At 45.0% G+C, this 121,367-nt stretch overlaps 3 protein-coding genes across 5 annotated transcripts; 1 reads left to right on the forward strand and 2 right to left on the reverse strand.

Annotated features, from left to right (window-relative positions):
• Window positions 1-597: 597 nt before the first annotated feature.
• On the reverse strand, window positions 598-1,854 carry nkx2.9 (NK2 transcription factor related, locus 9 (Drosophila)). The gene is made up of 2 exons (XM_056426782.1): window positions 1,692-1,854; window positions 598-1,163 (listed from the first exon to the last, which is right to left on the reverse strand). Exons 1-2 carry the CDS (start codon window positions 1,852-1,854, stop codon window positions 598-600), a joined length of 729 nt encoding a protein of 242 aa, XP_056282757.1.
• A 13,359-nt stretch (window positions 1,855-15,213) lies between these two features.
• Window positions 15,214-23,236, forward strand: pax9 (paired box 9). The gene is made up of 3 exons (XM_056426710.1): window positions 15,214-15,356; window positions 15,944-16,552; window positions 22,214-23,236. The coding sequence occupies exons 1-3, from the start codon at window positions 15,353-15,355 to the stop codon at window positions 22,393-22,395; spliced, it is 795 nt and encodes a 264-aa protein (XP_056282685.1). The 5' UTR covers window positions 15,214-15,352; the 3' UTR covers window positions 22,396-23,236.
• A 3,638-nt stretch (window positions 23,237-26,874) lies between these two features.
• slc25a21 (solute carrier family 25 member 21) lies at window positions 26,875-119,622 on the reverse strand. Of its 3 annotated transcripts, none has more exons than XM_056426840.1 (11): window positions 119,413-119,501; window positions 119,187-119,279; window positions 61,201-61,249; window positions 46,504-46,587; window positions 36,356-36,422; window positions 36,179-36,238; window positions 31,551-31,658; window positions 31,305-31,469; window positions 29,668-29,849; window positions 28,500-28,552; window positions 26,875-27,891 (listed from the first exon to the last, which is right to left on the reverse strand). In XM_056426840.1, the coding sequence occupies exons 2-11, from the start codon at window positions 119,254-119,256 to the stop codon at window positions 27,830-27,832; spliced, it is 900 nt and encodes a 299-aa protein (XP_056282815.1). In that variant the 5' UTR covers window positions 119,257-119,279; window positions 119,413-119,501; the 3' UTR covers window positions 26,875-27,829. The 3 variants fall into 3 exon arrangements, with proteins under 3 accessions (XP_056282815.1, XP_056282816.1, XP_056282814.1); XM_056426841.1 differs by having other exon boundaries at window positions 119,409-119,496; XM_056426839.1 differs by lacking the exon at window positions 119,187-119,279 and having other exon boundaries at window positions 119,413-119,622.
• Window positions 119,623-121,367: the final 1,745 nt, after the last annotated feature.

Raw genomic sequence — 121,367 nt, forward strand, 5'->3', positions numbered from 1 at the left:
CATTCTACACGAATGAAATATGTTTTTTCGGAGCTTTATTACGATTTGCAAACTTTAGAGCTTTAATTAAATATCTAAGGAGGAAAAAAGTAAAAAAGAATTTTGTTTGTTTGAAAATAATCACAAGTCAGATGTATCATTCAAAATATGAGAAACTTTTTTATTAATAATTTCGTTCACAAAAAAGAAACAGTTAAGACAGTTTAAAAAACCCTTTGAAGAAAGTCTCCTCAAAGATAACAAATAATAACAAATAATTATACTTTTTCCCTTCAAACATTGAGGCTAATAGTGGCTTCTCTTCCTAAAGTCTATAATGTATAAGTCATGTATACAAATATTATGTTGCAACAGCATTATCACTGGATAATTAAAAATAATGATCTACCGGCTACACACCAGCAGGCCCGAACAATAAAAAGAGTAAATTATCAAAATATAATGTGCAAAAATATCCGTTCGTTCTATATAGTAAAAAACTAAAGAAAATGTTTTAAGTTGCTCGAAAATGTTTGCAAAACATTCAGAAAACATTTGATGCAATTCTAAATGAGTTTGTGCATTTTTGAAGATGAGGTCTTTTTTTCTTCCTCTTCTTCACTTGAACGCGTTGAAGTGGACCGAATCGCTCCAAAAGTCTCTCCACGCGAATCTGGAGGTCGCCGCGGTGGGAAAGTGATGGTGGTACCTCGGAGGGTGCTGAAGAGACGGGTAGGCCAAGGGGAACGGGATGCTTTGAGATGGATGTAAACATCCGGCTTTCTCCGTGTCGAGTACGCAGGCGTGGAACGGCTTCCCGTCCCGGACCAGGATCGGAACCACGACGCGGCGCAGCAGCGGCGGATGATGCGGCGTGTCCATGGAGTCGTGCGGCGGCGGCGCGCCGTCCGCGCGGCCTCTCTTCATCTTGTAGCGGTGGTTCTGGAACCAGATCTTCACCTGGGTCGGGGTGAGGCCGAGGAGCCGGGCCAGCTGCTCCCTCTCCGGGCCCGACAGGTAGCGCTGCTGGCGGAAGCGCCGCTCCAGCTCCAGGGTCTGCGCCTTGGCGAACAGCACGCGGCGCTTCTTGGTCTTCTTGTTGCTCTTGTCGGGCTCAGAGTCCGCGGACGAGTCGTCGGCTTTGGTGGAGTGAGGGGAGGCCTCGAGGCTGCCTTCGTCAGACGCTGAGAGGGTTACATAATGCGGGTTAGTCCAGATATGAATATTACGATAATACACATTTAGCCTCCCTTCAGGTACTCAGTCTATCCATCCATCCATCCTTTAACTATCCATCCATTATGTATCCATATATTATATATCTGCTCCTAATAAAGATTTCAAAATAAAAAATAGACTGCCTCGTCAGACGCAGGGTTACATAATGCTGGTTAGTCCGAATTCATATAGAAATATTAAGATAATATGCATTTTAGCCTTCCTTCAGTACTCATTCTATCCACATCCATCATCATTTATATATATATATATATATATATATATATGTTATCTATCTGCTCCTAATAATTCCAAAATAAAGCTTTTAAAATAAAAATAAACACAATATACAATCAGTGGGGCACATCATGTTCTCCCATTCATATATTATGCGATATGGATAAAGATTCCTTGCGATTTCCAAAATAAACTGCAATAATTTAAAAAAATAGAAAAGACACATGTTTCTAGATTAGGGATATAGATGCACTCACATATGCAAGGACTCCGGTCGCAGTCCATCCAGGAGCTGTAGGGCGAGCTGGAGGAGCCGCAGGAGGAGTAACGCGGGGAGGACCGCGGCGCCGCCTCCGCGTCCCGCTCCGGCAAATCCAGGATGCTCCTCACGGAGAAGCTGAACTTGGTCGGGGTGGCCATCGCGATGTCCGTGGAGGGAGGGGGGTTGTTTAGCGTTTAAACAAAAAAAGAGAAAAGTATAGGCTCGATGTATCCAAAGAGGAGAGAAGCGGATGCTCTCCACTTTACGCGCAAGTGTCCAAACAACCCAACTCGGAAACCAAACGTGTGTGTGCGCGCGCTGGGGCTGCGAGTGTTTACGCAAACAAGCACTCCATAAGCTGCAAACACCACTTATAAAGCCTCCGCCCACCGACGAGCACCCGAATGGCCGCGGTGCCAATGACGCTCTGGGTAGTATAAAGAAGAAGCAGAAGAAGAAGAAAAAGAAGAAGAAAAAGAAGAAGAAGAAGAAGAAGCTTCAACAATGAGCGAAGGAAACACTCGTCATCATTACAGATTCGTCCCGTATCGTCCGACTGGGGGACAGATAATGGTGATTGTTGGGAGCTGAATCACGTCTTGGGTGGCAACTGACAACAGAGGCCCGTCCCCATCATCAACCCCCCTCCCCTCCCTCCCCCTCCTCCCCTTGTTCTCGCCGTGTCCGGCATTTGCATACAAAGTGATGCAATTAGCGTGATGCCCGCGAGTTGGTTTAACTAATACGTCCATTAGAGGCCTATTAATGGATGTTTGGAGGTTTATGGCGGCGGCGGACATTTCCTCTGACATGTTTAGGGGAAGCTCAACGCCACATTCTTCTGCTTTTGAGTTTTGTGGATGATTTATGGTTATATGAGGGGGGGGGTTAACATTTAATAAATAGACATGTGTATTAATGTATTTGTATAATGTGAAGGCTGTTGTACAAACACTCTAGATAAAAAGTTTATATAGAATATTATAGTAAACCACATAATGTCATATAGGCACATTGGCAGTATACAAATACATTAAAGTAGATTTTTACCAAAAAAATTATAATAATAAAATTACAGTGGCAAAACATGGCGGATTTAGCTTTTGACAAATTGGAGCAGAGACAATATTTTATTAATTGCTAATTAGGATGAATTATTGGTAATTTATCACGCTTCACGCGCAGATCTCTCAGGCGAAACACATTTGTTTTGGTTTACATCTCTTTATATTGACATGAACAGCTTTCCAGATTGGCTTATTCTCATAATAAGGGGGGGGGGGCTTCATCCTTTCCACCCAATCTGACGCCTACAGGCTGATATCTTGTCATATAAAACGCATTAAATGCAAAGCGTGAATCCAGCCTTATGTGGGGGGCTTCTCCCCCCCCCCCCTCCCCCCAGTATTTGATATTGATATCGGCCCTCATCCACTTCAGCGAGGTGCAAGAGGCCGAGGAGGAGAGTGTCGGCGGTGGACATGCCTCCCGGGTCGTCCTGGGTGGTCGGACGCGAGGGAACACAAATACATGCCAACCAGAGGAGGGGGAACAAAAGGAGGCAAATGTAGCCCCGCGTCCGAGACCCGTTGGAAGCATTTGTTCCAGTCAAGATTTTTGCATTTGTTCAGTCCCGCAATAATGCTTGATTGACGCCCTGGACACAATGTCCTTTAACTTTGCGGGATAAACCCGAGCTTGTTCTGTGTTGTCATGGTTTTGAATAGAGCTGAATGGGATCCGGGGGACGCTATCTGACTGCCGCCGAGTCTGGATAGTCCAAAGCAATATCACACGTGTGATTCGGGATCCTGCTCGTCCAGAGACCTTGTATTATCAGCCCAGGATCAACATTTATCGAGTTGTTTTTTTAACGCGCGTTTTTACGCACACGTCTCCAAAACAAACACTATTACGCATCCTTTAAGAGGAAATGTGATCTCACTGGAAGAGGCCCGACTCCCCTCTTCTGCAACACTTATCGTATGTGTTTATACGCCAGCAGCCTACAACACCAGCGGGTTGACAAACACCATCAGCAGGATTACAGTGGCGCGGGTTTGCTGCGTGGAGTGGATGGTTTACAGAGGGCACTCGATTTGGAGAGCAGAAAACACGCAAAGGCAAAAAGACAAGTCATGTCCAAAGAGCGGGAATTTCTCTGTCCACAATGAGCCGGCAGCCACTTAATCTATTTAACACCCAGCAGGCTTCAGCCGGAGAGGGTCCTCTGCAGCTCCAAGAGCTCTCCACTGCCAAATATTGACTCTGTTGTTGGGCTCTCATCCCCTTCTCAGCCAGATGCAGATTTTTCTCTCTCTCGTGGTTCTGGATTAGGCAGCTGAACTGATAGTTCTATAACATCCAATGTTTGTCAGCTTGTAATTCAACACGTGTATATATATATATATATATACACGTTTAGTTATTTAATCTCCTTTTCATGGCACTGTGTTGTTATATTTGAGCTTCACGGTGCAGAGTTTAACTTCTTTTCACATTAATCTGCTGAAAGGGCGGAAAGTTTAAATGAGATTGTAAGACCTGCATGAACGAGTGTACGACCTCTTGACATTACAACTAATTTGAGGGGCTCAATGGCCGCAGAGGAGGAGGCTCCAAACCTTCAGTACACAGACACAGAATACACAGTGTGTGTCTACAAGTTACACTTTCAAAATAGATTTTAAAATATTTGCATTTCAACTTTTTCAATGAGGGAGAGAATCTGATCCGCTTTATAAACATTCAGGATCTTTAACAATCGGGCAGTTTTTGAGCTGAAGGAAGACTTTATAATATTTATAATAATATTATAATTTTGGTTTGGTGCAGAAGAATAAAAAGATAATCCACAGGAAGGAAAGGAACAAGAAAACTTCTGTATAAAGTTAAACATTTAACAAAAGTATAAAAAACAGAACATATCTATCCATTATCTTCCATTAATACGGCATCTATATTTTTCAATTTATACTTGCATTATATAGCAAGTACATAACTTATATATTCCTTTACAAAACCCTCTTATCTATATTTTAAATCGTCTTTTATTTATTTATTATATTCTGTTATGCTTATATTGATAAGAGCCACTGTAACGTGCAGATTTCCCTCCTGATGATCAATAAACTTCTTTGATTCCGACTGACGAAAAATATATATTTTAAGACTATTTAACAGCACAACATCAACGCACAGAGACTTTTTAAAATTCCAATTATTCTTACTGAACTACATTACCCACAATGCACCATGAGACAGTTTGTTATGCTACTTAAAAAATAGCCTCGAGATGAGCCACAGAGACTCAGATGTATTAAATATGATCATTATTAAACTTCTATCTTCAGTGCGATGTGACGATGACTTGCCTCAAGTGACATCACACGAGGCAACACTGGAGCGACAACCTTTCACACACATGCAGCGTTATACATCCCATAAGCACCTGTGAGCTAGAGGGCAACTGGCAACATGGTTAGCAGGCCCGTCTCTCAACCAGCGGGTTGTCGGTTCAATCCCCGCCCTAGTTGATGTGTCCTTGAGCAAGACACTTAACCCTGAATGGCTCCCTCTAGCTGTACGATGTGTTACTGTAACATGTAACGTGTCTTTGAGGATACTTAAAAAGCTCTATATATAAATGAAATGGATGATTATGAAGCAGACGAGAGCGCGTGGAGCTCTCCTTCAAAATAAAGTGATATAAAAGTGAGAAGATCGTCTTCTCATTCCACCATTTATCGTGAAGCAGGTATGAATAAATCTAGCAATGCTTAATAAATCCGATGTCGCTGATCATCCAAGTGAGAGTCGGTATATCTTCCAGCTGAAGCCTGATGGATGTTTTATCTGTTGACCGTCACATGGAACCCACAGTGTGTCAGTGCGACGCTCCTGCACCTGCCGCTCCGAGTCCTGTAAGTACCATGAGCATTAGGGCGAGGGTCTCCGGGGGGGGGGCCTCATGCACTGGGGGTCTCGTGAGGCGGCTCCATCCCGGGGCAGCTGTGTCCAACATGAGGTTTGTTTACTGGGAGCTTTGAGGCCACAACACCAACGAGGAGTTACACGACAGGAGAGTGGACTTTAAGAGCAAAAGACACTTGAGAAGACAAGTTTATCGCTCTTTTTAAGGACTTTTTGAAGTTTAAATATAGTTTGATATTTTAAAGGGGAACTTTTCAATGGTATTTCAGACTGGTTTAATACATTCCGACTTGTCTTTGTGTTGAAATAAAGAGAGAAATAATCCCGGAGGATAATTGACGGCCACAATGTTTCCTCTAAGAAAATAATTGTTTTAAGTTTTATCACGATGACCCAAAATTAAAGTTATTGCAGCGTTCCGCCGTTGCTCCAATTTGACACTTTTTGCATTTGAGGAAATATTAAGACTTCATTTTGTTAATAAATAAACTAACGCAAAAGTCTCTAAATTGAAGACTCACTTTGTTTATGGAGAAACAACATGTACACTTATTAATACATGTTAACAATATGTACCTGAAAGATCTTCCCACTCAAGACCCCAACAAATAAAGTTATCGACTGTTCGAATGAACAATACTGCATCTTTGGTCTCACTTCCATTTAATGTAAATATGCTTATTCTTGTTTTTAAAAAAAAGTATAGCAGCATTAGCAAAAAAGGCCCCAATAATAATAATATTTCTTATTCCATCTGCAGACATTTGATGAAATGAGAGTTCATGGATGATAAACTAAAAGGAGCGGTTTCACTTCACTCATCATTTCCTCCAGACTTTATGACTTTAGGTTTGGAGATAATATAAATAAAATAAAAGGTTGTGATCATTATAACTCTCTCTCTCACTAATAAACATGGCTATCCTATCCTGCAACATGAAATAAGGGAAACAACCTGTCTGTGTTTCACTTCCTGAGCTCGAACGGCTTCTTTAGCCTCGGACTGGATGTGTGTGGTGCTCGGCTGCCCTCTAGTGGACACACATGGGATTTGCCAGACCTTTAGTGTAACGAGGGAATCAGAGAGGGAAGTCCTCTGAAAGGATGAAACTGGGTCCTTTACAGCTTCAGCCAAAGGGACACGAGGCGGCTGATGCCTCCACTCGTGTTAGAAATATATATTGAATCTGATAAATCTGTGGAACCTTTCATTTTAGTACCACAATGACAAAATAATATATTCCATTGCAATGCAAAGTCCTGTATACAAAATCCTACTGAGTAAAAATACATTAGCAGCAAAAACATTAAAGTGTTAAAAGTAATCACTGTGCACAATTTGTATATTTATTATAAAAGGCAGATTTAATTGTGACTGATTCTTCATTTTAAGGCAGACTCTTGATCTGAAAAGTAACTATTAACTGTGGCAATGAGATTTAATATAGTGGCATATTTGCCTCTTAAATGTAATGAAGTATATAAAGTATCATACAATAGAAATACTCAAGTAAAGTACCTCTGAATTGTACTGAATTGAGTACTTTGGTGAATGTATTTAGTCGCTTTCCATCATTACAAGGCAAAAACACATTTACAAGAAAAATGCAGGAAAATAAATGAAGATATATACACGTTTGTGTAAACAGACATATAATTATGCCATTTTATAATTTTATATACTATAAATATTGTACTCCCCCCCCCCCCCCACACACACACACACACAAACACTACATTTATCTGACAGCTGGAGTTATGAGTGACTTTACAGGTAAAGTTATTATTAACAAAACAATAAATCTATTGTCTGTATATCAATAATTTAATAATATAGATATAATAATATCTATATATATATACTATCTGGTGAATAACTAGAGACATATCATTCTGGCGTGTTCGGAAGTTTTTTTATCTTTTGCTTTTTCGGGTTTTCGGGTTTATTTATTTATTGTTCGGCTTTCAGGGAGATTTTTTATATCTATTTTTTTAATATAGAATTTACTTTAAATGTATATGATAAAGAAATATCCAACAGTATATAAAGTAGCGTTAAGATGCTGCTTACTTTAAATTATAAGTAATATTATTCTAATACAATCACAGGATCTTAAATGGGCCATAAAAGTATTTCTTACTTTAATACTTAGATGTAAATTAATAGTTTTGTACTTTTACTTGAATATAAAGCTTTCAATATTCTGAAAGTATTTTTTTTACAGAGCTTTATTGTTTCTTTTCCTTCAGTAAGATATACGAGTACTTATTGAATCGCTGCTGTAGAAGTTCTTAATATTCAAAAGTTGTTCTCACGTCTGAACGTGTGATTCCCAAACGGCCACCAGATGGCGCCACCGCCTCTTGGAAGAAACGTGCCGTCCGGCCGCGGCGACTCTGCAGCATATTTGACCCTCCGACCGGCGGAGGACTCGCGGAGGAGCCTTGAAGACGCTCCAAGGTGCAGGAAACACATCACAGTCCATGTCTGCTTCATCCGCTGCCAGGAGACGCGTCACGCGGCACGAGCAGTTTGCTCCGCGCGCGCCGTGTGTTCCTCCTTGATATTATCATTCTTGCAGAAAGAATCAACTCCCCTCATGTACCTGATCCGGCTGGCAGCGCACACACTGCTTCATATTTCTCTAACATGTCATTAACTTTCTTTTTCTTTTCTTTTTTTCTACAATAAAAACGCAAAACAGCCGCATGTTCACATTGGGAGTGTCACCGCGCTGCATGCCGGGAGGTTCGCGGAGGGCCTCGGCAACGCTTTCAACCCCGTGAACTGTTCTCTTCTTCGTTGAGCAGAAAGAGTGACGTCACGCACACCTGAACGGGGAAATAACTGGATTGAAAAGTTATTTTCTTCTTCCATCTCATTTATCATCAATATAATTTGTCAATTTTGATTCGTTTATTTTTCTCCACTGTCGATAATTAAATAACACAAACTACATCAGAGGGCACACTTCTCTCTAGCATGACATATCTGACCCTGTTTGTTTTGGGGGATATTGAGCTCGCAGCCCGCTCGGTAATCTTATAACATTGTGTAAAAAAATCTGACGCTCGTGTGCCCCAAAATTGACTAATGAACGTTTATATATATATTATATATAGTAGTTGAGTCATAGCATGGATTTGGATTTATATTACACTTCACAGCATATATATATGCGACTCAACTACTCGAGTTTGGCGCATAGCGCGGCGGTGCGGCCTGCATCAACACCCCATTTGCACGTTTCGGCACAAAAGGACAAAAACGCCGCGTAAAAGCGTACCGAAAGGGTTCAAGTCCCCACCCCTCCCCCCTCCCACCTTGTCCTTAGTTCGGGACAAAGGGCGCTCCAAATTAGGGCCGAATGAAATATCTAATCCTAATAGATGCCATGTGCCAGACGAACAGATGTCAAAGTGATGTATGCTTAAAAGTGTCGTAAATATTGTTTCTTTTTCTTTTTTTTCTTTTTTTGGGGGTCCCTCATGCGCCTTGGAACCCGGACCCCGGCCTCTGAAACACGACTACATAGTCGTTAACCCGCGTTCGTCCTCATTAAGGCCGCACTAAAGTTACCGCGAGGAGCGCTAACCTGCACGAGGACTTTAATGGTGTCACCGCCGGTCGGGCTGCAGAGAGGTTACAGGAGTCATCAGCGCGGGCTGTTCATTTAAATGTTTTAAGAAAAAGTAGCGCAAAGGTATAGCGGCGCATTAAAGCGTCACGTAGTCTTATAGTATTTGTATCAAGCGACACCACTTCTCCTCTGCGCCTTATATTAACCCGGATTAGTGGCGCGTTTTAGGTGACACGCGCGGCTGGGCCTTGAAAGCAGCACACGCACACACACACGCACAGAGACACACACGCACACGCACACAGACACGCACACACAGACACGCGCACGCACACTAACTCTGCGCACGCGTGTATCGTATTGCTGTTTGGGGACAGTGAGTATGAGATGACAGACCTCCCACTCCTCTGTGAAAGCAGAAATCCCTCCGCGTCCCCATAATAACCTGTTAGTGGTGACTTGGATTTCCCGCAGGAACATTTACACAGAAGGGTTTTTTAAGGTTTTCTTTTTCTTCCCACCAATAATCGTGGAACGGCTCTGCACGCGCGGTGTACACAAAACACACACACTCAAAACACACCGTATTTATTTATTTTAAACCACAAACACGAATCAGTTGACGGATTACAGTCAACGCATCTTAATCCATTTCCGGCTACTTCTTTTTTTCCTGGAATATAGTTGAAGAAAGTGTTTTTTGAGAGTTTTGGGTTTCCGGCACACTTGAGGCAAAGTCATGCTGATGTCGTCATAGATTAAATGTGATTATGAATATAGTCCTTACTCCAGCTATGATACTAATACTAATATAATTTAAGAAATAGCATTTATATAGCACTTATATTAATGTGATTGTTATAATAATAAAATACAGATTCTCAAAATGACCCCAAACTCAAATGACTGATATTGTTTATATATATATATATATATAGACTTAGAGGCTCTTTTCTGTATCGGAAATATTATTTTATTATTATTTAAAATTAGAGCAGAGACACATTTTAAATCCTAAATGCCAGAATTTAGGATTGAGATTTACACTACCCTTCAAAAGTTTGGGATCACTTAGAAATGACATTATTTTTCAAAGAAAAGCACTGTTTTTTCAATAAAGATAACATTAAATTAATCAGAAATACACTCACTACATTGTTAATGTGGTAAATGACTATTCTAGGTGGAAACGTCTGGTTTCTAATGAAATATCTCCATAGGTGTATAGAGGCCCATTTACAGCAACTATCATTCCAGTGTTCTAATGGTACATTGTGTTTGCTAATCGCCTTAGAAGACTAATATCTGATTAGAAAACCCGTGCAATTATGTTAGCACAGCTGAAAACAGTTATGCTGGTGATATAAGCTATACAACTGGCCTTCCTTTGAGCTTGAAGTTTGTAGAACAAAATTAATACTTCAAATATTAATCATTATTTCTAACCTTGTCAATGTCTTGACTATATTTAATATTCATTTGATAAATAAAAGTGTGATTTTTCATGGAAGACACGAAATTGTCTGGGTGATCCCAAACTTTTGAACGGTAGTGTATGTGGGATTTTTTGTAATTTAAACTATATTTTAACCTCGGATATGTATCACGTGTGTCTCATGTGTGCTTTGCATAATGGAGTTGAACATTTAAGTTTACTGAAGAAGTTTGTTCTTACTTCTTAATGTTTTATGTTAATTTAACCATGCAGACGTGAGAGATGAAGATACAATTTGGTTTATTGAGAGATTGAATCACCACAAAGAGATAATTAATATTTAGTATACTTATCATAATTTATTACAGGAATATTTCTGACCTGGGTCTAATAGATCGAAGCTTATATTAAACTGTTTGGTGAAACAGGTGGTTGATGGCTGAATCCCATCATCATCATCATCATCATCATCATCATCATCATCAAGAGAACTAAATGCATGTGACAGGTTCTGAGATGAAGATTATTACGTCGATTATGAGACTCGTGTTTTTTGAGATAATGATTTTATGAAGTGAAGCTCTCGAGGACGACGTTTTTTAATTTATTTGTATTGCACAACATCGGGATGCCACCGTGCTCTGCACTGGAGGCGGGAACGGAAATGCACATCCGCTAAATATTGAAGGTGTCTTTATTCGATGAGACGTCATCGACGACCTGAGACTCTCCAGGTGAAAAAGGTTCCAGCCACGTGAACCAGGACAGGTATTTATATTGATGTATGTATTAATGTCCCCGTCGCGTCGTGGAGACAACAGACACGGATCACCTTTTTTCACGCGGCGCAATATACTTATCTATCCTCTCGGAGACAAAAAGACGCGCCGCGGGATTTATTTTAGAAACGTGGATGTTGCGCGTGGTGGCGCGAGCTGTGAAACCTCCACGCGCTGCGTAATGTTCACAACAAGTGTAACGTTGGAGAGCTTCATTTGAGGAAACATCCGGGAATGAAGTGGGTCAACTATGACATCTAAATACCGTGATGTGTTTGAGTTCCTCTGCTCTTCATCCTGCTGGTGGGGCATCTTCTCAAAGTCTTCATCATTTGGGGACCATGGGATGTAAAGAAAAGCACGAGGACAACAAGAAGAAGAAGAAGAAGAAGAAGAAGAAGAAGAAGAAGAAGAAGAATCTCCAACTCGCTTCTTCCATCTTCTGGAGCCCAGAAGGACTTTCTTTCTTTCTTTCTTTCTTTCTTTCTTCCTTCCTTCCTTCCTTCTTTCTTTCTTTTTGTTGCGCGTGAAATCAATTATGGAGCAAAAGCAAACACTTTCCTCCCTGAAAGAAAGCTGTGAGGTAAAGAGGTACACGAGGTCAGTAAACAACACACCGTCCAGCTGCTGCAACAGCTGCTGTACACACAGAAGGTAAATAGAAGAAATGTGTAAACAAAAGAGATGAATGAAAAAATAAACCCTCCACAGATTCATTATTTTAATTTTCTTTATTAATGACTGAGCTGTCTTTGGTTTATATATAATCACACTGTTAAAACCCTCATTTTGTATTATTTATGTAAATTAATATGCACTTTACAGACTTGTCGCAGTGACAATGAAGTTTAATTGAATATAAAATATATTGTATGCATATTCAAGGGTTTAACTACATAAAATAGAGATGGCATGTTCTTATTACACAAGTTTTCGTCATTATTTTTTAAAATAATTTCAGCGCATTTTAAAAATGTTATAACTTTTTAAAGATATTAAACATAGATCTTAAAGAAAGATAAATGAGAAAGTGAAAAGGCATGGCGTGTGGAGGCGCAGTGAGACGCGGGTGCGTGCTTTTAGATGCTAATTCCTTTGCACACAAAAACGGAAACGCGGTGCACGTGCACGCCATATCGTCCCATCCATCAAACCTCCTGCAGGATTTACCAAAAGTAAAATTTATTTCCGACATATTTTAGTTGTTAGACACGTATAGGAATCTGTCCCTTTCCATAATAATATTCTAATTTGCAGCACATTTGAACTTGAACAATTTGCTACAATGTGATTATTCTTATTCTTATTATTATGGAAAGGCCCACGGGAGAATATGCAGAGCGCGCGCTGCCAAATCCACAGCAACCTCGTGATGAGGGCATCCATCGTCTCCTGCAGAGATCTGCAGTGGAAGCTTTGAGTCCACACAATTTGTCTGACAAGTGATGCGTTGCGTTCACGGGCGGTTTGAACAATTCAACTCGACATGGACGAGTTTGGACTTGTGGAGCTGCACAATGTGACAAGCCGAACGGAGTCTGGATATCATTATTAGCAATGCGCCTTCAACCCCATAACACATCATAACAATACTAATATAATAACCTTTAATATAATGTCATAATAAGAATAATCGCTGCTCGGGGATTCGCCTCGAGAGTAATAATCACATAATTTGTCAGACTCTGTGTTGTTGGTATAATTCAATAACCTGCATGGTTGTATTTCCACTGTATTTTTCAGGTGTCAATAATAAACGCGTGTGATGCGGCCGCCGCGTCCTCAGGTGAAAGCAGACGAGGAAGCTCAGGTGTCCGTTTAGTCAACAACAACAACAAACATACTGAAGATGGAGCAGTTTGCGGAGACCTTTGATCCCACTGACCTGTTGTTATTTCAGCCACCAGAGGAACCTCAGTGGAAACAAGTTCAGCACGCACTACCGCCCCCCGCGCGCGTAAACATGATCCCGGACACATTAGTGGCGTGGGAGCTGAGCAGGGTTGGGCACGTGGGGGGGTACTGAGTTGGTAAATAAGAGAAACTCAAACTCACTAAACTAAGAACCTCAAGTCGATTGTTTATGAGTAAAATTAATATAAATAAAACTATTTCTAGAAGAAGAACAAAAAGTGGACGCATGCGCCTCTTTCAAGGGAATTGCGTTAAAAGGGCACACAATGTAATATGTGCACATTTTGAAAATCCCCTAAATCCTGGAAAGGTGCAGGAGCCCCGGCAGCATCGAGCCCACGGAGCTGGACCCGACAAGTCGTGTACACGCCGGGCCCGCGCGCGCGTCGATGTTTATAATGTCAGCAGAGGTTTGCAACAATATTCATATACAATTGCGCTGTTTGATGTTTACATATGCACGGTGATCCCTTCAGCTTCAGTCATGCATCGTAGTCTTTTTTTATTTTATTATTATTTAAATCTGACACGAGCAACAAAACAAAGCCTCTGTCCAAACACTGAGGAGAGAGTGAAGGCGCAAAGTTACCGCCTGTGTTTGTTCCTCATGTCGGGAAGCAACAAATCTTTCTTATTGCTCTGCGAGTGAGGTTTCTGCACAGCGACACGCAACGCGGAGAAGTGGCACAATTATAATCTCTTCAGAAGATATCAAATATAAATCTGCGGCCCTTTTTTGAGCCTGGACGCTAATTATGTCTCCGAAGTTAAGACGTTACACGTTATTTAGTATGCAAGAGGCTTTGTATGCCTCAACGCCCGTAAGAGCATAATAATTGGCAAACCGGGGGAAAAGGGCAACATTTGGTGCAAAACAAAAGCCCCAAATGCAGATGAAATGGATTTGCAGTTTAAAAAAATGAAAGAGGTGGAAAAGCTGCTGAGCGCTTTAAAGAAAGTGTGACGCTCGTTTTGCGCACGTCGAAATAAATCACACGATATGTGTATTTATACTTATTGGCACGTGGGATTTAAAAACTATAACGTCTGTCATTTATTTTCACATTTTCATATTTTTTCCCCCTCCAACAGTTTGACCGCCTCGTTTCCAGCTCGAGGTCATCCCCGCGTGAAGGATTAGTTTTGGGTCGTCGGTGCGTAATGCGTAAAGGAGAGCAACACCACCATGGAGACGTGTGTGAGATATAATTTTTTTAAACCTCAAAAATCAATCATTCATTTCCTCCCACGTGCACGATAAGTGGCGGTGTCGTGGAGACTCAGGTGTTAAACCTTTTTGTCTTGAAGTATTATTATTTTATGGTTTTGGGGTTGGAAAGGTTTCATCCCGGTTATACAAACTAAAAATCCCTAAAATGGAAGATTGAATGTATTTTTATACGTCATATGTGGGTTTAAATAGCAAAAATATTGCGCTTTTGTTATGAAAAATCTATTTCAGGTGATGGTTTCTGGAGCTTTTACGCATGTTTTTATTTTATTTAGCGCCACATCACGGTGGAAAAAATGGAGTGAGATCCAAAATCTTGATATTTACTCGCCATATCTGTCTCAATAACAAACGCATTCATGGTGGCATGTCCACCAACTCTCTGATGGGAGCGGGACGAGGAGGACGAGAGGGGTGAGGGGGGGTGAGGGGGGTCTCCGTGGACTTGTCATGGCACAACTTGTTGGGCCAATAGCGACGCAGCGCTGAGAAATCTGGAAAGTCTTACCGGAGGGGTGAGCCAATCAGCGTGGAGGAGGGGAGACGCGTTGGAAGTCCTGCCTCCTCGGTTCCACGGATTGAAATGTAAGCCTGTCTGCAGCGGCGTCAGGAAACACATCGAGCTTTTTGTCCCTCTTGTTCCTCATCGCGCAAGAAGAAGATTATTATTATTTTTTGTCTTGGACGCGGTTTTCGGACACGGCGGACACGCTGGACGCGGAGCAGGATCCACGCAGGGGGCACAATCCGGACGCCGTGTTCTTCGTTTGCGGCTTTAACGCGATGGGTGAGTTCAATGTAGTCATTTATTTATTTTGGGGGTCTTTTTTCTTCTTGTGAAGGGGATGCAGCGCGCGGCACGCTGGGGTCAGATGCAGCTCTTTTGGCGTTTTGGCGGCTCCGTTTCGCCAGACTGAAATGTGACATGTGTCACCTTTACGCACCAGTTCGGACTTTTTCCATCTGACGTTTTTTTCTCTAGCCCGCGCGCGCACAGTAACATCTCTGCCATGGGTTGGTGCTTTACACCCAACACATTACGCACAATTTAAAGTGATACATTTGTATTTTAAATGTACAACTTTTTTATTATGTCTGTGTGTGTGGTAAACATTTTAAAAAGATGTGATTTTGCATAATGGTTGAATTGTAGGCTATAAAAAAAATATTTAGACAAGTGGAATAGTTTTGGTCACACGGTGAACTTTATGAATGACACTTTCGCCATATTTGAATGAATTAAGTCATATATGTTTGATTAAATATCAAGCCTGTTAAACGTGTGGTTTAACCCGGGTTAAAGCCTTTTGCTCGGTTATGACCGCTGTCTCATTCGTCTCGCCCGTGTCTGTGTGTGTTTGTTTTCCACACCAGAGCCAGCCTTCGGTGAGGTGAACCAACTGGGCGGTGTGTTCGTGAACGGCAGGCCGCTCCCCAACGCGATCCGGCTCCGGATAGTGGAGCTGGCCCAGCTCGGGATTCGACCCTGCGACATCAGCCGGCAGCTGCGCGTCTCCCACGGCTGCGTCAGCAAGATCCTGGCGCGCTACAACGAGACGGGCTCCATCCTCCCGGGGGCCATCGGGGGCAGCAAGCCGCGGGTCACCACGCCCACCGTGGTCAAGCACATACGGACATACAAGCAGAGGGACCCGGGGATTTTTGCCTGGGAGATCCGGGACCGGCTACTCGCCGACGGCGTGTGCGACAAGTTCAACCTGCCGTCCGTGAGCTCCATCAGCCGGATCCTGCGCAACAAGATCGGGAATCTCTCCCAGCAGAGCCAATACGAGTCGGGCAAGCAGGCGTCTCACCCGCAACCCACGATACCCTACAACCACTTGTACTCATACCCGACGTCCAAAGTGCCCACCCCCCCCGGCATGCCCACCCTCCCCGGACACATGGCCATGCACAGGATATGGCCCTCCTCGCACTCCGTGACAGATATTCTGGGGATACGGTCGATTACAGAGCAACAAAGTAAGCATGGCGGCGGCGCGGATGGTTTTTTTTGTTTTTGCATTTGTGTTTATTGCACTACATTTAAAAACTATAAAGAGGATTTGGTTTGGCGCGCGCGACACTGCGAATGTGTGTCTGAGAGAGAAAGCGGATGCACCTTTTTTTCCTCTATTTGAGGTACTGTGATTGTTTGTTTTGTAAAGGACTTCTAAAAGTAACTCCAATGTATGGAGAGAGAGAAGGAGAGAGAGAGAGAGAGAGCTTAAATACCAGTTGACCTGCCGCCTGATATTGATTTGAAAGGCAGGCAAGTTAGTCCAGAAACAGATGGTCCGGCTCGCAGTAATAATTAAGAGGCGGATGTGGAATATTAGAGGGACAGCGGAGGGGAAGGCGGTGAGATGAAGTGCATCAGAATGAGGTGTGCTGAATGTGTGCCATGAATTGGAGCCAGACATTGTGCGTGTGTGTGCGTGCAGTTTTCTTTTTGTTCGGGCCCAAAAAAAGAGCAAAAGCCGGCTCACACACACTTTAAAGACGCGTTGTTTCCAAGTGCTGCACGTTGTGTGTGTGTGTGTGTGTGTGTGTGATTGTCGCGTATATATTAGGCGTGTCACGTGCCAGGTGTGGCTGGCCAGGCTCGCGCTCATATAGCAAATAGAAGACCACAAACTGGTTTGGAAACAGTGAAACGGGATCCGGCATAAATCAGTGTTAATGGCCGGCTCGGTGTTGTGGAAGAAGGTTTTTTCGCTCTTCTTCTTCGGGCTTGTTTTCCAGTGGCAGGAAGCGACGCGCTGTCATGGGCCATGCTGTCAGGATTCATGGCTACCGCGCGCGCGCGCACGCACACACACACACACACACACAGACACGCGCGTCCCGGCTCCTCTCCAACCCTCCCGTAAGGCAGATATTCACAAGGGGGAGGAATGTGTTTGGGGAAAAGCTGCCTTTTTCTAAACAATGTGTGCATTTCCAAATTATTAGCAGATGTGTGTATGTGTGCGTGTGTGTGTGTGTGTGTGTGTGTGTGTGTGTGTGTTTTATGCTTTAGTTTTACAGTATGGGCCTCCGTTTGGGGAGAGCTCATGTGCAACCAAAGGGTCATGGGATTATTTAAAGAAAAGAAAAAAGGATTTAAAATCTTAATCTGTAATGTGGAGTATAGGAGGTAAAAAATCAGGACAATATGTGGAGAATTACTAATCACATGAAGAGAGTTATTCTACGCATTTATATTAAATTGCTGGATTATTTTTTCCGTATATCCAAAAAATACTATTTCCACATGTGCAAAACGCATATATTTAAAAAAGAAAAAAAGAAGAAGAAAAAAAAAAATCTTTATCGAGTTATGACTTTGGTGGGCTTTCCTAAATGGAACCATCACGCACAATGGAGGGAGACGGCGGAGTAAATCGAATTTGTCCCCCGACAGGAAGACGCGTTGGTGGGCTGAAACGTCCCCGAGTCGCCTCACTTCTCATCTTCAACTCCATCTGGTCCTCAGGGGGAACCAACACACATAGAAAACCACACGTCACCCTATGACATATATATTGTAAGGCACGGGGGGGACGTTTCAAATTACTCTCAAAAGTCAAAATTTCGAAGCCTGATCACACGTATTGATACATTAAATGTACTGATAATAAGGGTGAGCAGATGAGTACAAAAGTGTCTCTATCACAGATTTTACACATATTGCATCAGACACAAAACAACTTATATTTTTGCTTGGATGATTATACAAAAAGGTTGTATTTACTACTTTACGCACACGGAAGCTCTTTGGACGGTTTGATCCATGTGTGCGTAAAAAGGACAAATAACCGTGCAACATGTCACGGGGCTCATGCTCTAATGCATCATGGCTATACAGCCTGATCGATGCATGAGAAGCAGCGGCCTACTCGGGTCATTTCCTAATCTTAAAATCTCTCCCCCCCCCCCCCTCTCCCCTCCGGTTAGTGATAGTCCATCCACGCCAAGCGAGAAGAATGGAGCGTTACAAAACGGGACTAATTTCCCTCTATTAAGCTTTCCACTAGTCACGTGCAGTTGGATAACCCGCAGAAGCTAAAGCAAAATACATACAGGTTAAAATATATATATATGTATATATATATACATATATATATATATATATATATACATATATATATATATGGACACTTCATTTTTAACATTAGTGGCTTTTATTCTCTTTTGGTATTTTCATAATAGTTTAACAATAGCTTTGCTTTATTGCTCTCCTAAAAAATAACGTATTATTGTACTAGCTGTGCAGCTACTGCGTGGTCTGTGCTTGTGTGCATGAGTGTAGCTCATTTAATATTTAGTGGGTTATATAGATTGGTTTATAGTTATTCTCTTGAGTCTTGTTCACAAGCTTTATATATGGTTGTTTTTTTAATAATAATTGAGGCGTGTTTAACACTCAGAAACTGGATGGACACACAAATAAGAGTCAACAAACTAAAAGGTTAATGGGCCTTCAGTATTTTAATATGTTGGTTTGTTTCAGCGCGAGACATTCAGCTGCATGAAGGAACATTTACTTTGTGCATAATTTGTCTTTTATTCAGATTTATTGCGAAAAAATGCAGCAGTTAATTATTTGCTTTAATACAGACCCATTACACATTATTAGTATTTATTATTATTATTATGCAAGTACCCACACATAGTAGATTAATACACAAAATCGACGCCGAATTTCACACACTCACGTTATTTTAAAATAATTTTAGTTTTCCCTATTCTAACTATAATAAATACAATATATTATACTCCATAAATATATTGAGATTTTTTTTTCTCGAAACAAAATACATTTTAGACGTTTTGTTCAGGCTTTTTATTTTATGGTTTTCTAGATTTAAATGGAGGGCTAAAGGAGCGCGCGCACGCCTCTTTGTTTCTCTTATGTTGACAGGGCGCGTGATTCTCGTTACACATCTAAATTAAAATACATTTAGTTGTCACTTCTCGACGGGGCCGATGACACCGGCGATCTGAGGCAACCCGGTCCCAAAAAACAGAAGTGAGCCATTAAAAGCAGAAATAGCGTCTCCATAAATGACAGTTTTCGGAGTCGAGCTCCGCCATAAATCAAAAACCATAAACGTGGAGGATTAACATAAAGTCGAGCTCAACAGTCTTTGAATAGCAATTCAGTTTTTCTCCGAGTTTTCCTAAATAAAGTGTCGTTTACTTCTTATTCTCTCCGTGAGGTACGATTATTACAATGGGACAGTGAACGCATCACCGGCCTCCATCCCACCCGCTGATTGCTGCGGCTTGGTAACATGTGGCCCTATAGGTGCTGTTTGGAGGGGCAGAGGCACCCAAGGGACACTCAGGGGGGAAAGAAGAGGCGCGTCATTAAAATAGATTTAAGGTCGAGTCACGAGCTCCGTGCGCGCGACGGCTCGGAGCTTCGAAAACGGTTGAAACTTTAAAAACGGACTTTTCCTCAAAGGTTATTTATATCTTTATATATATATATATATACTATATTTATATATATGTATTTATAGTGATATATACACTATATTTATATATATATATATATGTATTTATAGTGATATATACACAATATTTATATATATATATATATATATATATATATGTTTGATAGTTTTACTCACTAAATGACTTGCTTTTAAATAGTTCGAATGATTTAGCTGAAATATAAACAGTGTACTCAGAGCGTGACAAATACGTCTGAGTTGTAATTATTTGGATGAATGGCGTCGAGGATTTCATTTATTTTCAGCTCAGATTTCACTTGTTTTAGATTCCGAGTTAAGAAGCCATCAAAAACACGATAACACGAGTATTTATTTATTATTATTTTATTAAAAAAGACTAAAGAAAACAAGAGTAACCTAAACACATTATTTAAAGATTCCTATTTAAATAGAAGACACACTTTTTTTTTAGGATATGATATATATGCTAATATAATTGGATATGTATATTACAATTAAATGAATCTGTCTAAATTATAAGATATACAAAAATGTCTAAATTATAAGATATACAAAATTTAAAAATACATGAAAGTATATGGACTTTAGGGGTGGATACAATAATCTCCACATATCTGTCAATCTGATAAGGGCCATAACTGGATGCTTGAAACCTTTTTAATGCTGTTGACTTTGTGTCAGACAGGTGTGGATGTGCCTGTGCTGCCATTTCTAAAGACAGAGTGTTCTGGATTGCGCAATACTCTAGTTGTGTGTGTGTGTGTGTGTGTGTGTGTGTGTGTGTGTGTGTGTGTGTGTGGTGTTTTTAATTAGTGGAACAAGTGATCCTCCTTTTGTGTAATACACATTTTTTCCAACTGTTTTAATTAAAGAAAGAAGGAAAAAAAAGATATTATTTTAGCTCAAAGCTTGTGTGGCTGCTTCTGAAAATGAGTGAAGACGTGAAGACACACAATCACCCACAGACCCCAAACACACACACACATCAACACACACACACACACACAGTCACCAAACACACACACACCAAACTAGATGAGAGCACACGTCACCTCTTTTAAAATATCTATTTTAAAGAAGCCGCTCAGCGACTCTTGTGGACAATGAATTCCAAAAAATAAAAAATTCCCCCCAAAAAGATTCCCAATTTTAGAAAATAATCCTCGGTAGTCGCGGACCACCCAATGCGACAGAAATTCGGCCTCCCCGCCGAAACGCTTTGGTGAATTCCTCAAGTTAAGTCCTGTCGCTGTGCCAGAGGAGCAAAAAGCCCATTCATGCTCCCCTCCCCTCCCCCATGTTCACCTCACTCTCTATCATATTTCCCCTCTTCCTGCCCTTTCACTCTCAATCTCCCATGACATCTGTTTTGTGCCCCCCCCAAAAGGTAAACGTCCCGCAGACAGGCGAGCGATCACGCATGCATCGATCTTTAATATGCAGGGGCCCGAGAGCGCGCACACTTGATCATTCATACTTTCGTCAACAATAGGGAACAAATATATATATAAATATATTTAACCCTTGTGTTGCCTTAGGGTCATTTTGACCCGAATCAATATTACACCCTCCCCCCGCCTTTGGGTCATTTTGACCCGATTCAATGTTTCACCCTCCTGTTACCTTTATATTTACTAACATATTTTACCCTTTGGGTTCAATTTGACGCCAGCAATTAAAACCTCCAGAAAATTATTAGAATTAATATTGTTTTCCAAGTTTAAGTGTGAGGCACTTTATGTTTGTTTGTTGACTACCGAAAGAACACCGACATTAAACATTGAATGGGGTCAAATTAATCCTAAGGCGGGGGGAGGGTGTAATATTGATTCAGGTCAAAATGACCCTAAGGCAACACAAGGGTTAAATACATTTATATGAATATTTTTGAATGCGGCAGCTGGTGAAGTACGTTAGAAGTATTTGTAGTTTCTGCTGTTTTTAATTCAATCACTATTCTTTTCGTGCACTTTCCTCTGCAGCTTAACTCAGCTTTGCACCACAACCACGTCTACCTGTGTGTGTGTGTGTGTGTGTGTGTGTGTGACAGTCTAGTTTGTGTTCACTTTGTGAGGTGAAACCGCACAAAGACTGAAAATGGTGCCAAATCTGCGATTTCCAACACTGAGTCACCGGTGACCTTTCAGCTGACCTCTCCCTCCCTCTCTCTCTCCCCCAGACGCCGAGTGGCTCGCCCACAGCGAGCAGCTCTGCCACAGCGCCCAGCACCCCTCCCTGGCGCCCTCCCACCACCCGAGCGTCACCCTGCACGGCGTGCAGCGCCACCACGTGGGCCTGTGCGACCGCTCCCACATGGCGGCGGCCGGCCAGTGGCAGTGCGCCATCTCCCCGCAGCTGTGACCTCCTCGACCCGGAGAGAGAGAGAGAGAGCATCGATGACTGATGGGGGGGAGGGAGAGAGAGGGGGAGGAGGGTTGTGAGAGACAGAGAGGACAGGAGACAACAAGTCTGTCCGTCCCCCCGTGGCTTCATTTCATTCCCCGCTGCCTTCTTTTCCAACAAGGCCTCGGCCCCCAGGACCCATATTTGTGCCTCCTTCCTCCTCCTCCTCTTCCTCTTCCTCCTACACAGTCAGACCAAAAGACACACAAGGAATACATTTTTTTTAACCAACAGCCGTGCAGGACAGACAGGTGTACTGAAGGACTGATGTATGGCCGCTCCTCCATCCATCAACACGATTCCTCTCGAGATTCTTTCTTGCAAAACTTCTGCAAAAATGTCTGTGGGCAATCGGGGGTAACGTATCACAACTTCACGAGTACGCAATCAAAGAGGGGAAAAGAAACCTTTCAGGGTGCTTAAATAATTGCAAATGTTTGTTTTTTGTCTTTTTTAAAATATATATTTTTGTTTGTTTGTATGCTTTCCCCCCCTCTTTTCTTTCTTAAAAGCAACTCGGCTCATGGAGAGTTGGTCCCCCCCCCCCCCCCCTCACACACACACACTTCTCCGGAAAAAGAAAAGGAAAAAAAAGTAGCTGTAAAGCAGGAGAGCTCCGTGAGAGAGAAGTTTATTTATTAGATCACGGTTCACGCTGAATGATGACAGCTCACCTCCACCTGTACGTCCACACACCGTCGGCCTCGGTCTCATGTTGGGAGTCGAGAGCGTTAACTAATTGGCAAATGTTGCACAATGAATTGAATGTATCTTATTAAATTGTTTGGCTGTTATTGGTCTTCATGGAGTCTGACGGTTGTTTTATTATTATTATTTAGTTTATATTCTAATGGTAGACGTATATCCAGGTTATTGTTGCCCGTCTGGCTTGTTTTACATTCGCAGGAAACTGCTTAAAAAAAAAATATATATATATATTAAATAATAATAATAATATACGTCCATGATCACGCAAAGCTGCTTTTTCTATGACCGAGCCCTCGCGGCTCACTGGGGGAAGTTCATCAGTTTTTAAGTCACCGCATAAAGAAATTATTTTAAATGTTTAAGTCATTAAAATAATCTCACCTCATTACACTTAATAATATGGACATTTCTAAATTCATAAACATTTATGCCAGACGAATAGCTCAGTGCTGAAGGAATAAATAGTTTGAACTAACTTATTAAATATATATATACAGGACTGTCTCAGAAAATTAGAATATTTTGATAAAGTTCTTTATTTTCTGTAATGCAATTAAAAAAACAAAAATGTCATGCATTCTGGATTCATTACAAATCAACTGAAATATTGCAAGCATTTTATATTTTTTTATATTGCTGATTATGGCTTACAGCTTAAGAAAACTCTAAAATCCTATCTCATAAAATTTTAATATTTCCTCAGACCAAGTAAAAAAAAGATTTATAACAGCTGAGTGTTTGTCAAGGCTCAGGAAACCCTTGCAGGTGTTTCGAGTTAATTAGACAATTCAAGTGATTTGTTTAATACCCTACTAGTATACTTTTTCATGATATTCTCATATTTAGAGATAGGATATTTGAGTTTTCTTAAACTGTAAGCCATAATCAGCAATAAATCAGAATAAAAGGCTTGCAATATTTCAGTTGATTTGTAATGAATCCAGAATGCATGACATTTTTGTTTTTTTAATTGCATTACAGAAAATAAAGAACTTCATCACAATATTCTAATTTTCTGAGACAGTCCTGTATACATATCCACATATATGAGTGTATATGCATGTATATATATATATATATACACGTGTATATATACATATATATATGTATATATATGTATATATCTTATGAGAACTGTATGATTTTCAAAGCCCTAAACTTCCTTTTGTAAACAACTAATTCCTTCGGCAAATAATTAATTCCTTTAACTAATTCCTTTTGTAAATAACTTCTTCCTTTTGTAAACAACTACTTCCTTTTGTAAACAACTACGTCCTTTTGTAAATAACTACTTCCTTTTTTGTAAATAACTACGTCCTTTTGTAAACAACTACGTCCTTTTGTAAATAACTACTTCCTTTTGTAAATAACTACTTCCTTTTGTAAATAACTACGTCCTTTTGTAAATTACTACTTCTTTTAACTACTTCCTTTAGTCAATAAATAATTCCTTAAACTTCCTTTTGTAAAAAACTACTTCCTTTAACTACTTCCTTGTGTAAATAAAAGCAAAAGTCAAATGACAAGTGTCATAATTTAAAGTCATAAAGATGTTGTTTATCTCGGACTCAGGCATTGACATGTGAGGGTGGAGCTCGTGGAGCTCGTGGAGGTCGTGGAGCTCGGAGATTCACAAATAGTGTGCTGGGCCTCATGCGGTCTCCGAGGTCATCAGACATCTGACCCCCAAACACCAAAACCACAGCAAGAGGCTCCTCGGAGGCCGCCCCGCCGCGCCCGTCACAAAGGAAAGGGGACGCGGCCCGTCGACGAATGACACGTGTGCCCAAATACTTTGTGTAAGTTCCGAGAGGCGAAGGAGACGTGAGCTACACGGTGAGCGTGTCTGACAAGCCCCGTCTCGCCTCGCCGGAGAGGGCCTCGCCTGCTCCTCGTTTACATGAGGCTCCGACAGCGGCGTGTCCTCGTGTCTCTGCAGCGTCAACACGCAGCCTGATTTGACTTGGAAAGCACGCCGTCCGCAGGCAGCGGTCACGGCCCGTTGCTCAGGGGGATCGTGGTGTTTCTTTGACCGTACACGTGAACCACAGCACAGGGAACCCGGGGGAGGGAGGGGGGGGGGGCACGAGGCCACGCCCCCCCCTTGTTTTTCATTTTCTCCATCAGCTGCACAGCACATGATGGTCGACTTGAGGGGCAGAAAAATGTCGTTACATTGTTGTTGTTGTTGTTTCTCCTTCTCTGTATAGCTCAGCCTGCCCACACACACACACACACACACATGTGCGCGCGCACATACACACACACAGAGACATACACACACACATACACACAAAGACAGAGACACACACACACTCACACACACTCAGAGACACACACACACACAAACACAATAAGGCATAACAAAGCTTTTCCTTTAAGCTCCCTAACCGAGTACAGCCACCCTCCTCCTCCTCCTCCTCCTCCATCATCATTAAAATGCGGTCGTCTTAATTGACGGCAGTTTATTTAAAAAAATAAAGAAAACATAGCAGCAGCGTGTTTTCTAGACGGGAGGAGCAGCTCCTCCAAAATTCTTCATAATCGTCGTAGCTCTGGTAGTCGGTCTGCTCTGCAGGAGGCGGAGGGGGAAATAGAGGAGGGGGGGGGCCACGTGTTTATAATTAATGAAGCCGAGTGTGACTCCCCGTGTCACGTGGTTATCTTCACTTCTCTGAGCAGAGCGAACACTGTTTTCTCAAGAGCCTTAAAACAGCAACGTCGGGCACCCAGGTGAAGACACACAGAACACGGGGCGGTCGAACACGTCTGGTTCCGTGTCCTCTGGCATGTGCACACGGAACTCCCCGAAATCACCGCTGCTCACTGGAGTGTGTGTGTGGCGCCCATTTTTAAACGTCTATATTAATCATTAATCACACTAATTGCCGGTCTTAGTGGAGACGTTGAGGAGGACATGTGGGCCGCAAGAGGAGGAGGAAGATTTACGATGAGCAGGGAATTCAGGCGAAGAGGCCCGTTGCTATGGCGACCGGCGTTACACGCTGTCAAGTCTGAAACACACACACATGCATTCGGCACTCCATTACAGAGAGGGACAGGTTAAGCGCTAACAATTGCATCAGTCTGCGAGAAGCAGTTGCTAGTCCATCACAGCGAGCCCCCCCCCCATCTTCCAACCCAAAAAACAGGAGCCGCTCCATTTTTTTTGGCAGAGAGAGAAACTCCCACATTAATGACGGTTGTCAAACGGCGACGTGGCTCAACGTAAGCTGCTGCCAGATGAGGTCGAGATGAGTCTCACACACACACACACACACACACACACACACACACACACACACACACACACACACACACACACACACACACACACACACACACACACACACACACACACACACACACACACACACACAGAGAGAGAGAGAGAGAGACATTACCCCCGAAGGCTGTCCAACAGGTGTGTGTGTGTGTGTGTCTGTTTGCATATTTGCGTAAGAGATAGAATGGCAAAAGGGGGAATGTGTGCAGTAACTCCTCCCCCCCCCCCCACACACACACACACACACCATTCCTGCAGCCACATTTGCATTTCTTGAGCTTGTTGTTTTAGCACTAAAGCTACTGAGGCTAATGCAGCCGACAGCCCTCAGGCTACTAAGTGCTCTGATGGGGGGGGGGGGGTGATAAGATAAGGTGGGGGGTAAGGTGGTACACGACTGTATCGAGCTGAAAACACACAACAACAACAACACAATGCTCGGCCTGAGTTGAATATGGCTTGGTTTATTTTATTTGGTCACCGATACACATGGAGATAAAAGTAAAATAAGAGGTTACATAAAGATATCAGTCATGCAAAAGAATATTTATGGTTTAAAAATACTAATTCTACAATAGGCCAGAACGATAATCGGTGCGTGGATGAAATTCTTCTATCAGTAAAGGCACTATTGAGACTGTTTGGTTAGTTTAAAATATAGAGTGTACGGCTCAGTGCTGTGGGTTAAGACACACACACACATACACACACACACACACACACACACACACAAACTGTGTGTGTGTGTCGCCGACTTTAAATGTGTAATAACAGTAATATATCTCGTTATTATTCATATTGGATGATCCATGAGACCCATCCATGTGTGTTAGTTACATCACTCACACTCTCTCACACACACACACACACACGCGCAATATAATCATTGCGTAACCCAGAACTTCATTCCATCCTCGGCGTTTCTTAATTTGTTTTTCATCATGAGCCCCGGAAAAAAAGTTGGCCCTAAATATTTGCTCACGATAACATCATAAACATTGTTATTAGTTCATATTCATCATAAACATTGTTCTTAGTTCATATTCATCATAAACATTGTTCTTAGTTCATATTCATCATAAACATTGTTCTTAGTTCATATTCATCGAGGATGTTTTGGGCCCCCACTTCATAACCGCTGAGAGGAAAACAGAATGTATGAATCCCTGTGAAATAAAACCTGAAATGTTATTTTTTTGGAATAAAATCCAAAAAACTGAGTTCAAGTAAAACGCTGTCAGTCCTAACAGGAAGATGATTGAGAAGAAAGCTTTTCAGGGTTTCTCATTTTTTAAAGTACTTCAAATATTGCAGCTGTTTCCTCCCATGAAGATGTTTACTGAGTCGGGGACTCGGTGTCGGTGTCGAGGTTTTCCTTTCATTATTTGTTGGTTGTGGTTACCAGTTTATCCGAAGCCACCCGGACACGTATTCATACACCAGCAGCATCACGGCTCCACCTGTGAGGAGAGAGAGCCAATAGGAACGGAGCTTTAGTGTCATGTGATGTGTGGTTCTGGCTCACGATGTTTACGTTTAAAGGCTACAGAAACAACTTAAAACATATATTTATATATTGTGTGTACAAAATAAAAGAGGAACACACACTGAGACACACACACACACACAGAGACACACAGGGACACAGGCGCACACACACACACACACACACACACACACAGAGACATAGGCGCACACACAGACACACAGAGACACACACAGACACACACTTACAGACACACACACACACACACAGACAAACAGACACACATACATACACTTACAGACACACACACTCTATATAATCTAGAGTATAGAATAATATGTCTGAGATGTTTCATTGGAAAGTGCTGGTACTCGTTTAATTTAACACCAGACGTGTTTTGGGAAGCGCTGTCTGGATTAATCATTTGAGACTTCCCAGATATATTTATATATATATATATATTTATATTTCAGTTATTTCAACCAATCTCAATATTATTCAAACATGTTCATCTGCCGTAGCGTGGAACCAGTGACTATGAGGACGCTTCAAACCCCAGAATAAAGAGCTCTTTCTTGTTACCTGGGCCCAGCCTCATGATCTTGGGCACCAGCCCCTTGTAGAGAGCCAAGTACCTGAAGACACAATACAGGGAGTTAATCACACACACACACACACACACACACACACACACACACACACACACACACACACACACACACACACACACACACACACACACACACACACACACACACACACACACACACACACACACACACACACACACACCTGTTGAACCTCAACATAATACAGCTTTCATAGGTTTATACCTTCAGTGTGGGTAGTTGCATGTGTGTACAGGCCAAAGTGTGGTGTTATTGTCTGTCTGTCTGTGTGTCTCTGTGTGTGTGTGTCTGTCTGTCTGTCTGTCTGTGTGTCTCTGTGTGTGTGTGTCTGTGTGTCTGTGTGTCTGTCTGTCTGTCTGTCTGTCTGTCTGTCATCCTGTCGTCAGGTACATATTTGGGCTCTAACGCTCCTTAATGCATTCAAGCTGATCGGTAGCCGCCGGCCTCCGCCGCTCTGGCCCCGCCCCCCCCGCCCCCCCGCCACTGATGGCGTTAATAAGGCTCGACCCACTTCCTCCCGGCTCTGTGTCTGATTGGATTGACCCGCGGAGCGCCGCGCGGCTTGTTAGGGTCTGCTTAACGACGTCTCCCATAGGGACCACTAATTAGCCGGGACTGTGTTGTGTTAGAGGGCGGGGGGGGGGGAGGCTGGATGTGGCAGAAAAGGGGGCACCCTCCAACGCGCCCCCTGCGATGACGGCGTTTCTTCCAGCCCGCCCCCCCCCCCCCCCCCCCCTCATTCGTCCACTAACTACAAACATCTCGCTGTGTAGCGGAACGGAGGTAAAGTGGAAAGCCCCGGGGGCGAGAGCTAGAATAACACAACACGCCTCCATTTGGAGCCGGCCATCTCCGAGGCTCAAAAATACGTTACGGGGGGGGGGGGGGGAACGCGGCCCTGAATGCAACGTCCGCCGCTTTAGGGTTTTCCAATTGCATCGAACTCCTCACACACTCCTCCGAGGAAACTCTCACCGCACGTTCGAACCCGCCGCTGCAGCTGCTGCGTCCGTCGTTTTCTGACAGCTTCGGGTTTTTTTTTATGGCGCACGACCAACTATCAAGCAGACAAAGTGCCTCATTAATTCTTCCCCCCCCCCCCCCCCCCCCCCGGTTCGTACCCTTCCTCCCGGTACACCAGCGCCATGGACTGGAAGCAGGTGCGGTACTTGATCTCCCCGGCGACGGGCTGCGGCCCCTGGATGCGGCTCTTGGCCACGTCGAAGGGGATGTTCACGCAGGAGGAGATGGTGCCCGACACCAGGCCGATGGCGAACTTCCTCATGAACTCCAGGGTCGGGTCCTGAGGGGGGGGGGGGCGGGGGAAGAATGAAAGAAAAAAAATCCATTAAATACCCATCACCCTAAATATAAGAAGAGCATAGAACATACAGCAATAAAGACAAAGTGGTGTCATGGAGTCTTTATGTGGATGTTGGCTAAAGTGTGCGCGAAGGGGGGGCAATGCTGGCAGGAAAGCCCTGATCATTTTATGGTAGCGGGAGAAGGGGGGAGGGGAAGAGATTAGTGCTTCCTGACTGCATTCTGATTGGCTGAGCAGAAGCACATGTTCTTTTGTGTGTGTGTGTGGGGGGGGGGGGGGGTTATAAACAGGGACCGGGAGGCATATGGGGACAATTTGTGTAATTGGGCTGTGACTCGGCACAGGGGTATTACTGTACCAGAGGAGCCCAGACTGCAGAGAGAGCTCTGACAGCTAATTGGCCGGGATATTTTTTACAAATGACAGCAGCCTCTCTCGTGGTCCGGGGCCCTGGACACCCTGAGAGTCGAGGTAAATCAACAGCTAATCCCACTTCTTCTTCTTTTTTTTAAAAGTGAGGATGTGGGGAAAGGGGGTAACCCCCCCCCCCCCCAGCCTTAAGTACACCCATCAACCCACTTCCTAACAGCCCCTGAGCAAACACCTCCTCGCTACATTCGACTGGTGAATGACGGCAGTGTGCTTATCCCTCCTCCTCCTCCTCCTCCTCCTCCTCCTCTCAGACATTCAAATCGAGATACGAGGAGCTCGGCCCCGGCTTTAAAATTTGACTGCGGACACGTTTGAGTTGCGAGCTCGTTGCTCATGTTGCCGAATAAATGTGGGCTCGGCCAGTCGGCTTCCATCGCCGTGGACAACGCCTATTACGAACTATCCATACTGTCATGTAACTCTGGAATGCTTCTTTCTGGTCACATGACATCTATTGCTTCTGATCATCCTATGTTGCTCTCCTGAAGGTTTCTTCCCTTTTAAAAAATTATTTTGGGGAGTTTTTCCTGACCCGATGTGAGGTCAAAGGTCGGGGATGTCGTATGTGTAAAAGCTTGCTGAGGCAAATTTGTAATTTGTGATATCGGGCTACAGACAGGACGACTTGCTCCTCTGTGTAAGCGTCGCTGGGATATATATATTTTAAAATCCAGCAGTAACCGTCTCTACAGCCGTCGCCTGTTTCCAATTAGTCCACCGGAGTTGATCTGACGCTCCGGTACGGCCGTATGGCAACGATTCCCGTTAAACAAAATCAACTCTTGTTTGGGCCGCCGGATGCGTAACCTGAAACTTTGAGGATGTTATGACCATGATGGAAATGGACGAGGTATAAGCGGAGCCTGATCTCACAAGCTCCTCTCTTGATTGTTGCTTCCTCCGAAACTAATCACACTATCAAACACTTGCGGTCCCCCCCCCCTCCCCCATAAATGTCTGTCAACGGCCCTGGAGGTCGGGAAGGGGGGGGGGTTCCGTTACCGGGCTGGAGGGAATGGCGTCCTTGACGTTGAAGTAGAAGCCGAAGTAGATCATGTTGAAGACCCCGTGGCGTCCCAGTGTGGACGTCAGCCCTTTGTTCAGGCCGCGCGCCCCGAAGCCGTCAGAGTTGATGATGAGCCTCGCCTGGGCGAACGAAGAGGGTTGCTGCGGAGCGAGAGAGAGAGAGAAAGACGCGTCACATGACAGCGGGAAAACACCGCGAGAGAAACGTGTGTTCCATCGAACCTTGGTGAAGGAGTCTCTGTTGGCCTGCAGGCTGACCTTCACCACCTCGAACGGATTGACCACGACGGCCTCCGTCAGGCCCGCGCCGAGGCCCGCGACGGACAGCGCCTGGAGGGGGAGAGGAGGGAGGGGGTGGGGAGGGGGACATTTAGAGCAGTGGCTCTGAACCCTAGTGGAGGTTCTGAACCCTGCACGCTTCGTCATTGGAAAAATAAAATGTGATTTCTTCAGAACGTAGGTATATATTTTATTCGTGCACAACATCACCGTGTTCACAAAAACACAATGAATATTTACTGCGAGTCAACGGGACGTTTGCCGTTCCCTTTCAGATACAAGTTCAGAAATGCACCACTTCACCTCGGCGAGTGCCGCTCTTGTAGAATTTTTTTACAAGTGACAAAAAGGCCCAACATTGGTAGTGTGAACTGGGCGGTACTGTGTGTGTCGTGACCCCTGACGAACCCCTGAGAGTGACTCGCCGAACCCCCGAGAAAGACTCGCTATACCCCCGAGAGTGACTCGCCATACCCCTGAGAAAGACTCGCCATACCCCCGCGGGTGACTCGAAGAACCCCCAAGAGGGACTAGCTGAACCCCTTAGAGGGACGAGCTGAACCCCTTAGAGGGACTAGCTGAACCCCTTAGAGGGACGAGCTGAACCCTTTAGAGGGACTAGCTGAACCCCTTAGAGGGACGAGCTGAACCCCTTAGAGGGACTAGCTGAACCCCTTAGAGGGACTAGCTGAACCCCTTAGAGGGACTAGCTGAACCCCTTAGAGAGACAAGCTGAACCCTTTAGAGGGACTAGCTGAACCCCTTAGAGGGACTAGCTGAACCCCTTAGAGGGACTAGCTGAACCCCTTAGAGGGACTAGCTGAACCCCTTAGAGGGACTAGCTGAACCCTTTAGAGGGACTAGCTGAACCCCTTAGAGGGACGAGCTGAACCCCTTAGAGGGACTAGCTGAACCCCTTAGAGGGACGAGCTGAACCCCTTAGAGGGACTAGCTGAACCCCTTAGAGGGACTAGCTGAACCCCTTAGAGGGACGAGCTGAACCCCTTAGAGGGACTAGCTGAACCCCTTAGAGGGACGAGCTGAACCCCTTAGAGGGACGAGCTGAACCCCTTAGAGGGACGAGCTGAACCCCTGGTTAACCCAGGTTAAGAACCACTGATTTAGAGAGAGACAATGTGCAGATAATAATTCGCAGAGTAGACGAACTGAGGGAAGTCGTCTGTCAGTGCGTTTACATGATGGTATCATTCTAATCTTGCTTTAGTCGGACTATGCTATCTTTTGGGGGATCTGCTGTTATCCCAATATACATGGCAGTGAGTAATTCGAATCATTGGCCGAAAGCATGTCATATCCGATACGATAGGCGACGCTGTTTTCATTACAACTCGTGGTGATACAGCCATTTCCGCTTGACCTCTTCACCACCACCAACAACAACCAACAACAACAACATCAACATAAGCATAAATTCTGTCTGCTCTTCGGTCCAGACATGTGTGGTGGCTCTTGTGTTCTCCAGAGCGTTGTTTGTTTGTTTTCTGCCGGCCAGGCTCCCGGCAGTGACAATTTATCGTCTCGTTCGACTTCCGGGTCACGACATGGGAGGGAGGGAGGGAGGAGGGATCTCAAGCATGCGCAAAAATGCAAAGTCCAGTTCCTAATCCAATTCACCGTTACATGCCGCGATAGTCGAATTATCAACCGGATCGGATCGAGTTATCCAGGGGTGTTAATCGGATCGTAGTCGGACCGCACATAGTCGAACAAAGGTGTTTACATGAAACGGATCATTCGATTTCAGTCCGACTAAGCCAGTTATTCGAATGCATGTAAACACGGTCACTGAACACGAGCTTGACGGTGAATCGTAGTGTTCAGAAACTTGCCCCGCCCCCCCTTCCCTCCTCCTCCCCCGACGCTCGACGACGTCGTCATTATTGTTTGACGACACCTGCGATTCTTATCATTTGTCAAAATGTCAGGTGTCAGACAGACAGGAGAGAGAGAGGAAGGTGAAGTGAAGGTAGAGAAGAAGAAAAAAGAAAAAAAGGAATGTGAGCCGTTTAAGATTTATCATTTCAAACAGGAAAAAAAACACACAATAATAAAGTTATTTTTTAAGGATAACCAAAGCACTTTATTTCGTCCACTACATGCACATGTGTGTGTTATTACACATGTATATAACCTTGACATGTGATTAGGAGCGGAGGTTGCGACACTGCATGTATTTGCATGAAGGCAGAGTATGTGTGTGTGTGTGTGTGTGTGTGTGTGTGTGTGTAATGCGTAATGGGAACACGTCAAGAACGTGTCTAGAGCTCATTACTCTTCCAGCCTCTTTATCCTGCTGTCAGGGCTCCGGGACCCATCCTCTCAGACATGTTTACACAGCCAGCCGCCACGCATTTTAATTCCTTATTTGTATTATTACTGCGCGTGTCCTCATTAATCAGAGTGAAGGCATTCAGCTGGGCCACGCTGAATAGCAGGGAGGGAGGGAAAGAGGGTGGGAGGTAGAGAGAGAGAACCAATCCTTAATTCACTCGCACTCATGATTGTATGTGAATACAGTACTTGATACGTGAGGGCCTCTGTGTGTGTGTGTGGAAGGGGGGGGGTACTTGAGGAAGAGGAGGATGAAGAGATAGAGAAGGAGGAGGACGGAGGAGTGATGGATGGGACAGGTAAACATTTCTCCACCAATAGCTGTGAAAACAAGGCGAGGAAGGGCGTCCCTCCTCGTTGAGTTACAGGTGAGCCATCCGTCACGACTGACAGTGGGCTGCCAGTGTGTGTGTGTGTGTGTGTGTGTGTGTGTGGTGACCGCACCCCTGTCTCGCTCTGACTCGGTGTAACAGGAACCAGATTGGTGGAGAGGTGGATGAAGCAACTTGTGGATTCGCGGCCCGAGGCGTAAACCATGTTCCAGAATCAACAACCGCTGCACACACACACACACACACACACACACACACACACACACACACACACACACACACACACACACACACACACACACACACACACACACACACACACACACACACACACACACACACACACACACACACGGCTGTTTATTAGGACTGGGTCATAATTTACATTATTTTGGCTTCACTCCAATTCGGACTTGAGGTTTAAGTGACGGATATATGTATATGTACAGTATGTATATATATATATATATATATATATAAATGTATATGTATGTATATATATGCACATGTGTATATATACACATATATATATATATATATATATATGTATACATACACACACACACAAATATACTTTCAACAGGAAGTTAAATTGAGTTTGAAATAAAAAGTGAGTGCTGAGTACATAGAAAAGAGAATTAACTAAATAAATAATGCTAATGTCAATGACAGAAATAGAAGGAAATACCCAAAATGTTAATATACATACACACAGACAAGAGCGTGAAAAAAAAAATGCTTTCTGAAATATCCTCGGCGTATACGAGGAACACAGAAACACAAACACGTCACGTTTAACCGTCACGCCAAAAATCAATAGACGCTCTCACTAAACTTTTGAATCAGTTTATTATTCCCTCAGAGACAAAGATGGCCGCCATGTTGGATGTCAGTAATCCCGTCTCCAGAGGAGTGATTGACAGCCTCGGATTATCGTCGACATAATCCAACACAGAAAGAAAGGTTTCTAATCCCCTTCCTACAATGAAATGTAAAACAGGACTTTTTCCTATAAAAATACTGGATTTTTGCATCGAATTAGCTCAATTTACCATTTAAAGTGCTGATCCAATTTCACTATCATCCGCAAAAACATGTACATTACGAATATTGATGGACATGCCGACGTTATCGATATCATATAGATTAAAACCGGCAGACACCGCGTGGATTAAACCAGATTTTAACCTTCAACTCTGTAATGATTTATTTTGTAAAGCCGCCAGTCCCAATGCCTTTGCAGAAAGTGTAAAGTGGACTCCGGCTCACACGGTGGAGGCTCAGCAACATGTGGTCATTAGCACCGCCCCCATCAGCTGATCCTAAATGACACACTTCATAAAGTCCAACATCTAAGTGAAGCGAGAACTTTCAGGTTTCTATTTAAAAAGTGAGAAAAAAGGAGAAAAAAAACACCCGGTTCCTTTTGTTCACCTGACATTTGAACGTATATTTCGATGTTTTGGTTTGTGCCTCAAACCCGACGCCCGTGTTGTTTCAGGCACTTTTCACTCCTCACTTCTTAAGAGATCACCTTCTGTTCTGCCAGAAAAGCCAATTTGTTTTTTATATATGTCAAATGTGATCGAAACCATCTGAGAAAACACGGCGAAAGTTTTCTTATTAAGCCAGAAATAATAGAAATAGTACGTTACGGTCATCAGGTAAAGACAGGAATGTAAAAAAAAAGAAAGTACATTCTCCAAGACCACTCGTGCGTTGCGTGTATTCTGTACATGAAACAGGACAGAACACCCCACCAGATTAACACAAACTCATTATTCTTGGCATTTTATCATAGAAATGTAGATTTCTTGACACATGGGGCCCCGAGGGGGCCCGTGTTTACTTTTCAGGTGAGGGTGTATTCAGTGTGTGTGAACTCACCAGACCGGGAGACAGAGGGGTCAGGTTCAGCACCTTCTTGTATTGCTCAAAGGTGAAGAACTGCAGAGGGAGGATAAACAAAGCTGTTAAAGAATATTCATAAACTGACATGTGAGCACACACACACACACACACCTGCACACACACACACACACACACACACATCTTCTTCCTCACCTTCACTGCTCTCTTCGGGGTCTCCGCCACAATCGGAGGGAGGATCCCTTTGTAGAAGCCGACGATGCTGTAGAGAGAGAGAGGAAGTCCTCATCCTCCAGGGTTCGACATTTATATTCATCCATTCACAAGTTTATCATTAATTCATCACTTCAGACATTTTTTTGTGTGCAAAATTTGAACGAAGATTTGCTGCTTTTCTTTGTCTCACGTGATAGTAAACTGAATATTGTGAAGCTCCGGCCATTTGAAGACAATTAATATGAGAATAAACAGATAATTGATTGTGAAAGAAATAGTTATTAGTTGCAATCCTAAAGTAGTGATGTCAAAGTCTTTACTGTCACTTCTTCCCTTGGTGCGTTTCTCTCGTCCAACATAAAGTGTACTGTAGTAATAATAATAATAATAACAACCAAGAACATTTAGACAACATATACATTAAGAACTATAAAAAAGTGATGTCATTTAGAAAGTATAGGCTTCACGCAAATCTCATTTACATTAGACCATTATTTATTTTTATTTCTTATTTCTGGCTGTATTCATTTTGTTTTTCAAGGCCGTCGTTGATTTTCCGTTCATATCTGTGAGATGTTTAAAAATCAATCCGCTCTTGTGAAATCCATCAATTCTCTTTTAAGGTCCTTTGTTTGGCACTTTTGTCCATTCGTGTGACGATAAGCTTCGTAGTTCTATTTATTGTACTTGTGTATTTTATTCTTTTTAATGTTTTGTACTATCTGGGCCACAGGTGTCAAACACAAGGCCCGCGGGCCGAATCCGGCCCAGCACGTCATTTGATGTGGCCCCTGACGGCTTGAAAGACATCTTTTCTTAGAAGAAATTTCTGAAAAATTTCCTATCCTATATTTGAAAGTTTCAAATGAATTGGATTCATGTGATAATATTAGATATATGTTCTTATGTATAATATTTCTACACTCAAATAAACAATAATCACATGCAAAGAGTGATTTAACAATATGTTGGGAGTACTTTATACAGAGTTTCAGGTGCAACCGGCCCTTTAAGAGGCGGCCATGATGCTGATGTGGCTCACGGTGGAAATAAATTGGACACCCCTGATCTGGACCTTGAGTCTGAAATAGATGTTTGATTGATTGATTGATTGATAACATTATTAACGAGTCTTTTCTAGTTCATATACACTTGAACCTAACGATGATGCAACGACGTCCCCTGCTAGTGACATCCATGCAGAGACTCTACACGTCTATTTATTCAGGTGTTCTTTATGTTCTTCATGAATAGAGTCCAACGACAACAGTGACAAGGCGACCCTGTCGATGCTCTCGTCTCTCTACGGGCGGCAGGATTAATGCCGACGTCGGCGAAATGGCAACAGGGAGAGCGCGTCGCTGCCGCTTGGCAACGCGACGAGCCAAAGATTCAAACCCACAAACCCTGGAAACAAGTTCCCCAAAGAGTCTGCGGAGGAAATGATTTGAAAGAGGTTTTTATTTCGGCCTTTGATCCTCCGGATGCTTCAGAAGCCGGTGTAGCCGTGTAGAACTTTACTCAATCCGGTAGTTACGTCCGGGCCGTGATTTAAAGCGCACTTTGGAAGCCAAAGAAAAATAATAAAATGACACAGTGAGTTATGCGTATGGAGATGTATGCCTACATTTCTACATCGTAAGCAGTATATTTACAGTGGCGCACACGGTCGGTCCGGTTAGATAGTTACACGCTTGTTAGAAAAACACACGGAAACGCAAAATGGACGTGAATTCATGTCGCTCTACAAACGGCAATATTTTTAAACCATGTATTTTCATACATAAATCACAAGAACATAACCAAAGGTTGTAATTTCCCTCCCTTCTAAAAAGGTTTCGCCTCCCCCCAAAAAGTCACCCCAGACCAGTCTTTCACGTTTTGGTGTTTTCTGTTGTAGTTTTCTTTTGCAGCGAGAGCAGAACGAATGTTTCGTATACATTGAGCAGTGCCACACACACACACACCTCCATATAGTGAAAACATACAGGTGCCATACATCATTCGCTCGAGCTCTCGTGTGATGTCAGACGAGCTGTCAATCAAAAAACTAAATCCTCTCGTCGGCCCCCACCTAGCTGCGATATTTGGCAACAGTCACGCGGCTCCGCTCCGAGGCGCCTCGAGAGGCATTAGCCGTTGTGTGTGGATTACAAACTGTCGCTGGGAGCAGCAGACTGCTTTCTCATTCCTCGATGTTGTTTTAAGGGGTTAGCCTCGTCCAGAGAGACCGGCGGAACCGGTCCAAATATTCAAAACCCGGACCAAGAAATCACAACGACTTCTGACGCGTTGGAGCCGCCGCGATCGCTCGGAATCGGACGAAAGTAAATACGAGACATTCTTGGCTTGATACGTAAAAAAAAATTCTGGACGTTTGATGACATCACCGTGTTGCGACGCCAGTCCACACGGATTCTTTTCGAGCCGGTCCACTTGTGGTCTTCGTTCTAGAACGTGACGTTTGTGTACTCGGTCGACTCCAGATGGAGATTTATTTTCCTCCCTCTCATTATGCACCAGCTCGATTTAGTAGATGTTCCAATACGCTTGGGAGTCATCTTATTTTAAAACCCTGGTTTGAAAGGTTATATGTTGAACTATAAATGGTGCCTTAAAGAACCATTTTAAAGATTCTTTGAGACACCTTTATAGGTTCTTTGAAGAACTATTTAAGGAAATGGTTCTTCTATGGCATCACTCTGAAGAACCATTTTCAGTTCCAGGTGGCACCTTCATGGTTCTGTGGGACAGCTTCTTCAGTCAGGCCATCAGGCTGCTGAACAAGGACTGAGACCCTCATTAACACTACACACCAGAACATATTCTGTGAATATCTATGGTCATGGTGTATATTTTATTACATTGTTTATATATTATATATATATATATATTATATATATATATATATATATATATAGTCTCAAAAAGTGTATATTTTATATTATTATATTGTATATATATATATATGTATATTCTTATTACACTTATATATATATATATATAATACTTTCTAATTTTGTGTGTGATTTTTGTATAGTTTATCTTCATTTATTTTTTTTTAGTCTACACTTGCTCTGGGTTTTTTTTGTCATAAGATTTCACGAACCCGATTATTGTTGTATAAAGGGATGTGAATAAAAAAAAAAAACTTGTGTGTACTAACAATTCAATTCAATTCAGTTTATTTGTATAGCCCAATTTCACAAATTACAAATTTGTCTCGAGTGCTTTACAATCTGTACACAGACATCCCTGCCCCAAAACCTCACATCGGACCAGGAAAACTCCCAAATAACCCTTCAGGGGGAAAAAAAGGGAAGAAACCTTCAGGAGAGCAACAGAGGAGGATCCCTCTCCAGGATGGACAGATGCAATAGATGTCATGTGACCAGAAGGACAGATTTAGAGTTAAAATACATTCAATTAATGTGACAGAGTGTATGAATAGTTCATAGTAGGCATATTCCACGATGGAGACCTCCACGATCCATCAGGCATATGGTGGTAGAGAGGCGGAGTGGACGGAGTCTCAACAGTGGGCGGAGTCTCAACAGTGGGCGGAGTCTCAACAGGACAGTGGCGTAGTCAGGAGGAGGAATTCCACGACCCAGACCTCGATGATCCATCAGGCAGATAGGATCTATGCCGTCTCATAGGGTCCGATGACCCCATGAGACGTGAAGTCAAAAGGACTCCGGGGAGAAAGCAGAGTTAGTAACGTGTGATTGAGAGATGAAAATTCATCCCTAAGGAGAAAAAAGAGGAGATAGGTACTCAGTGCATCCTAAACGTCCCCCGGCAGCTATAAGCCTATAGCAGCATATCAAGGGGCTGGACCAGGTGAACCTGATTCAGCCCTAACTATAAGCTCTGTCAAAGAGGAAGGTCTTAAGTCTGCTCTTAAACGAGGTGACTGTGTCTGCCTCCCGGACTGAAGGTGGAAGCTGGTTCCATAAAATAGGAGCTTGATAACTAAAGGCTCTGGCTCCCATTCTACTTTTTAAGACTCTAAGAACTACAAGTAGTCCCGCATTTAGTGAGCGTAGCTCTAGTGGGGCAATATGGTACTACAAGCTCCTTAAGATATGATGGAGCATCACCAATCAAGGCTTTGTACGTTAAGAGAATAATTTTAAAAGTGATTCTTGATTTTACTGGGAGCCAGTGCAGAGCAGCTAGTGCAGGAGTGATGTGATCTCTTTTCTTAGTTTTAGTGAGAACACGAGCTGCAGCATTCTGGATCAACTGGAGGGACCTAAGAGACTTATTAGAGCAGCCTGATAATAAGGAGTTGCAGTAATCCAGTCTCAAGTAACGAACGCGTGAACCAATTTTTCTGCATCTTTTTGAGCCAAGATGTGCCTGATTTTTGAAATATTACGTAGATGAAAGAATGCAGTCCTTGAGATTTGCTTTACGTGGGAGTTAAAGGACAAGTCCCGATCAAAGATAACGCCAAGCTTCTTTACAGTGGTGTTGGATGCCAGGGCAATGCCGTCTACAGAAACCACATCACCAGATAATTGATCTCTGAGGTGCTCAGGGCCGAGTAAAATTACTTCAGTTTTGTCTGAGTTTAACATCAAGAAGTTGCAGGTCATCCATGTTTTTATGTCTTTAAGACATGCTTGAATTTTACCGAGTTGGTTGCTCTCCTCTGGTTTTATCGATATAGTTGAGTATCATCTGCATAACAATGAAAGTTTATGGAGTGTTTCCTGATAATATTGCCCAAAGGAAGCATGTATAAGGTAAATAAAATTGGTCCAAGCACAGAACCTTGTGGAACTCCGTGATTAACGTTGGTGGTTATCGAGGCGTCATCGTTTACAAATACAAACTGAGATCGATCTGATAAATAGGATTTAAACCAACTTAGTGCCGTGCCTGAAATGCCAATCGACTGCTCCAGTATCTGTAACAGGATGTCATGGTCAATGGTGTCGAATGCAGCACTAAGGTCTAACAAGACCAGGACAGAGAGGAGTCCTTTATCTGCTGCCATTAAGAGGTCATTTGTAATTTTCACCAGTGCTGTCTCGGTGCTGTGGTGTTTTCTAAATCCTGATTGAAACTTCTCAAATAAACTATTATGATGTAGAAAGTCGCACAACTGATTTGCGACCACTTTCTCAAGGATCTTGGAGAGGAAAGGGAGGTTAGAGATCGGTCTGTAGTTAGCCAACACCTCTGGATCCAGAGTGGGCTTCTTCAGGAGAGGTTTAATAACAGCCACTTTGAAGGAGTGTGGTACGTGGCCTGTTAGCAGAGACACATTGATAATATCTAATAGAGAGCTGCCAATTAAAGGCAGAACATCTTTCAGCAGCCTCGTCGGGATGGGGTCCAAGAGACAGGTAGACGTGTTCGAAGTAGAAACCGTTGACGATAATTGGTCACGGTTGATGGGAGAAAAGCCATCCAAATATACACTAGGGCAAACAAGTATTGATATAGAGATCTGTGTTGTCCAAGCAGCTCATATTCCCAGTGTTGTTCTGAAACTATTTTTTTTTAAAAACACAATCAATTATTTCACTGTAGATGTGCTGCTTCTCTCCATAAATAAAATACGAAACACATTGTCCTGCTATTGTGAATAAATGCTCACTGGAGCAGATAAATATAGTAACAAATACTTCAAATACTATAAATGAAAGACCCCTCTATTAAAAAATGTCAATAAATACAACGGTCTTGACTGAGGCTCGGAGCAAATAAAATACAGAATATCAACCGGCCTCATCCTTTAATAAGGATTGATAGAATACAATATTTATATAAATGTTTATTATTTTAATAAAACTGTGTAAATGAACATATACAGGACTGTCTCAGAAAATTAGAATATTGTGATGAAGTTCTTTATTTTCTGCAATGCAATTAAAAAAACAAAAATGTCATGCATTCTGGATTCATTACAAATCAACTGAAATATTGCAAGCCTTTTATTCTTTTAATATTGCTGATTATGGCTTACAGCTTAAGAAAACTCAAATATCCTATCTCTAAATATTAGAATATCATGAAAAAGTATACTAGTAGGGTATTAAACAAATCACTTGAATTGTCTAATTAACTCGAAACACCTGCAAGGGTTTCCTGAGCCTTGACAAACACTCAGCTGTTATAAATCTTTTTTTTTACTTGGTCTGAGGAAATATTAAAATTTTATGAGATAGGATTTTAGAGTTTTCTTAAGCTGTAAGCCATAATCAGCAATATTAAAAGAATAAAAGGCTTGCAATATTTCAGTTGATTTGTAATGAATCCAGAATGCATGACATTTTTGTTTTTTTAATTGCATTACAGAAAATAAAGAACTTTATCACAATATTCTAATTTTCTGAGACAGTCCTGTATGAATATAACACATTTCCATGACCATTAAACTTTTGGGATTACATTTTTTTTTTCCACAGAGTTTTCCAGGCCTGGAAATAATCATTAAAACAATTCCATGACTTTTCCACGTTTTCCATGACCGTATGAACCCTGCATCGAACCATTTTAAAACGGTAGGATGCTTGCAGGAGAGAGAGAGAGAGAGTTCATATTGACACTGAACACATCTCTGTGGACAAAGAGGACGAGGACTTGTGTTGGTTGTTGTGGCAACAACGTCCTCCACAACACGGACGATTCTTAGTCGATTAGGTCCACGTGTAGATACGGCGCACCTTTCCTCTACATTAAAAACCCAGAGGACAACAACAACAACAACAACGGGCAAACTATGCACGGCGGTGGCGGTGGAGCCGCCTTTTTATCCCAAAACAGCAGCGCACACCACAACTGGTCATTAAAACTGAGGCAACACGCGGTACAATAACAACGTTGAGGGAGGGGGGGGGAGGATTACAGGCCCACAGAGAAAATAGAATAATAAATAATCTCCTTTGCATCGTTTGCGTAAACAAGTTATTTCAGTGGCAGACGGAGAAGACCCTTTCCTCTGCTCTCTTTGCCCATGCAAATGGAGACTGTGGCCACAGGTTTCCCGGGGTGTGGTCAGAGCCCCGGGGTGGGGGGGGGGGGGAGGGAAGCCACCAGGTGATAAAGAAGGAGTGAAATTTGTTACAGAACAAATAAGGGCCCTCCGGTGAGTGGCCGTCATTTGAATCCTCATTTGATTTCCATTGTAAAGTACAACTAAGTCCTAAACAAATGGCCTCCTGACACACGCCGAGGGAAGAGGGATGTGTCGTGTGTGTGTGTGTGTGTGTGTGTGTTTGTATACACTTTGTGTGTCCGATTTGTCTTTAATTTTCATAAACCTTTCCTTTCCTTTTTTTTTTTTTTAAACAGCCCACATCCGCTTGGAGAGGAGCGTACGGCGCGCACCGCATCCATGACATGAACAAAAAGGTTCCCCGACTCCTTAACAGCCGAAATGGGTGAAAGCGTCAAATGAAACGCATCGTTTCACGTCGGCAGACGTACGCTCATGTTCGTAGGGAAATATGAGCGGCCGCCTGGAAACATTTCAACATGGACACAAACCGGCGCGCTTCATCTGCAAATATTGTTTTCTTTCCCAGAGTCTCGTGTGACAATACAGCAGGACCAGCATCCGCACAACACGTAGACGTTATTACACAAATACACATGAATTCACATCTAAAGTGAGCAGGTAAAAGGTACCAAAATATATATATTAATATAAATATATATGGGCTATTTATAGACAGGGTAATTTCATTTTTTAAAGAAGATTCCTTCCCTGCTATGAAATAATGAAGTTACATTCATTGCTTTGGTTACCATAATGTTCGATCTATTAATGGACATTTAAGAAAATACCTTATAAGGAGTTAATAAGTGTATAACTTTGGGCCAAAAGTACATTTTTACAAACGAGATTCTGTATTTGAATGATTTGAAGTGAGAACATATTGTGAAAATAAAAAGTTTTTACATATTGAGAGTTACAAGAGAGGATCGACAAACGGTTAGCTTAGCATAAAGACTGGATATGGAGGAAAACTGCTTTTGATTCCCTCCAGATGGAAAAACATGTCACACGCGTGTGCTCACGGAGGAGAGGAGCGAGCGGCAACACAGCGACCCGCGAGCCGGGGAGCAGAATAGTTCACGGCGACACACCACGAGCACGAGCACAGCGACGGGAGTCCACGCCACATTCTCCAGATTAAATGCTAAATTATATATTTTTTAAAACCACCATGAACCCTTTTTGTTTGTTTGGTCAAAAGATGTATATTCTGTTTCTGCATGTATAAACCATCGTGTTCCGTCCTGAAAGATGGCGTCACACTCGTGCACATTCCCATGTTGAATCACAGCGCCGGAGCAGAGCGCTCGGGTTTCCTCCCTCCGTCACCTCGGAGAGAGAGGGAGGGAGGGAAAGCAAGAGAGAGAGAGGGGGGGGGGGGGCGCGGGGTGCTGGCATTACCCCGTCCTGCCACAAGCTGACTGGGGAGAAATGTTTATTTTTATTAATAATTCAAAACAGTGGGGCCGGCGGCTATTTGTATAAATTATATCTAAGCGGTTCTGGCCGGAGGTTTAATCCACGACGAGCTGCCGGGACTCGTTTACCGCTGGTGATAAGTGGTCGACGAGGAAGTGGATCTTCTGTCCACTGGGACTCCCTCTCTCTCTCTCTCTCTCCAACTCTTTCTTTGACTTTCTCTCTCTCTCTCTCCAACTCTCTCTCCCTCAACTCTTTATTTAACTCTCTCTGACTCTCTCTCTCTCTCTCTCCGACTCTTTCTCTCTAACTCTCTCTCATTGACTCTTTTTTTCTCTGTATGACTCCCTATCTCCCTCCAACTCTCTCTCTCCAACTCTCTGACTCTCTCTCTCCAACTCTCTCTCTCTTTCTCTCTCACCAACTATCTCTCTCTCTTTCTCTCTATCCAACTCTTTCTTTGACTTTCTCTCTCTCTCTCTCCAACTCTCTCTCCCTCCAACTCTTTATTTAACTCTCTCTGACTCTCTCTCTCTCCGACTCTCTCTCTCATTGACTCTCTCAATCACTGACTCTTTTTCTCTGTCTGACTCCCTCTCTCCCTCCAACTCTCTGACTCTCTCTCTCTCTCTCTCTCCGAGTCGGGCCGACGGTTTAAAAGATCTGGCATAAATTCAACGGCATCATCACGTGTGACATTTGACAAACATTTTATTGCGTCAGATAAAAATTCATACCATCCTCGTCCCGGAGGGACGCACCCAGACGGTGTGTGTGTGTGTGTGTGTGTGTGTGTGTGTGTGTGTGTGTGTGTGTGTAGCTTCCTGCTAGCGCGATAGCCGCAGCCAGTGGGAGGATTTCCAACCGTCCCCAGCCGGCCTCTCGCTCTCGCTCACTCACACCTCGCAGCAGATCAACTTTATATCCGCCGTAAAGCTGTCGGCTCGCAGTAAACCGAGCGAGTGGCAAACACTTTCCCTGCACCTGCACTGTCTCACGGTGCTGTCACAGCGCGGAGGAGGAGGAGGGAGCACAGCGGGATGAAGCCTGCAGCCGCCATCTTTTTTAACGCCGGCGTTTCCTCTGCACAACATTTTTTGATGACAGAGAATATAAACCAGGGTTCATACACATGGTGACCAATGGATTTCAAGGACTTTAAACCAAATTTTCATGAGCAAATATTGGGTGAAATCTCGGTGCATACATGACACAAATGAATGAGAGACAATAGTTTGATTAAAAGAATAACATATTGATATAAATGTTTATTCTTTTAATCAAACTCTGCATAAATGAACATATGAATACAACACATTTTCATGATTTACCCCAAACTTTAGGGACATTTTTTTCAAGGACTTATCCAGGCCTGGAAATATTTTTTTTAAATTCCATGACTTTTCCAGGTTTTCCATGACCGTATGAACCCTGTATATATACTCTCACACGGAAGCTACACACAAAATATTTCATGTGTGTAAATTGAATTGTTTGAGCGTAATTATGTTGGCAAATGTACATTTCTTCACCATCAGATTGAGTATTGCATATTCCATCGAGTTATTCCATTAAGTTATTCCATTGAATTATTCTATTGAGTTATTCCCTGCGTCCATGAAACAGGAAGTCGGACTAACTCGTGACCTTTCGTGACCTTTGTCGGAGACGCCCGTAGAGGACGACCTACCCCTCGTTGCGGATGACGGTCCGGAAGCAGTCGCTGAGGCTCTTGTAGCTGTTGGGGTCGCTGGTTCCTCTTTGGATCTGGAACCTGCAGAGGACAAAAAAGTTCACGTAAACATCACATTGTTGTTACTTTTCTTTTGTTTTATTGCACCTTATTGTGTAAATCCCTTTCATCCGCTGTGTTCCCCCCTCTGCTCAGATGAGAGGCTCCACCACGTCCTCCCGGCTCACGGGAGAAGTCAAACATTTATTTAACCCAACCGATCCAATTAGCCGCCCGACTCCCCAGCAACCCGCTGTATGCCCTGGTGTATATTTGGAGGGATTTTCTCCTATCAACCGTGACCAATTATTTTCAACGGTTTCTACTTCGAACACGTCTACCTGTGTCTTGGACCCCATCCCGACGAGGCTGCTTAAAGACGTTTTGCCTTTAATTGGCGGCTCTCTATTAGATATTATCAATGTGTCTCTGCTAACAGGCCACGTACCACACTCCTTCAAGGTGGCTGTTATTAAACCTCTCCTGAAGAAGCCCACTCTGGATCCAGAGGTATTGGCTAACTACAGACCGATCTCTAACCTCCCCTTCCTCTCCAAGATCCTTGAGAAAGTGGTCGCAAATCAGTTGTGCGACTTTCTACATCATAATAGTTTATTTGAGAAATTTCAATCAGGATTTAGAAAACACCACAGCACCGAGACGGCACTGGTGAAAATTACAAATGACCTCTTAATGGCAGCAGATAAAGGACTCCTCTCTGTCCTGGTCTTGTTAGACCTTAGTGCTGCATTCGACACCATTGACCATGACATCCTGTTACAGAGACTGGAGCAGTCGATTGGCATTTCAGGCACGGCACTAATTTGGTTTAAATCCTATTTATCAGATCGATCTCAGTTTGTATTTGTAAACGATGACGCCGATAACCACCAACGTTAATCACGGAGTTCCACAAGGTTCTGTGCTTGGACCAATTTTATTTACCTTATACTTGCTTCCTTTGGGCAATATTATCAGGAAACACTCCATAAACTTTCATTGTTATGCAGATGACACTCAACTATATTTATCGATAAAACCAGAGGAGAGCAACCAACTCTGTAAAATTCAAGCATGTCTTAAAGACATAAAAACATGGATGACCTGCAACTTCTTGATGTTAAACTCAGACAAAACCAAGTAATTTTAATCGGCCCTGAGCACCACAGAGATCAATTATCTGGTGATGTGGATTCTGTAGACGGCATTGCCCTGGCATCCAACACCACTGTAAAGAATCTTGGCGTTATCTTTGATCGGGACTTGTCCTTTAACTCCCACGTAAAGCAAATCTCAAGGACTGCATTCTTTCATCTACGTAATATTTCAAAATCAGGCACATCTTATCTCAAAAGATGCAGAAAAATTGGTTCACGCGTTACATTTCGAGACTGGATTACTGCAACTCCTTATTAGCAGGCTGCTCTAATAAATCTCTTAGGTCCCTCCAGTTGATCCAGAATGCTGCAGCTCGTGTTCTCACTAAAACTAAGAAAAGAGATCACATCACTCCTGCACTAGCTGCTCTGCACTGGCTCCCAGTAAAATCAAGAATCACTTTTAAAATTCTTCTTAACCTACAAAGCCTTGATTGGTGATGCTCCATCATATCTTAAGGAGCTTGTCGCACCATATTGCCCCACTAGAGAGCTACGCTCACTAAATGCGGGACTACTTGTAGTTCCTAGAGTCTTAAAAAGTAGAATGGGAGCCAGAGCCTTTAGTTATCAAGCTCCTCTTTATGGAACCAGCTTCCAATTTCAGTCCGGGAGGCAGACACAGTCACCTCGCTTAAGAGTAGACTTAAGACCTTCCTCTTGACAGAGCTTATAGTTAGGGCTGAATCAGGTTTGCCCTGGTCCAGCCCCTTGATATGCTGCTATAGGCTTATAGCTGCCGGGGACGCTTTAGGATGCACTGAGTACCTATCTCCTTTTTCTCCCCTTAAGGATGAGTGTTCATCTCTCAATCACACGCTACTAACTCTGCTTACTCACAGGAGTCCTTTTGACTTCACGCCTCATGGGGTCATCGGACCCTATGAGACGACATAGATCCTATCTGCCTGATGGATCGCCTGCGTCGTGGAATTCCTGCTCATGACTACGCCACTGTCCTGTTGAGACTCCGCCTCCTCCTCCCCACCGCCATCTGCCTGATGGATCGTGGAGGTCTCCATCGTGGAATATGCCTACTATGAACTATTCATACACTCTGTCATATTCATTGAATGTATTTTAACTCTAAATCTGTCCTTCTGTACACATTACATCTATTGCATCTGTCCATCCTAGGAGAGGGATCCTCCTCTGTTGCTCTCCTCCAGGTTTCTTCCCTTTTTTTCCCCCTGAAGGGTTATTTGGGAGTTTTTCCTGGTCCGATGTGAGGTTTTGGGGCAGGGATGTCTATGTGTACAGATTGTAAAGCACTCTGAGACAAATTTGTAATTTGTGAAATTGGGCTATACAAATAAACTGAATTGAATTGAACCCGGGCCCTTTTTCGCAGCGAGCTTTTTTTCTCCGACCGCTAACATGCCAGTAAGCCAAATGTAACAGCTCTTTAGTTACGTGTAAAAAATGTTATATGACGGAGCCGGTTTGGAAAGGAGCTTTTCTTGTGTCGAAAAACACACACGCCGGTACCTCCCTAATAAAAGGCAGAGGAGCTGCGTGTAAATCCTTTTACACGAGAGACCAGCTGGGGGTGAAAGAAGGAATATAAATATATATATACACGGCGCCTGTTGGAGATGAAGAGTTCCAGGTATTGAGAGGATGAGAAGAGATCTCGTTGCATCCTGCCACGTGGGAAACACGACCAAAACGAAGAACCATCACCTACTGAAGAACCATTCTTTTATTATTTCTTCTTCTTTGAGACACATAAATAGGTTTTTGAAGAACTATTTAAGGAAATGGTTCTTTAGAGAACTCTGATTTGAAGGGTTCTCTGTGGAACCAAAAATGGTGCCTTGAAGAACCATTTTGTGAAGGTTCTTTGAGACACCTTTATAGGTTCTTTGAAAAACTCTTTAAGGAAATAGCTCTTTAGAGAAACCTGGTTTGAAAGGTTCTCTGTGGAACCAGAAATGGTTCTTCTATGGCATCACTCTGAAGAACATTTTCTCTTCCAGATGGCACCTTCATGTTTCTGTGTGTACGAGCAAGTATTGATTAGTTCACACGGACGCCAAGAAAACCGTTTGATGAGTAATTGAGAGTTTAATAAAACACGAGGAACTAAAGCATGTTGACGCACGATAACCTCGAGGAATTATTAGGAGGGGAATAATTTCTTCAGGGATTCTGAGGGGAAAGAAACAGAAGTGAAGAGAGTAAAGAGGGAGTGGGGACAAGAGAAAGATCCCCCCCCGCCCCTCATATGGCTTCAACTGCCAGGTCACAAGGTCAGTAGTAAGTCGTCCACGCGGGTGCCTGATGGGGCCATAAAGGGCCCCCAGGTTCCAGTGTGGGGGGGAGTTTAGTGGGGTGAGCGGCCTTTCATATCGCTAACAGATTAACATCTTAGAGGGGTCCCCTCCTCGAAATCCTGTTTGGTCGATTCCCAAATAGCTTGTAACCCCCGTTCCTGAAAACCAGTTAAAACAGCATTATAAATAGATGTCTGACACCATATTAAAAGAGAAGAAGAAAAAAGAGGGACCAGAGGTATGAGATGCTGGTGGAATACGAGGAGAGTGGGGTTCAAGTACCCGGAAGATTTAAGACGACTTGGGCTTGTAAACATATTCAAATCTTGGCTTAATTAAAGGCACATGACGCTGGGGTCAAGGATGGAAGGGGTCCTGTCCACAGTCTGACCCCCCGGTCCCCTTTTGCTTTTTGCCTTCCTCGACCCCCAAAACCCGGGCCACGAGAGAGAGAGTGGGGTTGGCGAGGGCCGCGGTCCGGTTCCAGCCCCTTGTGACTCCACCCGTGACCCCGAGGGTCACCTCATTTCCTCATGAACCCTCTCCTATCCTGCCATAAAAGCCGAGGACCAAACGGCAAGGCCAAGGGAGCGGGGAGATAATGGGGAGGACCAGGAGAACTCGTGGCAGCGGGGGGAACCGTCGGGCCCCTTGGCGAGGAAGATGCTAACGTGGCTTTTCACGGTGGACCCAGATCTTTTAGTCAGTCCAGTTTGAAGGATTTCTACAGACAAAAGGCTCTAGTTTCTGTTTTATAAAGCCCCAGAGTAAGAAGATATACCGGTTGGCTGAAGAAGGGCACAAGATGGCCTCTATAGGCAGAGCCCCCTTGGCCTTGGGAGTCGGGCCATGGGGGCATCGTAAAGGCTGCAGACCGGAGACCCAGAGGGACTTCCTTAAAACACATAGAGAGCAAGGCCTTCAATCGTCGGTGATACAGAGGTGACGAGATCTGAGAGTTCATCAAGGGTACTCCGGGGTGAATAATCCCGGAGACCTCGCCCACCGTGACCTCCACCGCCTGTAAAAAGGTACAAATTCTAGACGTCAAAAAGGTAAATCAGGGCGGAGTCGTTCTTTTGTATTTATTTTTAATGGACGGGGGAGTCCGCGGCGGTTTTGAGGGCCTTTACAAAGCCGTGTCCGCTCCCAGACCCCGAGTGGTAATGGGCTCGAACCGGGGGGGCCCCCCGACGAGGCCGTCACCCCGCAGAGGACGAGATGTTGAGGTGAGGCTCATTAATGACGGTGTTAAAAAGGCCTATGGGAAAAGGGTTGATCAAAAGGCAGAGGCTTGATGGGTCTACTTTTAAAAAAAAGGGGCCAGTCATGCTTTTTAGGAGATCTCTTAAAAATGTGCCCTATTAAATGAGGGGTATTACCTCAATGGCACATTTTGACGACGTGCTCATTTTGGATTTTAGGATCCAATAAGGCCGATATGAAATCATATTTATAGCCATTCAGACAGATCGACACACAAACTAAGAGGTGTTGACCCGACCTACAGGTAGCTCATCTCATGCCATATATTACGCTGTAATATTTAAATTTGTGCCATTCTTTTCCCCAAGTATGAACATTGTGATTTATTCGTATTTGGACCGCTTGCCACAGCGAGAACCTTGATCTACTGATTTCTCTCGGAGCGTTTTGAGAACAAACCCCCCAAAAAATAGGAGAGAAACAAAATATACGATCGAAGTGAATCGCCGAGGGGGAACGGCGGAAACGTTTCGTCGATTTCTCACGTTAGATCTGAAGTGCATGAGACAATCCAGAGGGCGACATAAAGGGGGGAGGAAATCTATTTTTTACAGCCACACAATTAATTTTAATGAGCGGGATCATAAAGACGGTAGAAGTCCATTGCATTGGTACACGAGGTTAAGAGCACTTTCAACCGACCTAAATGGTCCAACATGGCGAACGCGGCCAATCGCGTCTTGAAGTCGTCCGATCGCGCGTCGGGGTTAAAGAGTGGAACCGTAAATAAAAAGAAAGGGCTTCCCCTTTGGATCTAATGGCCGCTTGTTGTCAGTGAGTAAAACGTGTTTGACGACTAAAAACAACATAAAACGACAAGTGTGACGCTTTTGGTTATTTATTTTTAAAAAGGGGGTTAGGGTACACAATTCTTTTTTTTTGAGGGCTGTGTGGTTTGCAGTGTCAAATACATAGGATGCAAATCCTGCACAATAACAAGAATATATATATATATATAAATATATACATATAAAGAAAATTAGAATAAAGTTCTTTATTTTCTGTAATGCAATTAAAAAAACAAAAATGTCATGCATTCTGGATTCATTACAAATCAACTGAAATATTGCAAGCCTTTTATTCTTTTAATATTTAATATTTTTTAATTGCATTACAGAAAATAAAGAACTTTATCACAATATTCTAATTTTCTGAGACAGTCCTGTATATATATATATTTATATATATATATATATATATACATATATATATAAATAAATACATATGTATAAATATATATATTTATAAATATGCATATATATAAAATATATATACATATATTTATATATAATATATATACATATATATATACACACATATATAATGTATATATATATATATATATATACACTACCGTTCAAAAGTTTGGGGTCACTTAGAAATGTCTTTATTTTTCAAAGAAAAGCACTGTTTTTTCAATAAAGATAACATTAATCAAAAATACACTCTATACATTGTTAATGTGGTAAATGACTATTCTAGGTGGAAACGTCTGGTTTCTAATGAAATATCTCCATAGGTGTATAGAGGCCCATTTCCATCAACTATCACTCCAGTGTTCTAATGGTACATTGTGTTTGCTAATCGCCTAGAAGACTAATATCTGATTAGAAAACCCTTGTGCAATTATGTTAGCACAGCTGAAAACAGTTATGCTGGTGATATAAGCTATACAACTGGCCTTCCTTTGAGCTTGAAGTTTGAAGAACAAAATTAATACTTCAAATATTAATCATTATTTCTAACCTTGTCAATGTCTTGACTATATTTTCTATTCAATTTTCAATTCATTTGATAAATAAAAGTGAGTTTTCATGGAAGGCACGAAATTGTCTGGATGACCCCAAACTTTTGAACGGTAGTGTATATATATATGTATTTATATTTTGATAGCAACATCAGTTTGAAGGGCAAAATGTTTGAGTCTGAACGGGAGGAGGCCAATAAAGACAGAACCCGACCTCAGAGAGAGGAAAAGGGAAATAAAGTTGAGGGTGGGGGGGGGGGGGGGGGGAAATGCAAGATGGGGAGCAAGAGGGGAAGTGATAAACCTTTTTGGGTGCTTGTGACACGACGGGCTGCCAGAAAGCTTGATCTGGACCAGGCCGGGTTGGGTTTCACCGGCACCGCGAACCCCGGGTTCTGGAGCAGGTAGGCAGGTAAGGCCGGTGAAAGTGCTCCTACGCTCTATGGATTCGTTCTCGCCTCCCGATAAATAAATAAAACGATTCGGGATCAGTTTGCCGGTCCAGATGTCTGCTCATATACCGTGACCTCTGTGACCCGGGATCAGCCTGTGTTAGTGTGTTAAAGCATGAAAAGAGAAGCATAAAACAGCGTCAGGACAGGCTCTATATATATAAATATATATATATTTATATATATAGGAAGGGCAGAGACTCAGACTCAGATGTTTTGAGCATTACACACTTCTACTTGATTGACAGATCTATATGTTAAAGAGAGGACTGCAGCAAATTAAGAAAGCTGCTAATGCAGTGGAGCGCACTGGGGAAAAAAACTAAAACCCCCAGTATACACTTAGCTGACATTTGCAGTAAGTGGTTGTATAACAAAAAGGATTTCTCGGGTGTTTAACCTGGGGTCTCTTAACCCCTGCCAAACGCCATTAAACTTAAATTACGGTGCTAGCGTTTTCCTTACGGGTACATCGTATGTAACGTTACACTTTAACGGATCGAACAGTAAAAAAAAAAAAGCAACATAAAAAAAAACGAGCTTATCCAGAGTTCTGCAAGTATTACCCATAAAACTTTATTTAAAATAAACCCGCTTCATATAATTCCAATGTAGGAGACAAGGTGAGAAAAAAAACCAGAAGCCGGGCCAGACGAGTCGGGGTCAGGACTACCCGGTGGGAGACGGGTCCCGGGCCAGCGACGGTAACAGACGCTTTGAAGTGAGCGGAGGCTGCGGGATCTTTGGGAGACTTCCCTGACAGCAGGCGACCGCTGGCTATAACACAGTGAGCGCCGAGACAACTGCTTCCAGAGAGAAACCCGAGAGCCGCCGATACCTCGCCGACCTCGGCTCCTCGTTATACACGCCATATAAACATCTGGAGCTGGATGCGTTTAGGCGTGGCCTCGCACTCATTTAGACTGGGAGCAAGAGCGTTTAGTTCAACCATCTCCCAACATGGACGAAGAGGATGAAGAGGGATCTCCGAGTCAAAGGCGACCACGACCGTTATCTCTCTCCTTTCAGCCCCTCCCAACATTCATCGGACATGTTCATCTTTCGCGGGCAAATATCACGACTCGTGGTCATCAACTTAAGGCCGGTTCAGTTTGACTTGGGCGACCAATCGGATCTCATGTACCGTAGATCGAGCTGTCTTTAAGTGCATCGCGAGGGACAAGAAGCATTATGGTTCCTTCTTCTTCGGGCAAGGAACCAAATATGGTCACTTCCGTGATCTTGATTTTCTACCTAAAAACAATATTATTTTATTTTTATGTCACCACAGTAAATACAAGAATTGTGCGCTGCTCATTGTTTTACAGTCTGATGAGCAACTTCAGATGTGAAATTGGAGTTGAGCGACGTTCAACCGAAACCTTCTCGAACGTCATAAGTCAGCACGACTCCGCCAACGCTGTATTCTGTATCCTTTTTTTAATATAGAGATTATGCAAGCAATTATAAACGAGCTTGAGCTCTGATAATAATAACTTGATTTTTATAGCACGTTTAACCCTTGTGTTGCCTTCGGGTCAATTTGACCCGATTCAATGTGTAACCCTCCTGTTACCTTTATATTTACTAACATATTTTACCCTTGAGGTCAATATGACCCCAGCTATTAAAATCTCCAGAAAATTATTAGAATTAATATTGTTTTCCAAGTTTAAGTGTGAGGTACTTTATGTTTGTTTGTTGACTACCTAAATATCCCTTTAAATAAATAAAAAAGTTGATGTTTGTTGACTCCCGAAAGAACACCGACATTAAACATTGAATCGGGTCAAATTGACCCGAAGGCGACAGGAGGGTTAAATATTGAATCGGGTCAAAATGACCCGAAGGCAACACAAGGGTTAAAAAGAGAGTTTCCAAAGTGCTCGACAAAGAACCTTCCAAACCAGGGTTCTTTAAAGAACCATTTCCTTAAATACTTCTTCAAAGAACCGATAATGGTGCCTCAAACGAAAGAATGGTTCTCCAGTAGGTGATGGTTCTTCGAAGAACCACAAAGCCTTTTACAGAACCATGTAAGAAGATAACTGAAGTGTCAAGAGAGACGCGGAGTGTTTACACACAACAGCGACAACAAGGAGTCTCACCGTGGATTATTGTGTCCAGAGAGAGCGAGGGGCAACTCCCGCAAGGGCGAGAGTGTGACTTATTTGTTCCCGTTGTCGTTTGGCGCTAAGCTCTTCAGCGTCAGTCGGGTTCAACACTTCTTAAGTACAGATTATCACAATTATCACAACTGCTCTGGGGGGAGAAAAGAAAAGAAAAAGAAATGGGAAATAGATTGCGCCAAAAAGCAAAGCGAGACCACATGCTGGAGACCACCGCGATGTTACCCACTGCGGCCTGAAGGTCACATGATGCCGTTGTCCCGGTGAAAATGACTCAAAAGTGCAAAAGGCTGCGACACGACAGGGTCGGGAAAGAAAGAGAAACGGGGAGATAAAAGCTGGATGAAAAGGACGGAGAGACGAGCATGAGAGTAAAAAATAAAGAGAGCGGGGGAGGGGGGGGGGGGCAGCGCTGTGGTTGTAACACAGTCAGGGTCCAGAGAAATGAAAGCACACGATGCCTCCACTCTGTAATTAGTGGAGTGGAATGTGAACCCCTTCACTGATAATGATTACAGGTGCGACACACACACACACACACACGCACACGCACACGCTAACACACACACACACGCTAACACACACACACGCCAACACACACACACACGCTAACACATACACACACACACGCTAACACACACACACACACACACACACCTCAACCCATAGTGAAATCTCTCTTTTGGTCATCATCCATTTGTGACTGCAGCAACATCTGTCCCGACGTTAAAAGTAATGGGTTGGGTTTTAAAAGTGTATTTTTCTGGCATTTTGCTTTTATTAGAAAGGGCGACACTAAAAACAAAAAGGTGGAGCAGAAATGACGTTGGCGGGTTACATCATACGCATCGTATAACCCCCGATGCTTACGGGGAGAGCGCGTCACATGACTGTGATCACGCCATTGTTGTATTTATTGATCTTTATTCTCCGTCGTTCTCATTGGCAGATTTTGGTTTCTCTTTTTTTTCTTTCGCGTTGAAATGTTTTGATTTGACTCTTAGCGCCGTCCTGGAGGTATGATTGGTCAGTGTACGTTCGAGGGGGCGGGACTTAGCGAAGGGTGAGTCTCTTAACAGCCAAAAGAACCCCAACTACGCTCAACTACTTTTTGTAATGACCCTAAAAAATAATGATCCTGAAAGAATCCGGGAAAGTCTAATAACATTTAAACATCTCTGGTTGTGAAGTCGTTAGCCGTTAAAGGATGTGCCTTGAAAAGTATCCTCATATCTAGCCGTCACTAAACTATATTATAGTATAGTATTACTGTATTCCGGCAGTTTCATTTGAACAAATAAAACACATAATAAATAAAAACCCACTCCTCGTGTACAAATACAAATGTGGCACCAGTTTTACTGATGTAATAAAACATATATGACTACTCTACGTGCCTTGACGTCATTCTTTACAGAACCTATCAACAGACAGTATTTGACCGTAAGTTTATCTTCTGTGATGGGATGTGAACTTTGACCTGCATGGTGGGTCCAGGTGGGTTCAAGGACACTGCTACACCCTTTACTCTCCGTCACACTGCTTCCTGCCCCGGCACCACAATGCAAATCATGACACGTGGCTCAACGTGGATGTAACTCCTGGGGCCGCTGGGCCGGTGGGTTGAAGCAGAAGCCGAATTATGATGATGTCATCAAAATGTCTCATATCTTCAATCTGATTGGCCAAATAGATTTAACACATGAGGCGTCCGCTCTCACCCTCACTGGTGCAGTGACGGAGCTCGCTCCACCCGAGACGTGCTGCTCGCCTGGTGTGTTTTTTGGCTTTACACAGAGAGAGAGAGAGAGAGAGAGAGAGAGAGAGAAGAAGTCTCGGCCCCCACATTCTGCCAGCGGCCCGGAGGGGATCCGGAGGCCGCCTGCCGACCGCTGACTCCACCGGCTCCTTTACAAGGTGGAGATCGGCCATCGGGCTGCTGGCCTGCTGTTTGAGGGCCGTGTCAGGGATTCCTCCAGAAGTGCACCGGGGTTCACCAAGCAGTTGGAAGGGGTGTGTGTGTGTGTGGGGGGGGGGGGGGGGGTGCGAAGCCTTTGGGGGCCGTCCTCAGCGCCGTCACACGTTCCACACGGGAAAAAATAAAGACTGGACGTCATCTGTCAAAGCCCTCATCAAAGATCACTTTCAAGCCCCCCCGTGTTGGACACACTTTCATGCATGCTGTGACCAAATGGAGTTAGCGTTGCCATGGATACCGCCACGAGCACAAGGGGCGAAGTCCTCCAGGTTTTTCCAATCAGGCTTTGAAACGGGCTAACTGGCCGCCGACCGACAGCCGTGTCGTAGAACACCGTTTACGGAGTCGCATAATTCAGGACAAATCGCTCTGAAGACACACGTTGAAAAAAACGACGTCACGCGACCGCTCGACGCGTTGGACGACAACGTTCAGAGAGAAGGGGTGACGACGGAGTAGTGGTCAGCGGGAGGAGAAACTGGATGTAGAGGGAATATCAGAGAGAGAAGGAGAGTTATTGCACAGGAGACATCTTCTTGGGGCATCGGGTGACGGAAGAAGCACGGACATGAAGGAGATGTGGTTTCACTCTTTTTGTGCGCCGGAAGTGAAAGTCGGGGTGAAAACCCCTCAGATGAGTGTCGGTTGCCCCTCGCATGAAAAACACACATTAAGGGTGGAGAGAGCTCCGTGTAACAGGATCTGGACATGAAGGGGGAACGACTCGGGCTCGGTGCAACTCCTCTAATGAGAGGGGAGAACCTGATCAGAGTCAGATGGGGGTGTGCCCCCGAGCGAACAGCCCCACCCCCTGCAGAAAGTGCCGCCCGACACCCTTTGTTACCTCCAAGTGAGCTGAGACCAGCCCGTGAACCATGTAACTAGGCGGTTTCCAGGTTAATGAAAAGCCGTAACTTTCGGTCCCACTGTGTCTCTTTTTCTGCTCAACCGACGAACCAGCTTTCACCCACAATGCATCTCCCCCCCCCCTCACACACACACACACACACACATTCCTGGGGAGGGTCTGGGGGGCAATCAACGGTTTACTTTGTGCCGAGAACGCTTCACATTTGTACGTAGTCGGGCTGACTCTTTCTTGACGGTTTCCGATGGGAAGCTGCGTGTGTGATGACGGTCTTGTCCTGAAATGTAGAAATAGTTCACAAAGACAAATATTTTCTCCAACACGCCACGCTGAAACATTTTAGGGGCTGTTTTTTTTAATTTACCGCCATCCAACCGGATTGATTGACAGAGAGTTGGGTCGATGAATAAATACCGAAGGGATCCTCTCACGCCTCGAAAATAGAATCTCTTCGGGGTTTTCGGTCTGTTATTCACGACAAAAACATTTGTAATCTAACTCCGGTTTAAAATTAAAAAGGCCACTTCACACTAGAAGTGCTGCCCATTAGCCATTTTATGTCTCTAGCGTCCCTGAACTCAGCGGCATGTATAAATGTGTTGTGCGTTCGGACTCTTTCACAACCATGAAAGAGGGATTGGTCACGCTGAAGGAAGGTGGGCTCTGCAGGAGGCCCTCAGATGTAAGATAGATGTACTTGTTAGCGGAGGTGAGTTACCGGGGTCACGGCTCAACTGGTCAGCGGGCGACGGGGAGTAAAAAAAAGAAAGAAAGTGCAACAACAAAGGTCCGAGTACGTCTGCCGAGATGTTCACTTCCCATCTTTAAAAGGCGACGTCCAGTGTGGTCAAACGCCTTCTACACAATCAAGTCGCTTTCACATAATTAACATTTATAAATAGTCAACATTTTGTTTCGGTAACGCATTATTAGACACAGATTTTCATTTATCTGCCAAAAACAATAATTTTGTTGGGTGAATCAACCCCTTTTCATTTAAAGGAAATAGCTCCAGACATATTTTTGATTCATAACAGTACTTAGCTCTAGTGGCCTCTATCCCATAATGCAGATCATTCTAGCTCTAACATGCACTTAGAGGAAGAGGAGAAAGATAAAAACCCTCCTTTGGAGAACAGGTCAACATCAGCAGGTATACGCATTTAGTCGAGTTTACCTGAAAGAAAAAAGGAAAAAGGAGAAAGAAAGGGGGAGAAGAAATCCCTTTGATTCTGAGTTGGTGGAAAAAAGTAAATTTACTCCAGTTGCTTGTTCAATTTGGACCGGTGGACATTAAAAAGCAGGAGCCGGTGCCTAATAAGAGCCATGCCTGAGCGAAAGAGAGAGGGAGAGGGAGAGAGAGAGAGAGAGAGAGAGCCAGCGAAGGTGTGTCTGACTCTCTCGGCTCCAAGGTTCCTGCTAATGGAGTTCAGCTCCCTCAGTGTCCCAATTAGCTGGTATGTATGCTATGTTTATGAATTCATGTGTGGATGTTAAAGTGCACATGCATAGTACAGCGCACACACACACAAAGACATATCGACACCCGTGTGGCTCGTTCCCTGAAAAATAAGCAGCAACCTCCTGTTGTTTCGACACTTTTTTTTGACATCATCTAAAAGCTCCCAATTAAAAAAAAAAAGGGAAAAAAAGAAGAAAGAAGAAGGAAAAAAGAAAAAAAGAAAAAAAGACTGTGTTCTGTTTGCTCATTTAAAAAACAAAAACAAACCCAGATCGCGACCGAAAAAAAGGAATCAATTCCCACGGCGGGGCCCCCCCTAAAAAGAAAGCCCCATCGCCGTGAAACACATGGTGACACAAACAGATAAACCTGTCCAATTTTTTAGAGCGTCCTTTTTACCGCTCTTTAAGGATAGGAGCGTTTTTACAAAGAAAATAAGAGGGTGCACTTTTAACCCTGACCCCAGTTTGAGGACGGGCGGGCGAGCGCCGTACCTGTAATAAACCCCACGGCTTCCACTCGGCGCGATAAATCACACCGCGGGGCCTTCAAAGTATCGAATATCGACTTAATACGCCAGCGCTTTTATCCTGGTGCTTCCCTCTCTGCTGCGTTCAGGTGGTGGCCAAAAAAACCGGCCTTCAAAGTGCAACCGTATTTTTCCTTTTTTCTCTGAGCAATTTATTTACCAAGAAACCTGCTGCCGTAAATGACAGAAAAGAGCAGCACAATTTAATGACGAGTAGTGTGTGTGTGTGTGTGTGTGTGTGTGTGTATGTGTGTGTGCGGGGGTGGGGGTCTTGGCCAGGCCTGTGAAAGACTATAAAGCTTTAGGAGTAGCCCACGACCTGTTTATGGCCGGCTGAGACACTGTGGAGCGAAGGCTCCTGATCACTCAGCAGCTCCAGACTGCTGCCGCTCTTGCGTAACACACACACACACACACGCACACAAAAGGAGATGCTGACACGAGCTATTAGAAAGCACTTAGAGTTCGCTTGGTGGCGAGTCGTCTTTTATTTCACGGGAACCTGCAGAAAATAAGTATTTCTTCTTAAACTATGTAATAAGGTAAAAAAAAGGAATGGATAAATGATGCATTTCATTCATCCACGATATGTCTCAAGGCTCTTGGCATTGCTGCCCACCAGCTGGGGGGGGGGGGGGGGGGCGCATATGGAAACTTTACGAAACACTGACCCAAATTCCCACAAAGAGGAGTCAAGGCAGATATGGATTTAATAAAACAATGAAATAAAAAAAAGCTATTTTTGTAAGACGGTTATGCTAAAATATGACTTCAGGTACGAGTCGTCTCACCTGGTCTTCACCACGTCGAGCGGATGCATCAAGCAGATCTCTACCAGGCCTGAGGGGGAGAGAGAAGTCGAGTTAATGAGCGTGAACATCGTTCATTAAACCTACGCTCATAATAAATAGTCTTGTAACCTTGGCACAGACCTCACTCGACTGCATGCTTCACTTATTTGGATAAATAAAAAAAATAAAACACACGAATAAATCATTTTCTTTCGGCTTCATCATCCTCATCATCTGAGCAGTAAAGAACATTTTTAACAGCGGAGGTGACGGGTTTTTTTTGTTGGTGTTTTTTAAAAGGTAAAAGCTTGAGTGCATTTTGTGCATACGTACAAAACCTTAAAGTTATAATGGCGCGTAAACTGTAACGTGGTTATGATGTGTGGCTCCGGGAGCTTGTAAATTACCATGAGGGTTGTAGTTATATTTTTCTGTGCTCACAAGGTAATACACATTGTTACCTTCGCATTGAAAATGTGGAAGGTTATGTTTTGATTGCCGTGTATTTATTTATTTATTTGTATGCGTGTTACTCGCATAACTCAAAAAGTATTAAACCAAATCGCATGAAATTTGGTGGGATGATTGGTTATTATCCGGGGACCATTTGATTAGATTTTGGGATCGATCGGATCAAAGGTCAATGTCAAGGTCATGAAAAGGTCAAACTCTTCTTTTGACCATAGCACGGTCAATTTGTATCCAATTGGCATGCAACTAATGCCAAAATGTTCATAATTCAATGCCCAATCTTGTGATTTGCGAAGGTATGCGCTCTACCGAGTGCCCATTCTAGTTTAACTCTGTTAAACGCAGGAAGGTATATTTGAAAAGCAAAACTCTGGGAACGCGTTACATTTAAAAAAGCTTTTTTTTTAAAGAAGCCAGATGAAAGTAACGCTGAATTGTATCTATTGACTCTATTGGACTTTATCTTCTCTGTGAAGCCATTTATAGTTGCAAGTTAACACGTTCTTGAGCAAAAGAATATGAAGTGTAGTCTCTACATCCAGCTTCTCAGATGTGAGGATTTGCTGTGATTCTCTCTGGTAAGTTATGCACTCGACAACGTTAGCGCCAAAACCACCAAACGGCCGATAAGAACGAGCACAACTCAAAGCCCTGCAGGACCAAACGGTGGGTGATGGCTGACAGTGATACTTAAAAGTGCTAATATACGGCAGTGGAGGTCATCGGATGCTTCTTCATGACTGTTTTTGTTTTATTAAGATTTAAAGTTGGACAAATGCATTCTTCTTCTGCTACCGACAAGACAGCCGGCGCCGGCCAATCAGAAACCAGAAACCAGAAACCTGTCGTGCGTCATCAACTCCGCCCGACTTAAATAGCCAACCTCCATGTTTTGAGTTTACTTATCTGTAATTTAAACTGTATCATAACTGTTCATACTGGCACCTTTCATGTTGTACACACAACCAGCTTCTGGAGAGGTGAGGTTTACTGTATATCTCCTCTTTCTGATTAGAGTGTTACTTTGTGAGTGTGTGTGTGTGTGTGTGAGAGCGTGTGTGAGTGTGTGAGAGCGTGTGTGAGTGTGTGTGTGTGTGTGTGTGTGAGTGTGTGTGTTAGTGTGTGAGAGTTATCCCTGCACTAGATCTCCAATGTCTCTGGTCGGTTCGTCTTTGGGCACAAATGATGAATATAAATCTTGACCTTTGAACCTTTGAGCCTCGCAGCATCTCTGATTGGTCGCGTACCTCTGCACTTAAAAAAAGGGCCCGAAGCCACCGACCAGATCATTCACGCAAAAAAACAAAACAAAAAACAACCCTCGACTAACATCAGCACCGAGCCGGCAGCTGGAGAATCAGCGCCGCCTCGCGAGGTTTCATACGTGAAGCATCGGGGGGGAAGGCCTCCGCTCTGCCACGGAGCCACGGACTCCATCAAGTCTGGGTTTCTTTACTCAAAATACTCCCTTCATCCATATTCCTGGTGCCGTGCGGTTCCTTCTGTGTGTCTGTGTGTGTGTGTGTGTGTGTGTGTGTGTGTACACAGCTGCAATATGGACTCTTTCTAATTGGCTCAATTAAGCACATTGTCTATTTTTTTTAAAGGGGGCGTGTCCTCTGGTGGTATTTTCCAGAGTGACTAATTATCAAGTCAAATAGCACAGGAAGAAAAAAAATCATGTTGGATCTAAATGTACGAACGGGAGGACCGAGAGCTACTACAAGCGAGCCGCCGAGCAGACGAAGGGTCAAAGGTCACGGGAGCGGCATTGGGAACGCATCAATAGGCCACGCAGTGTCGAGGAGGCGCGGCGCATCTCTCGGCGAGGTAATCAGATTGCACGTTGAAACCAAAAACCGGCTCGGTCAGCGGACACAGCGGCGGCGGGTAAAAAAGGGAACCGAACGTGCTCCGACAGGAGGGGGGGGGGGGGGGGGATCTTCAACGAGGGCGAGTCTCTGCAAACCAAAAGTAACGTTGTTGGAAAGCAGCGAGCGTTGGAAGAAATATTTTTGACTACATTTTACGACACGTTTACTTAAGTTTCTGTATTACTGAACTTTCCTACTCAGTGAGTGAAAAGTATTTGAAATGAAAGCTAGAATAAAAGGGGAAAAAAAATCATTTTAATAAACTATTAATGTTGGAGCTGGAGACAGATTTTAACTCCCATACTTCACATTACTCGTTGGTAGTTTAACACTTATAAATGAATATATCCTGCAGGAACTCAATCCAGATCTTACTTTTTAGAAGTAATTACATACGTAATAAAATAAAATGCATAACGTGCCTTTGAATGGAAACACTCAAACATTCAAACTGTCAATATATTTAGTTATAATCCAGCAATATAATCCCTGTTGATTTGTTGCGATGAGACTTTTAGGACCTACAGGCTACGGAAATAAAATCAGTTGGATCACCGATGCAAACTTTTAATCAAGTTTATTATCTACATTTTAAAAGGTAGTAAAACATTTTTTTTAGAAACATTCACACACACACACAAGATAATGGTGACGACATCTCGTTTTTTTTACGACAACAACCCTCCATTAATTATTAGTTGCACTGTTGCTGACGGCTACATTTTATTTTGAAGGCGCGAGCGTCTGCCATCTGTAACCTGGAAAGTTTATGAAATATAAAATAATACAGACGATAGCAGATTATCACGGTGGAGGTCACATGACTGCATTCCCATAATCAACAAGCGATAACACTAAAAGGAGGATACGTCACTTAAAACTATTCACGGTAGATGTCTGGGCCTCGTCGTTAAACCCCCGGATTACAGTGACTCCAAAAAGGCTGTAGGATACCCGACGCTCCTCATTCGAAGCTAACGGTAGTTAACACTCGTTGCTAATGAACAGGCTCCGCCCCCTCGCCGGGTCCAGTTCAGTTTCGGGGTGCGAGGTTTAAACGTTGTCTCCAGGATGTCCGTTGCAGGAGGATTAAGGGACGACAAAAGCATGAATGCAAAACTGGGCTGAGTCTGTTTGAGCATCAGCCTGACAACCGTCCACCTGAAGAACAGCTGATGGGGGGGGAGGACTTGACCTTTGCCCCACGTGTAGCGACAGCCTCGACACTCCCCTCGGACGAGTTTTCTTTTAGTAAAGTAGTGTAACTTTTAGTGATTGCCCTTCACGTCCCAGAATGCCTTCTGGCTGCTGCCAGTCACAAAGGTTTTGTCGGTGTCGCACGCGCGTGTGTGTGTGTGTGTGTAAGTGTGTGTGTGTGTATGTGTGACAAGAGCAACAGTTTAAAAAAATGTTCCGGTGGAGGAAAAAGTGAGAACAAAAAATGCTTTTGTGCGTCCATCAAGCGGCAGCGGAGGGCGTTGCGTCGATGACATCACCACAAAGGACGCCACCTGTCACCGCGTCACATCTTCAGCTCCGCAGCTCGCTGCTGGCGAAGCGTTTCATGGCCACACTCACAGCGACACGTTGCAAGTGGAAACATTACAGAGGACTTTCCCAGGTGTGTGTGTGTGTGCAGGGCTCCAGACTGCGACCAAATGGTCGCATTTTGCGCCTAAAATTAGACACAGTGCGAGTAAATTTTTCATCAACTCGCGCATGCGCGACCAGTAAATTAGCAGATTTTGTTTGTTTTTGTTATTAAATATTTTTGTTGCTGACAAACTTGTTCGACACTTCAGCCCACTATAGTTAGCGGCAATGCCTGAATGACTGGTTTGCTAACCGACATTAACTCCAGAAGAAGAAGAAAGGTTTTAAGATTTTACACAGCGGTGTCTCCTGTAAACAATGGACAATGGCGAAGCGGACTATCAGTTCGTACTTTCTTCCTAAACCTCATGATATAGAGAAGACAAATCCCGAGAATGAGTCCGACTCAGATTGTGAGGAAACGGTCGTGGTGAAAAAAGGCAGGAAATTTAGCTTTTGCGATGAGTGGCTGCGCGAGTTCACCTGGCTGAGGTATTTCAGGGAGACCAATTCAATGAACTGTACATTCTGCTGTCGATTCCCACAACATGCGGGGAACACGAAATGTGCTGATAAGACTGGCACTACACAATTAAAGCACGACACGCTGATCAAACACAACGCCAGTCTGAAACATCAAATGTGCCGCGACCTGTGCAATGAAAGTGCAGCTCCACTCCCAGTCGCATTTAGAAGACAAGAGGCTGCTAACCAGTGCGCCGAGGAGGCCGAATTGCTCTTGAAGTTTAACACGGCGTATTTCATTGCCAAAGAAGAACTAACTTTTACGAAATTTAAAGGCCAACTTGATCTACAAAGGAAGAATAGTGTAAAACTAAACGCAACATACAACTCGAACGGGCACTCGGTAGAGCGCATACCTTCGCATATCACAAGATTGGGCATTGAATTATGAACATTTTGGCATTAGTTGCCAATTGGATAAAAATTGACCGCGCTATGGTAAAAAGAAGATTTTGACCTTTTCATGACCTTGACCTTGACCTTTGACCAGATTGATCCCAACATCGAATCAAATGGCCCCCGGATAATAAGCAATCGTCCCACCAAATTTCATGCGATTCAAGAAGATTTTGACCTGTTCATGACCTTTGACCTTGACCTTTGACCCGATCGATTCCAAAATCTAATCAAATGGTCCCCGGATAGTAACCAATCATCCCACCAAATTTCATGCGATTCGGTTTAAATTTTTTTTTGTTATGCGAATAACACGCATACAAATAAATAAATAAATACACGCCGATCAAAACATAACCTTCCGCATTTTCAATGCGAAGGTAATAACGACACAGCATGCGCACAGTTTGTTGGCATCATCGCAGATACACTGAAACGGAAGACGTACGAGAAGATTAAGGACGCTCCTTATCTGTCAATCATGATTGATGGGGACACATACGTCAACAAAAGAGTGTGACATCATAGATGCCAGGATCCTGCAACAAGGGAAACCAACAAATGTTTTGATTGGCCACATTGAAGTGCAACATGCACATGCTCAAGGTGTGTTTCAAATTATGTTTAAACTCAATACAGTAACTTCTGAAGAGTTCTCTGTTGTGAATGTTTTGCAGTTCATGAAGGCAAACAGGCATAAGATTGTATATTGTCAAATTATTTATCAGTAATACAGTAAAAATGATGGGAAAACTTTGCAAGTCGATTTATAGTGTGCGCCCCTAAAATTGTAAGTTAGGGGCCACTGTGCTCCTTGTAAAAAAAGTGAGTCTGGAGCCCTGGTGTGTGTGTGTGTGTGTGTGTGTGTGTGTGTGTGTGTGTGTGTGTGCGTCTCCGTCTTTGTCTTCGTATCGGCTCGCTGTCCTGGTTAAGAAGTTAAAAATAGATCCGAGCCTCACACCATGCCGCCATTATCTTCTTTATAATTATACAAGGGGAACGCAACGATGACCAGATTTAATCAAACATTTTTTTACATTTTCATTTCCGTAATTATTTAAATTCTTAAATGTAACCCGCCCTGCTATCTTATTCAAATATTTTGATTATTTAAAAACATTTGTTACTGCTGCTTCAAGAAACTTCCCCCTGGGGATGAATAAAGTAAAATCTCGTCTTCACATACGAGTTCCTCGACAACAAGCAAGGAGAAGTGATTCCACTACGATTCAGTGCCACACAAATATTAATGACTTTATTTGTATTTTTTGGATTTCATTATTTTGTATGCAAACTATTTATTATTATCCTTTCTTTCCCTCTTCTTCCTTTCTTTCTTGGAGTGAGCACCATGTGACGTGTGTTGTTCTTTGTGTGTCGTACACACTGTACCTGAATATCTCGTGTAACTGGAAAAGAGAAAAAGAAAGTGACTGTATTAAAAACACATGTTATTATTGTTCAAAAGAAAATGAATAACGTTGATGACCATTTGGGATAAAAAATAATTAAATAGCGTTGACGAGGATAAGGGTGACCGACTCCTCGAGGGGGGAGGGGGACTTCATCGAGCCCCTTCATCACTTCACACCCCCTTCCACTGAGCATGGTGAGGATGATGACGACGATGATGATGAAGATGACATTCTTCTGCTTCGGCGAGTGACATATTGGGAGGTTCCGGCATTTGAAGGCTCTTTTGTCTCCGAACCACAATGGTCGTGACGGGGCTCGTCCTTCAGCACCTCGCACGCACGCGCACACGCACACGCACACACACATGCCAATGACAAAAGGCGTGTCTGGATCACACTCTTAGTCCTGCGATGTGCTCTGATGCATTCTGGGCCGAAGCGCCGAGCTCCAAGGAAGCGGTGAGATCATCATATCGTGATTTTGTGGGTATTTTTGTGGAGATTTTTTGGGGCAAGACGTCCGTCCCCCCCTCCTCCCCCTCCCCCACCCCCCCGTCCTTCCGATAACCCGGAGAGAGATACGATCGCGCATCACGCAGATGAGATGGTTATCGGCGTTGGGTTTTTGGCTGGGGAACGCTCGCAGTCGGTTGGCTCCCACGCTGGAGCGAGAGAAGGAAAACAATGGAGCGCCGGGGAGCGATTGCTCAACGGGTGCAGGTGTCATCCATCATACCCGAGACACACACACACACACACACGCACACACACACACACGCACAGCGGACAACTGTAATTCCCAGCAGCCACGGGGAGAAGGTCACTGCCACAGGAAGTGCAGCCCCCCCCCAAGTTAAATGGTGGTCTCGCTCATTTCACACGCTTACTTGACCCGGTTCGGGGTTACAGTCTCTTATGATAGCGTAAATATAGCGTTAAATAAAAGATAATAACAATAGTGCGGCGCTGCTTTCTTAAAACATGCTGACGCCGGTCTGCCGATGACACTCGGAAGATGGAACAAGTCGCAGCTGCATAATTAAAACATCATATGGACTTTTACTCAAAATAAAAATTTAAAACAAATCAAATAATGTCACTCAATGAACTGTTTTTATCGTATAACTCGCGATGCCAGCGCTGCTCTCTACAGGCCCGCTCAGGAGCTCCTGACTGAACCTGCAGGAGGTGAGTCACGCCTCCACGGCCTCCATTTATACTCCTCAGCAAACACGTCGGATCTGGAATGCTAAACAAACCTGCCCCCCCCCCCACACACACCGTCTGTCATCGGCAGGTAACAGAGCCAACGCGATGATATCTGTCACACACGGAGGATTGTTGTTCACGCTCAGGTAAAAGTTGAGAACCTTCGGATTAAAAAAAAGGAAATAATAATTGACATTTTGATTGCAAAGAGCAGATTTGGATGTCAGCCACTCCTCAAACATTACACCAGGTGGTGTTGATTTGTGGGTTCATCGTTCAGAACGAACAAGTCGAGCTGAATACGGGTTTTTGGGGAGATTGAATCAACAGAAGTTAAGCGTGACGATAACTCACCCGGTTTATTTGTATGAAAACACTTCGCCTGGCGAGGAGGCGAACCAGTTGAAGTGGGTGTAATAAATGTAACATAAGGAAGGTAACGTATAGCCAATAAACTGATAGTTACTACCAAATGAGGCGACCTTCAGCGCTGACGTACGACCTTGGAGCCGAACCGGTCCGTAGAGCAAACAGAGCGTCACGATGTGGAATATCTGGAGTTCGGTTTTAAAAAATGAAATATTTGTAAAAAAACAATTACTGCGCGGAAGCAGCCGATCATTTCTGAAAGTGGTTTATGCCCCCCCCCCAGCGTTCCTCTCCTCTCCCAAAGCAAACACTGGCGAGAGGGAACCGATTACGTTGGAATCTACATATTTAGAAAGAAAAAAGTAATAGCTCAAGACATCTGGGAGGTCGGAGGGAGAGAGGGAGAGAGAGAGAGAGAGAGACTATTAATCACAGGTATCACCGTCATCAGGGCTTCCTGTCCTGAGACCAGCGTCCCGGTTCACCTCCTAAACTCCCTGATTCTGCACTTGAAGAAGCTCAAAGGGCGCTTAACCAAACAGGAGAGGCCATCTCCTCCTCCTCCTCCTCCTCCTCCTCCTCCTCCTCCCACGTGTGACGGTCGTAAACCAGCGAGTCGAGATGACAGCAGCGAGAAGAAAAGAAGATTTATTGGTTTACTTCAACCGATACTTTTGCCTATTTTTGCATAACCGTTGGTCAGAACCTTCAGCATCAAACGTCTCTTTTGTCGTTCGAGTTGACGCACGCATCAAAGAATCTGCAGCCACGAATCACAACGCATGGGGGCGGATGCGTGGCATCCGTGACCTATTGACAGTTTAGATTGTGTGATTGGAAGTGATGCATCATGGAGAATTCCCCCACTGGCTGTACGCAGAGAGAGCTTCGGGTATGTCTGTTCAACTCGAGATGAACCCTGAGATATTGATGGATGGTGTAGGTGTGTGTGAGTGAGGTGTGTGTGAGTGAGGTGTGCGTGTGTGTGTGTGTGTGTGTCTGGGCCCGGGCTGATGGGCTGATGATAAGCTAGCGACAGATTGACAGGCAGACCGTCCATGACTACTAACACTTTTTTCTTGACACCTGTGACACCTTTAACTACACACACACACACTCACACACACACTCTCACACTCACACACTCTCACACTCACACACTCTGATGCAAATGCGTGCGGAAGCGGGTGACAGGAGGAGAAGAAAAGGGGCACCAAATGGATGCAAAACCTGGTGTGACTGATGTTTGACAGGAAGTGCTGCGCGTCACCTTCTCTTCACGAGGATCGCTCTTTAAACAAATCGCCTCCAACAACTGCTGCCGGACACCTGCCGTCGGTACGGCAACAAGACAACAAGACAACAAGACGGAAGGCTCGGCAAACATGAGCGCGACACTTATTCTTTCTTATTTTTGGGACATAACAACGTGAGAAAAATACTAACACAACGCAGTCCTCCTAAACTTTACCCAGAGATTTCTTTAACTTGACGTTGGACATTTGAAGGATAACCCACAAATAATTCTAAATAACTTTTCACAAGATATAATAAAAGCTGTAGTATGAGGATATTTTGACCTGTGACCTTTTTATATATTTAGAGCCGGCTGGAAAAAACTAAAAGTCAGAAACTACTCCTGTGAAACTGCAATGGAGGGAGACGTTCACTAATATAGCTTTTATTCATCAAGCAATTTATTGTATTTTAGCAGAATAGTGATGGCAGCAGAATAGCAGAACTATACACTGTTAGTTTATGTATTGCAAATTCTATTGTCATTAAAATATTAAACCATGCTATCGCCAAATTATCTTCAGCAAATATTTTTAAAAAACGTTACTCCTCTGAGTTCTTCTCACAGGAACCGTCGTCTCCAGAGCCACACACACACACACACACACACACACACACACACACACACACACACACACACACACACACACACACACACACACACACACACACACACACACACACACACACACACACACACACACACACACACACACACACACACACACACACACACACAGAGATTACTCCTCTTCTCATCACCCCAAACCCCCAGAGGGGGGAGAACCGTGTCGTTACTGTCACCTAGTGGACAGAGGAGGGGGACTGATGAGCACACAGCGAGGAGAGAGAGAGAGAGAGCGAGAGAGTGATGGAAAGCACATGTGTGCACACACAAAAGATGTCTCTCTGCCTGAGAGAGAGAGAGAGAGAGAGAGAGAGAGAGATGAAAAGCAGCTGCAGAAGCACATCTCATTTAATGGACATTATTCATCAGAAACTTTAATCTCTCGGAGGACTTCAGCCTGTTATTTAACTCACGATCACAAACCTCACCGGAAGATCACCTGAGTCCATAAAAGCTGATAATAGAGCCAATAATTGGGAGGGAACAGCAATAATGGGACTTTTAGTGGGGCTGTAAATTCTTTAATTAGCTGTTAACACCTGTGTGTCTCTCTGTGGATAGGTGGAGGCTGGTGGAGGCTGGAGGAGGCTGGATGGACACGAGGCTGAGGGCTGGTGACTCATCTTTAGATACAAAGAGCGGCGGCTACACTGTTAACAGGCCGACGAGCACCTGCTGGGGAAAGAGAAACCCTCCTTGGCTGCAACGCTCTCCAAACATACGACTTTTCAGAATAAAAGCCTGGCGAAGGTTAGACGAATGCAAATGACGCAAGGATTGTAAAAAACATGCCGACATTCCCGAAGGGGGACAGACTATCCGTGGCGGGAGCGATGCGGCAGAGAAGAGACGGAATAATAACCGTCCAGGGTGGTCCGGGGGTGGTAGCAGAAGGAGGGAAGCGGCCCCGCGTTGGCTCTCACTCTCGTCCTGAGCCAGCGAGAGTTAAAAAAAAGAAAAAAAAGGGGCAGGAAGCCATTACCAAAAGTGTAAATGCGCTCAGCCGTCACTGCTTCAACACAGAGGACGTATGTTCCAGCACGTGGAGGAAAAGTTTTTTGGGGGGGGGGGGAGGAGGCTCTCTCTGCCCCCCCCCATGTAAATAACTGGGACAAGTGAAGGCCCTCCACGAGCTTCACGCGTATTGTTAGCGAGCTCTCTTTTCCAAACATTGCGTAACGGCGCTCCAGATGCCGTGGAGGGGGGGGGGGGCAATAATTACGCAATCAGCAGCACGGCCTTGTGTTATGTCTATGACTTGGAGGGAGGGGGGGGTATTAACACACACACACACACACACACACACACACTCTAAACTGGAGTGAAATGCCAGAGCGAACCGAAAGGCATCGCTCCTGCAGACTTAAAGACGGTGAAGTGGAGACCTGTGAAGGAAGCGAGAGGCGGAGCTCCGGCGCTGACCGGGTCCGCTCCACTGGCACCGGCTGACAGACGAGAGCCTCCTGGACCCGACGCCGAGGTCCAGGTGACGTGGAGGAAACGGGTCACCAAACACTCTCTGGGTCCTCAAGCCTCCAGATTCAGTGCCAGTGGAGCGGGACCCGGGTCTGGTCTGGATATGGAGTCGGACTATCACCGTGGGTTCTCTGGTTCTGTGGTTCTGTGGTTCTCTGGTTTCCTGGTTTCTGGTTCTTTCGTTTCTGGCTCTCTGGTTTCTGGTTCTCTAGTTTCTGCTTCCTGGTTCTCTGGCTCGAGGTATAGAACTCTTTTATTTATCTCTGTGGGGAAATTCTTCTCTGCATTTGACCCACCCTCAGGTATTAAGGAGCAGTGGGCTGCAGTGAAACAACTGGGAGGGGGGTTCAAGGAACCAGAGATCCCCAGACCTGCAGATCCCCAGAACCCAGACCTGCAGACCCCCTGACGTCTGTGAGAAGACGGACACAACATTTGGCATATTTTGAGCCATAAAAGTTTTTTTTAAGGAAAGAAAAATCCTCCTAAGCTTCAACCGAGTTCATTCCACATGTGCGGGATGCAAAAAAAATGGTTTAATAAATTCAGCCCCACGCAAAAGAAACAGCTCCGCCGTCCTGTAATTGAGGAGGTCGAGATCTCCTCGTTGGACAAACTCCAACTGAACTGTGAGCCGGCCGGCGGCGGCTTTCATCCGGATTCTTGTCGAGTGAAAAGTTGAAATAACTCTCAAAACTGCCAGCGGATAATTATGTATTCACAGTGTTGAGAAGAAGAAGAAAAAGTCACAAAGTAACCAGACTAATAAAACCAGAAAGACGTAAGAGGAGGTCAAAAAAACATCCAATGCAACGCACATCTGAGTAAAATGGAAAGGTTGAGGAGAAGAAGGATAAGAAGAACGAAGTAGAAGTCGAAGAAGTAGAAGTAGAAGTCGAAGAAGAAATAGAAGTAGTAGAAGGAGAATAAAGTAGAAGAAGTAAGAAGTAGTAGAAGTAGTAGAAGAAAAGAAGAAGAAGAAGTAGTTCAGGACCAATCAGATGTCAGCATCACTGTAAACACATCTAGACGACAGCGTGGCTCTGACTCTCAGGACGGATCCCGACACGTCCTGAGAGGATCCGTCGGCTCCCTCACAGTTTGGCCATCGCCGAGGCCGGTTTGCTGCGGCGTGGCACCGTGTGTGTGTGTGTGTGTGTGTGTGTATGTGTGCGTGTTAGTGCACGAGCGGGCAGAACATGCTTTTTCGGAGCGCTGGCTTTCTGCTATGACAGATGCCGGCGATGAACTCTTAACACCGACCCGACCGGTTTATGTTCAACATGTGTGTGTGTGTGTGTGTGTCTTCGTTACTGTCTCTGGTTTCCATGGAGGGTTGCCCTGGCTGGCTCACTGTGGACGTATATGTGTGTGTGTGTGCGTGTGTGTGCGTGTGTGTGCGTGTGTGTGTGTGTGAGAGGAGAGGAGCAGGATCTGTAGCTATCTGGGAGGTGGAGCGCAACGACACACCGGGGACAGATTAGCTTCCTGTCCGTCAGAGCTCCATCAGGAATACTCTGATTTACAGCCGCGCTGACCAGCCGGCTTTGCCCCCTCCACCCAAAGCAAACACACACACACACACACACACACACAGGGGGAAAACACCGCCGCCTCTGTGCGGTGGCAGCTGGTGGGCTCGCACACATGTCGGCCGCCCCGGTTGAACATCAGTGCTAAAAGATACACAACGCTATGCTACGCCCCGCCGCTGGCTGAGCCTCCACCCCCCGCCCCCCGAACAGTGAGAGGAAGGGGGAGACGGACAGATTCATTAAACAAGATGTCACCCCCAAACACAACAATGATTAATCACACGCCGCAAATTATAAGCACCTGTATGAATGAACAGCCGAGGCCGAAAGCCCACTCCCACTGTCTGGACTGCATGCTTTCACTCTCTCAGACAGCCGCCCCCCCCCCCCCCCCCCTCACTCGAGCCGAGAGGAAGTCAGCCTGAAAAGAAATAACTCAAAAGGCCATTTTGACTTAAACTCTACGTGAAATTATATATATTTTTAAGCAGAGTTGACTTGATTTTATATCATAGATGGGGAAACCATTCAAAAGGCAGTTCAATAGTTTGGTTCATTTGGGATTAACTGGGGAAATAACTCTTCAGGTCACGGTTTTAAAGAAAACCGAAGGCCAGCAAAAAAATTCTGCATTTAATTGAACAAAGACAGCAACAAAATAAAAGTCCTCGATGTTTTCGACGTAGCGCACTCACTCGCTCTGCTTGGAGAGGACTGTGGCCCTCTGTGTGACGCTGAATCCATTATGCTAACGAGCTAGCCGCGCCGCTGATGGGCACGCGGGCTGATGTGAGGAAATGTGAGCGTGATTAATGTGGCCAAAATTGAGCTGCGCAGACCTGCTCCCCAGACCCAGTTAAAGGAGTCGCCTGCCATCAGGCTCAACAAAACAAAAAAAACAAAAAAACAAAAAAAATGTCTCTCCCCCCCCCCCATCCCTCTCCTGAGTGAGAATAAAAAGCCATGAATGAAAGACGAGTGAAGATGTGTTTTGTCTTGTCAAATTTTACTCGTCTCAGCCCTGGCAATCTGCAGCCCCAGAGGGGAGAGCCCACCGCGGAGCATGGAGAAGGTGGAGGAGAGCGGGGGGGGGGGGGGGGGGGGGGGAGAAAGCCGAGAAAACTAACAGAGCCCCCGGGTACCTGCCCGTACAGTCGCCTCTCTCCAAATGTTTACTTTGGACCAGACTGGCGGCCAACTGGTTGCAATTGACCCTCTTACCAGGACGAGTTAAGGAGAAGTGAACATGAGACTTTTCCTTGTGGGGAAGAAGAAAAGAAAAAAAAGATGGAGGGAGGGAAAAGCCACACACGTACACACGGACTGTAGATGGAGAGCACGCAGATGAAAAGCAAGGACACAAATCACTTCCAATCACACAGGAGGGAAAAAAGAATATTTGTAAGGAGAACCTGTTTGTTAAGGAGTAAAGGGACCTTTAAAAAAACCTAGAAGGAGGCCAGAAGTCCACATGCAGACCACCTGCCACAGGTGGTGCAGCTCGGCCCGCTGACCCTCAGTCTGGGTGGGAAACATGGCGGCTGGCAGCCGTCCTCTGCCATCCCACATGGACACAGAAACATGAAGGTGCCTTCTGGAACCAAAAATGGTTCTTCAGAGTGATGCCATAGAAGAACCATTTCTGGTTCCAAGAATAACCTTTCAAACCAGGGTTCTCTAAACAACCGTGTCCTTAAATAGTTCTTCAAATAACCTATAAAGGTGTCTCAAAGAACCTTCAAAACATGGTTCTTTAAGGCACCATTTTTGGTTCCCAAACAACCTTTCAAACCAGGGTTCTTTAAAAATCATTTCCTTAAATAGTTCTTCAAAGAACCTACAAAGGTGTCTCAAACGAGAGGATGGTTCTTCACTAGGTGACGGTTCCACAAAGCCTTTTAAGGAACCATTTAAGGACTATTACTTTTCTGTGTGTGGCTGGTCATCGAGCAGACTGGAGTGTGTGTGTGTGTGTGGGGGGGGGGGGGGGGTTACATAGAGTACGCCCACAGGCCCCCACAGACTAAATAAAACCTCATAATCCCTCATAAACTTCTCCATACGAGTATTCACCATCTATACACGACGTGACCACGGTTCCTCCAGGTCGCAGCCCCGGCTTTCATAATAGGCTGCGTGTTCTGCTGAGGCCCGCTGACCCTCCCCCCGCCCAAATATCGATGACAGAATGCGCTTATGATGAAAAATGCCCCCGGAAAATGTAAATGAGTGTGTGTGTGTGTGTGTGTGTGGGGGGGGGGGTTCTGGCTGAGATGAAATGATTGCTGCTCATGAGTGAGCGTGTGTGTTCGGACAGGCGAAGCAAGTCGCCCGTCACGGGGTACGCTGTGCCTTTAAGGCCTTTTGGGAGGAGAAGAAGAAGAAAAACTAAATGCCACCCACTCGCTCCGGCCAGACTCCATCGGATTCATCAATAATCCCCCCAAAAACATTTTTAAAGTATAAACACGTCGATATAATCATTTCTCTTGTAGGGCTCGGCACGTGGAGGCCGAACACACCTGAGCAGTGTAAGCCAGTGTCAGGAAGCGGGGGGGGGGGGGGGGGGTCCACTCCGGGCCGGTCATTTGTCACAATTGTCACCGAATGCACAAACACAAATTACTGAATCATAACTGCGGATGTGTGTGTTGTGTGTTCTGCCTTGGCTAAAATCAAGAGCGTGCTGGGAGCTGTCATACCATGGAGGGAGGAGGGGGGCCGGGGGGGGTCTGTTTATTCAGGTAAACACAATGTGAACACGTTTCTGACCCGAGAGGGACGACGACTGGATAGTGAAGGAATAAAATCTGGGAGGAGAGACTAAATATGTACACTTTACTATAATATGAAAGTGTTTTCAGAATAAAACTGCAAAAATCTACTTTTTTTAAACGGCAATACCTCTCGGTCACATGGTGAAATATCATTCAGTGAGATGCATTGATATGAAGAAAAAAAAATCACAAATGTGCTATTCAAACCGCTTGGACGCGCCCTCATCCCGCTCAATGGGACGCAGCAGCCAATCAGATTCACTCACAGGGCCCCGTGGCATTCTGGGTATGCCGGTGGTACCACACTCGCCCCGCACGACTGATCCCTGTGAGTGACACCCTGACAGAGGGAGACTCCTTCAGGTGGGCCGGACACAGGAAACGTATCAACACGGAGCGCCGCTTACTCTCCTGACCACGGGCGTCCCACGGGGGCGTGGAGGAAACACACACACACACACACCCAAATCCAAACGTATAAATTCAAATATACTAGGCAGTTGCGCAGACAGACAAACAAATCATTTTAATATATTACTGCAACGAGTTGAGACGTAAAACATGAACACGCTAAGTAACGTGTAATAAGCGTAAGAGATGCAGACGGGTTCAAAGATAACAAGATCTATCAGGTCAGGTCCATAAATATTTGGACATTGAAACAATTTTCATAATTTTGGCTCTGTACGCCACCACAATGGTATTTTTAATAAAACAATCACGACGTGCTTTAACTGCAGACTTTCAGCTTTAATTTGAGGGTCTTTACGTCCACATCAGGGGAACGGTGTAGGAATTACAACACATGTTATACGTGTCCCCTCCTTTTTAAGCGATCAAAAGTAATTGGACAAACTAACAATCATCAATGTAATCATCAATTTTAATAGTTGGTTGCAAATCCTTTGCAGTGAATGACCGCCTGAAGTCTGGAACCAGAGACGTCACCAGACGCTGGTTTCATCCCTGGTGACGCTCTGCCAGGCCTCTAACCTTCCTGATGCTTCCTGGGGCGTCGTCCCTTCAGTTTGGTCTTCAGCAAGTGAAATGCAGCTCCATTGGCTTCAGGTCAGGTGATGGACTTGGCCATCGCAGAACATTACACTGCTTTGCCTTAACCCTCCTGTTACCTTTAGGGTCAATTTGACCCCATTCAATGTTTAATGTCGGTGTTCTTTCGGGTCAATTTGACCCCAGGCTGTTTTTCACTGTCAAACATATAAGAAATATCAACTTTTTTATTTATTTAAAGGGATATTTAGGTAGTCAACAAACAAACATAAAGTACCTCACACTTAAACTTGGAAAACAATATTAATTCTAATAATTTTCTGGAGGTTTTAATTGCTGGGGTCAAATTGACCCCAAGGGTAAAATATGTCAGTAAATATAAAGGTAACAGGAGGGTTAAAGATTGAATGGGGTCAAATTGACCCTAAGGCAACAGGAGCGTTAAACATTGAATGGGGTCAAATTGACCCTAAGGTAACAGGAGGGTTAAACATTGAATGGGGTCAAATTGACCCTAAGGTAACAGGAGGGTTAAACATTGAATGGGGTCAAATTGACCCTAAGGTAACAGGAGGGTTAAACATTGAATGGGGTCAAATTGACCCTAAGGTAACAGGAGGGTTAACAGCTCTCTGGTTGTTTGGCAGTCTGCTTCGGGTCATTGTCCATCTGCTCTGTGAAGCTCCGTCCAATGAGTTCTGAAGCATTTGGCTGAATATGAGCAGATAATATGTCCCGAAACACTTCAGAATTCATCCTCCTCATCAATAGATACAAGGGACCCAGCTTGGATGTTGTTCCACAACTGAACAGCTCTTTGAGATCTTTTTTTGTCAAACTCTAATCTGGTCTTCCTGTTGTTGCTTACTTTTGATCCCTTAAAAAGGAGGGGACACGTATAACATGTGTTGTAATTCCTACACCGTTCCCCTGATGTGGACGTAAAGACCCTCAAATTAAAGCTGAAAGTCTGCAGTTAAAGCACATCGTGATTGTTTTATTAAAAATACCATTGTGGTGGCGTACAGAGCCAAAACGATGTAAATTGTGTCAATGTCCAAATAGTTATGGACCTGACTGTATATATATATATACAGTCAGACTAAAATAAAATATCACACACACGGACATGATGGTGCCATCTGGAACTGAAAATGGTTCTTCAAAGTGATCCATAGAAGAACCATTTCTGGTTCCACAAAGAACCTTTCAAACCAGGGTTCTCTAAAGAACCATTTCCTTAAATAGTTCTTCGAAAAACCTTAAAAACATGGTTCTTTAAGGCACCATTTCTGCTTCTACGAAGAACTTTTCAAACCAGGGTTCTTTAAAGAACCATTTCCTTAAAGAGTTTTTCAAAGAACCTATAACAGTGTCTCAAAGAACCTTTAAAATGGTTCTTCAGTAGGTGATGGTTCTAAGGAGAACCACAAAGCCTTTTAAAGAACCATTTTAGAACCTTTAGTGTTGGGTGTGCACACACACAGTGATGGTATCGCGGCCAGAAAGCCTCTCCGCCTCTCCACCTCTCCACCCCTCCGCCCCTCCACCTCTCCATTAGCACTGAGCGCTCCTACGGGCGCCCATGTTCCGAGGTCACGCAGCTCGGCTCCTCAATTTCACGGCGGTGCACGAGGCGAGCGCGATGACAAGAGGAGGCGGGCCGAGCCGCGGACCTGTCACTCAAACCATTAAAGGCCCATCGGCGGTCGGACACGCCTGAGATCAATTGGATCCGGTTCTGACCCAGAACACTAAATACGGAACAAATGATGCTCGAAAAGAAAAAAAGAAGAGCAGCAGAGATGAAACGACTCAATATGAATATAAATATATACAAATGTTTGTAGGACAAATTGACAAAGGATTCATCCACCTCTTCTTATTCTTTAGATCACAATCTCTGGTTCCCTTGTTCAATCTCTCTCTCCCTCTCTCTGGTATTGAGTTGTTCTCTCTCTCTGGTATTGAGTTGTTCTCTCTCTCTGGTATTGAGTTGTTCTCTCTCTCTGGTATTGAGTTGTTCTCTCTCTCTCTGGTATTGAGTTGTTCTCTCTCTGGTATTGAGTTGTTCTCTCTCTCTGGTATTGAGTTGTTCTCTCTCTCTCTGGTATTGAGTTGTTCTCTCTCTCTGGTATTGAGTTGTTCTCTCTCTCTCTGGTATTGAGTTGTTCTCTCTCTCTGGTATTGAGTTGTTCTCTCTCTCTGGTATTGAGTTGTTCTCTCTCACTGGTATTGAGTTGTTCTCTCTCTCTCTGGTATTGGGTTGTTTTCTCTCTCTCTCTAATTGAGTTGTTCTCTCTCTCTCTCTCTCTCTGAGTTGTGCTCTCACTCAGGAACTACATCTCTTCCATGGCTGGGAGGTTGTAATTTGTTACACACACCTATACACACTCTCTCACACACACACTTATTCATTCTCACACACACACACACACCTGAAAAACGCTCCACCCTCCGTTCCCCGATGTTTTTACCCCTTTATGGCTTTCTCAGAACAAACTCCTCTCCAGTACCCAGTCAATCCCGGCTCTTGGTGGGGGCTCAGGTGGTGTGTGTGTGTGTGTGTGTGTGTGTGTACGTGGGGGGGTGGGCCAACAGTTTGCATGACAAGGAATGTTTCCCTTTGTAAGAGCCTACTTCCTCCTCGGCACAGTTTTGGGTCTAATTGAAATGTTTCCTATCGAGCTCAATCAAGGAGGGGGGCAATTACCTAATTATTCGCTTATGCCTCACTCCAGCCGGGGAGGAGGATGGAAAGAATGGGGGGGGTGGAGGAGAAGGAGAGAGAGAGAAAGTAAAAATATTGAGATGGGGGGGGGGGGGATACAGAGGAAATATATAGGAAGGAATTAAACTAAGGATGAGGAAGTTTATTGTTGATGTGGAAACATACAACGAAATGAAGTCGGGTAAAAACATGAAGACATTGCACTTCTAATTTAAAACAAGACATTTAAAAAGAAAAAAGAGGCTTATTTTGCTGAGGGGGAAGGATTGAAGGGAGCTCACTGCAAGAGTTATTATAAAGTTACCGATAGGAGAAAAAACAAGTGGTATACTATGGTATGTCCCCACGTAGGACGCACATTTATTACAGTGAGATAAGGGACAGAGGAATTGGACTAAGAGGCTCATATTGTGACTTGAGGGGGAAGATCCTTCATGTTGAAAGGGATAGAAAGAAAGTTATTCTAAAGTTATTGATGGGAGAGATTTAAAAAGACATCGCCGCCGAGAGAAATCCAGAAAAGTGGAACTATATTCCTTAAAATGACTCAACATAAGATGCACATTTCTCTCACTCGCTCTCTCTCTCTCTCTCTCTCTGAGAAAGTGTCTCATTTTATGGGCTCATAAGGAAAAGTATTATCAAAGAGAGGAGCGAGGGGGACGAGAGGGAGACATTTAAAAAAAGGGGAGCTGGAATGTTTTGTCTAAAAAAAAAATCACTCCCAACACATTTAATAACTAGAATGGGCACTCGGTAGAGCGCATACCTTCGCATATCACAAGATTGGGTATTGAATTATGAACATATTGGCATTAGTTGCATACCAATTGGATAAAAATGTACCGTGCTATGGTAAAAAGAAGATTTTGACCTTTCCATGACCTTGACCTTTGACCCGATCAATCCCAAAATCTAATCAAATGGTCCCCAGATAATAACCAATCATCCCACCAAATTTCATGCGATTCGGTTTACAACTTTTTTTGTTACGCGAATAACACGCATACAAATAAATAAATAAATAAATACACGGCGATCAAAACATAACCTTCGCATTTTCAATGCGAAGGTAATGAGACAGGTAATAAAAAACACACACACACGTTATCTCATGCACGTTTTCTTTCTTTCCCCCCCGACATTAAAATAGATTGCCTACGCCATAATAAATAATTTGTTCATAGCTGGAGAGTCTGTTTAAAACTAATGTGTACACGTCATTAAGAAGGGATCATCGTCGCTCGATGGACGGCGTGAACATCGCTACACGTGAGAGAGAGGAGGCCGTCCTCCTCCCCTCGTCTCCGGGAAGCCCCGCCTCCAACAAGTATGGGGCTGGACGTCTCTTAAATCAATCATTTGGATACGGGGGGCCATGTTGCAGCCAACATGTGCTCCACTGTTGTCTAAACACGCGCCGCGAGGCGGAGGAGGGTCCTGGCTGGAGGTCATGGAAAGCAGTTATAGTGCACACACACACACACACACCTGTAAATACACACACACACACACACACACACACACGCACGGGCCGTGAGGGCGCTGGCTTGAGGTCATGGAAATCCGTTATAATAATAATAATAATCATTTATTTTATATAGCGCTTCTCAAGGCACCCGAAGTCGCCTTTCACCAGGAAAAACGAGAAGAGCAGCGGATCACAGACAGAGGAGGCTCTCCTTTGACATGGAGGAGAGTGTGCAACGCGCACACACACACTCACACACACACACACAGATGCTCTGTGGCATTAGAACACACGCAAAATAGGTGCGAACACATGATGGTCCGATATGCTTAGAACACACAGTCACACACACACACAGTCACACACAGTCACACACACACACAGTCACACTGACCTCTACAGTCCGCAGAGAGAAGACAAATGAAAGCCCACTCTCTCACAGGCTGGGTGGGCTGGTCAGCTGGAGTTAGCGGGGCAGTACATTTGGGAATTCGGTTAAAACGCTTTACTCACACACACACACACACACACGCACACGCACACGCACATTTTCATAGAAACTTGGTAATGGCCGTTCACTTCCGTTCTGTGCGAAATTAGGCCGAAAAAACATTTTCTTCTTTTTTTTGAAACAAGCAAAACTCCCTTTTTCTTTCTGAGAGAAGAAGGAGAAGAAGAAGGAGAAGAAGGAAAAGAAGGAGAAGAAGAAGGAGATCCGTGGCTCGTCGTCCAGGTGGTCCTTACCCCCGGAGCCTGCATGGGCACTGCATTGACATGAAGGGCAAACTGAACCCCCGCATGCAAATGTGATCACCAGAGCCGGGCCCTGATTGGGACGGGGCCGCATATGATTAAACATAATTGCAAAAGGACTTTTTTTTTTTTCCTTCTCCAAAAATGCTTTTGGTGTTTTGTTATTTTTTAAAGTAGAAAGGAAGGATTAAAAACCAATTCCAGGCTCTTTTTGTTGTCTTTTTTCGTGACAAGAGGGGAGAAAAGGAGGTGTGTGTGTATGTATAGCTGTGTGTGTGTGTCCTTGTGTAAGACACAAGAGACAAAAATAAGAAATGCTATTCACTTCTCTCAGACCGGGGCTGGTTCTGACATGCACGTGGGGGGGGGGGGGGTCTTTGCCGGCTGATAGAGTGCGCCGGGGTTCGGGGGCAGAGCCGTCACACTCGGGATGATTGATGGCTCCGTCTGAATACTTGAGTCAACAGAGCGTGAGCACGTCTACGTCGGCCCTCCACTCGGCACCTCGTCCAGGGTCAGGTGCTCCCAGGGACGTGTTTGTGCAACTGGATGCAGGCGGACGTGCCGGGGTTCGGTCGGCATGGAGCGTTCCACATACATGTCCTACGTGTGCTTCTCAATGCTTTTCATCAGATTGCACGCCGAGGCGCCGAGACACGGCGTCCCGGCCGGTAAAAAACAGCAAAAATAGGAAAACACAAACTTTTGACCGATTTTGTTTTCATTTTTACCACGGAGGAAAATATTTGACAGTCAACGTTTTCAGTGAAAAAAGAGTTTATGAATGCCTCCGAGTCGCGTCGTGATCAGCCAAAAGTTTGTGCTTTCCCTATTTTTCTACAGGTTTTAACCGGCCAGGACGCCGTATCTCGGTGCACCAATCAGGATTCAGCAAGTCTGAGGAGTTGTAGGATTGTTTGCATGCGTGGTTACAGATTTACTGAGCTCACCTCCACAGAGTTTTGCTCCTCACTCACTGAGATTGTTGCACAATTAAGAATAATTAATATTTTAAAGCCATACATGAGATTTGGAGCATGTGTGCGTGGCAGCGAGAGAACACGCTGCATGTGAATGTGCATGTGTGTGTGTGTGTGTGTGTGTGTGTGTGACCCTCCGACTCATCCCACAGGGCAGGTGTCCGCCCTGCTGATCCACTTCAACACCTTGTCACCAAAGCCCTTCAAAGCCTCCTCCGCCCTCTCCGCCCACCGTCCACTCCGTCACGTCATGTAGGAATCCAGGTGAGAATGATATGTCTCTCTTTCCTCCCCCGAGTACATCCATCCCTCAACCCCCGTGTCACACCTGTGGTAATTACTAACGTGCATTTCCATGTCGACAGTCGAGCTGCTCGTCGTTTCAAGGCGAACGTCACCGCTCGCGCTTCTTCAGAGTAAATTCTGTTAGAGCCGTGAACCCCTGGCAGAAAGCCACAACTAAGCTAAGCTACACTTTACTTTACCATGAAGCTGTGGAGCGGTTTCAACCTTTGCTTTTCATCAGATTGCATGCTTCTCTGTTCATTGGTGCACGACGACACGGCCCCTTAAAACCAGTAAAAATAGGAAAAGCACAAACTTTTGACTGATTTTTTTGTCATTTTTACCGCAGAAAATATTTGACAGTCAAAGTTTTCAGTCAAAAATGAGTTCAAGAAAGCCCCCCCAAAGAAGAAATGCCTCCGAGTCGTGAGCGTTGTGATCTTTACCCCCTTTTCGCTCTCCCCACATGTCGAAAACCTCGCCACAGAAATCAAACGCAGGCCGGCGACGTCGCCGAGGCAGCGATCGCCGGCGCGTTTAAACAAAAGTAAAATTCAATTGGCGAGATGCAAGCTGGGGGAGTCGGAGAACCGGCCCCGCGTGCTGTGAGGAACATGTGTTTAGAATGCAGACAGATATGCACTCGCAGAAGGAAAGAGAGAGAGAGAGAGACGGCGAAAAAAGAAAAAAAAGAGGAAGCGAGTCGGGTAGTTAAGAGAAAAAGACGCGAATCCAGACAGAATCGGTCCTGTGGTCGACTCATTTCCATCAGTGTGTTTGTCTTTCGCTCCAAATGAATGGCAGATGCTGCAAAGGTGGGCAAGGCCGCTTACAACAAATAACACACACTATACACACACACACACACGCGCACTCGTCCCATACGCGGTGGAGATGTATGTGGGCTCCAGTGTGATTGGGAGCAGGCCCCGAGTCAGCTGCGAGGAGATAAGCTCCGAGGGGGCGGAAGGACGAGAGGAAATGGAGACGGACTCGACGCGCTGTAGGTCTTGGCCGCGGCGACGGCCAATAAATCGCCTGGATTTTCAGGCTCCGTCATGGTTCCACCCGGCCCCCCTGTATGTGTGTGTGTGTGTGTGTGTGTGCGAGTGCACGTCGAAGCCTATTTGCAGATGTCTCCCCGATAGGCGTACGGGTCTGACAGGATACACACCCTGAATGCATGTATACATGTGTGTGTGTGCCCCCAAAGTGTCTGATTTGTGTGTGTGTGTGTGTGTGTGTGTGTCTTCCTGTGAGGCCTGCAGCTGTGACAGGACCTACATCACAACACAAACATCAGGAGAACAGCTCGGGACACAATCACTGGATCACACCGGATCAGATTCGGTGACTCAGCAGGGCCTGGGGAGCACTAACGAAACAATCACATGTACACACACACACACACACACACACACACACACACACACACACACACACACACACACACACACACACACACACACACACACACACACACACACACACACACACACACACACACACACACACACACACACACACACACACACACCACTCTGCAGGGGGGGGTCTCAGCTCTGATTTCCCCCCCGTCGGGTCTCTCCCCCGTCGGAGCCAGACGAGGACGAGGATGGCACAACAAAGCCTCGGCGCTCTTGATCTTCCTCGTGGTCATCAGTGTCCACATCGTCCTGCCCCCCCCCCCCCCCATGCGCCCCCCTCCCTGCGGTCCTTCTCACTCATCCGCCCGCTCACCCGCTGCCACCCCTCACCCTCGTGGGTTGGGTGCCTCCCAGCTGCAGCCCCGGCTCGTCCTGATTGCGCCTGATTTGGGTTAAGTGATTATTACCCTGCTGCGGTTTGGGTCGGGACTGGAAACGAGGAAGAGGGGGGGAGACCTCTCTCTCTCTCTCACTCACTCACTCACTCACACACACACACACACACACCGTCTGTTTAGGTGTGTATCTAAAAAGAGAACAGAAACAAAGAAAGTGCCTGAAGGGGAAAAGATGACTGTAAACACACATGAGAAGAAGGCAGACATCAGAGAAATGTGTGTGTGTGTGTGTGTGTGTGTCCAAATTTAGCGCACGTTAACACAATCACATTGAGATTGAGAAGACGACAACGAGACGACATAATAAATCAAACATCAAGCGATGGAGACATGATGGAACTATAAACTTCATTTTTTGGAACTCTCACGTTAGATATTTGGACTTGTTCTCGTCTTTTGGATGAAAGAAGACGAGCGTACGGACGACCTGTCGCCATGAAGACACTCTGGAGCGTAGAGGGAGGGGAAAAAGTGAAAATGTTCCACAAACACACATATATATTGTTTCTACGACCCGGAGGTAACCGTCTCTCACGCTCTAACTCTCTCGTCTTTTTCTTTTTTCCCCCGCTGCCGGCTGAGGAGTGAACAAAGTGCACGTTGTGTTATTCTACCGCCGCGTCTCGTCGTACGTCTTCAGACGTAGGGCTCCGTGGGCCTTCGCTGCATCAGGAACACCCCGGTGGGAGAGTTGGTTTGGAGTTCAGGATCTATATTCTCTCCATTTTTTTTGTGCTTTGCTATTCCCGGAGAGACAGTGCAGGAGTTATTTTTAGATATTTATTTGGTAACAAACGGTTCGGACTGTGATTCACGACTCTTTGTTTATCGTGATTCACGACACTTTGTTTATCGGGCCCTCTGAAAGGTCACTCGACCTTTCAAAAAGCCCCAAAAACTAAAATGTTAAAGCACTCAACTGGTGTAAAGGAACTATATTGACATCATGAAGACTGACTTTTGGGATAATTTCCCCAGAACAACGAATAGCTTACAGCTCACGGTAATTTTTTAAAATCAGACTTTTTTTAACCAGCATTCTTCTATTATTTACTTTTTCCATTTTTCGGATACTCTGTTGAGGATCCCCCCAAAAACATTTCCAAATCTCCTTCTGCAAATCTAAAAAAAGCAGGATTTCGGGAGGGGGTGGGTTATCGTAGACCCCCCCCGTCCTCCTTCCTATCAGATGTTCCGTTTTCATTATAAATTTGCGGCGTCTCCCGAGTTGCCGTTGGAGATAATGAGCGGACAGCTGCAGTCCAGGCCGCGCAGCAACCCCCAAAAAAATGAATCCACACAGAACCTCCGAGCGGCGGGGAGCCAAAGAACACAGAGGTAATCTAAAACATGCACATTTTAAATCACGGTGGGAACAATTCAAACAAGGCGTGCACACACACACACACACACACACGCATGCACGCGCACGCTCCGCGCAGCATTTCCATACAGCGATATTGCAACGATGAAATTTAGAATCATGTGGCTGCAGAATGCAAAGTACCCGTCGAGGCCAGAAATAGTTTCATGTATGGAAATATGTATGAATGACCACAAAATAAATGACCTTCAAACACAGCCGAGGAGCAGAGAGTTATGTGTGTGTGTATATATATATATAATATATATTATTTATATATACATTTTATTTATATATTATATAATACATATTATATATACATTTTATTTATATATTATATAATACATATTATATATAATATATACATATATTATTAATATATATATATATATACATACACATATACATGCATACAGTATGTTGGTCTTCGTAACTTGAATGCAAACAAATGTTGCACCAATATTGCAAAACAAGAAAATAGATTTCCAATTCCAAGTCAATCAAATCTTCTCTTCTTCGAACTTCCTCCCTGTTTGGACCCCAAATGTATATTTCCCCCACAAAAAAAATTCCAGAGTGGCTTCTTGGCCATTTCTGCGCGTCGTAAATTAAAACTATAATGGTTATCATAGTCAAGTCATAAAATGCAGGTGATCGTAATTCACGTCGAATTTTGTCTTTCACATTTCAAGTGTCTTAATGCGTTTGTTAATATTTTTGAATTCTACAACTAATATGCACAAAGCACCGCGACGTTCACCCTGTAAATGCATAAAGCAGCGAGGAATCAACCCATCTGACACGTTAGACATCATATCAGGAGAGAACATCTACGACTGATGCCATCGACCCCATGGTTACCTCCATTGTCACACACACACACACACACACACACACACACACACACACACACACACACACACACACACACACACACACACACACACACACACACACACACACACACACACACACACACGAGGGTTCTCAGCCCGGTGGCTCGAGGCCACGGATCCCGAGGCCCAATTACACGCATCGGCGAAAACGTGTTCTGAGTTTTTATTTATTTATTCAGCAGCAACTAATTTCAGACATTTTCCCCACGCTTGAGCCGTTACTTTTAAGAGTTGGAAATGGTCGCGCCAAAAAGGGTTGAAACATAACACTGTTTTTAAAAAGCTTTTAATTTTAATTTGAAAGGGAATGAATGTTATTTGACTCATTTGTGACGCGGATATAACACACACCAACCATACAGCAGCTTTTTATTAACCTTTTGAGCCCCACGCGATTTTTGAGGTTTCTACTCGAAATGACATCCCCAAACTAAAAAGGGTGTAGCTTTGCAACCACAAAAGCTATTTGAATAATGTTGGTGTTGTAATAAAGGCAACACATGTGAGCTTTTGTTCAGATGTGTAAATATTAGTATATATGTTACTGGTTAAGAGAAAATAAAGATGAAATTTCTATGAAAATAGAAGTTTAAGGTTCGATTAGAAAAAATCTCCTGGATGGATGCACAGTAAAGGCCTCAAATCACCCAGATAATAACACAACTTGTGAATAGACTCTCTGCAAAGTATGAACAATAGTTGGAGAGTTTTTAGTAAAGAGAATTTAGGCGAGGTCTCTAAAATGTGCATTTGGGCACATTGGAGCACCATCTGTGCCATTTGAGTTTTCTCATGTACCAAACCATTTATTTCACTTTTACTTTTATTGTTCCATACATCCAAATACATCATTCTGTGGCTTTAAAACAGTAAACCAAAGAATAAAAAAATGATCAAACAAATCATGTGCGCGTGCATGCTGCGCGTAAAGCGGGTTTTTGGATCCGTCACAGAGCAGCCGTTACGCACAGACATCTCCACCGGGGAAGGGCGGATTTTAAAGAACGACATGTCTTTGGAATCCTTAGTAGAATCGATTGGTACCAAGAAAGACAAGATTGACAGCACTGTGAGCCAATAGGAGACAGAAAGGCGTCGCCATATTTGAAATGTGAAATCCGATTTGCTGAAATTGAACTTCCTGACAGCTGACTATGACGCTTCCCCAAAAGTCCGCCTGGTTTTTAAAGGGACATACACTCACACTGAAGCCATGCCAGATGGAATGCAGGGGAGAGAAACGTTTTTTCTTCTTCTCAAGAACAAAAGCAAGTTGAATTTGCTGGCTGAGAAGCTATGAAGCGATTACTATTTCTGTGTCCTTTGGCTCATATCTCCGTGATACTTTGGTGCAGAAGGATTCTGTAAAAATATTTTTAATCTGTGTGAAGCCCTCTTGCTTTTTAACGTCTTATCTTATTCTTTACGATAGCACGAAGCTACATGTCGCTAGCTCCGGAAACGTTCTGAGTGGGCCGACACCTGACAAAATTATGATTATGATATTTACATTTCAGTTGGTGTTTGAGTTGTGTTTAAATGGCTCACTGATACTTGTAGCCCAAGCTGTTTTCTTAAATTAGAAATTTGATGTAAAACATCAATATATTTGCTCATGTTTATTATAATGTTATAGACAGTTTATAACACAATATCAAAAATGATCCCAATTGGGTGCGCTGGGGCTATAAGGTGCTCACTTAGGGCTAAACTAGCGCAGTGCTAAGCCATATTTGTGTCGATGTTTATATTGCATGGCTACATTACATGTTCTCCTGACACCTCTTTGAGTGTAACCATGGCGACTTGTGACGGCGTGAAATTAGACCGAATTAACACCAGTGGAGTCGTTTACATACAAAACATGAGACGGGGCTACAACACGGACACACTGTTGACCAAACAAGGGCAGAGGAGAGGGAAAACATCAACTGAGAGCGGTGGGGGGGGGGGGGGGGGACCCAGACCACCAGGGTTATCCCCCCCCACCCCCTCCATATTGACTTAAACTTTCATGGTTTGGCCCGGGTCCTACAGGGCTATCTTTCACCCCATGTGTTCCTCTCCTTCATGACCCAAAGACAGCAGCGCGGGAGCTTTTCCTGTAGCAGCCGTCTAACGACTAACGTGTACATCCTGTACACACACACACACACACACACACACACACAGGAAGGTAAATACTCCTCCCCGGTCAGTCTGACCTGGAGGTGAGGTCAAACAAATGGGGGAACGTTTCCCATCAAGATGCTCAACGTCGGTATTGTCGTATGACTTCACACACACACACACGCACACACACACATGCAAAGACATATATAAATCCACACATAGGCGGTCAGTAAAGGCCGCTCTGCAAAGTGCTGACCAGGTAGTTATTCATACTGGTGGAGAGCTCCGACTATGACGTCATACTTTAAACTCGTGGACTGTGGAAATTAATTCATTAAGATGGCCGAGTCACCCGTGCAGCGATTGGCCGGCTCGTTGACTGACTTCTCGAGCTCTCTTTCTTTTCTCTTCTTCAAATATCTGCCGATGACGAAATGTTCCCCTCTCCTCCCGGTGGACCCCGAGGCGACGACGGCCGCTCGTTGTTCTACGACCCCCCCGAGATCCTCCTCGCCGCCTCCTCCTCATCGTCGTCATCACCGCCGCTGTGACTACAACCACCGAGGAGGATTCAGATGATGACATCACGCCAGAAACCACCCGTCTTGTGGTGTGTGTGTGTGTGTGTGTGCGTGTGGAGGCTCTACCGCCCATGTCTGAAGTCGGACCTCCTTGTCTTTGTGTGTGTGTGTGTGTGTGAGCATACATCTCCCACACACACGGTTCCATACGACACAGACTTCCCACAACCACAAAGATCTTGTGCTTTGAGAGGAGCTTCTTCTTCTTCTTCTTCTTTTTCTCTCTCCGCTCTGTGGAAAATGGAGGCGAGGTTTATGACCCGTGTTCCCCCGTGTTCCTGTAAAAATCACAGTGGCCGTTTCGCGGCGTCACCGAACAGCCAATGAAAACAACGGAGCGCGAGGAGAAGAAACAAGGCAAACAAAAAGGGGGGGGGGGTAAATACCTGCAGGTCTACTTTATCCATATACATCATCATTTCCCCTCCCCGTCAGACTCCCTTACCTACACACACACACACACACACACACACACACAGACACACACATCTTTAAGACTCACGGCCTGAGAGAAGTTCTCATGGGTTTTCAGTGGCAATCCAACCTGGCAATCTTCCAGCCGCTTCTCTGCAGGCACTTTGTTTTGCCGAGGGGAGGGGGGGGGGGTCTTTTGGGTCAAACCCAACAAAGATGCATCACCGCATGGGCCCGACCACGTGTGTGGGTGGATAACTGGGCACAGTTTTGTAATTCCACATTACGAAAAAGGGGGGAAAGCTGCCAGGCTCGGCCTTCGCACTAATTGTGATTGTCAAACTCTCTATTGAATTATGCAAAAGGTTAGGGGGGAGAGGGGGGGGGGGCATGTCTCTACTAAGCCTTGAAGATGAGAGAGAGAGAGAGAGAGCAGGAAAAGAGCCAAAGTGGCTGTCCTGTGAGGTCCTGTCTGCAGAGGTCGGATGAAGACGTTGCATTGTGTCCGTGATTCGTGTGCCACGTCGTGTTAGCGCACAACAAGGGCTGAGAGGAGGCAGATTGGGGAGGAGGAGGAGGAGGAGGAGAGGGGACACGGCATCTGTAACAAGGGGGCGATTTGCACGGCTAAATCAAAACCAAGTGATGGTGACATTGAAGTCCTCGAGGAGGATGATGATGATGATGATGATGATGATGGAGCTCCTTCTTGGCGATGTGTTTGCTTCTCGGGAGACTCGAGTCACTCCAAGGAAACGGCGAGGAGTTCGTTAACCTGCGGAGGAGTGGGGGGGGGGGGGGGGGCGGGGGCGGGGCCTGAGGAGCTAACGCGCTGCAGATGTGGTCCGGTCTGTGGAAGTCACACGTCGTCCTGAAAGGCGTCGCTTCTCCGTCTTATTTGAGAACGGGCCGCAACATATCCAAGATGGCCGCACACGAGGAGGCGGGACTCCGATGGACGAGCCCGCCAGGGCGGCCACATTACTCATGTGAGTTGGAGAGGTCTATTATGAAATTGGCTGTGCATTACAAGAGGTGGGGGGGGGGGTAATGTGGGGGCTCCTGGCCTGCGGTGAGGCTATCTCACACAGTCGGTCGGGGGTATCTGCTGCTGCGATCAGACCCACAGCAGACCTGCCTCAACACGCTTATCTGGCCCCGCGATCCCCCCACATCACATCCAGCCCAATCGGATGATTCAAGCCTCAAATCGTACGAGAAAGCAAAGAAGAAAAAAAATCTACCAGACACACGCCTCCTTTTTCCTTCAAGCTCCTCCCCGGCTCCATTGCTCCAGGAGATCCTATCATTTCTCTCTCTCTCCGCAGACGAGATTTTCTCTGGTGACTTCAAAGCTCGTCCGCTAAGTGTTTAGCAGAATGCGAGGAGAAATAATGTTCACATTTCTGTAAACTTTACGGCATCTGCTTTCGCTTTACAGCCGCCGGTGTGAAGCAGGGCGCCGTAGCGCCTCCATCTTTGGGGAAAAATGGTGTTCTTCCTCTTCTTCCTCTTCAACCGCACACACAGTTTAAGCGGCATTGGCACAATGGGAAGGGTGACAAAAATAAAGTGAGAACAAAGTTTCAAGAGTGTTAAAAAAAAAAGATTCCTCGTGGTTATAGAAAACTCAAATGAAGCAGGAACGTATGCGGTCGGGCACGCCGCACATCATTTGAGAAGCAGGTGAGGAAGAATCCCACCGGGAGAAAAAAATAAGGTAATAGCTTAAACCCTCCTAATTTCCATCCCCTATTTGTATAACCTTCATCTTGTGAGAGCTCAGAGGATGCAAAGAGTACGTTTCCACCGAGAGGGAAAGGAACCAGACGAGGCTTTTTGTGTGCGTGTTTTTGTGTGTTGCTCGCGTCCCAAAAGGCCTCGTGAGTCATGCTGCTGGCACCGCGGCAGCGTACACACAGACGAGCGCTCGGCCTCCTTGTGTATACAACCAGACGACAAGCCCAGCTCAGGGCCAGGCCAGATAACTCCATCACAATCTCCCATGCTAACGGGGGCAGCGTGACAAGAGCGGCCCGTGTTTACACACACACACACACACACACACACACAGCATCCGACTGGCAGCCTCGGGGCTCCTGTCTCCTTTCCCCCTAACTCAATCATGCTCCGGTTTCACTCTCGCCCATCCGAGGCTAACTCGCTTCCTCTCTCTATCCCCTCTCTCACCCCCCCCCCCCCCCCCCATCCTTAAAATCCATAACCCACATCCCACCCATACAGTATTAGTTCCGAGGGCCAATATGCTTGTTAAAAAAAAAGGCTTACAGAAAATGCTTAACATATTTCATCTCCCACTTAACTTTAGACTCATTTGAAATACTTAAAAACACTTAAAAACACATAACTCTTCACTTTAAATACCCTTAAAACACTTAAATATACATAATTCTTCCCTTTAAATACTTAAAAACACTTAAATACACGTAACTCTTCACTTTAACCCTTGTGTTGCCTTCGGGTCAATTTGACCCGATTCAATGTTTCACCCTCCTGTTGCCTTCGGGTCAATTTGACCCGATTCAATGTTTAACCCTCCTGTTACCTTTATATTTACTAACATATTTTACCCTTGAGGTCAATATGACCCCAGCTATTAAAATCTCCAGAAAATTATTAGAATTAATATTGTTTTCCAAGTTTAAGTGTGAGGTACTTTATGTTTGTTTGTTGACTCCCGAAAGAACACCGACATTAAACATTGAATCGGGTCAAATTGACCCGAAGGCGACAGGAGGGTTAAATATTGAATCGGGTCAAAATGACCCGAAGGCAACACAAGGGTTAAATACACTTTTCACTTGAAACTGTGAAAAGTACCGTAAACCTGCCCGTCTGTGCACTTTCTTATATTTTTAGTATTTATATTCTTAATTCTCGCACTGTGTTGGTTGTCGTTAATGTTGTCGTCTATGGCCGCACCGCCCGCCGTGACAAATTCCTTGTATGTGAAAACATGAAAAGGCAATACAAAGGTTCTGATCCCCAATATTTCAGAATTAAAGCAGATTCATTGTGTAGATTTGATTGTGTAAATACTAACTCGTGTGTGTGTGTAGTGGAGACGGAGGTGAGAGGGTGAAGTCCTCGCTTCACAGACAGCGGCACTGAACCCCCCCAAAAGAGGAATAATCCTCCCTAAATCACTCCGACACGCCGCCGGAGGAAGAAAAGTACAAGAAGAAAGAAATTGGCAATACACCTTGCAGTTCTCCATTTCATTGTTTGGTTGTATATATTTTCCATATTCCAGCGAACGCGCCAGAATACCAAACGCATGAAGTCACGCCGTGGAGCAGCGACAGTCTGCAAAGGAAATGAAAAAACCCGCAAACGTCGAGACGTCGGTGTCGAGTTCCTTCGCAATTAAAAGAGAAGGAGCATCTTTCTGCAGGCCGACGCAGTACAGGAGGAGGAGGCGGAGGAGGAGAATAAAGTAAAACCCCGCTGACGGCAGCCTCCATAAACCACAATGCATTGCAGCCAAAAGGAGCCGTCGACTTCACGAGGCTGAAGAAAAGGAAAAACACGCACGCACGCACGCACGCACACACACACACACACACACACACACACACACGTCTCTTCTCTCGCTCTCTTCAGGTGGGTTGGACCTTCACGGCCCGGCCCGTTTTGACACAACGGGCTGGAACTCACTGTCCTATGAGAGTTCAGATAAGCTCAAAAGACATTGAGAAGTGTGTTTTTTGTGAGCCAATTCACTCGTGCACAATCAGGCACATCATTTATTCAAATGATGAAGAAGAGTGGAAAATGTCAGGGAAAAAGAAAAAGCTGAAATAATCAAATTTGTACAATATTTAATTTATATTTTGCTTCCAGACCAGAACACTGGAGGTACGCCGAGGTTAACTCAAGCTGTGTGTGTGTGTGTGTGTGACGTTGAACATGTGCCGGGGGCCCGCCCTGCTCTGCTCTCTGTTAGCCGAGACTTCACACGCGTGTCCTCGTGGAGCGCTGCGACACCGCCGTGTTGTTTACGCCGTTGTTGCCCTGCACGTGTCGAGCGGTTGACGACTCGCAGATGAGGCGCCTGGTTCGTTTCTAGGAGGAGGAACCGACGCGGGGGCGTGGGGTCGGAGGGTCAGACTCGGTGCACGAGGTCCATATAGTTTAATATATAGTGTGTGTGTGTGTGTGTGTGTGTGTGTGCACCGTGTCAGTGGAGATGACAACGACGTTTCTCTTCAACGAGTCAGAATTCCCTCTATTTCTATTTTAGATATCGTGAAAACATCTGTACATCTAGTGCAGCGGTCCCCAACCTTTTTTGAGCCACGGACCGGTTCCGTGTCAGAAATTATTTTCACGGACCGGCAATATAAATGACGTAATAAATATGACGTCATACAATTATACGAAGGGCATAAAGTGCCAAAACAACAACTCATCATTACGCCGAATTAGTGTGAGCCGTGCGCTTGTTTACCTGCAACGAGCCGCTGATGGAGACGGCGACAGACGTGTGTTTGGTCCGCTGCTCCTAACCGAGTTCTGGTCGCTGTCATTAGAACACCGGCAGAGTTGTTGTGTGAAATGTCCCTTAAGGCCACCGTCATTTGCATCTCCAACACATTTTCTTCTAGCTCGGACGGGCTCGATTCACCGGGCGGGTTTGTTTACAAATGGGTTGCAGGTCTATTCTTTTGCAGTCGGGTCTTTTGTGGTTGGAGTACCGCTCAAACTCTTTGAAAAGCCTCTTCCACCCGGTCAACGTCTGAAACATGTAGAATATTCCGCTGTTCACTCGCCCACACAGCAGCGACTTTATCGGCCAACTTGAAAACAGTTGTCATTTCCCTGAAGTGACAGAATTCATTGAGCAGGTTGAATATGTTTTAAGATTCTTTGTCACTGAAATGTGCCGCCAGCAGAGGGTTCGGCGCGTGAGACTCGCCTGCAGCGATAAACCCGAACTTTAAGACTCCTGAACGCGGCTCAGACGTACACACGGGTGGATCCGCTCCTTTTTCAAAATAATATATTTTTCCGACTGATTTATAAAAAAAAATTACAACTTCTTTTATTCACTTTTTTTCCGCGGCCCGGTGTCTAGTGCACGAGAGGGTCTAGTGCACTACAGTGTCTAGTGCATGAGCGTGTCTAGTGCACTATAGTGTCTAGTGCACAAGAGGGTCTAGTGCACTACAGTGTCTAGTGCACTAGAGTGTCTGGTGTCTCGTACTCTCCGGTGAGAGAACGTCTCCGCTGGCTTCACAGGCTTCGACGTCTTTTATCGCTTTAAAAATGTTGCAGACAAAAAGGAAAAAAAGGAAAAGAGAAGAAAACAACCGCGAGGACGAAAATAAACGAATTAACGAGCGCGAGCCAGACGGGAACGCCACGGGACATAAGTCTGAAGTCACGAGGAGCGCTGATGTCATGTTGGGCTGAGGGACGACACGTCGAGTTTACCGTCTCTGACTTCATGGACCAATCATAACATCACGTCTTGGAGGCTCCGATACGTCTCATTTTGTCTCTTTACTGAAATCACTTCTTTTGCAGGACAACTTTACGGAATTCTTCCTTTAGGAATCTCAGATTTCAAGAGTTCACCAACACGAGAATCGGAGCACATGCAGAGTGACACTGTCCCCTCACGGTCATCTTTTGCAAGTTGGCCATGTCAGGCTGCAGGAGGGGGGGGGGGGGGGGGGGGGGTTAGAAGCTGCTAATCATCCCTGGTCAAGACTTTGGCTGGGTAAACATTCATTTCACGGCCAGTTGGACTTCGAGGTTTGTGTCTGTTCTAATTGGTCCGGGAGGAGGAAGAAGAGTGACACATCTTCCTTATCCCCCCCCCCCCACACACACACACACACACACATCGCCGTGATAAACAGGCCCGAGCGCCATTCAATTACGCCCCAAACAATGAGAGTAAAAAAGAACTGAAACCCCGGCCTTCAGTCCCAGACCCCTCCTCGGCATTCTTCGCATACAATTTAGTCTAATTAGCATCAACTCCTGCACCATCCATCATGCTCCTCCAGAAACATAAACAAACTGTCAGCTCTAGCGTAACAAACAGATCGCCCGGCTACTTAGCGAAAATTATTCTTACATGAAACGCAGCTTCTCAGGCGACCCCCCCCCCCTCCTTCCTTCAGGCCATCTGGGGGGGGGGGGGGGGGGATGGAGAGCTATTAAAATTGAAGACATATGTTTCCGTCAAGTTCAACTCTCCAGAGTGCCACGGGGTGGACACGGTGACAGTTTACCCCCCCACTCGGACGGGGGCTGAATTGTAAAAAGGGTGTGTACGCTTGACATAATGTATGCGCAAGCATGGCACGGTTGTGTGTGTGTGTGTGTGTGTGTGTGTGTGTGTGTGTGTGTGTGTGCGGTGTATTTGCACAGGATCAGTGCCCGCCATGTGCAGTTGTAAAGGCGTTGCAACAGCGTGGTGTCTTCTGAAAGGACGACGACTCCGTGTTGGTTTTGGGCTGCAGGTCGACTCCCTTGAAGCAGTCATGGTATATATACCTTTAATGTTTTTAAGACCAAGATACACCTCTTCTATACAATGAGCACAACAAATAGTTATCTACAGGTAGAAGGGTGTGACTTAATACATTGAGCTCACTTCTTATTTGTTTTACTATAGGCCATATATTTCAATTGAGTCGCGTTTACTTTTAATTTAAATATTAAACGTATATACCATCAAGACCAATATTCTTCACTTCTTCTAAACAACAATAATTTATCTCCAAGTAAAAGGGTGTGACTTTTGTCTTATTACATTAATCTCACTTTTTTGTTTTGTTTTACTATATATAGGCCATATATTCCAATTTCATTTGAGTCGCATATATATATATATATTAATGCTTCAAGATCAAGATACACTTCTTCTAAACAATGAGAACAGAGTTATGTATAAGTAGAAGGGTGTGACTTATTACATTAATCTCACTTATTTGATAGCATATATTCTCATTTACCTTTTTTATGGGTACTTTTAATTTAAATGTAAGAAAATGAAAAATATTGCAAACATTTTCACAATTGGCTGAGATATACATATTTTATTTTTATTTTTTACTTTGGTTTATTTGATAAGGGACAGTGCACATTAATAAAAAACATTTCTGTAAATGTGCTAGAGTTATGAGCCAAGAGGCTTTTTTTCATCCGTCGTCCCGAGAAAAGTTGATTGGAGAAAAAGTTGATGTATCAAAAAAATAATAAAAACATTTGGATGTAAAAATTACTGAGTGACGCTTCTAAAACCATCCCTGTGAAGGAGCTGATGGTCAGAGCGTGAGTTTCCGGGCCTCCAACAAGCGAGTGGGCTGAACGATCAACACTGAGAACAAAAGCCCAAAACACTCTCCATCACATTCGTGAATAAATTTTAAAAATTCACGGTAAAAACAACATAAAATCCCACTCAAAGATAAATGCTGCGGCGGCGTTGAAACAAAATTTATTCTCACACTAATCTCGCCGCTGACGATCAGTTACGAGGCGAACAACTGTGAAACATTCTCTAATAAATTCAGATTTAAACTCATTTGGGAGGGGGGATAAAAACTTGGCATTTAAAAAAATAAAATAAAATACACACACAGCAGTGCTGATTGGTATGAATTAGACGAAGTTAGACAGCGAGCTTGTTTTAGAGTGACCATGTGCAGCATTGGAGCTCCACCAACACCCCCCCCCCCCCCCATGTGGCCCATGCTTAATTTGTCAATTTTCCATTTCCTTTTTGATGTTCTGCACAGTGTGAAACGCTCCACTAATTATCTGGGAAGTTTTTGGCAGGCGAGCGTGTGTGTGTGTGTGTGTGTGTGTGTGTGTGAGCCTCACTCATCCCACCGGTCGAAGGGAGGAACTGTGCAGACTCATGGCGGAGGATAAACCAGATCTCACCCCCGTTAACAGCTCGGAAAAAAGAGAAGAAAAAAGAAACCACTCGGCGAAATAACAAAAACATCAGCTCTTCATTTGTGTGTGAGAGAGAGAGAGAGAGAGAGAGAGAGAGAGAGAGAGAGAGAGAGAGAGAGAGAGAGAGAGAGACTGAGGGGGAGAGAGGACTTCTTCTAATCAACCTCAGAATGATGTCATCAGGTGTTCGCTCATCAGAGGTCGTTGTCAGGAGGTCCATTCAGACGTGGCTTCCTCCTCCTCCTCTTCTTCCTCTTTCGCCTCCTTGTCCTCCTCTTCCTCCTCCTCTGAGTATGTGGTATCGTGACATCAAGTCGTCTCTTCCTTTAAGAGGCTAAGGTGTGTTTCAGATCTTCCTCCCACAGTTGCTGTACTCCTCTTCCTCGCCTCCTTTAAAGCTCTCATAAAGTAAAAGTCAGCGTGGCGTGTGATGCTTATATTAACCCTGAGAGTACAGGTGGCGTTGACGTCAATGATGCAACACACACCTAGGTACCTGCTGCTTCTCTGGTGACAAATCACAACGTCTAAAAAAAAAGGTCAAATTGTGGTTTGAGGCTTATTTTTATTAATTAAATAATTCATAAAAACAGCAGGAAGTGCTCTTCTCAAGTTCACACAGCCCTGGGAGGCGTCTTCACATATCTTGTTTTATCCAACAGTCAGAAAACAAAATGTATTCAGTTACTAACAGGCACCACTTGGTCTTTTTTTTACTGTGATTTTCACTGACGAAGACGAAGGTATTTAGTGTGCAGCTCTGTGTGTAGTGAAGCCTCCTCTCCGAGCCGTCATCAAGGACCACATTAAAAACTCTTCATTGTCTCTTTCTGCTTCAGAGTGACTGAAAACTAAACATTAATCTTTCCTTCTGGTAATTTGGCACGTTGGCTTGTGTGAAAAAAACATTTGTATTTGATTTTTGTCCGATTGTTCGCAGAGATGGTTGTTATGCTATGTATTTCGTATTTGTTTGTTGTTGTTTTTTGTTATCTAGTAACTTGTGAAAACTTCAACAACAACCAAATTAAAAAGAGGAAAAAAAACCTCAAAAAAGCAGAGAAACACGAGGCGGTAATATATCCTCGAAGCGAACTTATAAAGTAATTTCACAGGTTAATAATATACCAAAAATAAAAAAAACAAAAGCCACAGAAGCCACATCTCATGTGTCCTCATGAGGTTGCCATTCCTTTTGTATACTGCCGGCTTATTACACGCTGGCAGCATCATGTTTATGGGGTCCACACAAGGACTTCCGAGGACGGCGTCAGGATAACAACGAGCTCGCTCCTGCCCGTTGCCCCCGGCGACGCAGCCAAACTGACAGGGGGGACTCCGTTGCATACACACGAGCGGCGACACTGGTGGGAGAGAGCGAGCTGCGCTTTTAGGTGCCGCTCATCTGGCAGAAGTTTTTTTCCCGGAGACCCGGAGAAAGAAAACAACAACCCCCCCCCCCCACTCCCACTTCCCCACCGACGGCCAGCCAGAGCCAGCGGCCTCCAGGAGGCTGTCCAGCCGCTCCGGCCCCTCGGACCAGGATGTTTGGGTTAGAAAATGACTTTCCTAGTCCCTCGGCCCCCTTTCTCTCTAATTGCCCATGGGGTAATTACCTTGTCTCCTTTCCACTTAAGAAAGAAAATCCAAAAGGAGCAGTCGTGTTTTTGTAACAAAGTAGAAAGTAGTTTTTATATATATATATATGATAAATTAGCATAAATAATATTCGTTATGATCATCATTACAGTTAGAATAATAAATGTATTTAATCAGAAGGCGTACGGCTGATGTTTAAATATCAAATGAACTGTGAAAATAAAGCGAGGCCGCTTCTTGTTTGTGCAGCAGTTTCACAAAATGACTGAAGAACTGCAATTAAATAATCCGACAGCTAATTTTTTTTTATACTATCAAAACATTTCTCCAAGTAATCACAATAAAAACAACATCTGCAAAACTGCAGAAGGCCCGCGTGTGATCACTGGAGACGTTTCCTTCAAGGGAGGAGGGGGGGGGGATCACACAAACCATTAATTTAAAGTAAATTCTGAATATGAAGGGTGGGTGAAGGGGGCGGGGCTTAATCACACAGGCCCCCTTCCGAGTGTGTCATTCCGCCTTTCCTCCGGTCGGGGGACTGATAGATTGGTGCCGAGTGCAGCGTCTCCCCCGGGTGCGATACATCAGGCCGCAACGGTCCGAGTAGCGTAATGAAACGGACCCGAGAGAACCGCAATTCAGAAGAAGAGCAGAACCGCCGGCGGAGCGCTCCACAGATTTCGTCTTGGGCGGTTTTGGGCAAACGATGGAGGGGAAAAAAACTAAAATCTTTGGGACCTCGAACCGTCACACACACGGAAAAAAAACCCACGTGCGAAAAAAAAAGAACGAAAAAGAATAAAAAATAAACACACAGGGGGAGAAAGAAAAAGATGATCCGCTCGGATACGTTTGCAGCAGACTGGAGGGAGACGCAGAAAAAAGAAAAGAAAAAGTTGTTGTTGGATTCCCCCGGTTTTTTCCCCTCCCTTTTCAAGGACTTTCCCGACATCAATTCCTCGCTCTGGAAACAGCTGTGTGTGTGTGTGTGTGTGTGGGGGGGGGGGGGGGGCGCCCTGTGTGTTCCCTCCACAGCTTCTGGGGGATTCTCTCCATCCGTCAGAGCCCCTGATTACAGAGCTGAGCGGCCCCGCCGATGACTTAACGGGGCCGCCGCCGCCGCTCGGCCCTCCCGTACCTGCCCCCGGCGCCCCCTGTGTGGTCTCGGTTGCGTCGCATCTCGTGCTCCATGACGTTAGCTCTCCCGGTGATAGCTGCAAAAACACGGATGCGAGAGACGGGGGATCGTCTCGTGTATTTTGAGAGCTGAAAAGTAAAAAGCATCAGTGGATTTATCCGTCTTCACGATGCCTGAAATCTGTGATTTACACCGAGCTGCACGTTCAGAACTCGATATGTTAGCGAGGCGGATTAAAATTTAAAAAAAGCACAGATATGGCTCTATTCTGGCCCCCCTCTGGTTCCCCCTAGTCCGAGTCATCCGTGGATCAGATTCCCCACTTCAGGCGTAACAATGCAATCCTCATTCAATAGTCGAACCCCACACACACACACACACACACACACACACACACACACACACACACACACACACACACACACACACACACACACACACACACACACACACACACACACACACACACACACACACACACACACACACACACACAAAAACTGAATGAAAGGTTCTGGCGTTTACCATTTCATTATCTCTAAGACGTCCCTCATCCTCCTCTTTCCTCTTAAGTCCGTCATCCTCCGACCCGCTCCACGTCAGAAATAATACCAAGCGTCTATAAATGTTGAAACTTCCCTAAATTAAAGCTTCGGGGCCCCCCCAACGGGCCACAAATTGGGCCGCGAGCACACCGGATTACATCAGGATTACTGCAGCGGCCCGAAAACCGTTCATCTTGATGGAGTTAACCCAAAGTGGGCCGGCCCCCAAATACAGAGCTGAAGAAAGGGGGAGAAGGAATTACTTTTTTTTGTGTGTGGCGGGGGGGGACTTACTGTAAAAACCCTGCGTTACAAATTTCCAGCTCATCCGGAGAATCACAGGACACACACATACACACACACACACACACACACACACACACATACACACACACGGAAACAGCCATGTAATTTTTTTTAAGTCTGTCCAGTTTAGATTTTTTTCTTGTGTTTTTTTGACAGTACTTATTATGTTTATTTATATTTCGCCTGAGCTTTGTAATTATTGAAGTCTCGAAGCGTGCATCGCGCTCCGTTGAAGTTACACCGAGCTCGGCCTCGTACGGCCTTTTCGGCTCCATTTGTTGTGTTTTATTTTTTGTGAAGATTTTATTTTTTATGGAACAAAACAAAACAATAAGCCCCTTGATATGCTGCTATAGGCTTATAGCTGCCGGGGGACGTTTAAGGATGCACTGAGCACCTATCTCCTCTTTTCTCTCCTTAGGGATGAATTTTCATCTCTCAATCACACGTTACTAACTCTGCTTTCTCCCCGGAGTCCTTGTGACTTCACGTCTCATGGGGTCATCGGACCCTATGAGACGGCATAGATCCTATCTGCCTGATGGATCATCGAGGTCTGGGTCATGGAATTCCTGCTACCGACTACGCCACTGTCCTGTTGAGACTCCGCCCACTGTTGAGACTCCGCCCACTCCTCCTCCCCACCGCCATCTGCCTGATGGATCGTGGAGGTCTCCATCGTGGAATATGCCTACTATGAACTATTTATACACTGTCACATTCATTGAATGTATTTTAACTCTAAATCTGTCCTTCTGTACACATTACATCTATTGTTCTGTCCATCGGGGGATCCTCCTCTGTTGCTCTCCTGCAGGTTTCTTCCCTTTTTTTCCCCCTGAAGGGTTATTTGGGAGTTTTTCCTGGTCCGATGTGAGGTTTTGGGGCAGGGATGTCTATGTGTACAGATTGTAAAGCACTCTGAGACAAATTTATAATTTGTGAAATTGGGCTATACAAATAAACGGAATAGAATTGAAGAAACAAATATTAAAGAAGAGTTTGTTTTGTTGCTTTTAAAGCGGAGAGCCTGAAGCATCCGGCGGCTGCTCGTGGCCCACGTGTCTGACCTCCGGCCAGCTGGGGCGACGAGCTGCAGGCCAGGAGGTTAAACGCCCAATTCAACCTTTTCAACACACATGTCAGTGTTCATGAGGAGCAAGGGGCTGGAGAACTAACAGAGAACCAACAGAGAACCAACAGAGAACCGACAGAACCAACAGAACTAACAGAACCAACAGAGAACCAACAGAACTAACAGAACCAACAGAGAACCGACAGAACCAACAGAACTAACAGAGAACCAACAGAACCAACAGAGAACCAACAGAACCAACAGAGAACAAAGAGAACCAACAGAGAACCAACAGAACAGTACTTTTTTTCTGCAATTCATATTTACTGGTATTTTCCAAAAAATTGTGAATGCAGCGACGTCAAAGATGCTCTGAAGAGTGAGACGTCTGAAGAGTGACACGTCTGAAGAGTGAGACGTCTGAAGAGTGAGACGCCTGAGGAGTGAGACGTCTGAAGAGTGACACGTCTGAAGAGTGAGACGTCTGAAGAGTGAGACGTCTGAAGAGTGAGACGCCTGAGGAGTGAGACGTCTGAAGAGTGACACGTCTGAAGAGTGACACGTCTGAAGAGTGACACGTCTGAAGAGTGAGACGCCTGAGGAGTGAGACGTCTGAAGAGTGAGACGTCTGAAGAGTGACACGTCTGAAGAGTGACACGTCTGAAGAGTGAGACGTCTGAAGAGTGAGACGTCTGAAGAGTGAGACGTCTGAAGAGTGAGACGCCTGAAGAGTGAGACGTCTGAAGAGTGACACGTCTGAAGAGTGAGACGTCTGAAGAGTGACACGTCTGAAGAGTGACACGTCTGAAGAGTGAGACGTCTGAAGAGTGACACGTCTGAAGAGTGAGACGTCTGAAGAGTGACACGTCTGAAGAGTGAGACGTCACGAGTCTGCTGACAGACGGTAGGAAGGAAGAGACGGTTCTTATACCGGGACTTAAGGAGGAGGATCAAGGAACACACAGAAAATATACATGAAAACATTCAGACACATGAACACACACACACACACACACACACACACAGTCTCACTCTCACGCACACACACACAGTCTCACTCTCACGCACACAGTCAGTTCCATTTGCACGAATACATAACCCAGATGCAAAAAAACACACACGAAGTCCGCGGGACTGTAAACTCTCCTCGGGGGTCACACACTCTCTGCTCTCGACTACTTAGCCTGAGCGCTAAATTATAGCCGGGCTCGATTAAACCCGGGCTTGTTGTGTTATTGCTGACCAATGGGCGCCTTCGCTTTTCACTTCCACCGCCGTGGAGTGATCTCAGAGGCCGTTGTGCGTCTGTCCTCGTCCCTGTCTAACACGCTTTTCTTGTGCCACACACACAAGGTGTAGGAGACCTTTGGTGATCCCTTTGTTGGCGCTGTGAAACCCAAAGTGGGGCCATTAGACGCAGCGAGGCGGCGCTCTGGATGAATAGAGCCTGAGTTCTTCTAAATAGACGTCAAAGCCTCCGAAGGCGGATCATAATTATCTGACGTTGAATGTGCTCTTATCATAACAACATCATTAGTGTTATTCTTACTCTATCGGAACTCCCTCGCAGGTATGACGAGTGTGTGTGTGTGTGTGTGTGTGTTGCCATGAGCGACCATCATATTCAACAAAAGTTGAGCTTAAATCTGATACAATTGTAAATTACCGATATGGACACAAACCGTAATGCTCTACCTCTAACCTCACTGTGACTCCTCTCCATGTCTCTGACCACTTCTTCATCTCTTACTCTCTCTCGCTCTCTGGTACTGACAACCCACCCATATCTACAGACTCTGCACCTGTACGCCGCAACATTCGCACCCTCTGCCCCTCCTCTCTGGCCTCCTCTGTCCTATCTGCTCTCCCCTCAACTGACTGCTTCTCACTCATGCATCCTAACTCTGCCACAGACACTCTCCTCTCTTCCCTGTCTTCATCTCTTGATTCTCTTTGTCCTTTTAAGACACGACCGGTTCGGAAATCCTCTCCGGCTCCGTGGTTGTCGGACTCGGTGCACGCCGAGAGAGCCACCCTGCGAGCGACGGAAAGAGATTGGCGCATATCGAATCAAGCGGAAGACTTGCTCTTCTATCAATCTCTCCTCTCCTCCTTCTCTTCCTCTATCTCTGCAGCCAAAAGCTCGTTCTACCTGACCAAAATTCAGTCTTCCTTCTCTAACCCCAAAAACTCTTCTCTATCTTTTCCAACCTCCTTGATCCCCCTGTCCCCTCCTCCGTCCGCCCTTTTGCCGAGCCACTTTGTCGACTACTTTACAAACAAGATAGACGACATACGCTCCTTTACAAATCCATCTTCTATCACCTCACCAACACTAACTTCTTCATCCCCTCTCTTCCTCTTTCACCCCCTTGTCTCCCAATCAAGTTCTTAGCTTGGTGACCTCCGCCCGACCGACCACCTGCGCCCTTGACCCCGTCCCGTCTCCCATTCTCCAGGCTATTGCTCCTGACCTTCTGACCTTCCTCACCCATCTTATTAACGGCTCCCTCTCAACTGGCTGTTTCCCCAGCTCTCTAAAGGAGGCGAGAGTCAACCCTCTCCTGAAGAAACCCACGCTCGACCCGTCTGAAGTCAGCAACTACAGACCGGTCTCTCTTCTACCTTTTCTCTCCAAAACTCTGGAGCGAGCTATCTTGAGCCAAGTGTCCTCCTATCTCCACAGTAACAACCTTCTTGACCCTCAACAGTCTGGATTCAAGGCCGGCCACTCGACAGAGACTGCCCTCCTGGCTGTCTCTGAGCAGCTTCACACTGCTAGAGCAGCCTCTCTCCTCTGTCCTTATCCTTCTCGACCTTTCTGCAGCATTTGACACCGTGAACCACCAGATCCTGATCTCTTCTCTTCAGGACCTGGGGATCTCAGGCACTGCACTCGCTCTTTTCTCTTCCTACCTTAAAGACCGCACCTACCGGGTAACTTGGAGAGGATCTGTGTCTGATCCTTGTCCTCTCACTACTGGGGTTCCTCAAGGCTCCGTCCTGGGTCCCTCCTCTTCTCTCTGTACACAAATTCTCTCGGCTCTGTCATTCGTTCGCATGGCTTCTCCTACCATAGCTATGCCGCTGACACCCAACTGATCTTCTCGTTTCCACCGTCCGAAACACAGGTGGCGGCACGAATCTCTGCCTGTCTGACTGACATCTCTCAGTGGATGTCTGCTCACCACCTGAAGATCAACCCTGACAAGACTGAGCTACTATTCCTTCCAGGGAAAGGCTTCCCCACCCACGACCTGACTACCACCTTCAACAGCTCTCTGTTGGCCCCTACCCTGACTGCCAGGAACCTCGGGTGACACTCGACAGTCAACTCTCCTGACGGCCAACATCACTGCGACGACGCTTCCTGTAGGTACATGCTGCACAACATCAGGAGAATACGTCCTCTTCTTACTCAGAAGGCGGCGCAGGTTCTGATCCAGGCTCTGGTCATTTCACGCCTTGACTACTGCAACTCCCTCCTGGCTGGTCTACCTGCTAAGGCCATCCGACCCCTGCAGCTCATCCAGAATGCAGCAGCTCGACTGGTCTTCAGCCTCCCGAAATTCACCCACACCACTCCGCCTCCGCCTCTCCACTGGTTACCGTGGCTGCTCGCATCCGCTTCAAAACACTGGTCCTGGCGTAACGTGCTCTAGACGGATCGGGCCCCGTCTACATCCGGGATATGGTCACACCGTACACCCCGCACGTCGCTCCGCTCGGCAACAGCCAATCGTCTTGTGACTACTGCACCTCGAGCTAATCACTCGAAATCCAGACTGTTTGCTGTCCTGGCTCCTCAGTGGTGGAACGAGCTCCCCACTGACATCAGGACAGCAGAAAGTCTCTACATCTTCCGTCGGCGACTGAAAACACACCTTTTCCGACTATATCTGGATTAAAACACAGATTAGCACTTCAGTGGCACTTAGATAGCACTTACTTATGGTACTTTTGTAGTTCGACTATGTTGAGGAAATGTTACTTCCTGTATTCTTGTTGTTCTTAGTTTGTACTCTAGGTTGAAATGCACTTATTGTAAGTCGCTTTGGATAAAAGCGTCTGCTAAATGACATGTAATGTAATGTAATAACAATGCGTCACAATGTATTATTATTTTAACAATCTCAACCTTCAAAGTAACTCAAGTGGACTGAAATGTAAGAGAGTAGAAGTATAGCAGGAAGAAATAAAGTACAAGAACCTCGAAATTGTACTAAAGTATTTGATTTATTGTGCACTTTAATGTAGGTTTAATGCCACAGTTTAGTTCACATTATTACTGATCAACTTATGACTTTATGCATCCGAGATGTTCACGGTTTTGCTCCGATACACTGAAAAAAAAGAAGAAGAAGAAACTAAAGTATTTTAAGCCTGAAACGTGAGCTATAATTCAGCTATAATTAAGAATTCAAGCCTATAAAATCTTCCCGTTTAAAAAATCTGCCATTATTTTAGTGCCAATTAATCTCTCGGGTTTACACATGCAATCTAATTTTGCGATGCATTCAGGGGCCCCTCTCTTGGTCTGGACGCCCCGTTTGCATTCAACTCATTTCTTGTGACATTGGGATTATTCACGTTTAATTAGCGGACGGAGGGAAATAAATCAGCTCTTTGCTCTTTTGTTTGTTCTAGAAACGCCGCCATCGCCGCGTTGTGATTTCTCCGTATTACTCTCATCAGCCGTGCACGCGTGTCAGAACACGGCGGGTTCACCATCCGCCGGGTAAACAAGGAACTTGGAAGTTATCCCACTAATAATGTAGCATTAATTTGAGTCATTGTTGATGTGTGTGGAGAAGAGAAGACGTGTGTGTGTGTGTGTGTGTGTGTGTGTGTTGGGGTTAAGTCAGCCCCTCCTTCAGCACCATCATGGCTCATTTTAACCAAGCCATCCACAACACTACCCCCTCCACCGCTCCACCCCCATGCACGGACATCTGTCTGTCGAGGGTGGAACAGGAACAATAGAACTGGGCGGCCATTTCAAAGCCAAAGCACACATTAAATATGAGGGCAAAGACACAAAATGTTTTTTAAAAGATGTGGATGGCACAGCGGGAGCAGGTTTTAGAGGACCAGGCCCGGTCCAGAACCAACATTATACTTCAAACATGAGGTCATCTATAAACATCTGTCTACAACGTGTCCACCGTGGGAGTTCAATCACCCCCCCCCCCCCCCCACAATTGTTTCTGGAAATAAATATTAGGCCTATTTATAATTCGGCTGTGATTTGGTGCAGCCACTCGGGGAAATCGCCGAGTACACACACACACACACACACACACACACACACACACACACACACACACACACACACACACACACACACACACACACACACACACACACACACACACACACACACACACACACACACACACACACACACACACACACACACACACACACACACACACACACACACACACACACACACACACCTTGTGCCTCTTTAGTCAAACTGTGTATGACTGAACTAACAGATTAAAATGTTGCAGCGTCCCTTTACTCCTAGAAGAGATATCGCATGCAACTACTGCCCCCTAGTGGACAGAAGGAGAATGGACACATCTGCGCTGCATAATTAAATGTTCCTGTTATGACACAAACATATTGGAATTTAGACTTTGTAAGAAAAAAGAAAATAAAGGATTTAAATTAACTATTACGTTCATTATCAAACATTTGTTTTAAATTCATTGTTCGGCTATAAAATCTTAAAAATACACTAAAAAACATGTCACTTGTTTTTTTTACCCGTTGTCTGTCTTCGTTTTGTTTCTTACTATGATGTAATCTCCTTTGTTTGTGTCGTTAGTGTTTTTATTGTTTCTGTTTTTACCATGAAAAGTAATTTTTATTATAATAAAGTTACCTGGAGGCTTTAAACTAATTTAAATTATAAAGGGGTACACAAAGAGGACCAGCGTATTAAGCCTGGCTTATTAAATCTACACAGAAATATTAACATTAAGGATTTAAGATGGGACATAACGAATTTATCACAAACAGTTACTTCATTATCGCTTTATTTTAATTTTGTCTTTAAAAAAAAAAAAAAAACTATTAAATAATTTATTTGACAATTACCTCTCGTCTCATGTCGGAAGACGTTCAAAACGGGGCAGTAAAAATAAAATAAAATAAAAACCCACAAGTGAACACATGTTTGGCGTCGTCAAGGTAACGGGATACATTGCTGCAAATTGCGCTCTCATTTGTACATTTTTAACATTTCAAGCCTTTTGTATTTTTGCGGTCAACCTTTTAAAAGGGGGGCGTCGGTCAAGTCCCAGAGGGTTTGGGGGTCCCGGAGGGTTCAGGGTCTCAAAGGGTTCAGGGTCCCAGATTTTTCGGGGGTCCCGGAAGGTTCAGGGTCCCAGAGGGTTCAGGGTCCCAGTGTCACGGGTGTCGTAGCGAGAGAGAGGACCCAAGTGCCGACAACTTCTTCCAAAGCAATATTTAATTCAGAATTTCCACGTAACACACGACTAGACAGGACGACAAACACGAACCAAACAGTACGACGCCACACTGGGGAATGAGACGAACAGGGTTTAAAAACACAGGCAGGTGGAGGTGATTGGACACTGGAGAACGAGACACAGGTGGACACAATGAGGGCCAATCACAGGGACACAGGTGACACAAGGACTTCAAAATGAGACACAAAACAAGACAGAATTCCGGGTCACGACACCCAGAGGGTTCAGGGTCCCAGATTGTTCGGGGGTCCAGGAAGGTTCGGGTCTCAGGTGGTTCAGGGTCCCAGAGGGTTTAGGGATTAAGGCCTCAGGTGGGACATTGAGATTTGGGAACACATTTTATTATTTTCTCCTTCTACTCCAGAATATAAATAATATTATTTTCCATTTGATACATTTTTCCCCAAAAACTTTAATTTTTTTGCTTGTGATGTATTTTTAAAAAGTGTAAAATAAAGTCTAGTCGTGACTCCTCGTTTTAGGCGTCGGCGGTTTTTAAAAGTTACAACTTTTGACCTTTAAACTTCTCCAAAAAAATTCATATTTGTTATATATTTACAAGGCCCACAGAATTAAGACCTGAACCTTAAATTAGGACCTGAACCTGGAACTAAGACCTGAACCTAAAGGTGCGTTCACACCAAAAGCGAAGCGATTTTTCGCGTCGCCCAAAACGTGTGAGTTTACTCGCTCGACCGTTCACCGTGTTCACGCCATAAGCGTCGAGACGCTCCGCGAGGGGCGGGGCTTATCTCCGTGTCTCGTCTCCGTAAAGACCGTTATCATCTCCTTCATCCACCAGAATAACTAACCACTAGTTCTGCTTTATACTTGTCGTGGACGTCCCACACACTAACGCCCTCGTGTTTGGGTTCATGACGTCACCTGTAGGCTCACTCAGCTCGGTCACTTTCACCGATGAAGTTACTGTTGCGTCTGAAAGACTTCCGCTTCCAGCTACGAGAGCGGAACATCTAAACGCTGTCACTGTGTTCATAACATTGTCCGTCTTGTTCTGATTCCACTGCGGCTGGACAGCGATGACGCGCGGAGCCACTCGAGAGCTGATCGGCCCGAGTTGCGAGATTACCGCCTCAAAGTTGAAATATTTCAACTAGGGGCGAAAATTCCGCCGCTGTAAACGCGTCGCCCCAAACTATCGCGTCTGTACATTGACTTCTCGTGGGATTCAGTCGCGGGAAAAAATAATTTCGCTTTTGGTGTGAACGCACCTTAAGACTTGAACCTGGAACTAAGAACTAAAACCCGAACCTGGAACTCAGACCTGACGCCGGGTGTCACCACAAGGAGAGGACGCAACGCCGGGTGTCACCACAAGGAGAGGACGTAACGCCGGGTGTCACCACAAGGAGAGGACGTAACGCCGGGTGTCACCACAAGGAGAGGACGCAACGCCGGGTGTCACCACAAGGAGAGGATGTAACGCCGGGTGTCACCACAAGGAGAGGACGTAACGCCGGGTGTCACCACAAGGAGAGGACGTAACGCCGGGTGTCACCACAAGGAGAGGACGTAACGCCAGGTGTCACCACAAGGAGAGGGCGTAACGCGGGTGTCACCACAAGGAGAGGACGTACGCCGGGTGTCACCACAAGGAGAGGAGCACGCGGGTGTCACCACAAGGAGAGGACGAACGCCGGTGTCACCACAAGGAGAGGATGTAGCCAGGTGTCACCACAAGGAGAGGACGCACGGGTGTCACCACAAGGAACGCCGGGTGTCACCACAAGGAGAGGACGTAACGCCGGGTGTCACCACAAGGAGAGGATGTAACGCCGGGTGTCACCACAAGGAGAGGACGTAGCGGGTGTCACCACAAGGAGAGGGCATGCCGGGTGTCACCACAAGGAGAGGATGTAACGCCGGGTGTCACCACAAGGAGAGGACGTAACGCCGGGTGTCACCACAAGGAGAGGACGCAACGCCGGGTGTCACCACAAGGAGAGGACGTAACGCCGGGTGTCACCACAAGGAGAGGACGTAATGCCGGGTGTCACCACAAGGAGAGGATGTAACGCCGGGTGTCACCACAAGGAGAGGACGTAACGCCGGGTGTCACCACAAGGAGAGGACGCCGGGTGTCACCACAAGGAGAGGATGTAACGCCGGGTGTCACCACAAGGAGAGGATGTAACGCCGGGTGTCACCACAAGGAGAGGACGTAACGCCGGGTGTCACCACAAGGAGAGGACGTACGCCGGGTGTCACCACAAGGAGAGGACGTAACGCCGGGTGTCACCACAAGGAGAGGATGTAACGCCGGGTGTCACCACAAGGAGAGGACGTAACGCCGGGTGTCACCACAAGGAGAGGACGTAACGCCGGGTGTCACCACAAGGAGAGGACGTAATGCCGGGTGTCACCACAAGGAGAGGACGTAATGCCGGGTGTCACCACAAGGAGAGGACGTAACGCCGGGTGTCACCACAAGGAGAGGACGAGATGCCGGGTGTCACCACAAGGAGAGGACGTAACGCCGGGTGTCACCACAAGGAGAGGACGTAACGCCGGGTGTCACCACAAGGAGAGGACGTAATGCCGGGTGTCACCACAAGGAGAGGACGTAACGCCGGGTGTCACCACAAGGAGAGGACGTAACGCCGGGTGTCACCACAAGGAGAGGACGTAACGTCGGGTGTCACCACAAGGAGAGGACGTAACGCCGGGTGTCACCACAAGGAGAGGACGCAACGCCGGGTGTCACCACAAGGAGAGGACGTAACGCCGGGTGTCACCACAAGGAGAGGACGTAACGCCGGGTGTCACCACAAGGAGAGGACGTAACGCCGGGTGTCACCACAAGGAGAGGACGCAACGCCGGGTGTCACCACAAGGAGAGGACGAACGCCGGGTGTCACCACAAGGAGAGGACGAACGCCGGGTGTCACCACAAGGAGAGGACGTACTGGTGTCACCACAAGGAGGCGCCGGGTGTCACCACAAGGAGAGGACGTAACGCCGGGTGTCACCACAAGGAGAGGACGTAACGCCGGGTGTCACCACAAGGAGAGGACGCAACGCCGGGTGTCACCACAAGGAGAGGACGCAACGCCGGGTGTCACCACAAGGAGAGGACGCAACGCCAGGTGTCACCACAAGGAGAGGACGTAACGCCGGGTGTCACCACAAGGAGAGGACGTAACGTCGGGTGTCACCACAAGGAGAGGACGTAACGCGGGTGTCACCACAAGGAGAGGCGAACGCGGGGTGTCACCACAAGGAGAGGACGCAACGCCAGGTGTCACCACAAGGAGAGGACGAACGCCGGTGTCACCACAAGGAGAGGACGAACGCCGGGTGTCACCACAAGGAGAGGACGTAACGCCGGTGTCACCACAAGGAGAGGACGCACAGGTGTCACCACAAGGAGAGGACGCATTGCCGGGTGTCACCACAAGGAGAGGACGAACGCCGGTGTCACCACAAGGAGAGGACGTAACGCCAGGTGTCACCACAAGGAGAGGACGAACGCCGGGTGTCACCACAAGGAGAGGACGTAACGCCGGGTGTCACCACAAGGAGAGGACGAACGCCGGTGTCACCACAAGGAGAGGACGAGCGGGTGTCACCACAAGGAGAGGGCACGCGGGTGTCACCACAAGGAGAGGGTGTCACCACAAGGAGAGGACTTCGGGTGTCACCACAAGGAGGTGTCACCACAAGGAGAGGACGGGGTGTCACCACAAGGAGAGGACGCATGGTGTCACCACAAGGAGAGGACGTACGGGTGTCACCACAAGGAGAGGCGTAACGCGGGTGTCACCACAAGGAGAGGACGAAACGGTGTCACCACAAGGAGAGGACGTAACGCCGGGTGTCACCACAAGGAGAGGACGTAACGTCGGGTGTCACCACAAGGAGAGGACGTAACGCCGGGTGTCACCACAAGGAGAGGACGTAACGCCGGGTGTCACCACAAGGAGAGGACGCAACGCCGGGTGTCACCACAAGGAGAGGACGCCGGGTGTCACCACAAGGAGAGGACGCAACGCCGGGTGTCACCACAAGGAGAGGACGCAACGCCGGGTGTCACCACAAGGAGAGGACGCAACGCCGGGTGTCATCACAAGGAGAGGACGTAACGCCGGGTGTCACCACAAGGAGAGGACGGGAGGGTTTGGTATTCTTAAAAAAAGAAAAGGGTCGCATGAGGTCACATAGTGGGCGTGGACCGGTACCTCACATGACCCCCTAAATACACCTGAATATAAACCTTCATTAGAGTGATGTGGGAGGAAGTGACGTCACATGTGAAACTACACACACGAGAGATCCAAGAGAAATGAAATGTAGAGGAGGAGGAGGAGGAGGAGGAGCAGAGGACACGGTGTTCTCTAGCGGCTCCTCACATTGTCACTCGGAGCAATGATGCTGAAAGAAAATGTTGATTTAACTGCTTCTATAATAATATACTGATATTTCAAAGGGTGCAGAAATCAAAGGTATAATCATGTCGCCTCTGGTGTGATCTTTACGACGCGGCGCTGTGATTTATGAACATTGAACTCAACACGGACAAGAACTTCACTCAACGTGGGACAGAACTATGTGACAGTAAAACACGAGGAAAGAGTTTTGAGGTATTTGTTTTAAAGCAGCTGCAGAACACGACGAGTCAGCAAGTCTGAGATCATCAACAACGAGGAAATAAAGATTAAATCTGAAGAGAAGATTTTTTTATTTTTATGCTTTACCAAGATGCTTTTAACATAAAAGAAACTTAATTTAGCTTTAATGCAAATGATTTATGTAAAAACAATTATGCAATATAACGCTTTTACTGAGCAGACGCACACAGACACACACACGGACACAAAGACACACACACACACACAGACACAAAGACAGACACACACACAAAGACAGACACACACACACACACACAAAGACAGACACAAAGACACACACACACACAGACACAAAGACAGACACACAAAGACACACACACACAGACACAAAGACAGACACACAAAGACACACACACACAGACACAAAGACAGACACACACAGACACAAAGACAGACAAACACACACAAAGACAGACACACACAGACACAAAGACAGACACACAAAGACACACACACACAGACAGACACACACACAGACAGACACAAAGACAGACACAAAGACACACACACACACAGACACAAAGACAGACACACACACACAAAGACAGACACAGACACACACACAGACACAAAGACAGACACACACAGACACAAAGACACAGACAAAAAGACAGACACACACACACACAAAGACAGACACAGACACACACAGACACACACACAGACACAAAGACAGACACACACAGACACAAAGACACACACACACAGACAAAAAGACAGACACAAAGACACACACACACACAGACACAAAGACACACACACACACACACACACACACGCTTATTGTAACCTTCCCGGTGACTTGAGGGACAATAATTAACCACCCTTGACTTTTGTTTCTGCTCAGCGTGACTCAAGATGAATCGTTATCTTTTCCTCCTCCTGTTGACATCGTCTGCAGCTCCGGTTCATATTTAATATTTAATACGAAGCCAACAGGACCATGAAGCTCCTCCCAAACCACAGGCGAGTCAACTGCATGCAACGACTCGTTTACACATCTAGCGTCACAATAAAGTTTCACCGCCGTGTGACCCGATGACCTCGTGTCCTCCACGGAGCCGTGATGTAGGTCATGCTCGGGCGTACATGGTGTCATGGAGGACATGCACTTGTAAACCACAGCTGGTCTCGTCAGGACTGCATCGTCAGCATATTCCTCCCACGCCTTTGACCCCGCGCCCTTCTGAGACACGAGACCACGACGTGTTGCGCAATCCCGCCGCAGCCAATCGTCTCGTTCCAGATGAGTGAAGCGGAACAGATGTGTGTGTGTGTTTTTGTGTGCGTGCGTGTTTTTGTTGTTGTGACGGCCAAACGAGTAAAAAGGAGAAGGTAATAAGCAAGAGGGGCGACTTCCACTCACTTCCTGGTTAGCGACAAGGAAGCTAGAGACGAGCCTCTGGAGCTGCGATGACGTCATCGTTAGGTTCCTCGGTTAAACGCCATCGATTTTCAATCTTTTTATCAAACATATTTGTGTTTTCTCCTAAAACTCATCTTGCATGCAAATTGAAATATTGGACATTTTATTCCATGACATTAATGTAATACCTTTAGGTAGTTTGCAGACTGTTATTAAAGGGAAATATACTTGACACTGTTTTGCCCCCACCGCAGACATTCAGGCTTTTCCCACGTGAACCCGAGTTGACCCTCGGTTAACTCAGCCCCTTTACACACACAGTTAACCCGGGGTTAATCTAAGCCCGAGGCTACATCCGCACGGCACTTCTACTGCCTGGGTGCAGACCTCTGAATCTGACAACTTCTCGCCCCTTTGGTCGTCTCTGAGAAGATAACTCCGCTAACTTGAGGCTAACCCTGAGGCCCATTAGCTAAAATTGTGGTTAGCCAACTTTGCCAAGATTGTGCTAATATAAAAGCCTTCTTATCTTCGTGCTACCAGCTCACTGGTCGAAAACCCCTGACGCTACATCGTAAACAGTCAATGTCACACAATGAAAGGTTTTTCACATTTGAAAATGATCATAAACATAATGTCCTTGCATAAAAACTAGAGGTAGAAGTAGGGCTGCAACAACGAATCGATAAAATCGATAAAAATCGATTATTAAAATAGTTGGCAACGAATTTCATTATCGATTCGTTGTGTCGCGCGATTATTACGGCGCTCAATAAGTCACGGAGTATAAACAAAGTTGAGTTGAGCGCAGAGCGGCGCAGGAGAAACCAGAGCATAGCGGTGGGAGAGAGAGCAGAGAACGCTGCGTTGTGAGAGCCAATCAGCGCTGAGCTGCTCCTCTGTTGATGAATCTAATTGGCTGCTGCTGCTCACGTGGCGCTGGATGCGGAAGTCATTCACGTAGTCGGAGACATTCACGGAGCTGAGTGCGCCTCCGGGTGACCTTATGAACCCAGACACCAGGGCGCTACATGTCACGACGTGTGTGGCATTTCCACAAGAGTATAACGTAGAAAACGTGGTTATTTATTCCGTTGCGGATAGCGGAAAATATTTTTCCACGGAGAAAGGCAACGGAGATAAGCCACGACGCCACTCGCTCTGTGCGCTGCGCGTGCAGACAACATTTAACGGAGCGGACCAGCGCGTGCGCTCTGATCGCTCTTTTAATGAAGTATCGATACTAAAAATATGCTAAATCACATCGTTTTTTAACGTACGGGTACTTTGTTAGTATCGCTACACCGTGCAGCGTGACAGCAGCAAATGTAGCGAACGAACATTCAAGCTAACCTAACTTCCCAAACGCTGTGGACATCTGAACGCTGATTGGCCGAGACTCGACACGTCTCATCAAAGATGTTTTATTGTGAAGAGCACCACTTCACATTGTTTCCGCGTCTCACTGCAATCTCAACGGCAGCGGGCCAGGTGAAAAAAATTATAAATCGTAACGCGTCTCTGATATTGTTCAGGGGGCCACATGGGGACCACTGCTCAGGAGAGGAAAGCTGTCAGTCTGTTTGTGACGGTTCATCACCATGGTGACCAGTGAACAGGTTCATCACCATGGTGACCAGTGGATCTCCAGGACCTTTCCATGACTTTAAACCAAATTTCCATGATTAAACATTTTGTGAAAACTCTGTCTATACGTGACAAAGTGAGAAGATGTAGTATTTAAACTAACAATGAGAATTCCAAAGCATACTGTATATATACTGTGTAAATTAAAATTAGAATAAAACACATTTTCATTACTTTTCCAAATATTTTGGGATTTTATTTTTAAAAATTACTTTTATAGGCCTGCTAATAGCCATTTAAAAATTCCATGACTTTTCCAGGTTTTCCATGACCGTATGGACCCTGTTTTGAATAAAGGGTTGAAAATTGAATTTTGTTTGTTTTTTATCCGATTAATCGATAAAATAATCAACCGATTAATCGATTATCAAAATAATCGTTAGTTGCAGCCCTAGGTAGAAGAAGTATTCTGATCCTCTACTTATATAAAAAGAAACAATAACCAACAACATCATGAAAGTACAAAGCACCCCGAGTAAAAGTGAGAGTTAAGTACATTTTATCAGTGAAATGTACTTAAAGTATCAACAGTAAAAGTAATCATTGTTTAGTGAAATGTTCCCTGTGTGTGTGTTTTACTATGATATATGATGTTTTTGGAATAATATGACTGCTGTATTAGTGTGTGTGTGTGTTATTTTCTTTATTTTACGGCTCATCCTAGAGGCTTTTTAAAGAGTTAAAGTTATAAAAAGTAGAGGAATTTGTCCGTCAGTTCATAAAGATGTTCAAATATCAAAGTAAATACTCAAGTAGAAGTATATGCAGCACTTTAGTAAACATAGCTTACATAGTTCCACCTCATAACTGGTAAAGATTACATAAGAACAAAAAACTCGCTCGCTCACTCAATCAATGGATGGTTATACGCATGCGCTAACTCATTTCCTGCCCTGGTGGCTCTTCGGTTATCAGGCGCGTGAACCATCTTGTGACACATGTACTATCTTTGATGACCCCGTAGAGAATTTAAACGGTCGTTGATTATCTACGCGCTTGCGATTAACGAACTTTTACGTTAAGCCACCGTTCTCGTGTGGGGGGAGGAAGAAGTTTAACGAGGCGGACGTTTATTATATATATATATATATATTTATTTTTTTACGGATGCTTATAACCGGTAACCGTTGCTACCGACACGTAGCCTCGCGTAGCCCACACTCCCCTCCCCTCCCCCGAACTGTTGCACAACGCGGACTCGAGTAGAAGTTTTGAATGTTTCACTCACCCGCGGATCCACCGGCGATAATCTGATGCGACGCTTCCCGCAGCATGCTCTGCGGCTTCTCGGCTGACATGTTGTTATTTATTTAAATGTTTTCTGCCAAAAACAAAACACACGCGTAAGAAAGCCGTTACGAGGAAAGGGCTTCTTCGGGGGGGGGGGGGTTTCAGCCTCGCGTGAGTTCGTAAATGTGTCATACGCCTCTCGCGCCGGTGAACAGCCGACCTACCGGTGCTGCTGAGTCCCGGTTCCGCTGGTTCTGCTGCCGCTCGTTCCCGGTGCCGCTGGTTCCCCGTGCTGCTCGGTGGAGAGGCGGTTCTGTTATGTAGTCCCGCGGGGAAGTCTCTGTGCTGCGGCCCACGCTGGAGATACATACGCTGAAGCGAGGATATCTCCGAGTGCTCTTTGGCTAATATGGAATCAATTACCACACACCCGTACACGCACGCAGCCCTGCTGTTTGCTATAGCAGAGGGCATACAGGCCGCGGTTATTCCGGTTGCAGCAGGTCCCAGCAAGTTATTCATTAAAAAGTCTTTGTTTAATCTGAAAATGATACCTGCACCTAAAATATGTCTTCAGCACAAACCACCGCCGTGACAGCTATGCGAACTAGACATGAATCTATGAAATATATTATATATATATATGTTTTATATATATATAATGGCGGGAGTCCAAGGTGAAATTGGGGAAATGGATCAATTTGCCTGACAAACAATTGGAAACCCAAAACTATATCCAGATTAAAATCACACGACACAAGAAAAGCAAATTATGTTTCTCATATTTCCAATTCTTCTCTCTAAATGTTTGTTGATAAGACAATAGGACATTCAACAGATGACATAAATACACTACGGGCATCTGAACAACGACTTTTCACAGAACTTGTTATTTGCCGTTGAACACAATCTCAATCATTAAATATAAACTTGCAGCTAACTCCAGATCATAATCTTCATATACCATCCCTCACTGTAACCCAAACGTGCATTAAGAACCCTTTAATATTCCAAAAGAACCATGCTGCAAGTATCTAGATTCTAGAACCACCCGATAGATAACATGGGTCATCGTAGAACCACAAAGCCTTTTAAAGAACAATTATCTTTCTGCATGACTCACACACAAAAAGTTACAAAACCTACGGCATGCTGCAGTGATGGAAAGTAATACAGTACATTTACTAAAATACTGTACTTGTGTTTCCCATTTATCTTTTTATCATTTTCAATCTATTAATACAGGAATTTGTTTGAGATATAACCTCCTAATTATGTTAATTTTATTATTATAAGAAGGGACAATATTAGTTAACATTTGCAGTATCTGGCAGGTTGACGGCATAATATATATATATATATTAAACAGAATATCTTCAGGGTTTTGATTGTTGGTTAATAACAAACAATTACAAGAACATACTCTCGCTATGTATTTGTATTTAAAAAACAAATTCATAGAAAATAATAGGCGGATTAATCAATAATAAAATTATTTTTGTATAGTTTCAGTCCTGAAATGATGCATTATAGCCATATGGAGGAGAACATCCCATTTATTAGAATAAACACCAGGCTTTTATTATTTAGAATAAGCTTTAAACTCACTCAGCAAGGTATAGAATTATAATTTTTTACGTCATGGCTCTTTAATAATTCATATATATATTGGTACAGTCAGCCATGTATAATTAAGGATTTACAGCGGGGGTAACAGAATGCCCATCCATCCAAAAACACTGGAATCTTTTACCCTAAATGTAAATTAGATTAAAACCTTTATAAAGCATATACGTGCACCATAGAAACATTTCAGAAATTCAGTGAGCCCCATAACAAGCATTTTATTTAGTAAAAAAGAGAAGTTATGGAACAAGAGCTTCAGAAAAAAAGCTGTAAAACCTGGACCCAGAGGGCGTAAGTGTGTCTATGAGTGTGTATTTATGTATTTGTGTGTGTGTTGGATGAGAGGAGAAGGCTTTTGGGAAACATAATAATAATTTTTTCAAGCGTGAGCTTTGACTAAAGTATGAATGACGTCACCGTTTCCTGAACAGATTAACACTCACAGGAAAGTCAAAGCACTGGCGGTTAGCTCCAGAGCGATGCATTCAAGCACCGCTGGTATTTTTGAGACTTTCCAAGATTTTAAAGGACTATTAAAAAAATAATTACAAAC

The sequence above is a fragment of the Pseudoliparis swirei genome, chromosome 11 (genome assembly GCF_029220125.1).
Source record: "Pseudoliparis swirei isolate HS2019 ecotype Mariana Trench chromosome 11, NWPU_hadal_v1, whole genome shotgun sequence".
Lineage (NCBI taxonomy): Eukaryota > Metazoa > Chordata > Actinopteri > Perciformes > Liparidae > Pseudoliparis > Pseudoliparis swirei.

Coding starts and splice junctions, on each gene's coding strand:
- slc25a21 (XM_056426839.1), bottom strand. CDS start 119,557: ATGTATCTCCAGCGTGGGCCGCAGCACAGAGACTTCCCCGCGGGACTA. Junction 46,588..61,200: donor CTCGACGTGGTGAAGACCAG/GTGAGACGACTC, acceptor TGTCCTCTGCAG/GTTCCAGATCCAAAGAGGAA. Junction 31,470..31,550: donor ACAGAGACTCCTTCACCAAG/GTTCGATGGAAC, acceptor CTCGCTCCGCAG/CAACCCTCTTCGTTCGCCCA.
- nkx2.9 (XM_056426782.1), bottom strand. CDS start 1,854: ATGGCCACCCCGACCAAGTTCAGCTTCTCCGTGAGGAGCATCCTGGAT. Junction 1,164..1,691: donor CGACCGGAGTCCTTGCATAT/GTGAGTGCATCT, acceptor TAACCCTCTCAG/CGTCTGACGAAGGCAGCCTC.
- pax9 (XM_056426710.1), top strand. Junction 16,553..22,213: donor GTCGATTACAGAGCAACAAA/GTAAGCATGGCG, acceptor TCTCTCCCCCAG/ACGCCGAGTGGCTCGCCCAC.